Source organism: Bufo gargarizans, chromosome 11 (assembly GCF_014858855.1).
Source record: "Bufo gargarizans isolate SCDJY-AF-19 chromosome 11, ASM1485885v1, whole genome shotgun sequence".
Lineage (NCBI taxonomy): Eukaryota > Metazoa > Chordata > Amphibia > Anura > Bufonidae > Bufo > Bufo gargarizans.
The window spans coordinates 17,813,188-17,926,340 of record NC_058090.1 but is presented as its reverse complement, the minus strand read 5'-3'; the positions used below and the strand labels follow the sequence as shown (position 1 = coordinate 17,926,340).

The window sequence follows — 113,153 nt, the reverse complement described above, 5'->3', positions numbered from 1 at the left end:
CATCTCTCCCAGAAGTACTTAAGATTTGCTCTAAAAGGGATTGACGGCTTGATCCACCACTTCTAATATGTTGCCCTTCCTTTCGGCATCTCCTCTGCACCCAGAATCTTCACAAAGGCCACCATCTCTACCACGACCTATCTTCGTCGGGAGGGTATAACAATTATCCTATACCTCGACAATTTCCTAATTCTGGGCAAAACAGAAGCCGAAAATCTGTCGGCAACTCAGAGATTCTAAGAAGTCTTGGTTGAATCATAAATATAAAAAAAATCCACTCTTATTCCATCCAGAAGAATAAGGTTCCTAGGTGTAGAACTGGACTCAACCTTGTTAAAAACCTTTCTTCCTCAGGACAAAACAGCGGCACTGATAGAGAAGGTCCGAATGTTTCAGAGTTCTCACAGATGCTCCATCAGAAGGGCCATGAGTCTTCTAGGAAGTCTAACCGCCTGCATTCCCTCGGTTGCCTGGTGCCAAGGCCACACAAGGGTAATCCTAAGGGTAAAACTCTCCACTGTACTCTCCAGATCACATCTCACCACCTGTGCACTTGACCCGATCCCATCCCACCTCATCCCTAACCTCACCCCAGTGTTTATCCCAGCCCTAACTCATCTCTTCAATCTATCACTAAACTCTGGTGTCTTCCCCTCTGCTTTTAAACATGCTACCATTACACCCATCCTCAAAAAGCCTTCACTTGACCCATCTTCCTTGTCCAGTTATCGCCCCATATCACTTCTTCCATATGCCTCAAAGCTACTTGAACAACATGTCCATTCTGAACTGTCCTCCCACCTCTCCTCTTGCTCCCTCTTTGACCGCCTACAATCCGGCTTCCGAACCCACCACTCGACCGAGACTGCCCTTACCAAAGTCACCAATGACCTACTGACAGCCAAAACCAAGAAACAATACTCTGTCCTCCTTCTCCTTGACCTGTCCTCTGCCTTCGACACTGTTGACCACATCCTTCTGTTGCAAACTCTCATCTCTTGGCATCACTGACCTGGCTCTCTCCTGGATCACATCATACCTCACAGACCGGACGTTTAGCGTCTCCCACTCCCGCACCACCTCCTCGTCTCATGCCCTCTCTGTTGGTGTCCCGCAAGGCTCTGTCCTAGGACCCCTGCTCTTCTCAATCTACACTTTTGGCCTGGGACAGCTCATAGAGTCCCATGGCTTTCAGTATCACTCCTATGCTGATGACACACAAATCTACCTTTCTGGTCCAGACATCACCACCTTACTATCAAGAATCCCACAATGTCTATCTTCTATATCATCCTTCTTCGCCTCTCGCTTTCTTAAACTTAACATGGATAAGACAGAATTCATAATCTTTCCCCCATCTTGTTCAACCCCCCCAACAGACCTATCTATCACGATCAATGGCTGCACATTATCCCCAGTCAAAAAAGCCCGCTGCCTTGGAGTGACCTTAGATTCTGCCCTTTCCTTCCGACCGCACATCCAAGCCCTTTCCACCTCCAACTCAAAAACATCTCCCGCATCCGTGCTTTCCTTAACTTTGAATCTGCGAAAATGCTCGTACATGCCCTCATTATCTCCCGCCTAGACTACTGCAACATTCTCCTCTGTGGCCTTCCATCTAGCACCCTCGCACCCCTCCAATCTATCCTCAACTCCGCTGCCCGACTAATCCACCTCTCACCTTATTACTCCTCTGCCTCTCCCCTCTGCCAATCCCTTCACTGGCTCCCCATTGCCCAACGAATCCACTTCAAAGTACTGACAAACACATGCAAGGCCGTCCATAACCTGTCCCCTCCCTACATCTCTGAGCTACTTTCCCGATACATCCCCACACGCACTCTCCGATCCACACAAGACCTCCTTCTCTCCTCTCCTCTTATCGCCTCTTCCCACAATCGACTCCAAGATTTCTCCCGTGCATCCCCCATACTCTGGAACTCGCTACCCCAACATATCAGACTCTCACCTACAGTGGAATCCTACAAAAGAAACCTGAAAACCCACCTCTTCAGACAAGCCTACAACCAATGACCCTGCTGCCTCTATACCGCCATGACCAACTCAACCCGCACCTACTGTGTCCTTCTCCCATACCATGTAGATTGTAAGCCCTCACGGGCAGGGCCCTCTCTCCTTCTGTACCAGTTTGTAACTCATCTTGTTTATGATTAGTACAATTGTCTGTTATGTATGTGCACCGCTTATCATATGTACAGCGCTATGGAATGAATGGCGCTTAAATAATAAATAATAATAATAATAATCCAAAGTTGGATTCTGAGTGTATGGGATGGAAAACAGGTAAACTTAGACAAAAGTGTATGGATCCCACAGTCCGTAAAGACCGATCTAAGTTGGTGGAAAGAAAAAAGAAGATTGCTCGGAGGTCTACAGTGGCAGAACCATCAGGCTGTTCAAGTAATAACGGATGCAAGTATCGAGGGCTGGGGAGCAAAAATAGGAGACCATCTTCTGCAGGGTACTTGGCCAGAAGATATAAGAAGATCCTCCAATTACAGAGAGCTGTACGCTGTCCTCGAGGCAATAACAAAAGGAGAAGACCTATTAAAGGGACAACATTTAAAGATACTGTCCGGCAATACCACAACGGTGGCATACCTGCGACACCAAGAAGGGACAAGGTCACGCCTTCTGGGTGCAGTAGCAAAGAGAATCTTCTCCTGAACACCTTATCGCTCTCCGCCATTCACTTAAAAGGTTGCGAAAACACAGTGGCAGACTACCTGAGCAGAGAGAGAATAGATCCAGGAGAATGGTCTCTGAACAGGAATATCTTCCAGAGGATTTCAGAAAGATGGGGTCAACCAAAAATAGACTTATTCGCCTCCAGAAGAAAAATACTCAGGTAGAGTGTTTTTGCTCCCTAAATCTAGAGGACGGACCGTGGGCAATAGATGCTCTATCAATACAATGGAGATGGAAACTAGCTTATGCATTTCCCCCAATACCTCTATTACCAGAAGCTCCTGGGAGAACCAACCACTCTCATCCTAATAGCCCCCCTATGCATCCTAATAGCCCCCCTATGGCCAAAGAGGAGTTGGTTCTCTACTCTAAAACAGCTATCGCTGGAGGATTCTTGGAAAATTCCTTTTCAGAGGGACATACTAGTCCAGGGCCCTCTTCTTCATCCAGGCCCAGGAATATTCAGACTGGCAGCCTGGATCCTGAGAGCGAGACCTTAAAGAGTAAGGGCCTTTCGGATAAAGTGATTCTCACACTCAGGGCCAGTAGAAAAATAGTGGCATCTTCCATTTACCTAAAGATCTGGAAAATATACTGTTCTTGGTTAGGGGTTGATCACCCGGACACCTCCTCTCCTCCCATCAACAAAATTCTGGACTTAATTCAGAGTGGCTTGGAATTAGGGTTAGGTTTGAGACCTAGTACTCTAAAAGTACAAATATCAGCTCTCAGCACCTTCTACGACTGCAGCTTAGCCAATCACAGATGGATCAGGAGATTCATTAGAGCAGCATCAAGATTAAGACCCACCCTAAAATCTAGAGCTCCAACTTGGGACTTAAACATCGTCCTAGAAGGCCTAACAAAACCTCAGTTTGTACCGCTGTCAGAAATCTCTTTAAAGCACCTTTCCCTGAAAACTGCTTTTCTGATAGCAATTACCTTAGCCAGACGTATTGGAGAACTTCAGGCCCTTTCTTGCAGGGAACCATATCTCCAAATCAGTAAAGATCACATCCGCCTAACGCTCGACCCTGGTTTCCTCCCTAAAGTAGTCTCATCCTTCCACCGGGACCAGGAAGTTTTCCTACCCTCTATCACTGGGTCCGAAGTTGTAGAGTCTGGTGATAAGCATCTATTAGACGTTATAGATACCGTCATTCAATACCTTGAATCTACCAAAGCACTTAGCTTTAGATAGATAATAATCTCCTAATTCAATTCTCAGAAAAAAATAAAAGGGAAGAAGTTAGATAAATCCTCCATAGCTAGATGGATCAGATCCACCATCGAGTGTTGCTACAGGATACAGGGCAAACCTAGTCCTGGTAATATTAAAGCCCATTCCACTAGGGCCACTGCCTCCTCTTGGGCTGAAAAAGGAGGTGTCTCGCTTGACCAGATTTGTAGGGCCTTAACCTGGTCAAGCGCAAATACCTTTAAAAGACACTATCATCTTAATATTCCGGACTCTAATGAAGCTCTTATTGGCCGGAGGGTTTCACAGGCGATATCCCCACCCACTAAGTCATTTGATACATCTCATTGTGGGCCGTCATGGTGGATGAAATGGAAAAACCGCAATTAGACTTACCGGTAATTCCCTAAATATATAAATATATAAAATATGAGTTTCAGGGTATGAATCAATATCCTTTTACTTTCTGTTCCACCTTTCGGGTAATTTGTAAAGCACTGAGGAGGTGGGGGGAATTTAAACTCTCTATGTGTTCCTGCCCCTACAGAGGTCAAGGGTCAATCTCATTGTGGGCCGTCATGGTGGATTCAAGGAAACTGAATTACTGGTAAGTCTAATTGCATTTTTTCCGAGATAAGACAGAGATACTGGAGGGATAATCCTTTTCAGCTCCCAGTCCAGTAACCATTCCACGTCTACGCAACAATGACGGTGCCAGTCCGGTGGGGGGAAGGTTGTCTTCCTTCCTTTAGGCTTGGGAATCTATTTCCGCAAGCCCTTGGATTCTAGGGGTAATAAGAGATGGATTCAGTGTAGAATTTGCCTCTTCCCCACCGGAAAGGATAAAAATTACGAAACTCAACGGGAACTCTATAAGAAACCAGGCCTTAAAACAAGAATTCCCTTACGTCCTCAACAGCAGCACAGATGGGGTTAACTGCCCCTGTGGACTGGTAGGACCGGCGGAATTTTAATGAGCCCAAGAACCAATAAACGATCTTCAGCTCCCTGAAAGGGAGGAGATCACCCCCCAGCCCACCGTGTTTTTTTTCTGTCCTCTGGACAGGTGGACTGGCGTGTCGCTGACTCTTGGGAGCTGAAGATTGCTTAGGGGTTCTTTTTTTCCCTCCTTAAAGCTTAGCTCGCTTTCTATGCATCTCAGTGCCTTTATTTTAGGCCTGATCATGGCGATTTCGGTCTGGGGTACCGTTGGGGAGGGGGGCGTCCCCTCCCCTCTTCTTTCATCATCTGTAGACGGTGCTCTGTTCCTCCGTTACCGCATGTGTGCGGCGCTATGGGCGCCGCCATTTCCCGGAAGTGACGTGCCTTAGGTGCGCTACGTCACTTCCGGTTTTCCGAAGCGATGCAGTGATGTATAAAACTCACCTTTTCTTTAAACTGGCTCCCTAGAATGACATCCTGGACTTAGGATTAGTCTGGGGAGACAATTTTTCGTTTAGGTAGAGCCAGTATAGGCTCTGGTTTTTCTGAGTGCTTGCTTTGGCAGCACATATACAAAAAAAAAAAAAGGGAGTGGTGCTGATCTCGTTTCAGGAACCCGCCCATTGGGCGGGGTTTCCTCCTTTTAAGCGCCCAGAGCCCATCAGTCAGTGCTCTGGTTGCGTTGCTTTTACAAGTTAGCTCCAGAGCTCTCCTGTGCTTTGTGATATTCCTGCAGTATTGCTTTGCTTGGATTTTGTACTTCCTCTTCTTTCAGCTCTATTTCTTCTAGTGCTGGTGGGCCCCCTTAAGGTCTGGTTTTCTCCACCTCCTGATGTTGTAGGTGTTATGACCTGTTTTGTTTCTTACATTACAGACTATGGCTTCCCCTAAGGAGGATCAGCGTAAGGCTGGGGCCAAGAGGAAGCATTTGGCATGTTACGAATGTAACACACCCCTAGTTGACAGCTGTCCTTACTCCAGATGTGAGAGTTGTCGCACGGCATCCACGGAACCCACGATGCAGGAGATGTTCCAATGGACCAAGACATACGTGGATGATTCCATCAAGGGAGTAGTTCAGCTACTTAATGAGAGGCTACCAGGTCCCTCTCAGACTCCCATGGAGGTGGTCGCACCGGTCGAAAGACCTACCCCCTGTTCAGTGGGGTCTTCTTCTTCTGAGGAAGAAGAATCTACTTCTTTCTTTTTTACTCCAGAAAAGACGCAGAAGTTACTCAAGTCCATCAGGTCGGGGGACCAGGATGTTGACATGGGGGAGTCCTCCGATCCCGCCGGTCGGACACAGCGTGTCTTTAGAGCGGATGAGACCCTCCTCTCTGTGATGCGCACAGAGTGGAAAAAGCCTGAGAAGGGTCCAGTGCTTACCAGAAAATTCAGACTCATGTACCCGATGGCTAAACCCTTGGTGGAATCGTGGGGTTCCGTTCCCAAGGTGGACATGGCTATAGCCAAGTTGTCCCGGCGCACTCTAGTCCCTGCAGACGATGGGTCTAGCCTGCAGGACCCCCTAGACGAGGAGGGCAGAGTGCACCCTTAGGAGGGGTTACGCGGCGGCCGCCGCCTCCGCATCTACTTCCATTGCGGCCACTGAGGTAGCCACCTATCTACGCTCTAGGCTTAATCAAATCCAGACGGATGTGGACCAGAGCGTATCAAGAGACGACATCCTGGCAGCCTTCAAGTCAGCCAACCTGGCTATGGACTTTTTAGTTGATTCCTCCCAGATGCAGCTAAAGCTGGCCGCCAAAACTATGGCCCTAGTTTCAGCTGCCCGCAGACCACTCTGGCTGAAACCGTGGATCGCGGATAACGCATCCAAGTTTAACCTTTGTGGGCTCCCCTTCAAACCAGATAGGTTATTCGGGTCCGAATTGGACAAAATAATGGAGGGGCTCTCCGATAAAAAAGGGAAGAGCCTCCCCCAGCAGCCCTTTCGGGGACGCCCCAGACAGGAAAAGAAGGGCAAAGGTCGTTCCTGGCAGCAGTCTAGGCGCAGAGATTGGGGGGGGGGGGGCGTCTCGTAAATATCCGAGACGCCCCCGCAAACCCACCAGGGAGGCAAAACCCTCCTGACTATGGGCCTCCTCGAGGCTCTTGGATAAGCCCTGCTGCCCCTGCAGTGTCTCCCCCAGATTCCCGTGGGGGGCCGTCTTACCCATTTCAAAGACTCTTGGAGCCGGTTGATTGCAGACCCCTGGGTCCAGAACATAGTTTCCGCCGGGTACTGGGTAGATCTTATCTCTCTCCCCCCAGAGAGATTCATCGCCACACGAAGCTTCGGGTCTGCCAAACAGGTGGTCCTAGAATCTTACATTCAGGACTATATTTCCAAGGGAGCCCTGGAGGAGGTACCGGCAGGGGAGAGGGGCCTAGGGATTTATTCACCAGTGTTCCTGGTTCCCAAGAAGACAGGAGATCTCCGGATGATCATCGATTTGAGATTCCTCAATCGATTTATAAGGAAAACAAGGTTTCACATGGAAACCATAAGGTCAGTCAGCCATATCCTCAATCCTGGGGACGTCATGGCTACTCTGGACCTCAAGGATGCGTACCTTCACATTCCGATCCATTCCGCTTCCCGGAAACTCCTCAGGATCGCGGTCCAGATCTCAGGGGTTTGCAGGCACTTTCAGTTCGCCGTGCTTCCCTTCGGAATCTCTTCTGCCCCCTCATCTTCACCAAGGTGGTGGTTTCGGTGGTGGCAGCTTTGAGACTCCAAGGACTGACTATTATTCCTTATCTGGACGATTGGCTTTTCATAGCCTCTTCAGTTCCGATCCTTACCCACCATCTTCAGGTCGCAGTCTCCTTTCTCTTCCACCTAGGCTGGATTATCAACTGGCAGAAGTCGAATGTAAGCCCATCGACTTCAATCCATTACTTAGGATTCGTGGTCGACTCTGTGGAGATGTCCCTCCGGTTGACTCCAGAAAGGAGAGCGCGGATTCAGGACCTGGCAAAGGTCCTTTATGTCCCTCGTCGAGTCTCTATCCGGACTCTCATGAAGATGCTGGGGCTCATGTCAGCGGCTGCGGATGCGGTCCCTTGGGCTTTATGGCACCTCCGTCCTCTTCAGTCGGAGGTCTTACACCTATGGAACGGCAGCCCTGCGGGGCTAGATTCCCTGTGCTCCCTGTCCGGTCAAACCCGAAATTCCCTCAGATGGTGGTTTCAGCTACCAGCAGGGAAGTCTATGACCCAACCAGCTTGGGTCATATTGACTACAGACGCATCCCTTGTAGGCTGGGGCGCTCACCTGGACGGATCCCCAATTCAGGGATCTTGGTCTCCTCTGGAGCGGCATCTTTCCTCCAATCTTCGCGAGATGCGAGCTATCCGGCTAGCCCTCCTTCACTTTGCGCCTCAGATCCGGGGCAAAGCAGTGAAAGTCCAGTCAGACAATATGACTGCAGTCCTCTATATAAACAAACAGGGAGGCACAAGATCATTGCCCCTTCTGTCAGAGATCGGGGTAATTCTTCGGTGGGCAGAGCTGAACCTTTCCCATCTATCTGCCGTTCATATTCGAGGCTCCCTCAATATGATAGCGGACCGCTTAAGTCGAGGATTACCGACCATGGAGTGGCCTCTGCATCCGGAGATCTTCAGGCAGCTAGTTCACAGATGGGGTATGCCAGAAGTGGATCTCATGGCAACCAGGTTCAACGCCAAGGTGATGAGGTTCTGTTCCCTCTACAGGGAAGACAACCCCCTGGCGATAGATGCTCTGTCAATACCGTGGAGGTTCAGGCTGGCTTACATCTTCCCTCCCTTTTCCATGATACTGAGGGTATTGATGAAAATCCGTCAGGATCAAGCCTCGGTAATAGCCATCATACCGTTTTGGCCCAGAAGATCCTGGTTTACCCAGCTCATTCAGATGAGTCGGAGACAATACTGGAGACTCCCCCCGGAGCAGACCCTGGTGTCGTGGGACACTCACCTCTGCACAGGTTCAACCTGACAGCCTGGAGGTTGATCAGTCCCTTCCCAACATAGAAGGGCTTTCCGAGTCGGTCCTGAGAACTTTGTCGCATTCCCGAGCAGAGTCTACAAAGAAGGCCTACTCCAGGATCATGAGAATCTTCGAGGCATGGTGTGATTCCAGACAGGTGGCGTCTGCAGATCCGCCCCTTCCTGCGATACTTCAATTTCTTCAGGATGGATTAGATAGAGGCCTATCTCCAGCTACCTTGAAGGTACAGGTTTATGCCATCTCGGCCTGTCTCAACAGGCCACATTCTCGGGACCCACTCATCAAACGCTTCCTGAAGGGAGCTGAAAGACTAAAGCCTACTATACTGAAACCTATCCCCCAGTGGGATCTTTCAGTAGTGCTCAGGGGGCTAGCATCTCCCCCCTTCGAGCCCTTGGAGGAGGTAAATTTTAAATTTCTGACTTTAAAGATGGTCTTTCTTCTGACTATAGTTTCAGCCAAAAGAGTTTCTGAATTGCAGGCTTTCTCCGCAAATCACCCGTACATTATTTTTCTACAGGATAGAGTACTCCTGAAGTTTTTACCTTACTTCAGGCCTAAGGTGCCTACTTTCCAGAACATCAATCAGGTAATATCTTTACCAGTTTTGTTTACAGCCTCCTCCTCTGATACTCCAGCTAGAGACCCGCTGGATATTTCAAGATGCCTTCAGATCTATGTGGATAGATCTAGTGAGTTCAGGATAGGTGAGAATCTTCTTATCCTGTTTGCCGGTAAGTCTAAAGCCACCATTAGTCGCTGGATCAAGGAGGCCATTTTGGAAGCTTTCGTCTCCCAATCCTTAGATCCTCCCGAGTTTGTGAGGGCCCATTCTACTAGGCCGGTCTCCACCTCGGTTGCGGAGAGAAGACTCCTCCCCTTAGAGTTGATCTGTAAGGCGGCCTCCTGGAGCTCTGAGTCAACCTTCATCTCCCATTATAGGATAGATGCTAGGATGGCAGAGTTTTCGGCTTTTGGGTAGACTGTTCTTAGTTCTGCCAGGCATGAGGACCCTCCCTAGGGGATTCTTCTTGCTATCTCCCCATCTGTGCTGCTGTTGAGGACGTAAGGGAATCGTTAATTTCTAACGATAATTTGTTTTCCCTTAGTCCTAACAGCAGCACACAAATATCCCACCCTAAATACATTATGCTTGTTAAAAACACGGTGGGCTGGGGGGGTGATCTCCTCCCTTTCAGGGAGCTGAAGATCGTTTATTGGTTCTTGGGCTCATTAAAATTCTGCCGGTCCTACCAGTCCACAGGGGCAGTTAACCCCATCTGTGCTGCTGTTAGGACTAAGGGAAAACAAATTATCGTTAGAAATTAATGATTCCCTTACGTCCTACCAGCAGCACAGATGGGGTTAACTGCCCCCCGTGGACTGGTAGGACCTGCAGAATTTTTAATGTGCCCAAAGAATAACCAAATGAAAGAACTCCAGCTCCCCTAAAGGGAGGGGTTCGCCCCCCAGCCCACCGTGTTTTTTTCTGTCCTTTGGACAGGTGGACTGGCGAGTCTCTCCCTCTCTGGGAATTGGAGACTGTTTTTACTCTGAGTTCAAAAAACAAAAAAATTCAGACTGTTCTCCTGCCACATTCTTCATCTGTTCTTTTATCTCATGTAACTCATACTGTATCCGCCGCTCCTCCTCCGTCAAGTCTGACCGCCGTTTTGGAGTGCTAATATCTGCAGGAGAGGAGAAAGTTGTATGCATGGGGGGTGGTTCTGCTGGGTTCTCATCCCCACTATCCTCCTCCTTCTTCCCGACCATCACTTGAACAACCTGCTGTGACAGACTGAATGTGCCATCAGGATTTATCATGGGATCAAGTGCTTGAACTTGTGGGCTTACACGCAGGACGGAGGGATCTTGGTTACCGGGGGTTAACAGTCCAGCAGTGGGCATCGGCTGGAAATATGACAGTGTCTCATGCAGAGCTATGGGTGGGAGGTGCCAGCGTTTTGCCACTTTTCTATACCCGGACAAAAGTCTATACCCGGAAGTGATGTAGCTACACTGGAAGTCACGCGGATGCATTGGAATCAGCTGGAGGAGGGTATGTGCGCACTGCGCAAGCGCATTCTGCTAAAGAATGTTAATCTGGCAGAACGCCCCTGCATTTTCCCAGCCTTCCATTTCTTTACTATCCATCTCTTTACCATCCATTTCTTTCTTTACTATCAATGGCGGCATAGAGTCAGTTTTAGCAAGTGGCGAGCGTACAAATTATAGATTACGGGCTTGCGTGTTCTGCCAGATTACTATACTTTAGCCGAATGCGCTTGCGCAGCGCGCACACCCCCTCCTCCAGCTGATTCCAACTTGTCCACGTTACTTCCGGTGCAGCTACATCACTTCCGTGTATAGACTTTTGTCCGCGTATAGAAAAGTGGCAAAACACCGGGGAGCTACAGGAATGTGGGTGTGAAGAACCACATGCGAGGCACATAACACTGGAGGGAGGATTCTGTTGCCCACACACAGCACAGGTCCACCCCCCCTCTTCTTGATGACACCATAATTATAAGGTGGCTGCTGCCCAGGCATACAGTTATATCTTCCTGTCTTTTCATTATATGTCTGTTCTCCTCCCGTCTGTTCAAACTCTTCCTTCCACTGCATCTAATATCTTTTCATCAGCAAGTTTGCCTTTTTTTTCATTTAACAATGCTCTCCATGTATCAACACACAGAGGGCCACCTTTACACATCTCATAATGTTTCTCCAACCTGGGTAAACACTTTACGAAGAGTTTTCCTCTCTTGTCCGCCACGTACTGCTCCGGTGAGCAGCCTCCCCTCGGGACACTTTAAACATTTCCCATAATGTAATATCTCCTGGAGCCATCTCGTCCGTAACCTGTGCTTGCACCCTGTGTTCCTGAACTACCTGAGTCCTTCTTTGAGTTAGACACGTAGTACACCTTTGGACCGGTTCTGACCACCTCCTCCCCTTCTACTATCCCACTGATAGGCAAACTGCGGCTCTCCAGTTGTTGCAGAACTACAACTCCCAGCACGCAAAGACTGCCTACAGCTTTCACCCTTCAGCAGGACATAGTGGGAGTAGGTTTGCAACAGCTGGAGAGCCGCAGTTTGCCTATCACTGTACTATCCGGACAGACGCCTCTGGCTGTACCACGATGTAGGCTTCCTTATTTTGTAACTCTGTAGTTTATACACAGGTGCTCAAGGTCAAAACGACTCCAGAACAACACAACACATAAAACACAGTGGTTCTTACCTCCGTGCCCTCAAAGGCGCCCCAACTTCTTCTGCACCCCTTCCTCAGACCGATGACAAGAGGCTACACCAGGGGACACAGTACAGGCAAGATTACTCTATTTTCTTACCTCATATCACGGGTAGCGATTTCGGTGTCCGTTGGTGCACCCCTTCTACGTCTGATCTCCGGGGGTACTGGAACAGGGGGGGGGGGGGGGTCCAACCTTCGAGCCCCACACGTCGGGCGCCAAAATGTTCTGGTTCTGATCAATGGTAAGGTAGGTTCATACACTGCTCCAAATTAGATAGACACTAGATAAAGTCAAAGCATCTCTCTAATTTTTTAGGTGGGGGCTTCACATTATATACCCTCCATATTAGTGGGAGGAGGGGGCTCACATGGTTGGTCTTTTAGCAAGAAGGAATGTAAACCGGAAATAAGTTTAAGGCAGATGTATGATAGACTCGGAGGAATTCCTGACAGTTTCAAGTCTATGCTGCAAATAGTTCCAATCATAGAATGCATACTGGGGGTTGTCTCTCTGCATACTGGGGGTTGTCTCTCGGACAGACACAATTTTGTGAGTGACAAGCAAGTGTCTATTACATTCCAGGTATGTCACAGTGGTTGAAGGGGTTAATGAGCTATTCTCTGATAAAGTCACACATGACAGTTTTCTCAAATCTGTCTTGGTCATTAAAGGGGTTGTGTCATCAGAAAATGACCTGCAGTTTAACCTCTTCATTACTGGAGTGGTTAGGCCCATCTAACTGCAAATCAGTGAATTTCTGAGCCAGCCTACATGTATCCGATTTCTCACGGGAAGCATTAGACCAGTGATGGCTAGCCTCTGGCACTCCAGCTGTGGTGAAACTACAACTCCCAGCATGCTCCATTCATTTCTATAGGGTTTTGTGAACAGCCAAGCAAGCGTACATCTTGGTAGTTGTAGTTTCACCACAGCTGGAGGTTAGCCATCACAGTCTTAAGCCTCCTGCACATGTGTTGCCTGTTGCCGTATTGCTGACCCACAATACCCGGGCACTGTTCCGTGGGCATTCCGCATCACTGATGCAGACCCATTCACTTCAATGGGTCCGGAGATGCGGAATAGAAACCCACGGAAGCACTACAGAGTGTTTTCGTCCCGTACTTCCGTTCCACAAAAAGATAGAACATGTCCTATCTTTTTGCAGAAAAGGTGGATCGTGGACTCATTAAAGTGAATCGATCCGCTGCGGCTGCCCCATGGTCTGTGTTCATGCATTGCAGCCCGCAGCCCTTAGACCCTTCTTTTGTGCCATTACCTGAAAATTATGCAAAATTATATTTTTCTTTTATCATTTTTTTTTCGTTACAAAAGGTTTCAAGACAAAACATTTGTAAATCCTTTACCGTACGCTTGGACGCTATGCATGTCCTCTATCTCCTGGCCGGGCCACCGAAAGACTTCAAAGGACTGGAGCGCGTTTTGGCGGCCTATTTTTCTATTGCTGGTTCTATAGCACCGTATGACCAGAAAACCGTTGAACAGCGCCAAAACGTTACAAGCCCCTTCAATGTGACCTTTTTTTTTTTTTTTTGTTCCCCTAAGGCACGCATGCCCAACCTGCAGCCCTCCAGCTTTCGCAAAACTACAACTCCCAGCATACCTGGATAGCCTATTAGGGCATGCTGAGAGTTGTAGTCTTACAACATCTGGAGGGCCGCAGGTGAAAACGAATTAGAAACAAGGAGCTATGTTGTTATCACAGTCTAACTGGCAGAAGAATTTCTGAGACACATTCCCTTTAGGGCTTTTTCAAGCATACTCATTAAGGAGTTAATACACAAATTTCTTGTCCCCGAGTGGGACATCTCTATCATGGTGCTGTTGTGGGACATGAGACGGCGGTGCTTTCTATGTTGTTTTTATTAGATATTTAACAGCCCATAAATATTAGCATGACCGAAGAATCATCTGAAATGAAGCGAGACCCCTCCAGGACACACCGGTGCTCCTCTAGAAAGGCGAAGACCAAACGACGGACCCTGACCATCAGGGCTGAAGAATCATCTGAAATGGAGAGAACCCCTCCAGGACACACAGGTGCTCCTCTAGAAACGAGAAGACCAAACGACGGACGCTGACCATCAGGATAATGAGACAGTGATACCCGGGTTCTTGAAAAGATATATGCAGCTGCTTCTGCTGATCAGTTACATTTTTAGATCCGAAGTGTGGAAATCCTAGAGAAAGCAGGAAAGCCGTGAGATTGCGGGCCACAGCTCAATATGTGCTGGAGTGATGGGACCTCAAAGCCAAGGAGTCTAGTCCCTGCCACTGGTCCTCACAAGGAGGTCAGAGGAGAAGCGACTGTGGACCAGGGCTCATTGTGGCTGGTGAATGACTGAGAAGAGTCTCCATTGCTTCTATCAGCTTCACCTTAAAGGGGTTGTGCAGTCAGTTTATATTTATGATCTATCCTCAGGATAGGTCATCAACATCTGACTGGTGGGGGTCTGATCCCTAGCACCCATCAGCTGTTTGAAGAGGTGGTGCTTCACGTGAGTGCGGCTTCCTCTTCACACTGCCTGTTGTCTGCTCGGCAGCGGTGGCGTAGTATTCACTCCAGTCTAGTGAATGTAATTACACTGCACCACTGAGACGACATGCAGTGTAACGAAGAGGAAGCAGCGCTCGCATAGAGCACCTCATCCACTTCAAACGGCTGATCGTCAGGGGTTTCAGATATTGATGACCTATCCTAACCCCTTTAATTTGTCAGCATTAGGCCTCCTACACATGAACGTAGGTGTCCCGTTGCCGTATTGCGGACCAGCAATACATGGGCACCATTCCGTATCACGGATGCAGACACATTGACTTGAATGGGTCTGCAAATCCGGAATGGAAGCACTATGGAGTGCTTCTGTGGGGTTCCGTTCCGCAAAAAGATAGAACTTGCTCTATCTTTTTGCGTATTGGGCGGATCACAGCCCCAATTAAATTTAATGGGTCTGGATCCGTCCTGGAGGCCACACAAACGTTCTCTGTGCATCAGGGACTGCAAATTGCGGTCCCTAATGCACCGAACGGAACACATACGTTCATGTGCAGGGGACCTTAGTTGGAAAACCTCTTTGGAACTAAGATATTGAGGCAGATAATGCAGCACAGATCGTCAGATCCTATGGGGTTCACTTTTTGTGCCTTACTGGACACTGCACATCAGTGTGGAGTCTTAAACTGTGCACAATTTCAGAGCGAAACGTCTAATTTACTGAAATATTTAATAAGCTTTTTATACTCATTACAATATTGTTTTCAGCAATACTTGAGCATTTTAAAGCTGTCTAAATTTCTTACTGGACTTTTATCTTGTTTTTGTCATTTTCTTTTACATCACTATGTGATATTTTAGGAGATATTCAGATAACATCTTACCTTAGGTCAATATACACACCTGATAAAGTACTGTCAGGAGCTTACCCAGCCACATTCCTGGAAGCTTGCCATACCAGCCAAGCCCAGGCTGCTTGACCTATCATTGAGTCTGTGTGCTGGGCAAATCAGGTCCCTGGTTCTGTGTCCAATCCCAGGGCTAGGGGAAAGATTTAAGTCAGGCATTTTCTGCTTCTCTATGCCTATGATTTTTCCTGGATCCTGGTTGTTCTGTGTGCTTAGAACAGTGCTGAATTTTTGCTGGACCATCCTGTTTATTGACTTTGGCTTGTTTCTGGAGTAACCCCATGTCTTCTGTTTTGGCTTCTACTGACTCTCCCGATGTCATGCCCGCTCCAGGGCGTCCGGTTGTTGTGGCAACTAGGCCAGGCACTCCCTGTACAGGAGAACTGGCCAATTAGATGTTTTGCCCCACGTATTGACGCCAGGTGTCCCATGACAAACAGGCAACCTACTGGCCACAGGTTGCCTGTGATTGGTGTCATTCTCCTGGATCACCTGATTAAATTCACCCCTGGAGTCTCTATCTCTGATTTGGACCCTGACTTTCAAGCGTCTTCCTGGTTTTGACACTGGCTTGGTATTGGACTTGTTTATTCCTGGTATTGACTTTGATGCAGTTCTGACTCTGATTTACCGTTCCCGATTCAGTTTTGTCTCTATTGGTTTTGACCCGCCCTGTCTGTTTCTGTCATACTCCTGTTTTTATGGCTGCCAATCTGTGACTAGTTTACTATTTTCTCCTGTCCTTCTCTACCTGTATAGACCCCTGTACATACAGCATTTAGGAAGGGACTGTTGACCAGTAGTGGGCAGCTGCTTAGGGTGGATTGTGCAAGTAGGTAGGGACAATGAGGGGAGGGTGAGAGTTCACTGTTCCCTACTGTGACACCCAGCTTAGCCTTATTTTACCCTCCTGCTACTCCTTGGCTTCTGATAGGTCTGGTACCTTGCACCTGTTTTCTGCCACCTAGCAGCCAGTTATTGTAAGAAGGTTTTACATAAAAATGCAAATCACTAAATGAACCCCTCAACTAGAGCCAATACAAAATACCTACAAAAAGACACCAGTCTTTACGGCTCAAAATACTATAAAATATATAACACACACACTCTTTATTCAATTATTAGATATGATATAACATAATTTTCAGAGATATAAAAAACAGAAAAGAAAAAGTGTGGTTCCCTGAGGGATGGCATGGCAGTGTCATAGTAATATACCTTAATATAACAACAATAGGAGTAAGTTATCTGAAATAACAATTGAATGGTCCTGTATATCATAAGCAAGTAAATGCTAAATACAAATAAAGTGCAAGCGCCAGGGCATATTCACATAAAAGTCATATTAATGAAACAAAAGTAAACTCCTACAACAAACAGACATAAATAGATGATGAATCACAAGTAACACTGCACCCTCAGGAGAACCGCACACACCAACGCACATTTCGGCGAAGCCTTCCTCTGGGGGCGCGGTTTTCCTTGGAAATATGTGTGTTTAAATATACAGCTCAACAATCAGAGAATTGTTGGTCTATGTAGAAAAAAAAATTGACTACCGATGTGTGGTAACGACATGAGACACGGCTAGCCCTCCCGTGCCACCCGCATGCGTCTCACCGGAAGTGCCCGGCTACTAGGATATAGGCACGCATCGGAGGCCGAAGGTCTGCGCGTGTCAAGCGGCCCATCGGGGAAGCATAAACAAACATTATGTGTCAAAGATGAATGGTATAAGGAGTATATGTTGGGCATCTCAATAGTGCCATTTAAAAACGGGCACACTACATCAGTGCCAATGAGAAGTGCTGGTGCATTAAATCATACAGACATATCATGCTCAATAATCCATAAGGAAAATAGGATAAAATGTTAAAGTGCTGGTGCATAATAACATTGACTACTAACATGGAGAGAAGTGCAGACTGTCTGATAAAAAATATACATAATAAATCTTAGAATGTCCAATATTAAATCACATAATATCACAGATGCAGGATTAGGAGAAAAACCCTGCCATACCATCCGTCAGGAGAACCGCACTTTTTATATCTCTGAAAATTGTTATATCATATCTAATCATGGAATAAAGAGTTTTTTTTATATTTTGAGCCATAAAGACTCTTTTTGTAGGTATTTCGCCTAGCAGCCAGATTCAACTGGTCTTGCGGTGTGCTTTGGTGAACACCTAGGGGTACGAACTGGAGTGGCGAAAGAAGTGAGGTTGTCAGTGGTCCCAGAATGTATTCTTACAAGCATGCAGTCTGCGTATGAAATGTGGCGTCTGCTCCAACACCTAAATAAAATACGTTCCTTGTACCACCCTATCCTGAGATTACCTGTCCGTGGATTTGGGCTAAGGGGCGGCCTAAAGAGAAGAAAATGGTCTATATGTGCTTATCCAGTGGCAGCAGTGTGACACTGCAGTCTCCTCCAGTAGTAATGAATCGGCCCGATGGTATTTCAGGGAAATCCTCCAGAAGGAAATTTGTAATATTGGCTGGCTGAAACATAAGAACCTTCTCGGAGGCCAGGAAACAGATCTTCAAGCTGGAAGTCAGAGGGGCGCAGTGATCTCATGGCACCCAACTGCTAGTAAGGAGCATTATACATTATTTTATCCATGACCGTTCTATTAGCCAAGGAAATGGTAGCACCTACACCTCCCAATCTGCCCCTGAGGGGATTCAGGATTAGTTCTCTCACTGCCAATTACCTTGGCAAATATGCAGAAGTTCTCTGGTACTTCTCCTGGTGTGAGCCTGATCATTGCAGTGCATGGCCGGGGGCACAGGCTGTACTGTGACTCCTAGTAAAGCATTGCTCTCGGTATGATTTAGTTACCTGTCTCACTTGGATTCGGCATCAGCGTGTTGGCCGTCCTCAGATTCATTCACATCCACACATGCCTCTCCCTTCTGCTGCACAAACTCTTCATTTAACCCAGCCTGAGCTAGAGTCTGTGTAAACCTGCGCTCCATGTCTTTAGTGGCACGCCCCTGCAAGGACAGAAAAGGTGAAATGGGCCAGGGACAGGGGGGGACACAGAGTAGGAGCACTGCTGACCTTGGTGACACGCTCAAAGAGATACTCTCTCTCCCCGACACGTCTCATCATTTCCTTCAGCTCCTCCTTGTATTCCTGAGTTCTTCTGCGCTCAGAGCGTCTAGGTGATAAAAAGCAGGAGATGAGCGGAACACTGTCCAGGGGCGTTTCTAGAGGCGGCAGAGGCTTTGTGCTCCTTACATGTCTCTGCCGCATCTTCTCTTAGTACAATGTACTAAATCTCTTTCTTCTCATCATTCACAGACCCCAAACTGTTTACTCTCCCAAGAATGGCGCCACACAGGCGCCGCTGCACCTGACCCTGTCATTAGGAAGCTGGACCAAATGAAGAAAGAAGGGACATGGAACATGGAGACTAAGCTGGACATGGTCATCTCCCACCTGGACTACTGCAACATCCTCCTGTGTGGCCTCCCATCCAATCTATTCTCAGCTCAGCTAATCAATAAATAAATAAATAGTAAAATAATTATATAATATAATAATAAGTATATACATATACAGTACAGACCAAAAGTTTGGACACACCTTCTCATTCAAAGAGTTTTCTTTATTTTCATGACTATGAAAATTGTAGATTCCCACTGAAGGCATCAAAACTATGAATTAACACATGTGGAATTGTATACATAACAAAAAAGTGTGAAACAACTGAAAATATGTCATATTCTAGGTTCTTCAAAGTAGCCACCTTTTGCTTTGATTACTGCTTTGCACACTCTTGGCATTCTCTTGATGAGCTTCAAGAGGTAGTCACCTGAAATGGTCTTCACTTCACAGGTGTGCCCTGTCAGGTTTAATAAGTGGGATTTCTTGCCTTATAAATGGGGTTGGGACCATCAGTTGGGTTGTGGAGAAGTCAGGTGGATACACAGCTGATAGTCCTACTGAGTAGACTGTTAGAATTTGTATTATGGCAAGAAAAAAGCAGCTACGTAAAGAGAAACGAGTGGCCATCATTACTGTAAGAAATGAAGGTCAGTCAGTCCGAAAAATTGGGAACACTTTGAAAGTGTTCCCAAGTGCAGTCACAAAAACCATCAAGCTCTACAAAGAAACTGGCTCACATGCGGACCGCCCCAGGAAAGGAAGACCAAGAGTCACCTCTGCTGCGGAGGAGAAGTTCATCCGAGTCACCAGCCTCAGAAATCGCAGGTTAACAGCAGCTCAGATTAGAGACCAGGACAATGCCACACAGAGTTCTAGCAGCAGACACATCTCTAGAACAACTGTTAAGAGGAGACTGTGTGAATCAGGCCTTCATGGTAGAAGATCTGCTAGGAAACCACTGCTAAGGACAGGCAACAAGCAGAAGAGACTTGTTTGGGCTAAAGAACACAAGGAATGGACATTAGACCAGTGGAAATCTGTGTTTTGGTCTGATGAGTCCAAATTTGAGATCTTTGGTTCCAACCACCGTGTCTTTGTGCGACGCAGAAAAGGTGAACGGATGGACTCTACATGCCTGGTTCCCACCGTGAAGCATGGAGGAGGAGGTGTGATGGTGCATTGCTTAGAGATTTATTCAAAATTTAAGGCATACTGAACCAGCATGGCTACCACAGCATCTTGCAGCGGCATGCTATTCCATCCGGTTTGCGTTTAGTTGGACCACCATTTATTTTTCAACAGGACAATGACCCCAAACACACCTCCAGGCTGTGTAAGGGCTATTTGACCATGAAGGAGAGTGATGGGGTGCTGCGCCCGATGACCTGGCCTCCACAGTCACCGGACCTGAACCCAATCAAGATGGTTTGGGGTGAGCTGGACCGCAGAGTGAAGGCAAAAGGGCCAACAAGTGCTCAGCATCTCTGGGAACTCCTTCAAGACTGTTGGAAGACCATTTCAGGTGACTACCTCTTGAAGCTAATCAAGAGAATGCCAAGAGTGTGCAAAGCAGTAATCAAAGCAAAAGGTGGCTACTTTGAAGAACCTAGAATATGACCTATTTTCAGTTGTTTCACACTTTTTTGTTATGTATATAATTCCACATGTGTTAATTCATAGTTTTGATGCCTTCAGTGTGAATCTACAATTGTCATAGTCATGAAAATAAAGAAAACTCTTTGAATGAGGTGTGTCCAAACTTTTGGTCTGTACTGTATAATGAACATTAAGTTTTAGTATAAGATAATCAATAAGACATATGTATTGTACTATATTATTTGATATTATGAAGGACGTCAATGCATCTATTATCTTATATATTTCTCACTAGGAACGCATACACTCCTAAAGCATGATGAGAATAATTTTAAGTGAAAACTTTGTTAGTGAGATAGTGTTATTTTAAGTAACAATCAATCACTGTTGGAGTAACCGAGGAGACGCACATGTCTGTGAGAGTACAAGGTCCATTATATTCTTATCGGTACCGTAAATTTAGTAGCTTGAGAAACGTCTCAAATGGTACCCAAATGTCTCTATTTTAGTTGGTTTATGTGTCAAAAATAATCCCTTAGCTCTGATTTAGGATTCCATATATTTTGTGTATAGAATGTAAGAGAAATCAGACCTGGACAGTTAACTCTTAATAGTGATGATGTTAGTAGCTTATGCAATAGTGCCATCTAGGTATGAATAGGTAACATTGCACCAACAGCTGAAATGCATTTTGGGTGATACAGTAACATCACAGTCATTATCATATGTACACGCCTATCCGACAATGATTGGAAAACTCCAAGTTAGGAAGGTGTGTCTAACTGATAAGTTTGCGATCATAAACCACACACACATGAAGGGGGAAAAAAGGACAACAGGGAGCAACAGAAGACACAGAAACACAGAGAAACAAAATGTCTGTGAAGGTTCTCATTTATCCAGGTCATGGTATATATCTGTAAAGAATAAATCAAGGCAACGTTTTCAAGAAATCTACAGTACGTCCAGTTGCCTTGATTTATTCTTTACAGATACAGAGAAACAAAGGAAGCACACCCCAGGAAAAAATCCCAATGATCAGAATGGACTCTGCATATCAACTGCACTCTCGAGTAACGAATAACTTTATTATGTGTAGTATTGATTGAATTAATTGGCCTGATATTTAGGAAAATCCCTGCTTCATTGCACATATGTAATGTTAGATGTCTTACATCAATATTATCACTATTCAGTAAAGAGGCATAGCACTGAATAAAAGATCTAATATTGATAACAGAGGGAATCTCTGATTGGAATATTATATTCCATAGTCATGTCAGGCTTGATATCATCGGGACTCTTGTATTACATGTTTGAGAGGTGATATGGAATGCTGGTAGTCGTATTAGAGCCATCTAGTGGTGAATTTTGGGTACTGCATATCACTGTGTCATTGCATATTATTGAGTTTCACATTTATTAAGCTTTGATTGCATTTCAAATTATTATAATAAATAATTTATATTTTTAGCATAGACGCTTGTACCTTACTTCACTGATTGCACAACATAATTAAATTAACAACGATCTCTTTTTGAAGTGTTTTATATGTCCACCTCTAGGATCAACTCCCATTGAAATTTTTCCTTTGATCCTATCTTTTATATAAAACATTTGCTTTATATCTCCGACATGGCACATGATCTGTTGCAGGCGGACACTAATCCAACTACTCCAGCATGCTCTATGTTCTACCAGTGTAAATGGACACGCTCTGGCCATTTACATGCCAGACAGACAGGAGTTCAGTTGCGTATCTACAGCATCCCAGTATGCGGCATGATGAGTGGCGCTGCATTTGTCTCACTACTGGTCCTGAGGTAACCCACCTCCACATCACAATCTGCTGCAGGACTTCACTTACCGCTTCTGTTGAAGTTTCTCTTTGTTGGATGAAGCTAAAGGCTTGTTTGGATCTAGTGCCTCCGCTCGTCTGGACAGCGAGCTCTGCATGCTCAGAGATTTCTGACGGTGCTCATGGAGCCACTTTTCCCGCACTAAATCTTGGATGTCTTTGTCCCGTAGAGAAGATCTGAAAGGAATTGAATCTACTTGTGGATCATTTGGATGTGGAAAATGCTCCCCTGTCCTACATATGGGGAGGATTTTCCAGCAAAGTGAGTAATGGCATATATCGCCAGGAGCTGCCAGGGTTCTGGCTCACCTCTGCGCTGTGGACCTGTTCATTTCTGCTGACGTACTTGTTGTTTTGCAAGGGTTTGGATCATACACTCCTCAACATTGAAATCACAACACCAAGATGCAGAAGCAGTAAAGTTAAGCAGATTGAGGAAGTAGCAGCAGGAGTCCCCAAGATCTGCAGATGACGACATTTCCAAGCACCTAGCTCCAATCTGAGGCATATGGGAGGAGCATAAAAGCCAGACTCAAAAGTGTTTTTTGCCACATGAAACCTCAAAAAAAAACAATAAAAAAAATCAAATAAAAAATCTCCTGTTCCTCGATGTGCCAGTTAACGCCACTAACCCCAAACCCCATAAACTGAGAGGGACAGAATCCTTGACCTGGGAGACCTTGGTTTATCACTCCGTCAGAGGTTGAGATGTCAGCGCTCGTCAACGTTTTGTGTCATGGTGGGTGAACAATGAACTTGAAAGACAGGTGCACAGAGGCGAACAAACCTCTGACCAGACAGATCCTCTGATTAGAAGTGATCCATTCTGTACCGCAAGTCAAACTCTCACATCCCAAGCCTAAGGCGGCAAAATGGGGTTAGAAGGCGTCTGCAAAACACTGGGCAACGAGCCAGACGTCCAGCTTCAAGGGCTCCACTGATCTCACACCACCACTAAGACTAGTGACAGCAAGACAACAATGGAGATCTGTCCTCTTCAGTGATGGTCCCACTTTCATCTCACATGTAATCACAGCCAGAGATTGGTCTGGAGACCACATGGGCAGAGCTATTAGGCGGCCTTCACAAGGAAACATGACATAGGTCCTACTCCCAGGATTATGGTGTGGGGTGGTATAATGTATGGTGAACGGACCCCTCAAGTCATCATTTCAGGTACTAACAGCTTGGTGTTATGTTGTTTTAGTTGTGGAACCAGTGGAAAGGCAATTTCTCCCAAGTGCCTCAGGAGCAGCTTGTATGGCCTAAACGTCCTACCATGGCCTGCAGCGTCTCCAGACTCTCAGCGATTTGCGTGACCAAGTGCACTCACCATGACAGAACATTGCTCAGACAACCAGTAATAACCTCGTTAATAGCTCCAAGACGTAGAAGGGCGTAGATTTCTGCACCCGACGCTCATACTTGATATTAAATAAATTGAGATGTTTGGAATATTTTGTATCCATCTTTTATCATTTGCATATTATTAAAGGGTTTCTGTCACCAGAATTAACCCTATTGAACTAGCTGACATTAGCGCTGTGCTAGTGTCAGCTGAACCTAACTAGCCTACTCCTACTTTTATCTATGCCCCCATTACTCCAGAAATATAACTTTTAAAATATGTATAATATGCTAATTAGCCTCTAGGTGCAGGGGGGGCGTTTCTGCTCCTAGAGGCTCCGTTCTCCCACCTCTGGCCACGCCATCACACTAGATTCACCAGCCTTCACCTCCAACTGCCTGCCCTGTGTGCTGGGGAAATCTCACGCCGTTCAGTATTCGGCGCAGGCGCAGTGAGGATGCCGGCACGTGCCCTTTACTCACTGCGCTGAATACTGAACAGGACGGCGAAGGCGCGAGCTTTACACGGCAGACAGGGCCGCCAGTAGGAGACCAACGCTGCCTGGCCCTGTCAATCCAGTGTAGCAGGGCGTGGCCACAGGTGGAAGAATGGAGCCTCTAGGAGCAGGGGCAACGCCCCCCTGCACCTATAGGCTAATTAGCATATTATAAAAGTTATATTTCTGGAGTAACGGGGGCATAGATAAAAGTAGATATAGGCTAGTTAGGTTCAGCTGACATTAGCACATCGCTAATGTCCGCTAGTTTATAGGGTTAATTCTGGTGACAGAAACCCTTTAACTTGTGATTTCCATATTTCTACAACTTTTCTTTCCAGGTGTTGCAATGTCATTGTTGAGGAGCGTATGTAACTTGATGTTAGGGTTCTTTTAAATGGGTTCTCCGGGATTTTGATATTGATGGCCTGTCCCATGTTGGGCAGAGGTCACAATAACGCCTGTACAAGCGTCACATATCTGTTCAGGCCATTTTACTCCCTAAAAAAAGTTGGTGTACCAGTAAACCTTGGACTTTCTCTACCAATCATCAGAGCAGGGCGGCGCTGCCGGAGCCTGAAATAACCAATGACAAAGCTTTGTCATTGGTCGGTTTGGGTGAACTACCGAACATTTCGGCACACCGCCCTGAAGCTGTTGAGGGAGGCTCCTGTGGTGCGCGATCTTCCCTGGGGGACGCCTGGCAGGATTAACGGCCTTGGAGTGCAGTGGACTTTAGCTGGGGTCCCAAATCTGATCTCTATAACAAAGAGTCTGAAGCATTCAGCCGATCCATGCTTCTCCTCACTACTGAGTGCGGAACTGAAGAGTTAGGGCCTTAATAGAAAGTCGATGGGACCATCTTCACTACCGCGCTCAGCAGCGAGAGGAAGCAGCACTCGGCTGAGGCTTTAGATCAGAGGGGGTCTCAGTGATGAAGCCACTTTTTAATGTTGGGCATGGGGTCTGCCTGGGGTTTTCCAGCCGCAGGCTATTATAGCCAAGTGGTAAAGTACAGGGAAGAGCTACCATGTTGAATTGGGGTTAGGGTTATCACTTGGCTATATAATAGCCTGCTGTGCATTCACTCCAGGCCTCCCCCCAAGGCTTCTTAACCCTATGCTGGAGGGAGGGGAGCAATGGTATTTACTTTGGACTGTACATTGGAGAAGCTGAGGAGAGGGGGTGTTCACACCACCGCTATTTATTTCTGTTCTGCTGTTAGATGAGCAGAACAATGGAAATAACGGAAGTGCTGGATCGGGCTGAACAGACCCCATTGACTATGATGGAGTCTGTTCAGTTTCTGTTCGGGATCCTGTCTTTTTACCAGACAAAGTCCTCCAGTCAAGACTTTTTTTGTCTGGTCTTTTCAACAGAATCTGCCAGACGCCCTGAACTCCAACGCAGATGTGAATGCAGGCTACGGATTTTATATTTGAATTGCTGCAACGTTCGTCCTCCTCAATTAAAAATACACCTAAAAAACTGTAAGAGGACTATTTTTACTCTTCTGGAAAAAATGTAGTGTGACCTCTGATGTCGGGAATCAGCAACCCTGGTACACTGGCTGTTCTGAAAGAACAACTCCTGGTATCCTCCTTTCACTTCTATGGGCGTTCCAAGTCGTTGTGCATGCTGGGAGTTGTAGGTTTACAGCAGCTGGAGTGCCGAAGGTTGCTGATCCTTGGTATAGGTCAGTGATGGCTAACCTTGGCACTCCAGCTGTGGTGAAACTACGACTCCCAGCATGCTCCATTTATTTCTATAGAGTTCTGAGAGCAGCCAAGCAAGGGGGGCATCTTGGGAGTTGTAGTTTTACCACAGCTGGAGTGCCAAGGTTAGCCATCACTGGTATAGGTCATCACAATCAGATTGGTGGAGGTCTGAGTCCTGGCACCCTTGCAGATCATCTGTAGGAAGAGGTTATGATTGTCTTCTGAGGCCAGGGATGTCATGTTCTTCGGTCATGTGACCAAAACAAGCTCAGTTCCATTCCTGTGAATGAGGCTGGGCTGCGATACCAAGCACAGCCACCATCAAATGGGTCAAGCTGGGCTTGGTAAACTGTAAGAAGGCCTTGCAGAGCCTGGGTGAGTTCTGCAGCTTCCACCTATCAGTCAATATGAAAATCTCGGAGAACCCCTTTAACTGAAGTCATATTTTGACTCTGGACTTTCAGTTCTGTACCCCTGGTGAGGCGCATGAATTCTCCGGGGTTACTCCCAGCCTTGTACGGCGCCAGCAGCAGACATTACAGCAAGAATCAATTTGGAGAAAATACAAGAGCTGCAATTCTTACACCAGGGGAAAATCTACTGAAGGTGCAGAACCACCGATCCACAGACACAAGGGACCTCTCAAACCAAAATAACATTTTATGCTTCCCTTACTATGTGGCTAAGGAAGTAACAAGCCAGCATTTGCGAAAGCCATAAGACTCCTCTAAGGGGTAGCATTGTTGTGTGCAACTGAATGTCACCCAACCAGCAGACACAGCTGGGACAGCTGTGAGGTCTAAGGCTCCTTCTACACAACTGATGAACCGTAACCCATTTCCTCTGAAACGAACGATTACCTGATGGCGACTTCCCGCCTCTTGGTGCTGTCAGTAATATACACTGGAAGAGTGTTCGGTGATAGGCTAGAGAGGTGGGCTGAGGATCGCTGAGGTAGGGTCTCCTGCAAAAACAGTAATAAAAGAGTCTGTGAAGGTTCTCATTTATCCAGGTCATGGTATATCTGTAAAGAATAAATCAAGGCAACTGGACGTACTGTAGATTTCTTGAAAACGTTTCACTCGTTCTTCCAACGAGCTTTCTCAAGAATTGAGAAAGCTCGTTGGAAGAACGAGTGAAACGTTTTCAAGAAATCTACAGTACGTCCAGTTGCCTTGATTTATTCTTTACAGATAGTAATAAGAGACTTCTTCAGAAGACGGATTCTCTTGATCTTATGTTTATTGCACTTAGACTTGACTTGAAGATCAGTCAGCAAGAGAGCTGTGGAAAGTCTAAGTGGAGGAAACCCACCACACCCCTCTGTTCATGTGAAACATCAGGCACCGTGGAGACATTCGCCTTTATACTACGTCATATATCCAAATGTGCTCTCACCTGGATACTGCTGGTCCTGCTGAGTCTCTTAGAGCTGAGGCTGGAGGTGCGCAGATTAAAAGGCTTGCTCTCTGTAGCTTCTCGCACTCTCTGCTTCTTTAAGGAGCATTTCTGGAAGTTGCGATACAGCGTTTGGAAGTCAGGGACAGATGGGTTTATATGGGGCTTGAATGTCAGATTCTGCTGTAGGAACCCCAGGTGCTGCTGTTTGGTTTTCAGGCAGGTTCTGGAATGTGGGTTGCGGACGTCTCGGCTCAATGGGACAGGGGCCGACGAGCTCTCCAGCAGATCCTTTGCTCGCAAATTACTGTTGATCTTTCTTACAATTTCTGCCTCTGAGAAAAACAAACTCTGATCACTTATAATGTGCATGCCCAAGCCAGAGCTCCCCAAGCTTGGTCCTGCACCCATCCATACTGAGCTAGCAGCACTCACCTCTTATCCTGTCACTGACAGTGGGGTCCAGAACAGATTTAGGGATGGACCTCTTTCTGCTTGGTGCTCTCTCAGTGGGGGCACTCGCTGCTCTTTCCACTTGTCTGTCTTGTCCCAGAATTTGGAAGGGTTTCTGCATGGACAGCAGATGTTCTCGCCTCTTCTGGACTGAGGATTTTCTTCGTTTTTCATTTTGCTCCATTAGCTCACTGTACATTGGCAAGAAGACATGGGCGGGAACGGGCTGGGCACGGAACTGCTTTAAGCATTCTGCATCAGCGGGACTCTGCTCAGCTTGTAAATCTGCCCACGGTTGGGGCTTCACCTCCTTCCTTTTCTCTGCTTCACGCAGCATCATTTGGAAAGGTTGAGGAACAGTGATTCCAGAGCTTTTCTTGGAGGCCTCAACTTTTGGTTTGGAGATTTGCTCTGCACTTTAAGAAGAAATGCAAGTCAGTATGCTCTACAGCACCCCTAGTGGTGGGGGCTCTGGAGAATATATACCAACTTATAGGGAACATCTATCCCACATGATGGAAACAAAATTGTGTCCACAAGTGAGAGACAATACACCTGCTACTTCTCTTCCTTACAGTAGATCTGTCACCACAATATGGCCTCCTACCTAAAGGGGTTACTATACTTTGGTTTCCTCTTTGTATGTTGCACTTCTTGATTCCAACCAAACCCATGATGCACTTCTCCTTTATCTGCCACAGCTCCAGAAAGTTTATAGCTCCTCCCACCTAGTCACATAGCCACTCCCCTATCACTGCCCCTGTATGGACATGACGTCACAGGAAATAGCTGCATGGTCATGTGACAATAAAAGGTAAAAGAAACGCATTACACAATGATAGAGACCAGGACCGGCTCTATAATAAGGCAGACCAAGCGGCCGCCTGAGGGTGCAGAGAATTATTATAATTTTTTTTAAATACATAACTTGCAGACTTGCCCGGCCGCCCGCCCCAGCCTGCAGGTGGCCCTCACCTCCTCACAGAGCGGCACGCAGGCTCAGCATCGGCAACACAGACAGTCACGGGGTCAGGGGTGTGTGACTGCCGAGTGGCGCTGCAACGGCGGCGGGCGGGCGGCAGGCAGCAGCAACTGGTGTAGACTGGGGAGCGGAGGTCTGGAGACTGGAGGTGGAGCTGTTGGTGGTAAGTTACTGTGTGGACAAATGTCTCTGAGTAGTCTGTCTGTGCGGTCCGCAGGGAGAAATGTATGTGGCATGGGGGGGAAATGTGACAACGGGGATGGAGGGGGAAAGAGAAATGTGACAACGGGGATGGAGGGGGAAGGAGAAATGTGACAACGGGGATGGAGGGGGAAGGAGAAATGTGACAACGGGGATGGAGGGGGAAGAGAAATGTGACAACGGGGATGGAGGGGGAAGAGAAATGTGACAACGGGGATGGAGGGGAAAGAGAAATGTGACAACGGGGATGGAGGGGGAAGAGAAATGTGACAACATGGATGGATGGAGGGGGAAGAGAAATGTGACAACATGGATGGAGGGGGAAGAGAAATGTGACAACGGGGATGGAGGGGGAAAGAGAAATGTGACAACATGGATGGATGGAGGGGAAGAGAAATGTGACAACATGGATGGATGGAGGGGGAAGAGAAATGTGACAACATGGATGGATGGAGGGGGAAGAGAAATGTGACAACATGGATGGATGGAGGGGGAAGAGAAATGTGACAACATGGATGGATGGAGGGGGAAGAGAAATGTGACAACGGGGATGGATGGAGGGGGAAGAGAAATGTGACAACGGGGATGGAGGGGAAAGAGAAATGTGACAACGGGGATGGAGGGGGAAAGAGAAATGTGACAACGGGGATGGAGGGGGGAGAGAAATGTGACAACATGGATGGATGGAGGGGGGAAGAGAAATGTGACAACATGGATGGATGGAGGGGGAAGAGAAATGTGACAACATGGATGGATGGAGGGGGAAGAGAAATGTGACAACATGGATGGATGGAGGGGGAAGAGAAATGTGACAACATGGATGGATGGAGGGGGAAGAGAAATGTGACAACATGGATGGATGGAGGGGGAAGAGAAATGTGACAACATGGATGGATGGAGGGGGAAGAGAAATGTGACAACGGGGATGGAGGGGGGAGAGAAATGTGACAACGGGGATGGAGGGGGGAGAGAAATGTGACAACGGGGATGGAGGGGGGAGAGAAATGTGACAACATGGATGGATGGAGGGGGAAGAGAAATGTGACAACGGGGATGGAGGGGGGAGAGAAATGTGACAACATGGATGGATGGAGGGGGAAGAGAAATGTGACAACATGGAGGATGGAGGGGGGAAGAGAAATGTGACAACATGGATGGATGGAGGGGGAAGAAAAATGTGACACCGGGGATGGAGGGGGGAGAGAAATGTGACAACATGGATGGATGGAGGGGTGAAGAGAAATGTGACAACATGGATGGATGGAGGGGGTAGAGAAATGTGACAACATGGATGGATGGAGGGGGAAGAGAAATGTGACAACATGGATGGATGGAGGGGGAAGAGAAAGTGTGACAACATGGATGGATGGAGGGGGAAGAGAAATGTGACAACGGGGATGGAGGGGGAAGAGAAATGTGACAACTGGATGGATGGAGGGGGAAGAGAAATGTGACAACGGGGATGGAGGGGGAAGAGAAATGTGACAACGGGGATGGAGGGGGAAGAGAAATGTGACAACGGGGATGGGGAGAGAAATGTGACAACGGGATGGAGGGGAAGAGAAATGTGACAACGGGGATGGAGGGGGAAGAGAAATGTGACAACGGGGATGGAGGGGGAAGAGAAATGTGACAACGGGGATGGAGGGGGAAGAGAAATGTGACAACGGGGATGGAGGGGAAAGAGAAATGTGACAACGGGGATGAGGGGGAAAGAGAAATGTGACAACGGGGATGGAGGGGGAAAGAGAAATGTGACAACGGGGATGGAGGGGGAAAGAGAAATGTGACAACGGGGATGGAGGGGGAAAGAGAAATGTGACAACGGGGATGGAGGGGGAAAGAGAAATGTGACAACGGGGATGGAGGGGGAAGAGAAATGTGACAACATGGATGGATGGAGGGGGAAGAGAAATGTGACAACATGGATGGATGGAGGGGGAAGAGAAATGTGACAACATGGATGGATGGAGGGGGAAGAGAAATGTGACAACATGGATGGATGGAGGGGGAAGAGAAATGTGACAACATGGATGGATGGAGGGGGAAGAGAAATGTGACAACGGGGATGGAGGGGGAAAGAGAAATGTGACAACGGGGATGGAGGGGGAAGAGAAATGTGACAACGGGGATGGAGGGGGAAGAGAAATGTGACAACGGGGATGGAGGGGGAAGAGAATGTGACAACGGGGATGGAGGGGGAAGAGAATGTGACAACGGGGATGGAGGGGGAGAGAAATGTGACAACGGGGAATGGAGGGGGGGAAGAGAAATGTGACAACGGGGATGGAGGGGGAAGAGAAATGTGACAACGGGGATGGAGGGGGAAGAGAAATGTGACAACGGGGATGGAGGGGGAAGAGAAATGTGACAACGGGGATGGAGGGGAAAGAGAAATGTGACAACGGGGATGGAGGGGGAAAGAGAAATGTGACAACGGGGATGGAGGGGGAAAGAGAAATGTGACAACGGGGATGGAGGGGGAAAGAGAAATGTGACAACGGGGATGGAGGGGGAAAGAGAAATGTGACAACGGGGATGGAGGGGGAAAGAGAAATGTGACAACGGGGATGGAGGGGGAAGAGAAATGTGACAACATGGATGGATGGAGGGCTGATGTGACATAGGTGATTTGACATGGAGGGGGAGAAATGTGACATGGAGGGGGAGAAATGTGGGGGCGCCAAAATGTAGCTTTGCTTGTGTTGGCAAAAATCCTTGCACCGACCTTCATAAATGATTATTGGAAAGAAATGGAAACCCCCTTTAAGGGAAGCATAAGGGCAAGTCCTCATGTGAGCTCAGCCCATGTTACTTACAGCTGGAGGCTGGGGTCCACGGCCGGCCCTCTCCAGACCTCATACAGAGAAGAGAACTCATGCAGGACGAGGCTGTTCCTGATCTTCAGACCTTGCAGCATTTCCATCACCTCCTTATCCCATGCATCTGTCTCCTGGTCCCAGGCCATGGTGGTGCCTAAAGAGAAGTCACATTTATCTTCTCCCCTGCACCGCTCATAGCATAGGTCACCCCTGGACTACATGTATCACATCACTGACCAACCATGATGAGCACTCATCCATCCCTTCAGGAGCCCAGCCTGGCTGCTGAGACAACACCTATGAGGCTGCCAGTAGAAGTGCTACAAGGAGGCTGCACCAGGCCCAGAGGCAACAGCAAGGGAAGAGACGGAACCAGGGGAAAAGGAGGCAGCACGGGCAGAGGCAGCAAGAGGGGCAAAGGGGGCACCAGACACAGAAGCAACAGCATGGGAAGAGGCTGCACCAGGAGAAGAGGAGACAGCAGAGGCGGCACCAGACACAGAAGCAACAGCAAGGGAAGAGGCGGCAGCAGGAGAAGAGGAGACAGCACCAGAAGCCGAGGCGGCACCAGGGGCAAAGGAGGCACCAGACACAGAAGCAATAGCATGGGAAGATGCAGCACCAGGAGAAGAGGAGACAGCAGAGGCGGCACCAGACACAGAAGCAACAGCAAGGGAAGAGGCGGCAGCAGGAGAAGAGGAGACAGCACCAGAAGCCGAGGCGGCACCAGGGGCAAAGGAGGCACCAGACACAGAAGCAATAGCATGGGAAGATGCAGCACCAGGAGAAGAGGAGACAGCAGGGGCAGAGGAGACACCAGACTCAGAGGAGGCGACAGAAGAGGTAGAACCCGACACAGAGGCAGCACTAGGTGCAGAGCAGGCACCAGGCACAGAGGCAACAGCAAGGGAAGAGGAGACAGCAGGGGCAGAGGAGGCACCAAGGGCAACAGCAAGGGAAGAGGTGGCACCAGGAGAAGAGGAGAGAGCAGGGGTAGAGGAGGCACCAGGGGCAAAGGAGGCACCAGACACAGAAGCAAGGGAAGAGGCGGCACCAGGAGAAGAGGAGACAGCAAGCACCAGAAGCTGAGGAGGCGACAGAATAGATAGAACCCGACGCAGAGGCGGCCCCAGGTGCAGAAGATGCGCCAGGCACAGAGGCAACAGCAAGGGAAGAGGAGACAGCAGGGGCAGAGGTGGCACCAGGCACAGAGGCAACAGCAAGGGAAGAGGAGGCACTAGGGGCAGAGGCAGCAGCAAACTAAAAGGCAACACCAGGGGAAGAGGAGACAGCAGGGGCAGAGGTGGCACCAGGGGCAGAGGAGGCACCAGGCACAGAGGCAACAGCAAGGGAAGAGTGACTGCGCCCTCTACACCCCCTATATCTGGGCCCCCCTGTGACTGCACCCTCTACACCCCTATACCCGGGCCCTCTGTGACTGCGCCCTCCACACCTCTATACCTGGGCCCCTCTGTGACTGTGCCCTCTACACCCCTACACCCGGGCCCCTCTGTGACTGCGCCCTCCACACCCCTATACCCAGGCCCCTCTGTGACTGTGCCCTCTACACCTCTATACCCAGGGCCCTCTGTGACTGCGCCCTCCACACCTCTATACCTGGGCCCCTCTGTGACTGTGCCCTCTACACCCCTATACCCGGGCCCTCTGTGACTGCGCCCTCCACACCTCTATACCTGGGCCCCTCTGTGACTGTGCCCTCTACACCCCTACACCCGGGCACCTCTGTGACTGCGCCCTCCACACCCCATATACCCGGGCCCCTCTGTGACTGCGCCCTCCACACCCCTATACCCAGGCCCCTCTGTGACTGCACCCTCTACACCCCTATACCCGGGCCCTCTGTGACTGCGCCCTCCACACCTCTATACCTGGGCCCCTCTGTGACTGTGCCCTCTACACCCCTATACCCGGGCCCCTCTGTGACTGCGCCCTCCACACCCCTATACCTGGGCCCCTCTGTGACTGTGCCCTCTACACCTCTATACCCAGGGCCCTCTGTGACTGCGCCCTCCACACCCCTATACCTGGGCCCCTCTGTGACTGTGCCCTCTACACCTCTATACCCAGGGCCCTCTGTGACTGCGCCCTCCACACCCCTATACCCGGGCCCCTCTGTGACTGCGCCCTCCACACCCCTATACCCGGGCCCCTCTGTGACTGCGCCCTCCCCACCCGGGCCCCTCTGTGACTGCGCCCTCCACACCCCTATACCCGGGCCCCTCTGTGACTGCGCCCTCCACACCCCTATACCCAGGCACCTCTGTGACTGCGCCCTCCACACCCGGGCCCCTCTGTGACTGCGCCCTCCACACCCCTACACCCGGGCCCCTCTGTGACTGCGCCCTCCACACCCCTATACCCGGGGCCCTCTGTGACTGCGCCCTCTACACCTCTATACCCGGGGCCCTCTGTGACTGCGCCCTCCACACCCCTATACCCGGGCCCCTCTGTGACTGTGCCCTCTACACCCCTATACCCGGGCACCTCTGTGACTGCACCCTCCACACCCCTATACCCGGGCCCTCTGTGACTGCACCCTCCACACCCCTATACCCGGGCCCCTCTGTGACTGCGCCCTCCCCACCCGGGCCCCTCTGTGACTGCGCCCTCTACACCCCCTATATCTGGGCCCCTCTGTGACTGCGCCCTCCACACCCCTACACCCGGGCCCCTCTGTGACTGCGCCCTCCCCACCCGGGCCCCCTCTGTGACTGCGCCCTCCACACCCGGGCCCCTCTGTGACTGCGCCCTCCCCACCCGGGCCCCTCTGTGACTGCGCCCTCCACACCCCTATACCCAGGCACCTCTGTGACTGCGCCCTCCACACCCCTACACCCGGGCCCCTCTGTGACTGCGCCCTCCACACCCCTATACCCGGGCCCTCTGTGACTGCGCCCTCCACACCCCTATACCCGGGGCCCTCTGTGACTGCGCCCTCCACACCCCTATACCCGGGCCCCTCTGTGACTTGCGCCCTCCCCACCCGGGCCCTCTGTGACTGCGCCCTCCACACCCCTACACCCGGGCCCCTCTGTGACTGCGCCCTCCACACCCCTATACCCGGGCCCCTCTGTGACTGCGCCCTCCACACCCCTACACCCGGGCCCCTCTGTGACTGCGCCCTCTACACCCCTATACCCGGGGCCCTCTGTGACTGCGCCCTCCACACCCCTGTGGTTGGGCCCCTGAGCAGTCTGACTCTGAGGCGGGCTCAGTATCACCTAGCACTGGAGCCATTCGGCGCTGCCGATCCTCACCTGCCCTCCACTCCTGTATGTACTGCGGGGATTCGTACCACGCCCACCCGCGCTCTCTAGAAACCTAATTGGCTACTCGTTACTATGGGATACCGAATTGACGCCATATTAGGGTTAGGGTGTAAATTCCATGCGCCGTAAGGACCCTGTGATGTCACAGGATCGCTTATATACAAGTCATGTGTGTGGGCAGAATCCGCCGAATGGAGCAGCAAGGTGATACCGCGCGCGCAGCGACCTGGAGACGACGATCCAGAACTAGTTTCACCTACAGCTTGGGATTGAGGCTTCAGATGTCACGTGACCCTGCGACGTCCCACAGACCACGTGCTCTGACTTCTAGGTTTCTCTATAACTCTATTAAAGCACCGCCTTTCGTGTGACGTCATTTCACCTGCGACTGCAAAGCCTGACAGGTTCGTCCTGAAGTTTTCGTTTTCTATGCGACAAACATTGACCCCTGAACGCCCCGCTCACCCGCCACCGTGACCCCACATGTGGCAAACCTGCCTCCATGACCCCCACAGTAACCCCCCACACTGCTCATCAGCCACAGTGACCCCCGCCTCACCCGCCGCAGTGACCCCCCCGCCACAGTAACCCCCCCACACCGCTCATCAGCAACAGTGACCCCCCCCCCCACACCGCTCATCAGCCACAGTGACCCCCCCCCACACCGCTTATCAGCCACAGTGACCCCCCCCCCACACCGCTCATCAGCCACAGTGACCCCCCCCCCACACCGCTCATCAGCCACAGTGACCCCCCCCCCCACCGCTCATCAGCAACAGTGACCCCCCCCCCACACCGCTCATCAGCCACAGTGCCCCCCCCCCACACCGCTCATCAGCCACAGTGACCCCCCCCCCACACCGCTCATCAGCCACAGTGACCCCCCCCCACACCGCTCATCAGCCACAGTGACCCCCCCCCCACACCGCTCATCAGCCACAGTGACCCCCCCCCCACACCGCTCATCAGCCACAGTGACCCCCCCCACACCGCTCATCAGCCACAGTGACCTCCCCCCCCACACCGCTCATCAGCCATAGTGACCCCCCCCCACACCGCTCATCAGCCAGTGACCCCACCCCACACCGCTCATCAGCCACAGTGACCCCCCCCCACACCGCTCATCAGCCACAGTGACCCCCCCCACACCGCTCATCAGCCACAGTGACCCCCCCCACAACCGCTCATCAGCCACAGTGACCCCCCCACAACCGCTCATCAGCCACAGTGACCCCCCACACACCGCTCATCAGCCACAGTGACCCCCCCCACCGCTCATCAGCAACAGTGACCCCCCCCACCGCTCATCAGCAACAGTGACCCCCCCCCCACACCGCTCAGCCACAGTGACCTCCCCCCCCCCACACCGCTCATCAGCCACAGTGACCTCCCCCCCCCACACCGCTCATCAGCCATAGTGACCCCCCCCCACACCGCTCATCAGCCATAGTGACCCCCCCCCACACCGCTCATCAGCCACAGTGACCCCCCCCACACCGCTCATCAGCCACAGTGACCCCCCCCCACACCGCTCATCAGCCACAGTGACCCCCCCCCACACCGCTCATCAGCCACAGTGACCCCCCCCACACCGCTCATCAGCCACAGTGACCCCCCCCCACACCGCTCATCAGCCACAGTGACCCCCCCCCACACCGCTCATCAGCCACAGTGACCCCCCCCCACACCGCTCATCAGCCACAGTGACCCCCCCCCACACCGCTCATCAGCCACAGTGACCCCCCCCCACACCGCTCATCAGCCACAGTGACCCCCCCCACACGCTCATCAGCCACAGTGACCCCCCCCCCACACCGCTCATCAGCCAGTGACCCCCCCCACACCGCTCATCAGCCACAGTGACTCCCCCCCCCACACCGCTCATCAGCCACAGTGACCCACACCGCTCATCAGCCAGTGACCCCCCCCACACCGCTCATCAGCCACAGTGACCCCCCCCCACACCGCTCATCAGCCACAGTGACCCCCCCCCCACACCGCTCATCAGCCACAGTGACCCCCCCCCACACCGCTCATCAGCCACAGTGACCCCCCCCCCACACCGCTCATCAGCCACAGTGACCCACCTCCCATCAGCCACAGTGACCCCCCCCACACCGCTCATCAGCCACAGTGACCCCCCCCCACACCGCTCATCAGCCACAGTGACCCCCCCACACCGCTCATCAGCCACAGTGACCCCACCCCACACGCTCATCAGCCACAGTGACCCCCCCCCACAACCGCTCATCAGCCACAGTGACCCCCCCCCACACCGCTCATCAGCCACAGTGACCCCCCCCCACACCGCTCATCAGCCACAGTGACCCCCCCCACACCGCTCATCAGCCACAGTGACCCCCCCCCACACCGCTCATCAGCCACAGTGACCCCCCCCTACACACCGCTCATCAGCCACAGTGACCCCCCCCACACCGCTCATCAGCCACAGTGACCCCCCCCCCACACCGCTCATCAGCCACAGTGACCCCCCCCCACACCGCTCATCAGCCACAGTGACCCCCCCCCCCCCACACCGCTCATCAGCCACAGTGACCCCCCCCCCCCCACACCGCTCATCAGCCACAGTGACCCCCCCCCCCCCACACCGCTCATCAGCCACAGTGACCCACCGCTCATCAGCCAGTGACCCCCCCCACACCGCTCATCAGCCACAATGACCCCCCCTACACACCGCTCATCAGCCACAGTGACCCCCCCCCACACCGCTCATCAGCCACAGTGACCCCCCCCCACACCGCTCATCAGCCACAGTGACCCCCCCACACTGCTCATCAGCCAGTGAGCCCCCCACCGCTCATCAGCCACAGTGACCCCCCCCTACACACCGCTCATCAGCCACAGTGACCCCCCCTACACACCGCTCATCAGCCAGTGACCCCCCCCACACCGCTCATCAGCCACAGTGACCCCCCCCACACCGCTCATCAGCCACAGTGACCCCCCCACACCGCTCATCAGCCAGTGACCCCCCCCACACCGCTCATCAGCCACAGTGACCCCCCCCCACACCGCTCATCAGCCACAGTGACCCCCCCACCGCTCATCAGCCACAGTGACCCCCCCCCACACCGCTCATCAGCCACAGTGACCCCCCCCCCACTGCTCATCAGCCACAGTGACCCCCCCCCCACACCGCTCATCAGCCAGTGACCCCCCCACAGTAACCCCCCACACCGCTCATCAGCCACAGTGACCCCACATGTGGCAAACCTGCCTCCATGACCCCCACCACCACAGTAACCCCCCACACTGCTCATCAGCCACAGTGACCCCCCCTACACACCGCTCATCAGCCACAGTGACCCCCCCTACACACCGCTCATCAGCCACAGTGACCCCCCCTACACACCGCTCATCAGCCACAGTGACCCCCCCCCACACCGCTCATCAGCCACAGTGACCCCCCCCCACACCGCTCATCAGCCACAGTGACCCCCCCCCACACCGCTCATCAGCCACAGTGACCCCCCCCCACACCGCTCATCAGCCACAGTGACCCCCCCCCCACACCGCTCATCAGCCACAGTGACCCCCCCCCCCACACCGCTCATCAGCCACAGTGACCCACCGCTCATCAGCCAGTGACCCCCCCCCCCCACACCGCTCATCAGCCACAGTGACCCCCCCCCACACACCGCTCATCAGCCACAGTGACCCCCCCCCCACACCGCTCATAAGCCACAGTGACCCCCCCCACACCGCTCATAAGCCACAGTGACCCCCCCCACACCGCTCATCAGCCACAGTGACCCACCGCTCATCAGCCAGTGACCCCCCCCCCACACCGCTCATCAGCCACAGTGACCCCCCCCCACACTGCTCATCAGCCACAGTGACCCACCGCTCATCAGCCAGTGACCCCCCCCCCACACCGCTCATCAGCCACAGTGACCCCCCCCCACACCGCTCATCAGCCACAGTGACCCCCCCCCACACCGCTCATCAGCCACAGTGACCCCCCCCACACTGCTCATCAGCCACAGTGACCCCCCCCCACGCCGCTCATCAGCCACAGTGACCCCCCACACCGCTCATCAGCCACAGTGACCCCACATGTGGCAAACCTGCCTCCATGACCCCCACCGCCACAGTAACCCCCCACACCGCTCATCAGCCACAGTGACCCCCCCCCACGCCGCTCATCAGCCACAGTGACCCCCTGCCACAGTAACCCCCCACACTGCTCATCAGCCACAGTGACCCCCGCCTCACCCGCCACAGTGACCCCCCACACCGCTCATCAGCCACAGTGACCCCACATGTGGCAAACCTGCCTCCATGACCCCCACCGCCACAGTAACCCCCCACACTGCTCATCAGCCACAGTGACCCCTGCCTCACCCGTCACAGTAACCCCCCCCCACCGCTCATCAGCCACAGTGACCCCCCTCCTCGCCCCACCACAGTCACCCCAGATGACGCAAATCTGCCACAGTGACCCCCCCACGTCTTATCCGCCTCTGTGACCCCACACCGCTCAGCAGCCACAGTGACCCCCCTCCTTGCCCCACCCCAGTGACCCCCCCTCCTTGCCCCACCCCAGTGACCCCCCCCTCCTTGCCCCGCCACAGTGACCCCCCCTCCTTGCCCCGCCACAGTGACCCCCCCTCCTTGCCCCGCCACAGTGACCCCCCCTGCCCGCCACAGTGACCCCCCCTCCTTGCCCCGCCACAGTGACCCCCCCTCCTTGCCCCGCCACAGTGACCCCCCTCCTTGCCCCGCCACAGTGACCCCCCCCTCCTTGCCCCGCCACAGTGACCCCCCCCTCCTTGCCCCGCCACAGTGACCCCCCCTCCTTGCCCCGCCACAGTGACCCCCCTTCCCCCCCCTCCTTGCCCGCCACAGTGACCCCCCCTCCTTGCCCCGCCACAGTGACCCCCCCCTCCTTGCCCCGCCACAGTGACCCCCCTCCTTGCCCCGCCACAGTGACCCCCCCCTCCTTGCCCCGCCACAGTGACCCCCCCTCCTTGCCCCGCCACAGTGACCCCCCTCCTTGCCCCGCCACAGTGACCCCCCTCCTTGCCCCGCCACAGTGACCCCCCCTTCCTTGCTCCGCCACAGTGACCCCCCCTCCTTGCCCCGCCACAGTGACCCCACCCGCCAGTGACCCGTCGCCACAGTGACCCCCCTCCTCGCCCGCCACAGTGACGCCACATCTCCTGACCCCACATCCCTCTCACACTGACCCTGCATCCCCCCCACTCACCCACCGCCCTGACCCCACATCTGCGTCACTTAGCCGTCACACTGACCCCACATTCCCCCCCCTTTCATCCATCACCTTGACCCCACATCCCCCTGACTCGCCCAAGAGCACGGAGCCGCTGGACCCCATTGGCACCCCACTCGCTCTCATGGCTGCCCCACAGTACTTCCCTAGTGACCCTGGATCTTGTGTCTCTGGTCCTGACAGGTGCCATGCTGCTTCCTCTGTGTCTGCCCATTGTTGGCAGATACCTGGTGCCGCGGCGGTGCCTGTCCTCCTCTGCACTCTATGATGTGGTCGTATCTGGTGGGGGAATGGTTGGAACTGCAATGGCCTGCGCCCTAGGTGAGGAACCTCCAGGTGCTGGAGTCTTCAGTGACCCCAATGATTTTGGCACTCCTGCCGCTTGTACCGCTCTCCTCACAGGTTCTGTTTTCTCTGCCCCTCGGACACAAGGTTCTCATCCTCACCTGCGTCACAAGAGAATCCTCCTGCTGGAAGCCGGACAGAGGAAGGTGTCGGAGCCGCTGCCGGAGCAGTTCAGCAACCGTGTCAGTTCAATCACCCCGGGGTCTGCCACTCTCCTTGCCAGTGAGTATGGTGCATGAAGCACAATTTTCTCTGCCTTGTACCCCACTCTGCTGCCAGCTGTCTCTCTCCACAGGCTTTGGGGTTTGGGATCACATTGGTGCCATGAGGTTAAAGCCCTACAAGAGAATGCAGGTAAGCCCGTCTGTGCCGTTGAGGAGGCTCATGGCCGCATGCTCTAACCCTTTTCTGCCCCCAGGTCTGGGATGCCTGCTCTGATGCACTCATCACATTTGATAAAGAGGGGATGGAGGACATGGGGTACATCGTAGAAAATGACGTCATCACAGCCGCCCTTACATGTCTGCTGGACGCCATAGGAGGTAAGTGTGGTGCAACCTGATGGAGCTGATCTTAGAGTGACCGCAAATCCCTCAGTAATCTCTTCCCCTGATGATTGTGCACACACCTGGTCTCCATGTGATGTAATGTGATTCATCAGACCAGGCAACCTCCTTCCCATAATACATCTGGTGTCATCTCTTCCACTGATGATGCACACATCTGGTCTCCATGTGATGTAATGTGATTCATCAGACCAGGCAACCTCCCTCCCATAATACATCTGGTGTCATCTCTTCCACTGATGGTGCACACACCTGGCCTCCATGTGATGTAATGTGATTCATCAGACCAGGCAACCTCCCTCCCGTAATACATCTGGTGTCATCTTTTCCACTGATGATGCACACAGCCGGTCTCCATGTGATGTAATGTGATTCATCAGACCAGGCAACCTCCCTCCCGTAATACATCTGGTGTCATCTCTTCCACTGCTGGTGCACACACCTGGTCTCCATGTGATGTAATGTGATTCATCAGACCAGGCAACCTCCCTCCCATAATACATCTGGTGTCATCTCTTCCACTGATGATGCACACAGCCGGTCTCCATGTGATGTAATGTGATTCATCAGACCAGGCAACCTCCCTCCCGTAATACATCTGGTGTCATCTCTTCCACTGATGGTGCACACATCTGGCCTCCATGTGATGTAATGTGATTCATCAGACCAGGCAACCTCCCTCCCATAATACATCTGGTGTCATCTCTTCCACTGATGGTGCACACACCTGGCCTCCATGTGATGTAATGTGATTCATCAGACCAGGCAACCTCCCTCCCGTAATACATCTGGTGTCATCTCTTCCACTGATGGTGCACACACCTGGCCTCCATGTGATGTAATGTGATTCATCAGACCAGGCAACCTCCCTCCCATAATACATCTGGTGTCATCTCTTCCACTGATGGTGCACACACCTGGCCTCCATGTGATGTAATGTGATTCATCAGACCAGGCAACCTCCCTCCCATAAAACATCTGGTGTCATCTCTTCCACTGATGGTGCACACATCTGGTCTCCATGTGATGCAATGTGATTCATCAGACCAGGCAACCTCCTTCCCATAATACATCTGGTGTCATCTCTTCCACTGATGGTGCACACACCTGGCCTCCATGTGATGGAAATGTGATTCATCAGACCAGGCAACCTCCCTCCCGTAATACATCTGGTGTCATCTCTTCCACTGATGGTGCACACACCTGGCCTCCATGTGATGGAAATGTGATTCTTCGCACCACCTTTGTCCGTTGCCCATTGTTCGTTGCCCAATGTCAGCCGCTCAGCTGTGGGATTGGTGTAGACCAGGGATGCCCAACCTGTGGCCCTTCAGATGTACCAAAACTACAGCCTCCTTCATACCTGACCATCCTACAGCTATTGGGGCATGCTGGGAGTTGTAGTTTTGCAACAGCTGGAGGGCTGCAGGTTGAGCATCCTTGATGTAGACAAGCTCGCTTTCTCCCCCACACACATTGGTGAGGCTTGGGTGCACACGTCCCTGTCTCTGGTTACATGGCTGTCATCCTTAACCCTTACCCTAATAATCTCTGGTTTCTGACTGTTTCAGAGCATGTGGAGGTTCGCTATCGAGCCCAAGCTGTAGGCTACACCTGGCCAGCGCCATACAGCAATGGAGAGGGCAGCCCATACGTAGAGATACAGCTGGCAGACGGACAGAGTTTGCACACAAGACTGGTGGTGAGGAACTCTCACGCCCCCTTCCCTCTATGCAGACAGATTCCTGGACCAGTCTCCATGGTCATATGTTGTCTCCTGGGCACCATCATCTATTGCTGAATTGGAAAGTTTTTTTTTTATAACGTTATAAAAAGAATAGAATCAAACTTTTTTAGATTTAAAGGCTATGAACACCTTCTGAGGCAATTTTTTTTTTTATTTGCCTTTATTAAACATATTGAGCTTTTCTTTCACAAAGGGTTATACCCTAACCCTAACCCCCCCCCCCCCCCCCACAAAAAAAAAAATGCCTGGGCCCCTCATACTGGTCATACTTACCCCACTTATCCCCTGCTGCTGCATCTCCCCGTCACATGGATCAATACATCTGACGATGGGTGGAGGCAGCGGTCGCTGTGGGCGCATTAGAAGCGACGCAGATGCCGGGGAGCGAGGTAAGTATAACTAGTGTTGAGCGAACTTGTGTTTTTAAGTTCGGCGTCTAAAGTTCGGGTTCGGGTTATCGAAGAATCGCGTTATGGATTCCGCTACCACGGACCAAGTTATTGTCTGTGGTAGCGGAATCTATAACGCGATTCTTCGATAACCCGAACTCTAGACGCCAAACTTAAAACACAAGTTCGCTCAACACGAAGTATGACCAGTATGAGGTCAAAATGAGTACAATGCAATAATAAAAAAAAAAGTTGCCCTCAAAGACGTACATGGCTTTTAAATATGTTGCTTAGGGCTCTTTCACACCTGCGTTCTTGTCTTCCGGCATAGAGTTCCGTCGTCGGGGCTCTATGCCGGAAGAATCCTGATCAGTTTTATCCTAATGCATTCTGAATGGAGTGAAATCCGTTCAGGATGCATCAGGACGTCTTCAGTTCCGGAACGGAACGTTATTTGGCCGCAGCAAATAGCGCAGCATGCTGCGGTTTTTGCTCCGGCCAAAAATCCTGAAGACTTGCCACAAGGCCGGATCCGGAATGAATGCCCATTGAAAGGCATTGATCCGGATCCGGCCTTAAGCTAAACGTCGTTTCGGCGCATTGCCGGATCCGACGTTTAGCTTTTTCTCAATGGTTACCATGGCTTCCGGGACGCTAAAGTCCTGGCAGCCATGGTAAACTGTAGCGGCGAGCGGGGGAGCAGCATACTTACCATCTGTGCGGCTCCCGGTGGCGCTCCAGAGTGACGTCAGGGCGCCCCAAGCGCATGGATCACGTGATCACATGGCACGTCATCCATGCACATGGGGCGCTCTAACTCTGGAGCGCCCCGGGAGCCGCACGGATGGTAAGTATACCACTTCCCCGCTCCTACTATGGCAACCAGGACTTTAATAGCGTCCTGGCTGCCATAGTAACACTGAAAGCATTTTGAAAACGGATCCGTCTTCAAATGCTTTCAGTACACTTGCGTTTTTCCGGATCCGGCGTGTAATTCCGGCAAGTGGAGTACACGCCGGATCTGGACAACGCAAGTGTGAAAGAGGCCTTAGTATTCATTGCATTTCATCCTGCTTTCCAGCCTGTGTTTTAGGGCTCATTCACACGACTGTAGGCTGTTTGTGCCCATATTGTGGATCACAAAACCATCAATTTTAAATGGGTCCCCAAAATACAGCTTGGATTGGAAGCACTGTGATACCTTCCATTGGGTTTTGGGTTCATGCCTCTGCAGTGCAAAAGAAAGGCATGTCCTATCTTCAAGTTAATGGGTCCACGCCGCAATATGAGATTCACATGGCCGGTGCACGCGCATTGCGAACTGAGCGCAGACAGCCTATGGTCGTGTGAATAATGTAAAGCTGGACCACCCTCTTTCATTGGTGTGCAGCTGCCTGAGCTGTAGCAGCTTGTATAGGACCCTCAACCATGTCCTTTTCAGATTGGTGCAGATGGCCAGAACTCCTTGGTCCGAAGATCAGCTGGCATGAGGACTATTCAGTGGAGCTACAATCACGTTGCTGTGGTCGCAACCTTGCAGTTGTCTGAGGTAAGTAGAGAAGAATGTTAGAACATTCATGCTGCCCTCTAGTGGCAGGGGCACATAAACTGCCACTGATTTTCCTGAGCCTTTTTCAGGGCTGTGAATGCCAATCTGTTAGGAGTTAATAGACGCATCTATGCATGGTGCCAGGCGGCAGAGCTGCAGAGCCCCGCCACCATAGAGAAGGTGCTGCCACCTGCATGGAGCACAGAAAATATGGCTTGGAGCAAGAACGTGAAGTAATAAATGTACAGCTTGGTGATCGCTCTGCCATTTTTAAAAGCTTTCATCTCTTCTCTTGCAGGCGACTGACAACAATGTGGCCTGGCAGAGGTTCCTCCCTAGTGGACCCATCGCCCTGTTACCGGTACCAGTCTGTCACTGATTCTGCATTTAGCTGATTTTTAGATTTCATAGCAGTGATCTAGTTATATAATTGAATTTATTCCAGCTACGTTCTCGCTTGAGCACTGGGAGACATCTTGGGTATAGCTGCCGCCACTAACTGAGAAAAAGCGCTTGCTTCTCCTACCTGTCCATAGGAGACAGACCTGCCTGTTTGGCAAGTGCATCATTTATATTTTTTCCCCCGGTGTATGGGGCAATTTAAATCCCCTCTTACCCCAACCCAGGAAGAGAGCACAGCGTGACACAAGTCTGCTGCAGATAAAAAGGTGGCCCAGTGGAGCTTACTGTTCTCTGACCTGCCAGCGAGCAGGTCGCCCATCCATCTTCACCATCAGGAAGGGTAAGTATAATATCCCTCTTTCTCGCCCATTTTCCTTGGGGGACACAGACCTTGGGTATAGCTCAGCTCCCTAGGAGGCGTGACACTAAGTAAAACTGTTAAGCCCCTCCTCCATCAGCTATACCCTCAGCCTGGAGATAGAGGCTACCAGTTTTAGCTTAGTGTCCAAGGAGGCAAGACACTCCCTGCTACTGCAGGGCTGTTTTCTCCTTGTTATTTTTACTTTTTCTTCTAATTTTGTTATTTTATTTTTTCCTAGGGATACCAGAGACTCATTTGACCTCTCTGCTCTCCCGGGGTTGAGCTGCGCCAGTGCCAACTTATCTGCACTGCTGCCTCCCCCACAGAAGCAATAGGAGGATCTGGGCAGCAATGGCTCCCCTACATCCCGCCAGCTAGGGGGTCGCCCGCACGCCAAGCCCCTCTTCCAGCTTCCTGCCACTGCGGTGCCAGTGGCTGAAGGGGCGACCCTGCTGGAAAGGACTGAGGGTGAAGACGTCGCACGGTGAGATGGCTATTCCAGCCCATACCCCGTCCCTATCTGCAGCATCTACCCCTCTGGGTAAGGGGGGCACCCGTGGTCGCTCATTCTGAGCGCTCATCTGCAGGACAATGCAGCACAGCAGCATCCTCAGCACCCCCACGCTTTTCCCCCCCACGCTGCTATCTTTCTCCCCCCCCCTCCCCCTCATCGGGGCTGACTCCATTTTTCTCTTCTCTCTCTCCCCCTTCCCGCCGAGAACGGGGGGCGGGGCTTAGCGGTCCCGGCAGGGGGCGGGGCTTCCGCGCGTCATTTTGGGGGCGGAGCTACGTTCTCCTTCACAGGAGACATTTCAAGCGCTGGAGGGGGCGGAGCTTGTTCCCCGCGCTTTCTGCTGAGGTTTCCCGCGCTTCCTCACTCCTGACAGGAAGCTGGGACACGGTGGGGGACTCTAACCTCCTGTGTACATCGCTCGGCTTCTGTGGGCGCTCTCTGCTGCTCACTGCTGTTCACTGCTTCTCTGCTGCTGCTGATCTGGGCCATCTCCTGACGTTCTTCTGAGGCACTGGTAGGACAGTTAACCCTCTCCTAACCCTCCTGGTCATAGCTGCTATAACCCTTTGTGGTCTCTATATTAGAGTACAACCACACTTCAGCATGTCAGATCCCACAGGTGCCCCCAAACCCTGGTACCATGCCTGTACCGCCTGTAAGGAACTTTTTCCGCGTGGGCAATCTGAGCCGCATTGCCTTGCATGTCAGGCCCCGGTGCAGGGCCCGCTTCCCGCTGCGCCCCCCGGTGCCTCTGAACCCCCTGACTGGGCTAGGTCTCTGTCTCAGGCGGTGGAAAGCCTTACACACGTAGTGGGCCGTCTCGTGGATAGACCGCCTCTCCCGCAGGCTGCCACAATCCCTGTCGCACCCGCTGGGACTACCGTTTCTGCCGCCCCCACTGGTTCCCTGCCTCCCAGCGAATCTTCCAGGGCCCGGCATACTCAGAAACGTTCAAGGGTTGAGCGCACATCTTCTCCAGATGCTTCGCTCTCTCCGCCATGCGTGCGAGCTCAGTCAAGTCTATCCTCTCAAAGGGATACGCTTTCTGAGGGAGAACTGGCGGATTCGGACGTGGACATGGACTCAGAGCTTCCGTCCAAATTGGCGTCCGCGGTGGGGCATCTTGTCACTAGCATCCGTGATACCTTTCAGCTACACGATGACCCCCCCAGCTCTGAACAGGCCGGCGTGTCCTTTCTCCGCCCCAAACAGGCCTCCAAGGTTTTTCCCATACACGCTGATTTTTCTTCTGTGGTATCCAAGGCTTGGACTCGGCCTAACGTCCGCTTTATTACACCCAAAAAGCTGGACATTTGTTATCCCTTTCCAGCGGATTCTGTGACCACGTGGACATCCCCGCCTAAGGTTGATCCTCCCGTGGCTCGCCTGTCCAAAAGCACTACTATTCCTGTACAGGACGGATCTTCCCTCCAGTCTGTTGAGGACCGTCGTACGGAATCCCTCTCCAAGGCCATATTTACTGCCTCTGGTTCGGCCCTTAGACCGGTCTTTGCCTCCGCCTGGGTTGGCAAAGCGGTCTCTGAATGGGGTTTGCAACTGGAACGGGAGTTAGGGTCGGACGTCCCTGTTCAGGACCTCCGTTCCTTAGCCCAACTAATTGTTCAGGCCGGAAAATTCGTCTGTGAGGCCTCCCTTGATGCGGGTGCCCTCATTGCCCGTTCCTCTGCCCTGGCAGTTTCTGTCAGGAGGGAACTCTGGCTGAAGGTTTGGGCGGCGGACGCCGCTTCCAAACGCTCTTTGGCCGGCCTACCATTCACGGGTTCCCGCCTGTTCGGAACCCGTCTGGACGAACTTATATCAGAGGCCACGGGTGGGAAGAGTACTCACCTCCCCCAGTCCAGGCCAATGGGCGCCCCCCGTGGTCGCGCTGGTTCGTCCCGTTTTCGGTCCTTTCGCAAGCCCACCGGGTCTAGACCCGCGGCCAGTTCTTCTTCCTCTGGCCCAGCCCAGGATAGACGCAAGAAGCCGTTTTTTCGGACGCAACCTACCTGGCGCAAGTCCCAGCCTGCACGGGCTCCCACAGGCCAGCAGCCCTCTGCCTGAAGGTGCGCCCCCACCCACCCGGGTGGGGGGCCTCCTTCTCCTATTCAGGAACGTATGGCGGGCCCACATCTCAGACGCATGGGCGCTCGAGATTGTATCTTGCGGATACAAAATCGAATTTGCGTCCATTCCGCCAGACCGTTTCTTCCGATCCCGTCCTCCGCGAGATCCCGTACGAGTGGCCGCCTTCTTCGCGGCCATTCACTCTCTAATGGACAAGGGTGTCGTCGCCCCCGTGCCTCCGACGGAAAGGTTCAGGGGGTTCTACTCGAACCTCTTTGTGGTTCCCAAGAAGGAAGGCTCAGTGCGTCCGATCTTGGACCTAAAACGCCTGAACCGTTTTCTCCGACTGCAGAGATTCCGGATGGAGTCTCTCAGGTCCGCAGTGGCCTCCCTGGAAAGAGGGGATTTCATGGCCTCAATCGACATTCAGGATGCATACCTCCACGTTCCGGTTGCTCCATGTCATCACCGCTTCCTGCGCTTTGCGGTGGGGGACGATCACTTCCAATTCGTCGCCCTTCCCTTTGGTCTGGCGACTGCTCCTCGAGTGTTCACCAAGGTCCTGGCCCCTGTCTTGGCCCTTCTACGTTCAAGAAGTGTTTTTCTTCTCCCATACTTGGACGACATCCTGGTCAAGGCACCCTCCTTCTCTCAGACATCCCGCAGTGTGGAACTCACTCTGGAGACCCTGACGCGGTTCGGTTGGATTATCAACCACCCCAAATCTTCCCTTACCCCCTCCAGACGGCTGATCTTCCTGGGGATGCTCCTGGATACAGAGTTGGCGGAGGTCCGCCTTCCGTCGGACAAGCGTCTGGCCCTTCGCGGGTCGGTTCGCAGTCTCCTCCGTCATCACCGCCCTTCCCTCAGATCCAGCATGCGGTTGTTGGGAAAGATGGTTGCCTGTTTCGAAGCGGTGCCGTTCGCACAATTCCGATCCCGCACCTTTCAGAGGGCAATTCTGTCGGCCTGGGACAAATCACTGAGGAGTCTGGACAAGACCTTTCTTCTGCCTCCCCTGGCTCGAGCTTCCCTCGGCTGGTGGTTGCATATCCCTCTAAGGGGGAAGTCCTTCCTTCCACTGAACTGGCTGGTGATTACCACAGATGCCAGCTTACGGGGGTGGGGGGGGGGTTTTCCCTCCCCGGTCCGTCCAGGGCGTTTGGTCTCTATCGGAGTCCAGACTTCCAATCAATATTCTGGAACTGAGGGCGATTCTTCTGTCCCTCAGACACTGGACCCATCTGCTGAGGGCCACCCTGTTCGGATCCAATCGGACAATGCCACGGCTGTGGCATACATAAACCATCAGGGAGGCACTCGCAGCGATGCAAGAGGTGACCCTCATTCTCCTCTGGGCGGAGACGCACGTGCCGGCCTTATCTGCGATTTACATCCCGGGGGTGGACAACTGGGCGGCGGATTTCCTCAGCCGGTCCACCATCGACCCGGGAGAATGGTCCCTGCACCCAGAGGTGTTCGAAGCCCTTTGTCTTCGCTGGGGTCGCCCCGACGTGGACCTCATGGCCTCCAAATTCAACCACAAGGTCCCCCTATACCTGGCCAGGGCACGGGACCCGAAGGCATACGGCGCCGACGCGCTCGTCCTTCCGTGGCGCGAATTCTCCCTTCTGTACGTCTTTCCTCCTTTTCCCCTCCTGCCACGGGTTCTTCGGAGGATCGCGGCAGAGGGCGTCCCCGCGATTCTAATCGCCCCGGATTGGCCCCGCCGGTCTTGGTACGCCGACCTAATGTTGCTGTTGGCAGACGCACCGTGGCCACTGCCCTCCAGGGAAGACCTTCTCTCTCAGGGACCGATCTTCCACGAGCATTTAGGCTCGCTATGTTTGACGGCGTGGCTATTGAGACCGCCGTCTTAACGCGACGGGGTTTCTCCGCGGACGTAGTCCGCACCATGATCCGGGCTCGTAAGCCCGTATCCTCTAGGATCTACTATCGGGTTTGGAGGTCCTATCTGGGGTTCTGTGAGTCCCGGAGCATCCCACCTCTCCGGTTTTCTCTTCCCACAATCCTGTCCTTCCTCCAGTCGGGTCTGGACCTGGGGCTGTGCCTCAGTTCTCTGAAGGGTCAGATTTCGGCGCTGTCTATTCTTCTCCAGCATCCCCTGGCCCCTCTAGGGCCAATTAAGACCTTTTTACAAGGGGTGGCTCACTCTGTTCCGCCGTACCGCCCTCCAGTTCCTTCCTGGGACCTGCATGTGGTGCTCTCGGCGCTCCAATCAGCCCCCTTCAAGCCTTTACGGGAGGTCTCCCTTCGCCTTCTGTCCTGCAAGGTCATCTTTCTTGTGGCCGTCACGTCTCTCCGACGGGTGTCGGAGTTAGCGGCTCTTTCTTGCTCCGAACCTTTCCTGATCTTCCACCAGGATAAGGTTGTGCTTCGGCCTGTCCCGACTTTCCTGCCAAAGGTGGTCTCCGCCTTTCACATCAATGAGGACATCGTCCTTCCGTCGCTCTGTCCCTCTCCTTCCCACCCCAGAGAACGGGAACTGCACCGTCTGGATGTGGTCAGGGCGTTGAGGATTTACTTGGAGGTCACCGGGTCCTTTCGGCGCACGGACTCCCTGTTTGTGGTTCCGGAGGGTTCGCGCAAAGGGTTGGCGGTCTCCAAGGTGGCTATTGCCCGTTTCATTAAACTGGCGGTGTCTGAGGCTTATCGAGCCAAGGGCAGACCTCCGCCTTTTGGCGTCACTGCTCATTCCACCAGAGCAGTCGGAGCTTCCTGGGCGCAGAGGCATCGGGCCTCGGCTGAACAGTTGTGCAAAGCAGCCACTTGGTCCTCTCTGCACACTTTCACAAAGTTCTATAGGGTGCATACGCATGCATCAGCGGATGCTGCGTTGGGCCGCCTGGTTTTGCAGGCAGCGGTTTCCTGATGCTCTGGTGGTGTTCCGCCTTGGGTTTGTGGTCCCTCCCTTCTTGGACTGCTCTTGAACGTCCCAAGGTCTGTGTCCCCCAAGGAAAATGGGCGAGAAAAGGAGATTTTTGTATAACTTACCAGTTAAATCTCTTTCTCGCTCTTCCTTGGGGGACACAGCACCCACCCTTCTGTGTTTGGTTACAGGGTTATGGTCTGGCGCCCCGTTGGGTTGCTGGCTGGTTGTTTCCGTTATTGGTTGTTATCCTTTCACTACTTGGACACGCAACTGGTAGCCTCTATCTCCAGGCTGAGGGTATAGCTGATGGAGGAGGGGCTTAACAGTTTTACTTAGTGTCACGCCTCCTAGGGAGCTGAGCTATACCCAAGGTCTGTGTCCCCCAAGGAAGAGCGAGAAAGAGATTTAACTGGTAAGTTATACAAAAATCTCCTTTTTCCCTCTTCTGTTCTGTTGCATTGGATAGGGCAGTCCTCAATCTTTCTCACTGTAGTCTCCTTCATGTGCCAATGTTCTTGCACGGAGCTTTGTTTTGCATCTGGCAAAAGGTGATCAGATAGTGGGACCTGGCATCCTGCTTCTGACGCCATTGTTCTGATATCCTCCGCAGGAACAGTGGACTGCTCAGTGCCTCCGTGCAGCCTCTTCCAGCTGTTGGGATGTCAACACACGCCTTTAGATGTACTCTGGCCAGCCATGTTTGCCCTTGGCCATGACAGTACCCATGCGTGTTGGACCTTCCATCCAGGACAGGAAGCCTTAGGATATAAAAAGTTTGCAGCCCCACCACACCTCCGTTCAGGTTTCCTGTCCTCCAGATAGGAGGTCCTGGGGAACCTACCTCTGAAGAAGTTCACACCAAGATCGCTGTGGAGCGTCCAGGTTTTTTGCCCGTGAGTGACCTTTCCTATGGCGGTGTAAGACTCTTTGGGGAGCCTGCTTTTCCTCCACCTTTTCTCCCAGTTTCCCCCATGTTTGGAGCAGCTGTGCCATGCCAGGCGGCTCCAGTTTAAACATAGCATGGAGGATTTTCAAAGATGGCGTGGACATGCGCAGTAGGAACGTCGGAGCGGCATCATGACGCCGGCAGCACAGGCCCCACGCTGGATGAAATAGGGGACATGTGCTGGGACCTGCAGTAGCAGGGGAGAGTGCCTGGTGCGCAGTGGAGGACAGCAGCCAGCCTTATTGCACACAGTGCTGTGCAGGATTCCTCCTGAGAATGTCGGCGCCGACCCTATTGAGCCCTCTAGACCATCAAGCCCGGTACTTTGGCCTGAGGAGTGGGGAACAGCTACCAACAGGGTGAGATTATTCCTTTATTTCTCTTGCATTGCTGTGCAGGATTCTTTTGGGCTATTTATTAGGGAGTTCCTAAAAAGACTATAAAGACTAAGCACAGAGAGTGTTCTGTCTGTAACAGTATGCTGCCGGCTTCTCATCTGAAACCAGCTCGTCAATCCTGGAAGAGTCTCAATCTATGTCAAAAAGTATCAAGGCCCTGGTGAAACCCCTAAAACTGGCTCCAGACAGAAGGTGGATTCTGATTCCGATATTTCAGATGACGCTAAACTGAATTTTGCTGCATCTTGTGATGTGAGGAGCAATTCCTCTTCTGAAGGTGAAGCAAGCAGAGCCCTTTTTCCCACTGAAGATGCGGAGCCATTATTGAAGGCAGTAAGAGCGCCAGTGCAATTGGAGGATGTTAAGCAGCAGGAATCCATTGCCGACCAGGTTTTTGAAGGATTAGCACCTAAAAAGCATAGTTTTTCCTGTTCATACAAATCTGGAGGCCCTAATTAAAAAAGAATGGAGGAATCCAGATTGTACATTTTTTGTTCCTAATATAATTAAAAGAAAATATCCTTTTTATGAACAAGTATCTTCAATCTGGGATAAAGCACCCAATGTAGATGCCCAGGTGGGCATTCTCTTTAATGACTTGGGGGTTCTTAGTGATCCTTTAGATAAGAAAGCAGACGTCTACCTTAAAACCTGGGAATCTGCTTCTACTGGCTTTAGGCCTAGTATTGCTGCTTCTTGGGTATCTAGGTCTTAAAAGCTATGATTAGGACAATTGCATTCACATAATAAAGATAAAACCCCTAGAGAGGAATTTCTGGCCTGCCGTCCAACATTTATAAAAGCGGCCGATTTTATATATATATATATATATATATATATATATATATATATATATATATATATATATATATATATATATATTTTTTTTTTTTTGGGCGGACGCTTTTTCTGATGCTGTTAGATTTTCTGCTCTATCAGTGGCTTTATCGAACGCTGCTAGGCGGGCCATCTGGCTTAAATCTTGGAAGGGTGACCAGGGTTGCCAAGCGAGGCTTTGTTCCCTACCATGTGAGGGTCAGAGGCTATTTGGATCTTCCTTGGATGACATTCTTGAAAAGGACATACAATTGTTATGAAGCACTCACCAAAATATAGCACAGCCTGCTATACCACCTAGCTGCAGTGCTAAAGTACTCAATTAATGGCCAGCTTTATATGTTTCACAAAATCATTTTATTTTAAAATATACATTGCCTTGCAAAAGTATTCACCCCCTTGACTTTTTTGTATTTTGGTGCCTCACAACCTGGAATTAACATGGATTGTTTGAAGATTTGCATCATGTAATCAGAACATGCCCACAACTTTCAAGATGTTTTTTTTAAATATATATATATATATATATATATATATATATATATATATAAAAAAAAATTATTGTGAAGCAAACAACAAATAGGACAAAATAACAAGGTCAATGTGCAGAACTATTCACCCCCTAAAATCAATACTTTGTAGAGCCCCTTTTGCGGCAATCACAGCTCCAGGTCGCTGTGGATAAGTCTCTATGAGCAGTCGCCACATCTGACCGCTGGGATTGTTGCCCGTTCCTCCTTGCAGAACTGCTCCGGCTCCTTCAGGTCGGATCTTTGCGCTTGTGAACAGCAATCTTTAAGTCTGACCACAGATTTTCTATTGGATTGAGATCTGGGCTGTGACTCTGCCATTTACATGTTTCCCCTTAAACCAGTCAAGTGTAGCTTTAGCCGTGTATTTGGGGTCATTGTCCCCATTATCCTCAGATCACGCACAGAGTTTTACTCAAGAATATCCCTGTATTTAGCGCCATCCGTCTTTCCCTCCACTCTGACCAGTTTCCCAGTCCCATCCCCCAGCATGATGCTGCCACCACCAGGTCTCACTGTGGGGATGGTGCTCTTTGGGTGATGTGATGTGTTGGGTGTGTCAGACATAGCGTTTTCTTTGATGGCCGGAAAGGTAAATTTTAGTCTCCTCAGACCAGAGCCCCTTCCGCCATACATCTTGGGGTCTCCCACAGGCCTTTTCACAAACTCACAACGTGCTTTATTGTTTTTAGCTGAAAGTAATGGCTTTCTTCTGGCCACTCCGCCATAAAGCCCATCTCTATGGAGCGTACGGCTTATTGTCGTCCTATGAACAGATCCTCCAGTCTCTGCTGTGGAACTCTGCAGCTCCTGCAGGGTTACCTGAGGTCTCTGTGCTGCCTCTCTGATTAATGCCCTCCTTCCCCAGTCAGTCAGTTTTGGTGGGCGTCCGTCTCTTGGCAGGTTTGCTGTTGTGCCATGTTCTTTCCATTGGGTTATGATAGATTTGATGGTGCTCCTGGGGATCATCAAAGATTTTTATTTTTTTTTATTTTATTTTTTATATAGCCTAACCCTGACTTGTACTTCTCAACAACATTGTCCCTTACTTGTTTGGAGAGTTCCTTTGTCTTCATGGCAGTGTTTGGTTAGTGATGCCTCTTGCTTAGGTGTTGCAGCCTCTAGAGCCTTTCAATAAAGGATGTGTATATGTAATGACAGCTCATGTGACACTTCGATTGCACACAGGTGACATAATTTCACTAATTATGTGACTTCTGAAGGTAATTGGTTGCTGGGCTTCCTAACAAAGGGGGTGAATACATACGCACAGGACAATTTTCTGTTTCTAAACAATAGTTTTATTTATATATTTTTCTCATTTCACTTCACCACCTTAGACTATTGTGTTCTGATCCATCACATAGGGTTCAGATTAACAAAACATTGCGCTTGAGGCTGTAAAGTAACAAAACATGAAAAAAGTCAAGGGGGGTGAATACTTTTGCAAGGCACTGTATGAAGTATAAAACACTCCTAAAATCAACATAGACACATAACCCCCATTAATACTTCATAGTCCTAACTTTAAATGTTGTAACTTATTTGATCTCAGTCCCTCCTAGGGTTCCCGTTGCGGAGCTCACACAATACACCGGAACCTCTATTTGCATGCAGCAATTCTAGTAAGTACTTGGATTCCTCCAAATTATGGATTTCCACAATGTATCAGTAGAGTTCATGTGCTACGGATCTTTTGCCACTCTGTATTTCGCTTTCCACATACCATTTATCTCGTACGTGCACAGATTTAATGCATTGTATATTAGTCTCTTACCAGCGCTGGAGACCTCTCTGCGGTGTTATCAATGGTATTTCTTTATGTATACATAAGTGGCTTATTTGTCCATATGTCCTTCTCTCTTCCCGAGATTGCTGGACGCAATTGCGCTTCTGCCGGCACTCAGATTTCAGCGGATGCGAGGTACGAATGTCTGGACACCAACCTCGTTATGACATGTGTTTCCTTTTAATGGAGGATCTTAGCGACTTCAATTATCGCTGTGTTTTTTCTTTCCAAATTTCTTTTAAAATTCTTGAAATGGCATCAAACAGAAAAAAAGGGATTTCCGGTACCTCAGAAAGGATTCAGAAGGTCTACAAATTTTCAAAGTAAACAGCGGTTCAGACACCCAGAAAAGAAAGATAGAGGTCCTAGGAAGTCGGGTTTTCTGTTCAGAGCCTCAAATGATTCTAAATCCAAGGATAATCAAGATTGACGCCAGGTGGGGGGGAGACTCTCCAAACTTTACCCGGCCTGGAAAGAGATTACAAAAAACAAGTGGATCTTAGACATCAATTCAAGAGGGCTTCAAATAGAATTTTTATTCTCCTCAGGAAGATATAATAATTTTTTTTTATTATCATTATTTTTTTAATTATTATTATTATTTTTTTAACCAATAATCCAAAAGAAGAAAAGGCTTTAATTTTGCAAAGGGAGGTTGTTTCTTTACTTCTGAAAGGAGTTGTAAGTTTAGTTCCCGAGGCATAAAGAGGAACCGGGTTCTAAAAAAATCAGACTGTTCCTTCAGAGTAATCTTGAATTTAAATAAATTAAAGAAGAATCTGAGATACAAAAAATGTTGTATGGAGACTTTAACAACTGCCATAAATTTCCTCTCCCAGAACTGTTGGATGTATAGACCTAGAGGAGGCATACTATCATGTCCCCATCAGTGTCAGCTCCCAAAAATATTTGAGAACGGCAGTTTGGGTTCAGGGTTCTCTTCTTCATCTGCAATACAAAGCCCCCCCTTTGGAATCTCGCAGTCCCCCCCGGGTGTTCACCAACCTTACAGCGGAGGTAGCAGCCTGTGTAAGATTAAAAGGAATCCCTCTAGTCCCTTATTGAAGGGTTTCTGCTGATGTCAGCAGTACATAACAGTATGTTTAACTCCCTGCCTGACGCCGTTCTATTAAAAAACAGACTTTTATAATATGTTAATGGTGCTATGAGGGCGTTGCTGCAGCACCTAGAGGCTCGGTCTACTGTCCTTTTGGCACGCCCAAGTCCACTTGATTGACGTCCTTTTCCGCATCGTCCTCATAATCCCGCGCAGTCCCGTTTAGTGTTCGGCGCAGTGAGTGAAGGACGCTCGGCTGCTGCCAGGCAGGCCTGCCGGGGAGGCCTGTGACGTAATTGGCGCAAGTGAAATGAGGAAGCTGGCAGCAGTCGAGCGTCCTTCACTCACTGCGCTTGTGCCAAATACTAAACGCGACAGCGCGGGATTATGAGAACGATGCGGAGAAGGACGTCAATCAAGTGGGCATGCCAAAAGGCGACTAGACCGAGCCTCTAGGTGCTGCAGCAATGCCCTCATAGCACCTAGAGGCTTCATTAGCATAGTTTTTTAGGAGAACGGCGCAGGGAGTTCACAAACATACTGTTATGTACTGCTGACATCAGCACATCAGCTACACAACAAATTTTCCCATGACAAAAACCCTTTAATAATTTCCCAGACAGAATCATCGTTGAAGCAGGAGACAGATCAGTTGTGTCTAATTTTAGAATCTTTAGGATGGAAGATAAATTGGAAAAAATCCAATGCTTGGTTTTGGGGGTACTACTACATTCCCAGAATCAGAGATGTTTCCTTCCAGAACAGAAGGTGATATAGGTGTTCCCTGAGACAGGCTATGTCAGTCCTAGGTTTAATGACGACCACCATCCCAGCAGTAACCGATGCTCAGCTTCATTCAAGACCATTGCAGGGGGACATTCTGAAGAACTGGGACGGTTCTCCCCTATCCTTGGACTACAACTTCCATCCGAGTTCAGTAGCAATGATGTCATGACTATGGTGGACAACCTCACACATTTATCCAGGGGATGCCCTTGGGTGTCTCAGAATCCGATATCAATCACCATGGACGCAAGCCCTTTGGGATTGGGAACCCATTCAGGGAGGATGGAGCATTTAATCCAGAAACCGTTCCTCAAACTGCAAAAAACTAAGTGCAATAAAAGAGGCAGAAAGAACTGTAATAATATATGCAGACAATACAACAGCAGGGTCTTATATAACCCACCGGGGGCCACAAGAAGAAAAGATCGGATGTTATCCCAGGAGATTCTTCAGATTGCAGAGAGGAGCCAGTTCATTCTCAGGGCAGTTCACCTCAGAGGGAAGAACAAAGCCCTGGCCTTTTTTTTTTTCTTTTTTTTTCTTTTTTTTTTTTTTTTTAGCAGGAAAGAGTTAAAGAAGGGAAAATTAAGGCACAATTAAATTTTCCAGCTTATAGTACAGAAGTGGGGTCTACCAACTGTAGATCTTTTTGCGACGAAAGAAGCCATATGTTTTTCACTCAACAGAATAGACTTGCTGACTAGAATGGACTCATTAACCCAGTCATGGGATCAGGAGTTTGGATGTGCCTTCCCTCCGTATTTACTCATTCCCAGAGTCCTGAAGAAAGTTATCCAGGAGAGGGCTTCTTTGATTTTAATAGCTCCAAGATGGCCCAAGTCTTGTGCATATTCGGCAAGAGGTCTGCCCATTCCAGAGGGGTTTGGGGCTCATTCAACTAGGGCAGTAGCTACTACTTGGGCAGAGAGGCTTCCTTAGCTCAGATTTGCAGAGCAGCCACATGGTCTTCGCCCTATACTTTCTTAAGACACTATAGGTTGCATCTGAACTCTGATGCTGTCTTTGGGGGGAAGGTGCTGCAAGCTGTGCGCCCCCCAATTCTAAGTTCATAGGTGTTGTTATGGGTGAGGGGAGAACATAAATTGCTTACCAGTAATTGTTTTTCTTGAAACCCATGACAGCACCCCAAAATATTCCCAAACCCTATTATTTAATATGGCTTATTCTTGAGTTATTATTATTATTTTTTTTATATCCCAGTTTAGTTTAGGGAAAGAATGTACCGTATTGGTTCCCTGGCTGGGGTCTATCTCTTTTTTATTTTATTTTATTTTTCCTTTTGTTATGTTTATCACTGCTCCGAAGGGTCTTTTCCCTGTAAAGGTGTCTTTTCCCTGAGGTGTGGTGGGGGTGTGAACTTTTTATATCCTTAGGTTTCCTGTCCTGGATAGGAGGTCCATGCTCTTGGGTGCTGTCATGGGTTTCAAGAAAAAACAATTACCATTAAGCAATTTATGTCTGGGCTCTCCAGGCCACGTGGCAGGCAGAACAGGCCCTTGGTCTCTGGGGTTACCACCCCATCAGTCACCGTGCAGTAGAGAAGTTTCCTGTGTTTCACAGCTCAAGTCCTTTTGAAGTGCAAACAGTTAAAGAGAGATCTCCCTTCAGTCTCCTATTTGGGAAAACCTTCTACCCTGCCCATGGCAGTCTCGCTGCTCTTACGGTATAGAGTCCGCAGTCTCGCTGCTCTTACGGTATAGAGTCCGCAGTCTCGCTGCTCTTACGGTATAGAGTCCGCAGTCTCGCTGCTCTTACGGTATAGAGTCCGCAGTCTCGCTGCTCTTACGGTATAGAGTCCGCAGTCTCGCTGCTCTTACGGTATAGAGTCCGCAGTCTCGCTGCTCTTACGGTATAGAGTCCGCAGTCTCGCTGCTCTTACGGTATAGAGTCCGCAGTCTCGCTGCTCTTACGGTATAGAGTCCGCAGTCTCGCTGCTCTTACGGTATAGAGTCCGCAGTCTCGCTGCTCTTACGGTATAGAGTCCGCAGTCTCGCTGCTCTTACGGTATAGAGTCCGCAGTCTCGCTGCTCTTACGGTATAGAGTCCGCAGTCTCGCTGCTCTTACGGTATAGAGTCCGCAGTCTCGCTGCTCTTACGGTATAGAGTCCGCAGTCTCGCTGCTCTTACGGTATAGAGTCCGCAGTCTCGCTGCTCTTACGGTATAGAGTCCGCAGTCTCGCTTCTCTTACGGTATAGAGTCCGCAGTCTCGCTGCTCTTACGGTATAGAATCCTCTTCTATGTTTGTATACAAACCTTCTTTCCTCCAGACGCAGAGGATGTACCCTCGTCAGTCACAGTCCTGGGGATAAATAGATGATGGGAGTGATCTCTGTACTGACCCCTGATATATTTATTTATAGTAATTAGCTCTCCCCTCAGTCGTCTTTTTTCTAAGGCTACTTTCACACCTGCGTTAGGTTCGGATCCGTCTGGTATTTGCACAGACGGATCCACACCTATAATGCAAATGCTTGTATCCGTTCAGAACGGATCCGTTTGCATTACCATGATTTTTTTTGTTCATGGTAATGCAATGTAAGTCAATGGGAGGCGGATACGTTTTTAATTGCACCATATTGTCAGTGAAAACGGATCCGTCCCCATTGACTTACATTGTAAGTCAGGACGGATCCGTTTGGCTCAGTTTCATCAAACGGACACCAAAACGCTGCGGGCGGCCTCCAGAGCGGAATGGAGGCTGAACGGAGGCAAACTGATGCATTCTGAGCAGATCCTTATCCATTCAGAATGCATTGGGGCTAAACTGATCCATTTTGGGCCGATTGTGAGAGGAGCCCTGAAACTGATCTCACAGGCGGACCCAGAAACGGCAGTGTGAAAGTAGCCTAAAGTGAATAACCCTAATGTTGATAATCTTTCAGGGTACTGTAGTTGCCCCATTCCAGTTATTACTTTAGTTGCCCTCCTCTGGACCCTCTCCAGCTCTGCTATGTCTGCCTAGTTCACAGGAGCCCAGAACTGTACACAGTCCTCCATGTATGGTCTGACCAGTGATGTGTAAAGTGGTAGGACTATGTTCTTATCACCGCCATCTGTGCCCCTTTTGATGCAACCCATTATCTTATTGAGAGAAATGTATGTGGGGCGGCTCACTAAAGCCCAAAAAATGGAGTGAGGTGCTCAATCCAAACAGAGCGTACCCAACGCTTGTAGTAGGAAGGTAGAGGGATGGCACTCTGGTCATAGGTAGTGCATGGAAAATAAATATTTATTATGGGATGGCTAGTTGTGCCAAATAACAACAATAAAAGTAGAATAAAAAAATATTATAATTAAGATAATACAATGTAAATGGTAAGCCTTCAGTTGAATACTCCTAGGAAGATCAGGCATACATAGTATTGTAACAGTGCATATAAAATACAAATTATAAGGAAGGTTGGGTAAATAGATTAAAAATAAAAAATGGATACAAAAAGCCGTAGGTAGTAATATTGTCTGAGTCTTATGGACCTACTAGAGGTAGGTGTAAGTATCCATTGCAGAAGACCTATACAGTGAAGAATTTAAAAAAGAATGGGAAGGGTTCCTACAAGCACAATCATGTACATTAATTCAACTGATAATTAAAAGACGCTCACAGATTCTAGCAGACACTATAGATCAAATCTCCAAATTAAAAGGAATAATAGATAAGACACCAAAAGACGAGTCCTTTAACACATGGCAAGAAAGAATCTGCACCAGTTTAGACAACTTAGAAAGAACAATCATAACCATAAAAAATTAAAACCCAATACACAAACAAATCAGACCCATAATCGGTCAAAAAATCCGACTAATCGGAGAGAACATTCACCAAATCCCCCTAGTAACGACATGGAAGAGCGCCCTGAAAGACAGGGAGACAAACAAATTAGGAGAAATATTCAAGACCGCTACAATATCCCTACCAACAACTATTTTGAATCACTTTCCTCACCTCATTTTCTCGCCCATATTCATTGGGGGACACAGAGACCTTGAGTATAGCTATGTCCTCTAGGAGGCGTTGACACTAGTAAAAGCTGTTGGCTCCTCCCCTGGCAGCTATACCCCTCCAGCCTGGAGAGAGAGCTCCAGTTTTTTCTAGTGTCAATAGGAGGCAAGACCTCCCTGCTCTGCAGGGATCTCCTGAAGATTTTGATTTTTTCCTTCCTTTTCAGATGGGACAACAGTGGTCGCCTCGCCTCCCTGTTCTCCCGGGGTCGAGTTGCGCCAGTGCCGATTCCGCACTGCTGCCTCCCCCACAGAAGACAAAGTGGACCAGGGCAGCCTCGCTCCCCTGCATCCCGCCAGCCAAGGGGTCACCTAGGTCCGCCAAAGAGAAGACCCTCCCGCCATACCAGACGCCTGCCACTCCGGTGCCAGCTGCTGAGGAGGTGACCCTGCTGGAGAAGGTGACCTTGAGGGTCCACTTAGGGAGGGTGAAGAGAAGAGGATGAGAGAGGTGAGTACATGGGACTAGGTGAGTATGAAGCCCTCTTCCCCCTCCCTCCATCTTTGAAAGTCTGGGTCGCCCTATGGTTAACGGCCAGGGGGCTTTATTCAACTATGACAAGACCCCTAAAGAGAGAAGGGGTTAATCCGGCGGGCGCCATGCGACACGCGGTCCCCCTCTCACTTGCCCTCTAGGCCGACTGCTTCCGGCTCATAGAGGGTTAATGTATCTTCTCCCCGGGCACCTCCGGCGAAAGACTGGAGGGCAGTCCGTCTCCACTTGCTATTTCTGGCGGCAGTATCCTTCATTTTACTCTTTCGGGAGCAGGCGTCAAGCACGCAGCTCCGAAAGGGTTAATGCCCCTGGCCGATCGCGGACATCTGACCCCTTGCGGTAGTCTCGCGCCGCGGGGCACTTACTTAACATGGACCTCCGGCTGTCACGATTCCGGCCGCGGGGTGAACATCCCGGTCCTCCGGGCGCCGCTGAAAATTTAGGCCCCGGCTTCTCTTGGGGCCTATAGGCTTCCTTCCCCTGTTGTCATCCCGGCCGCGGTGCGGCTTCTCAGGCGGGATGTGTGTCGCGCTCCGCTCCGGGTTCCTCCACCCTCCGGCTGACTTACAGTACAGAGGGGGAGGGTCCGGGGTGGCTGAGCATCGGAACTTTAGGCCCTGGTTTCGCGACCTGCTAGGCCGCGACCCAGAGGGGGAGGGTGGCGGGCTGGCGCGAATTCTTCCTGCCTAGCTGCCGCTGCCCCGCCCCCATCAGCACCGCCCCTGGACTTAAAGTCGTTTTTGGTTAACCCTTCCCGGCCAGCCACTTCTGTTGGGCCAGCTCCGGATTATCAGGGGTTAGATGGCCTGGAAAAATTGCTTATTGCACTGTTAACCCCTTCCTGCCTCTTATCCACTTGAGGCTAGGCAGACCAGTTTAAAAAAAAAAAAAAAAAAATGAAGCTGGAAATAAATGTCTACCTCCATTCAGGCCCTACTCCCCTCAGTCATGTCCACTCTGACTGTGCGGCACAAAAATGGGGCCGTGTCCTGCCCCGGACATGTGACGACCTCTCTTACCGTAGTTTCCCACTCCGCCCTCTGGGCCGTTTGGTTGATAATCCTCCACCTGCGTAGACCAGTGGAGGACCTCTGACAGTTCCCAACCCACCCTCAGGGGGAGCTTGGTTGATTCTTTTCCACCGGTGCAATACAGTTGAGGACCGCTGCAATTACCAATCCACCCTCCGGGGTCGTTGGTTCATAATTCTCCACCTGTTCAATACAGCGGAGAGCCTCTGGAATTCCCATTCCACCCTCCGGGGTCGTTTGGTTGATAGTTCTCCACCTGTTCAATACAGCGGAGAGCCTCCGCAATTCCCAATCCACCCTCCGGGGTTGTTTGGTTGATAATTCTCCGCCTGCTCAATACAGCGGAGAACCTCTGGAATTCCCATTCCACCCTCTGGGGTCGTTTGGTTGATAACTCTCCACCTTCGCAACTCACAGGAGGACAGCTGAAGTATTCCCGTAATTCTCCACCTGCGCAATTCAGTTAAGGATCTCTGCGGGATCCCAATCCGTCCTCCGGTGCCGTTTGGTCGATATTCTCTACCTGAGCCATACTGTGGAGAACCTCTGGAATTCCCAATCCACCCCATGGGGTCGTTTGGTTGATAATTCCCCACCTGCGCGATTCCAGTGGGGGAAAACTGGAAATTCCCAATCCACCCTCTAGGGTTGTTGGGTTGATAATTCTCCGCAGGTTCCTTTTGTATACAGGACCTCTGTTCCCAATCCACCCCCAGGTAGTTTGGTTGATAAGCCCCCAACTGCGCAGTCCGTGACTGCTAGGGGCGATTTTCTAATGCGTATACCTGCGCGCAAGCGGACCACAGCAGGTCGTCTTCTCCTCGATATCTCCACACCCCCTCCCTTCCTCCCAGGGTCACGCTCAGGTGCACCCTCTCTCACGGGAGTGGGTCCACCCAAGGGAGGGGGGGTGAGGAGAATCACTGATTCGGGCCTTGACGTGAATCCGAATCAATCTCCTTAGGTTGCGTCTACGGTGGCCAGTAGCACTCCTCGTGGGCATTACCCCCTTCCTTAGGCGGTATAATTGCACTACTACGATACGGTTTTCACCTTTATACTTTGTCCCCTGCCATAGGTGGACTAGGTACAATAACACTATTTTCAGTGCATTCCCCCTTCTGTAGGTGGCGGAATTGTACCTCCACTGGGTTCAGTACCTGCCGTATTCATTAGCTCCTTCCATTGGTGGAGCGATTCCATTCTCACTGGTTACAAGGGGTACTGTATACATTACCTCCTTTCTCGGGTGCTAATTGCTCTCCCACAGGGTACAGGATTGCCATAGGCACTAGTTCTCACCGTGGGTATTAACCCCCCTTCTTGGTGGGGTGTCTGCCTGTGGCACCAGTTTGGATACAGTCCGACTGTCGCACTATCCTTCCTTAGGCGGAGTGTTGCGCGTCACTGTTCTTACTACTTGCCTTACCCTCTTTCGCTAGTGATCACTAGCGGGGGAGTATCTGTACATCTTCAGATTCTGCAATTCAACTGCGCCACGGCTCTAGGTGCCTGCGCTTATTTCATTAGGGGGCGTGGCAACAGTCGGTACTTGACGGTGCTCGGTACGCTTACTCTAGTACTATATGAGTCCCGCCAGTGCATACGGTGGCTATTCCTCATTGTGTTCCTTTGGAGCTGGTTTTGGGCAGGATTATAACTCCTGCCCAAAACCACTTGTGTCCTAGAGACTCCCATCTCTATGGGTTTCCATTGTCCCAGTCGGTGACGGTATTGTCCGCATCAGTAGTGGTGCGTACACCATTGCACATATATGGTGATTACGTGCCAACGGGCCAAGTGTTACACTGACTTCTTACTCTCTTCCACCATTCCTGATGTGGGAAGTGTTTGGGTTGGCACTCTGGTTTAGCTTTGCAGCCTGTTCAGCCTGTGCTGGTACTAGCGTTCGCAGTCGCTACAGTGGGGCATTCTATCAGGTAGGGGTTCTACCCTGACGCTTGCTGGGCAGTTGTTCCTGTTCAGCGCCCTTCCCGGGTGGAGCGTTTATAGTTAGCTCTCCTTCCCTGGGGCGGTATGGTGCCGTGGCTTCTACCGGATTCGTCTACGGTATGGGGGTCCTGTAGTAGCCGTTGCGTAATCTGGCTCCTCCTGTACGGCTCCTTCGTCAGTTGACGGATTCTTCTGTCTCCGTATTCGGTGGCGTAGCTGCATAGGCTCCTCCTTTGGCGGAGTATGGCATCACTGCTATCATCCGGTGGCTACTTCTGTGTACTGCTGGTCTCGGATGGGGAACGGGCTTCGTCCTTCCCCCTTTCTCTTTCCGTTCTTCCTTCTCTTGCTCGGGGTTCACGGCCATTCCGCAAACCTTGGTGGTTCCTCTGTTGCTACTCCCCCTCGTCTATGTGATTCAGGGTTTTTGGTTCTGTGTTTTTTTCTTTTTCTTTCGGTCTCGTTCCGGACCGACTGTTGGCCTGTGACGTTTCCTATATTCCTCCTTCTACAGGTGACTCCTACCGTTGGTCCTGGGCGCGCTACCAGTGTGTATGTCTGTCCGATGTAGTCATGCCTTTTCACTGCGCATTCCGTGACTAGACTAGTGAGACTCCCCACGCCAGGATGTGCGGGGGTGCTGTCGCGTCTGTTGATGGAGTTTTGTTCCTGGAACGGGACACCCCTTCTATTCTTCCTCCTTGAGGCAGAAGTTTTTCTCTCTAATCTTGTTTTGGTTGTTTGCTTCCGTCAAGCGGTTTTGCTACACCGTCGATACACGGTCGCTAACGGAATTCTTCCGTCAATGATTCTCATAGTCGTCACTACTTTGACTGTCCAATGGTTGATTCCTGGCTTGCGGTTGGACATGCCTCATTCAGGCAGCTTCTCAGTCTCCCGTAAACCTGGTCGGCTCGGGGGGACATTGGTGGACCACTTCCGTTTCCATGGAGCGCTTCCCCTTAGCAGGGGTGGATCCGGGGTTTTTTGCTTGGGCTTTAGTCTTGGCTGGGTAGGTTCGGCACTGTGTGGCCTTCCAGCGTCCTCTGACCCACCCGGGGTCCACAATTCCTTCCTACAGGGAATGGCCGTACGGTTCCTCCATGCCGTCCTCCTTTTACCGCCTTGGGATCAGACCTTGGTCTTTTTAGCACTCCGGAATTCTCCCCTTGAACCTGTCCTGGTTCTGCCAGGGGTAGGAGCTTCCCTGGGGCCGTTCTTCCTTTCTCCCGACGGTGGTCTCTGATTTTCATCTCAATGAAGAATCTGGCCTTCCATCACTGCGTCCCTCCCCTTCACACCCTAGGGAAAGGGAGTTGGGTCATTTGGCCGTTGTCAGGGCTCTGACTGTTTATTTGCCAGCCTCCAGTTCCTTCCGGCGTACGTGCTCGCCTTGGTTTTGTCTTTCCGGAGGGTCCTCGCATAACATTGGCGGCCTCCAGGGTGTCAATTGCACGTCTGCATTTGTTTGAACTTTCTGTCCCCGGGGCAGGGTTCCACCCTTCAGTGTTGCGGCTCCTTCACCAGAGGGGTTAGCGCTCTTGGGCTCGGATGGTTCAAGGTTCAGCCGTGCAGTTGTGCGGGGCGGCTACTGCCCTCCTTCCGCTCATTCACAAAAATTTGCCAGGTGCATACTTATGCATCGGCGGGCACCGCCTCTGGAAGCTTAGGCTTGCAGGCAGCAGTTCTCAGTTGCCTGCAGGGGCGCTGGTTCCATGGGTCTGTGTTTCTTTCCCCCCCCTTGTGGACTGCTCTTGGACGTCCCAAGGTCTCTGTGTCCCCCAATGAATATGGGCGAGAAAAGGAGATTTTTGTATAACTTACCAGTAAAATCTCTTTCTCGCTCTTCATTGGGGGACACAGCACCCACCCAGTATTGTTGTTTGGTCACAGTTGTGGCAGTTGATGGTTTGAGCCCGTTGGGTCCTTTGCCATGGTTGGTGTTCCGTGTTTTTTCTTAGCTTGCTTCTCCTACTGATTCTCACAAACTGAAGCTCTCTCTCCAGGCTGGAGGGGGTATAGCTGCCAGGGGAGGAGCCAACAGCTTTTACTAGTGTCAACGCCTCCTAGAGGACATGGCTATACCCAAGGTCTCTGTGTCCCCCAATGAAGAGCGAGAAAGAGATTTTACTGGTAAGTTATACAAAAATCTCCTTTTTTAGATCAAACCCCACCACAGAACAAGGGTACGTCACTACTCCCGTTCCCCACAGAGACACAAGAGAGCACTGACCCCCACACACAAATACAACTTAAGACACAGGAACAAAACACACAAGACAAGCCCACCCAGACAACACCGAGAGAGAACACTGAGAAACACCCCCCACTACATCAGGGAACACCGAGAGGAGACACCAACGAACACCCCCCATCACCAACATCACCACTCGAATCACCAAACAATGACAGATCCACAAAGAGACAACCCACTCAGGACACTAGATCACAGAACACAAAGAAGACAAGAAGGGGCAGACACAAGAAGAAGACAGAACAGATATCACAGGACCTAGAAAATACAACAAATATTATTGTTAATCTAAGTAACGTGACCCTCAATGAATCACAACAGAGACTATTGAATAAGGGCCTCAAATTCTCCCCTACAGCTAAAAGTTCAACGCATATATAGGAATAGAGAAATTTGTGAGGAAACGCTGCCTAAAAAAATACTTTATCAAGAACCCAATATCTAGAGACAACCCCCAAATATCAATCTACAATCACACTGACCTTAAAATATAAAATCTACAAAGTATCCAAAACAAGAAATGGGAGATGATATTGCTACATTCCGGAAATGCATAGAGTCAGACATTAGGAAAATGAACCTAAATAAAACACACTTCAACATGACTAAAAGAGAGACACATGCAATAAAACAACTACAATCGACCCATAACCTAACTATAAGACCAGCAGACAAAGGGGGAGCTAGTGTCCTATAAAATACAGAAGACTACACAACAGAATGTAAAAGACAACTATCAGACCCCCATACATATACCACCCTCAGAAAAGACCCGACAGAAAATTTGTATAAGGAACTAGTAGCACTGACACAAGCTGGTAGAGAAAAGGGCATCCTAAATGAACAGGAATTTACATTTATAACCAACTCACAGAACAGAATTTTTATTGTCTACCAAAGATCCATAAAAATCCAACCCACCCACCCGGTAGACCAATAATCTCAGGAATCGGATCACTCACTTCAAACCTCTCCCAGTATATAGACAGACTACTACAGCCCACTGTCAAACTAATACCATCTTACATCAAAGACACAACAGACATAGTTAAGACATTGGAACAGGTGGAATACCAAAAACACTGGCTCCTGTGCACAATAGATGTAAATTCACTTTACACTATTATCAATCATAACCACGGTACTGCCGCCCTGAGAGAACAATTGAATCACTATCGGACCCTACACACAGATCATATTGACTTTTTGATAGAAAGTGTACTCTTCATCCTGACCCATAACTATTTCATGTTCGACTCCGTATTTTATCTGCAGCAACGCGGCACCGCCATGGGTACCAGGTTCGCCCCCAGCTATGCCAATAGCTTCATGGCCCAGTGGGAACACGATTTCATCACCCCACTGCTGGGGACGAGCCTGGTACTATGGCGGAGATACATAGATGACATTATTTTCATCTGGAGCGACACAAGGGACAAATTAGACGACAGGAATATAACACTCACAGCAAACATAAGCGAGACACAAGTGGAATTCCTCGATCTACTGATCAAAACTACAGAAAACAAACTTCACTGCAGCAAGTATCAGAAACCAGTGATGAAAAATAACTTTATTTTACATTCAAGCTGCCATCTACCAAGCTGGCTATTAAATATCCCGACGAGTCAGAGGAACTGCACGCTAGACAGCCAATTCGAAATAGAAGCAGATAATTTGAAGATACAATTCCTAGCCAAGGATTATCCGATGACGATAATGGATAGATCGTGGGACAGAGTAAGGTCAATGGATAGAACAACGTTCTTTGACCAAACCACCACAAACACGATTAAAAAAGAAGAAACCCCCAGAATCATTCTACCATACAATGCCCATTACAAGAAACTAGAGTACGAGTAACGAGCATTTATAAAGATTGGCATCATATCCTGAGAGATATATGTTACTACCTGACAAACCACAGATCACCTACACTAGAGCCCCTAACCTTGGACTAAAAGTAGCACCAACAATAAAAAAGATTACGACCAAACCCAATTCAAGCTGGCTAACATTGCAGGGCTTCTTTGGCAAATGCCACAACTGCAAGATCACAAATTTCCCGAGAAAGACGACCACGATAAATGCAACCCATAGCACATATATACACCAGATTCAGGAACATCTTTCGTGCCATTCCAGTAACGTAATCTATGTTCTACAATGCCCCTGTTCCAAGCAGTACATTGGACGCACAAAAAGACTTCTTAAAACGCGAATATCATAACACATATCGAACATCAAAAAAGGTTATGAGCTACATTCTGTCTCTAGACACTATAAGGAAAAACACAGCTGCGACCTGTCATCACTCACCTATGCAGCTGTAGAGAAAATCACACGCCAATGGAGAGGTGGTAACCATATAGCGGCGATGTCTAGGTCTGAATCTAGAAAAATATTCAAATTCAACACAATGATCCCGAAAGGACTTAATGCGGAGATGGAAATCTTCGGGTTTTTATGAATTGGACCCAACACCACATTAGACCATTGGGTGAGGTGCCCCCTTTGGGATTTGGGATCGTAGTCTGGCTGTCTATCAGCACGCCGACCCCTCCTCCCAGGTGGGCCCCTCCCACCATCAATCTTCCTCTTATATTCTCCTATTAATATTCCTCTATCAATACCCTCTCCATAATTAAATCTGCAACCTGAGTTCATCTATACTCCACAATATAGGCAGAAATCATCTGATCAAACTAAAAATATCCAACTGATCCCTATTGCCCTCAGGGAGAGTTTATGTCTAGCACTGAAATTGACAACTGCGGAATTATAATGTCTATGAACTTATTTTCTTTTTCCCATATTAATGGATTTATCACAATATATTTGAGCCTACGTTCTCATTTCCCAAAATGCACTGTATCTGATATTATCTCCAATTTGGTGCTTTTATTGTTATTGTATTATATTTTTTCATATTTTTAATACCCCACTAGTGACAGTGACCCCTGAGATACCCCACTAGTGACGGTGATCCCTCCAGTACTGACCCCTGAGGTACCCCACTAGTGACAGTTACCCGTCCAGTACTGACCCCTGAGGTACCCCACTAGTGACAGTGACCCAATCTAAATGTGTACCGTTAATAACCCCCCCTCTGTTTTCTATCATTGAGCCAGTTACTTCCCCACATACAGACGTTTTCTCCCAGTCCGAGCATTTTCATTTTATACACTAACCTTTTATGTGTCAGTGTCAAATGCTTTGGAGAAGTCTAGATATACGACATCCATTGATTCGCTGCTGTCAAGTCTAGAACTTGCCTCCTCATAGAAACTGATTTAAATTAGTCTGACATGACCGATCCTTCGTGAAGCCATCCTGATATGGCGTTATTTGCTTATTTCCGTTGAGATCCTCCAAGATAGCATCTCTTATAAAACCTTCATACAGTTTACCCACAACAGATGTTAAACTTACTGGCCTATAGTAAGGGGTCGGTTTTTGCACCCATTTTTTTTAATATTGGCACCACATTTGCTATCCGCCAATCCCGTGGAACGCTCCCTGTCAGTATACAGTCCTTAAATATCAGAAATAAGGGTCTGGCTATGACATTACTTAATTCTCTAAGGATGCGGCGGTGTATGCCATCTGGTCCTGGCGATTTGTCTATTTCAATCTTTCAAAGTCGCTGTTGTACTTCTTCCTGGGTCAGACAGGACACTTTTAATAGGGAATTTATTTTTACATTCTGCATTTCATCTGACAGTTTATTTTCCTCAGTGAATACAGTACAGACCAAAAGTTTGGACACACCTTTTTATTCAAAGAGTTTTCTTTATTTTCATGACTATGAAAATTGTAGATTCACACTGAAGGCATCAAAACTATGAATTAACACATGTGGAATTATATACATAACAAAAAAGTGTGAAACAACTGAAAATATGTCATATTCTAGGTTCTTCAAAGTAGCCACCTTTTGCTTTGATTACTGCTTTGCACACTCTTGGCATTCTCTTGATGAGCTTCAAGAGGTAGTCACCTGAAATGGTCTTCTAACAGTCTTGAAGGAGTTCCCAGAGATGCTTAGCACTTGTTGGCCCTTTTGCCTTCACTCTGCAGTCCAGCTCACCCCAAACCATCTCGATTGGGTTCAGGTCCGGTGACTGTGGAGGCCATGTCATCTGGCGCAGCACCCCATTACTCTGCTTCATGGTCAAATAGCCCTTACCCAGCCTGGAGGTGTGTTTGGGGTCATTGTCCTGTTGAAAAATAAAGCTTAGCTAGATTCCAACTAAACGCAAAACGGATGGAATAGCATGCCGCTGCAAGATGCTGTGGTAGCCATGCTGGTTCAGTATGCCTTCAATTTTGAATAAATCCCCAACAGTGTCACCAGCAAAGCACCCCCACACCATCACACCTCCTCCATGCTTTACGGTGGGAACCACGCATGTAGAGTCCATCCGTTCACCTTTTCCTGCGTCGCACAAAGACACGATGGTTGGAACCAAAGATCTCAAATTTGGACTCATCAGACCAAAGCACAGATTTCCACTGGTCTAATGTCTATTCCTTGTGTTCTTTAGCCCAAACAAGTCTCTTCTGCTTGTTGCCTGTCCTTAGCAGTGGTTTCCTAGCAGATATTCTACCACAAAGGCCTGATTCACACAGTCTCCTCTTAACAGTTGCTCTAGAGATGTGTCTGCTGCTAGAACTCTGGGTGGCATTGACCTGGTCTCTAATCTGAGCTGCTGTTAACCTGCGATTTCTGAGGCTGGTGACTCGGATGGACTTTTCCTCCGCAACAGAGGTGACTCTTGGTCTTCCTTTCCTGGGGCGGTCCGCATGTGAGCCAGTTTCTTTGTAGCGCTTGATGGTTTTTGTGACTGCACTTGGGGACACTTTCAAAGTTTTCCCAATTTTTCGGACTGACTGACCTTCATTTCTTAAAGTAATGATGGCCACTCGTTTTTCTTTACTTAGCTGCTTTTTTCTTGCCATAATACAAATTCTAACAGTCTATTCAGTAGGGCTATCAGCTGTGTATCCACCTGACTTCTCCACAACGCAACTGATGGTCCCAACCCCATTTAGAAGGCAAGAAATCCCACTTATTAACCCTGACAGGGCACACCTGTGAAGTGAAGACCATTTCAGGTGACTACCTCTTGAAGCTCATCAAGAGAATGCCAAGAGTGTGCAAAGCAGTAATCAAAGCAAAAGGTGGCTACTTTGAAGAACCTAGAATATGACATATTTTCAGTTGTTTCACACTTTTTTGTTATGTATATAATTCCACATGTGTTAATTCATAGTTTTGATGCCTTCAGTGTGAATCTACAATTTTCATAGTCATGAAAATAAAGAAAACTCTTTGAATGAGAAGGTGTGTCCAAACTTTTTGTCTGTACTGTACATTGGAGAAAAAAATATTTAACAGCTTTGCTTTCTCCTCGTCGCTCTCTGCGACTCCCCCCTCATTACTCTTTAAAGGGCCGACACCTTCAGATTTATACTTTTTACCATTTATATAATTGAAGAACATTTTAGGGTTAGTTTTACTCTCTTTGGCAATAAATCTCGGTCTCTAGTTTAGCTGCTTTTATTTGTTTTTTTGCATGTTCTATTTTTTTCCTTATAGTTCCATGCTACCCTCCTGTTTTAGTGATTTTATATGCTTTCTTTGTCATTTATTGCTTTCTTTACAGTTCTATTTTTCCACATTGGTTTCTTTTTGTTCCTTAACCTTTTATTCCCATACAGTATGTACCTCTCACAATGAGATTTTAGAATGCTTTTAAAGATATCCCATTTTGTGGCTGTATTTTTATTTTTGAGGACTTTGTCCCAGCTAGTTAAGCCTATGGCCTCTCTTAGTTGGCTAAATTTAGCTTTTTTGAAGATTGGTATTTTTGTTCCTCCCTGTAGAAACGCTCTTTTAAATGATAATCGGAAGGTTATTACTTTATGGTCACTATTTCCCAGGTGTTCCCCGACCTGCACGTCTATTGTTCTGTCAGGTCTATTGGTTAATACTAAGTCCTGTATGGCCGTCCCTCTAGTCGGGTCCTGAACCAGTTGGGAGAGGTAATTGTCTTTCGTTATTGCCAAGAACCTGTTTCCTTTATGAGATGTACAGCTCTCAGTTTCCCAGTGCCCAGAACTGAACTGTGTAGTCCAGGTGAGGCCGCACCATTGCTTTGTATAGCGGTAATATTACATCCCTGTCCCGCGAGTCCATACCTCGTCTAATACAAGACAAAATCCTGTTGGCCCTAGACGCAGCTGACTGGAATTGCATGCTGTTATTTAGTCTATCATCAGGATATTTAGTCTATGACCTATCCTCAGGATAGGTCATCAATATCTGATCTTGGGGGGGGGGGTCTCCTGGCACCCCTGCCACCCCTGCCGATCAGCTGTTGGTAGAGGCAGCAGCCTCTTCATAGGCCAATGGCATCACATTCATCAGTGATATGGCCTAGTTTCTGCTCATTCAAGAGAATGGTCCTGAGCTGCAATACCAAGCGCAGCCGCCATCTAATGGTGCTGTGCCACAGCCTCTCCAAACAGCTCATCAGCACGGGTGCCGGGAGTCAGACCGCCACCGATCAGTATACGAGGAGATATTATACCGTATGGAGGGTACAAGGAGACACTATACCAATTGGGGAATACAAGAAGACATTATACCTTATGGAGGATACAAGGAGACGTTCTACTGTATGGGGGATACAAGGAGATTCTACCGTATGAGGGATACAAGGAGACGTTCTACCGTATGGGGGATATAAGGAGACGTTCTACCATATGGGGGATACAAGGAGACATTAGATATTTATCATATTTTGGGTTGCATCATGGCGGTGATGAGAAGATAGTCCTGCCACTTTACACATCACTAGTCAGACCACACATGGAGAACAAGGCAGACATAGCAGAGCTGGAGAGGGTTCAGAGGAGGGCAACTACAGTAATAACTGGAATGAGGGAACTACAGTACCCTGAAAGATTATCAGCATTAGGGTTATTCACTTTAGAAAAAAGGCGACTGAGGGGGGGATCTAATAACTATATATCAATATATCAGGGGTCAGTACAGAGATCACTCCCATCATCTATTTATCCCCGTGACTGTGATGAGGGAACATCCTCTGCGGAGGAAAGAAGGTTTGTACACAAACATAGAAAAGGACTCTTTACTGTAAGAGCAGTGAGACTATGGACTCTATACTGTAAGAGCAGTGAGACTATGGACTCTGTACTGTAAGAGCAGTGAGACTATGGACTCTATACTGTAAGAGCAGTGAGACTATGGACTCTGTACTGTAAGAGCAGTGAGACTATGGACTCTGTACTGTAAGAGCAGTGAGACTATGGACTCTTTACTGTAAGAGCGGTGAGACTATGGACTCTTTACTGTAAGAGCGGTGAGACTATGGACTCTTTACTGTAAGAGCGGTGAGACTATGGACTCTACTGTAAGAGAAGTGAGACTATGGACTCTTTACTGTAAGAGCAGTGAGACTATGGACTCTATACTGTAAGAGCAGTGAGACTATGGACTCTATACTGTAAGAGCAGTGAGACTATGGCCTCTTTACTGTAAGAGCAGTGAGACTATGGACTCTATACTGTAAGAGCAGTGAGACTATGGCCTCTTTACTGTAAGAGCAGTGAGACTATGGACTCTATACTGTAAGAGCAGTGAGACTATGGACTCTATACTGTAAGAGCAGTGAGACTATGGACTCTTTACTGTAAGAGCAGTGAGACTATGGACTCTTTACTGTAAGAGCAGTGAGACTGTGGACTCTATACTGTAAGAGCAGTGAGACTATGGACTCTATACTGTAAGAGCAGTGAGACTATGGACTCTATACTGTAAGAGCAGTGAGACTATGGACTCTTTACTAGTAAGAGCAGTGAGACTATGGACTCTATAACGGTAAGAGCAGTGAGACTATGGGCTCTTTACTATAAGAGCAGTGAGACTATGGACTCTTTACTGTAAGAGCAGTGAGACTATGGACTCTTTACTGTAAGAGCAGTGAGACTATGGACTCTATACTGTAAGAGCAGCGAGACTATGGACTCTATACTGTAAGAGCAGCGAGACTATGGACTCTATACTGTAAGAGCAGTGAGACTATGGACTCTATACTGTAAGAGCAGCGAGACTATGGACTCTGTACTGTAAGAGCAGAGAGACTGTGGGCTCTATACTGTAAGAGCAGTGAGACTATGGACTCTGTACTGTAAGAGCAGTGAGACTATGGAATTTTACTGTAAGAGCGGTGAGACTATGGACTCTATACTGTAAGAGCGGTGAGACTATGGACTCTATACTGTAAGAGCGGTGAGACTATGGACTCTATACTGTAAGAGCAGTGAGACTATGGACTCTATACTGTAAGAGCGGTGAGACTATGGACTCTGTACTGTAAGAGCAGTGAGACTATGGACTCTATACTGTAAGAGCAGTGAGACTATGAACTCTATACTGTAAGAGCGGTGAGACTATGGACTCTGTACTGTAAGAGTAGTGAGACTATGGACTCTGTACTGTAAGAGCAGTGAGACTATGGACTCTATACTGTAAGAGCAGTGAGACTATGGACTCTTTACTGTAAGAGCAGTGAGACTATGGACTCTATACTGTAAGAGCAGTGAGACTATGGACTCTGTACTGTAAGAGCAGTGAGACTATGGACTCTATACTGTAAGAGCAGCGAGACTATGGACTCTGTACTGTAAGAGCAGAGAGACTGTGGGCTCTATACTGTAAGAGCAGTGAGACTATGGACTCTTTACTGTAAGAGCAGTGAGACTATGGATTCTTTACTGTAAGAGCGGTGAGACTATGAACTCTATACTGTAAGAGCGGTGAGACTATGAACTCTATACTGTAAGAGCGGTGAGACTATGGACTCTATACTGTAAGAGCAGTGAGACTATGGACTCTATACTGTAAGAGCGGTGAGACTATGGACTCTGTACTGTAAGAGCAGTGAGACTATGGACTCTATACTGTAAGAGCAGTGAGACTATGAACTCTATACTGTAAGAGCGGTGAGACTATGGACTCTGTACTGTAAGAGTAGTGAGACTATGGACTCTGTACTGTAAGAGCAGTGAGACTATGGACTCTATACTGTAAGAGCAGTGAGACTATGGACTCTTTACTGTAAGAGCAGTGAGACTATGGACTCTATACTGTAAGAGCAGTGAGACTATGGACTTTATACTGTAAGAGCAGTGAGACTATGGACTCTGTACTGTAAGAGCAGTGAGACTATGGACTCTTTACTGTAAGAGCAGTGAGACTATGGACTCTTTACTGTAAGAGCAGTGAGACTATGGATTCTTTACTGTAAGAGCGGTGAGACTATGGACTCTTTACTGTAAGAGCAGGGAGACTGTGGGCTCTGTACCGTAAGAGCAGAGATATACCTATACAAAAACAAGTGGAGTCTAAGAAGGCCTCAGATAAATTAATTCTCTTGATTTAATATATATATATAAACTCATGATCGAAATAGAGACAGAAATACATCAAGACAAGAAGTGTGGTAAACATCTGAGGAAAGCTTCACACTAGTACAACTCTCATATAGAGGGGGAGGGGATGCAAAAGGTAGCAAACATCCCTGAACCACAATTGCATAAATAATCAAAACATGGAAATTAAATGCTAGTGCATCACAGTAAATAGAAATATAATAAGAAACACCCCTCATATGAAATGTAAAATGAATGCATCACATACCCATCAGTAGGGAAGTCACCTCAGGAGAACCGCACACCCCGATGCACGTTTTGCAACACCTTCCTCTGGGGACTCTTTACTGTAAGAGCTGTGAGACCATGGGACTCTCTGCTTGAGGAGGTGGTGATGTGAGTTCACTATAAGGCCCCTTTCACACTGGCAAGTTTTCCACGCTGGTGCGATGTGTGAGTTGAACGCATTGCACCCGCACTGAATCAGGACCCATTCATTTCTATAGGGCTGTTCACATGAGCGGTGATTTTTCACGCATCACTTGTGCGTTGCGTGAAAATCGCAGCATGCTCTATTTTGTGCGTTTGTCACGCAACGCAGGCCCCATAGAAGTGAATGGGACTGTGTGAAAATCGCAAGCAAGTGCGGATGCAGTGCGATTTTCACGCATGGTTGCTAGGAGACGATCGGGGTGGAGACCCGATCATTATTATTTTCCCTTATAACATTGTTATAAGGGAAAATAATAGCATTCTGAATACAGACTGCATAGTACTAGCGCTGGAAGGGTTAAAAAAATAAATAAAAATTTAACTCGCCTTAATCCATTTGATCGCGCAGCCCGGCTTTTCTTCTCTCTTCTTCTTTGCTGTGTGCAGGAAAAGGACCTGTGGTGACGTCACTCTGGTCATCACATGGTCCGTCACATGATCTTTTACCATGGTGATGGATCATGTGATAACCGGAGTGACTTCACCACAGGTCCTTTTCCTGCACATAGCAAAGAAGAAGACAGAAGAAAAGCCGGGCTGCGCGATCAAATGGATTAAGGCGAGTTACATAATTTTTTTTTAACCCCTCCAGCGCTATTGTACTATATAGTCTGTATTCAAAATGCTATTATTTTCCCTTATAACCATGTTAAAAGGGAAAATAATACAATCTACAGAACACCGATCCCAAGCCCGAACTTCTGTGAAGAAGTTCGGGTTAGGGTACCAAACATGCCGATTTTTCTCACGCACGTGCAAAACGCATGACAATGTTTTGCACTTGCGCGGAAAAATCGCACATGTTCCCGCAACGCACCCGCACCTTTTCCCGCAACGCCCGTTTGAAAGAGGCCTAAGAGTTCAGGAGGGGCCTGGATGTATTTCTGGAGTGTAATAATATTACAGGCTATAGCTACTAGAGAGGGGTCGTTGATCCAGGGAGTTATTCTGATGCCTGATCGGAGTCGGGAAGGAATTTTTTATTCCCCATAAGTGGGGAAAATTGGCTTCTACTTCACAGTTTTTAGTTTTTTTATGCCTTCCTCTGGATCAACTTGCAGGATAACAGGCCGAACTGGGTGGACAGAGGGCTTTTTTCAGCCTTATAAACTATGTTACTATAGTATTTTGAGATCAGCCTACAATGCATTGTGCCCGGTAGCTTCCCTTGGTTTAGTCCAGTGATGGCGAACCTATGGCACGGGTGCCAGAGGCAGCACTTAGAGCCCTCTCTGTGGGCACCCGCACCCTGGAGAACCTGGTGTACCAATATAGAATTTGCCTGCCATTCAATAGTGCAGGACATGCTATGAACAGCACAGGCAGCACATTGAATGTAGGCAGGTTATTATAGCTAAATGATAAAGTACATGGAAGATAGTATCATATTGGTGTCCAGGTAAATTGCCGTAGTCGCCACTTTGCGATAAATAAGTGGGGTTTGGGTTGCAGTTTGGGCACTCGGTCTCTAAGAGGTTCACTATCACTGGTTTAGTCTGTATGCAGGGTGTTAGATTTCACCATCTGATGCCCTTTTCCAGGTGGAGGCGCTCCCACATTTTCCATAAAAGCCTGCTCATGCGCTGTGGTACTGCCTGGGCGCACTGCTGCCCTTGTGTTCAGCTTGCCCTGAGGTTTTAACTTTACATTATTTTAAGTTAAGTGGTGTCATAGGGAGTATCAGGACAAAGCTGAACTTGGTGTAGTGACTTTTATATGGATGAGATTCGGGCCAGATCACTAATTTTGCTGATGCGGTAGTCAGGGTTTTTAAATTCAGAAATGGATTAAGGCTTTCCATGCTCTCCCTTCTTTTTTTTTTTTTTCTTTCTCTCTCTCTCTCTCTCTCTCTCTCTCTTTTTCTCTTTTTCTTTTCTCTTTTTTTCTTTTTCTTTCTTTCTCTCTATTTTTTCTTTTTCTCTCTCTCTCTTTTTCTCTTTTTCTTTCTTTCTTTCTTTCTTTCTCTCTCTCTCTCTCTTTTTCTCTTTCTTTCTCTCTCTCTCTTTTTCTTTCTCTCTCTCTCTTTTTCTTTCTCTCTTTCTCTTTCTCTCTCTCTCTTTTTCTCTCTTTCTCTCTCTCTCTCTTTTTCTTTCTCTTTCTCTCTCTCCTCTCTCTCTCTCTCTTTTCTTTCTCTCTCTCTCTCTCTCTCTCTCTTTTTCTTTCTTTCTCTCTCTCTCTCTCTCTCTCTTTTTCTCTTTCTTTCTCTCTCTCTCTCTCTCTCTCTCTCTCTCTCTTTTTCTCTTTCTCTCTCTCTTTCTCTCTCTCTCTTTCTCTCTCTCTCTCTCTCTCTCTCTCTCACTCTTTTTCTCTCTCTCTGTTCTCCCTGCCTTTTTCTTTATTTTTATTTTTTTTATAAAAAGTTGTGTTTCTTCCTTTTTGCTTTTTTTACTGGTGCAGCTGTCGGACACATGGAGTTCCTTAGTCTGGTCCACATCTCCAGAGCACGCCTCACAGCTTATAAGGATGGATGATGAGAGTTTTGTTGACGCCGTGAATTCCGCTTTTGTAAGTCTGTTTCCCACCTGTAATATCAGTCTGGCATTGGCCTAGTTGCTTTCACGTTCTTTGTCTCTTCTTAGTGGAGCAGCGAGCACCATTCAGATTTTGTCTCCTCGGCTGGATCTCTTTTGCACTCAGCTGTGTCCTTCTTGAGGCCTTCTGGTTCTTCTACCCGCCAGCTTCCTCCCAGTGTTTCCCACCTGGGACACAAGAGCAGGGCATCTTTCCCGTTAGGGCTGGGTCATGCTACTGAATACGTCCGCCAGCGTGTGGCTTTAATCGGGTGAGAGTCTGTCGGTGGAATGAGGAGATTGCAGCGCCCTCACATTGGAGCTAAGTCTTGGTTTCTGTCTCTGCAGGGATGCTGCACACAGAGTGCACCCACTCGCTGGTCAGGGTGTGAATATGGGCTTTGGGGATGTAGCCAGCCTGGTTCATCATCTGAGCAGAGCCGCGTTTGATGGCCAAGACCTGGGTAATTATTGAGTCTCGCACACTTCTCTCCAGACGGACAGTGGACCGCTGCCACATACGCCCGCCTCCCAGTACCTGATCCTGTGGTGAGAGGAGTCTTACAGAATTTAGGCTACTTTCACACTAACGCTTTAGTTTTCCCGTATTGAGATCCGTAGTAGGCGCTCAATACTGGGAAAAAAACGCTTCAGTTTTGTCCCCATTAATTTTCAACGGGAACAAAACTGAACAGAACGCAATGCTCCAAAATGCATTCTGTTCCCAGACCGGAGAGCAAACCGTAACGTGTTGTAGTTAGCTTTCCGTCCAAGTCATGACCCCCAATGCAAGTCAATAGGGATGGATCAGTTTTCTCTGACACAATAGAAAACGGATCCGTCCCCCATTGACTTTCAATGGAGTTCATGACGGAGCCGTCTTTGCAATGTTAAAGATAATACAACCGAATCCTTTCATAACAAATGCAGATGGTTGTATTATCAGTAACGGAAGCGTTTTTGCTGAACCCTGCCGGATCCAGCAATAACGCAAGTGTGAACGTAGCTTTACCCAATAGCAGATTATTAGCTTCTGGTCTGTATCCTGTCCATGGCATCCGTAGGTGTTTATATGTGACCAGGAATATATTAAATTAGCTAAAACAGGGGTGTAAAAACCTTAGTCCATTTTGTTTGCACTGCCTCGCTGCGGGTTTGTTTCAGTGTGCCGGCGTCTTCATGCATTCAGTCACTGATGTATATTAGGCTATGATGACATGAGACTGCTCGGACGGTATCTGGAACAGAAGTCCTCGCGCCATTGATAAGGAAATGGGGTTAAGCTGCATTGATTGAGCTCCATACAGGTTCCCACCATATGTGCTCCATTTCCGGTCTGCTGATGAACATCTCCAGTGTGAGGGGGTGAAGGGTACATTTTAGAGAACCTACAAGGAGTGTAGTACCATCTGTAGAGGATTTTCCAGATGATTCACACGTTTAGATGGAGAACGCTGGATCCACTTGCTCTGGGGATATACAATCCTGTTCCCCATTTTTGAAGTAATGGAGATAGAGACGAGTCCAGCCTCTCCCTCATAAATACCTGAGAGATAAAGCTTTGAGATTGGCAGATGGATTGCATAGCAAATATCAGCATTCTGGAAGCGTTAGCGGTCACGGGGAATCTCAACCCAAGAAATGTCTAATTTGTAAATATTTGAAAAAAATCCTTTATATAGAATTTCAAACTCGGATCCGTAAATGAATTTAGAGTATCGTTAGTGTAAAGGTCTGCCAGGGATTTGATTCCCAAATTGATCGGAACATGAAGGTTTGAGATGCATTTCCCAATGACCGCCAGAGGGATATCCGAAAGCGAGATGTTGATAATAAGGTCCACAATTCAAGTGCGGCTTAGGTTGTAGGAGGAACCGTATGGGCAGAGAGGTTCTTCTGTAGGGACATAGTATGGAAAAGCACCTGGGGGGCTGATACCCCCATTAGGTATTTATCCATAAAGACAAGCTCTGTAGTATCTAACAATGGCCGGGTCTCGATGTGGGTGGATCAAGTATTTCTGCTTGGACTCTTGATCGTTTATCCTTGCAGATATAGTTTGGAAGCAATTTTGGGATTTCTTTTAAGTGTGATTTGGGGATAGAGATTGGTAAATTGCAAAACAAATAAAGGATTTGTGGGATGATGAACATTTTTAGAGCTGAGAGCCTTCCCATCCATGAGATTCTATTCAGGTGATTTTTATTTTTATTTTCTCTTTCAAGGTTCTGAAGTTTGCCGGTAGCAGATTGGCGGTTGTTGGGGTTAACTGGATTTCTCACCCATATTCATTGGGGGACACAGGAACCGTGGGTATAGCTGTGTCCTCTAGGAGGCGTTGACACTAGTAAAAGCTGTTAGCTCCTCCCCTGGCAGCTATACCCCTCCAGCCTGGAGAGAGAGCTTCAGTTTTTTCTAGTGTCAATAGGAGGCAAGACCTCCCTGCTCTGCAGAGATCTCCGGAAGATTTTTTATTTTAGTTTATTTTTTCCTTCTTTTTCAGATGGGAAAACAGTGGACGCTTTGCCTCTCTGTTCTCCCGGGGTCGAGCTGTGCCAGTGCCGGTTATCCGCACTGCTGCCTCCCCCACAGAAGACAAGGTGGACCGGGGCAGCCTTGCTCCCCTGCATCCCACCAGCCAAGGGGTCACCCATCCAAGCCCCCCTTTTCCAGCGTCCTGCCACTACGGTGCCAGTAGCTGAAGGGGTGACCCTGCTGGACCAGAGGAGGGGTGAAGATGGCGGCAGGAAAGAGAAGAGAGGTGAGTACACGTGACTAGATGAGTATGTTTAACCCTCTGGGTTGGTCTCCCCCTCCCTCGTGGGGGCAATAGTCTTGCTTTATTATAGAATTAGGGGTCTCTGCCTCAGGATATAGGGCAGATTTGCTGCTGCTCATGGGGCCTCTCTTGGTTCTGCCAAGCATGACTTCAGACAGGATCTGAGGGCCCTCAGTTATTAGTTTCAGCAGATCTGCGCCACACTATGTTGTTGTCGCAACAGGACCCCCTCACTTCCCCTCTAGGCCACCGGCTACGCGGCCACTTAGGGGGTTCAAAAAACTTCGTTGCAGCGCTCCTGTCTCGGTCGGCAACGGTTATACTCCGTGGTGTCCCCGCAGCTACCTCCATCTAGGAAAAGGAGTTACACCCCTCTCTGTGACCGGCACCAACAAGCGTCAATCTGGAAGGGTTAACGCCGGTATGAGGCCGGCTGCCATAGGATTTTTCAGCCAGCGATCTTTCCAGTCTGGGGTGACATTCAGAGGAGGGCTGGCAGCCTTAGTCCTGGGGGGCCCATTTTTAGCCCCGCCTATTAGTAAAAGCCCCTCCGACATATAATAGGCCACTCCCAACAAACACTGTACAGCTGAAATTCTATTGTTGAGGCCTGTCTCTACTGGAGGACCTGTCCTGGCTGCACTGCCTGCTTCACATTAATAATAAACAATAAACAGCAGGCTACAGCCAGGAAGCTCCTCCGCTCTCCTCCCTCCCCAGATCCTGCTGAAGGCCTGTGGTTCCTCCCCACCATCTACCACCCGCCCGTGGCCTGCTGCCCCCCTTGGCCGTCCTCACCCAGCTCTGAATCCTCCTTCTGCAAATGGCAGGGGGAGGAGCCGGAGCATCTCCTCTCCTACATAGCGCCCCACACCTCTTACATCCAGTGATGTCTCCTTTGTTGTAGACGTTCTCTTTCCTCATCTTCTCCATTCAGACCAGACCGCCATGAGGATTTTTCAGCCATCTCCCGTCTCTGCAGAGATTGACAAACAGACATTAGTTTCCCACATTTCCATCATCTTCACATCTTCTGAACACCCTTTCCTGCCACCCCCAATACTATACTGCAGAAACAGTCCCCCTGTAAATACTACTACCACACAGATAGTGTCCCCTTCAACAATTATTGGCACACAGTGCTCTAAAAAATAACTGCGCCCAGACACTAAGTGTCTAAGCTGATACAATGCCAGGGTGCCCCCCAAAGTAACACACTTAGTAGTAATAATGCCCCTATAGTGCCCATACTAGTAATCATGTTCCTCATAGTCCCCCGTTTCCTGCCCGCAGCTAATGTCCCCATAATGTATGCCAGTATAAAATACCCCTATATAGTGCCCCAGTAAATGCCCTCATAGTGCTCCTCTCCCCTTCCCCATAGTGTCCCCATAATATGCCAGTAAAAAATGCCCCGTCTTAGTGCCCCCAGCAGATGCCCCTATAGTGCTCCTCTCCCCCATAATGTGCCAGTAAAAAATGCCCCTTCTTAGTGCCACCATATGCCCCAATAGTGCTCCACTCCCCCATAGTGCCCCCAAATAATGACCCATAGTGCCTCCCATAATGTGCCAGTAAAAAATGCCCCCTTAGTGCCACCAGATGCCATAGTGCCCCCATAATGTGCCAATAGAGAGACGCCTCTCCCTCCCCTGCCCCACAGCACAACCATCTGTATCGCTGTCCTGAGGACGGCAATACAGATGAATATGGAGATGAGCGCTTCCACAATGGAAGCGCTCATCTCCTACTGCTCGCCACCACCACCGCCGCAATTACATCCAGGGCCGTGCCGCCTGTGGTGATCGGCAGTGCGGCCCTGAGGAATAAAAATAAATAAATAAATATTTGTTAAAGACGGCCCAGCGGACGTTTTTTTAGGGCAGCCTGCGGGGCAATTGCCTCCCTGCCCCCCGTCCTAGCCCACCCCTGGTGACATTCCCCGGCTGGTGGGCGAATGCGGCGCTTCCGCTCTCTCTCTTCTCGGTCTGTCTGCGCTCCGGCTGACCGACAGCTTCTGGTCCGCAGTGCGCAAACACTTTTGCCCGCCTGCAGCTTCATCCGCTGCGGACCGGGACCATGCACCGGTCAACAAGCAAGGAAGGGAGCGGAGGAGCTCCCCTATATGCAATCCGCTCATGTCTGGGCGCTTAAGGGGTTAATTGCATCTCTGGACTGGGGGTGCGCTGTGGCGCAAATTCTTCCCGCCCCACTTCCCTCTCTCACGTGCTGCTAATCCCCGTCCCCGGTCTTCAGACAGCTTAACCCTTTCTGGCCAGCCACCTTTGTAACCGGCACCAGCCTTCCATAGGCGAGTAATTGCACTTATCTGTGACCTTATCTCTAGTACAATGTGCCTTAACCCCTAACACAGTTAACCCCTTCCTGCCTCTCTGCCACTTGGACATCATAGTTAAAAAAAAAAAAAAGTGCGTTCATACTGCCCCCTTATCACTGCAGGACCACCCGGTCTGTGTGGTACCAGGCTGGGCCTGTGTCCTATAGAGGACAAAGGAGGACATCTCATAGTTCCCAATCCGCCCTCCTGGGTCATTGGTTGATTTTCCTCCACCTGTGCAGATCCAGGGATGACAGCTGGAGTATTCCCAATCCACCCTCCGGGTCGTGTGGTTGATAGTTCACCAGCACAGGACCTCTGGATTACCAATCCACCCTCCGGGGCTGTTTTTGGTTGATATATTCTCCAGCGCACTCCAGCACAGGACCTCTTGTTCCCAATCCGTCCTCCGGGACCGTTTGGTTAATAATTTTCCAGCGCAATCCGGTGCAGGACCTCTGGATTCCCAATCCGTCCTCCGGGGCCGTTTGGTTGATAATTCTCCACCAGCACAATCCGGTGCAGAACCTCTGGAAGTTCCCAATCCGTCCTCCGGGGCCGTTTGGTTGATAATTCTCCACCTGCACAATCCGGTGCAGAACCTCTGGAAGTTCCCAATCCGTCCTCCGGGGCCGTTTGGTTGATAATTCTCCACCAGCACAATCCGGTGCAGAACCTCTGGAAGTTCCCAATCCGTCCTCCGGGGCCGTTTGGTTGATAATTCTCCACCTGCACAATCCGGTGCAGAACCTCTGGAAGTTCCCAATCCGTCCTCCGGGGCCGTTTGGTTGATAATTCTCCACCAGCACAATCCGGTGCAGAACCTCTGGAAGTTCCCAATCCGTCCTCCGGGGCCGTTTGGTTGATAATTCTCCACCTGCACGATCCAATGGAGAACCCCTGGAAGTTCCCACTCCACTCTTCTGGGTCGTTTGGTTGATAAGCTCCACCTACGCATTCCGGTGGATGGACCTTTTAGATTCCCACTCCACCTTCTGGGTCGTGGGTTGATATAGCCCCACCAGTGTGGCCTACTCTGCCACGGGCAGTTTCTGTCAGGTAGCGAGCAAGAGCAGAACATTTCTCCTCGGTCTCCTGCACCCCCCCAAGGGTCCCGCTCAGACGCGCCCTTCCATCCCTGGAGAGGGGATCAGTGATTTGGGCTCTATCTCGACTCCCTTGCAATCTTCTGAGATTGCGTCCACAGTAGCCAGCAGTTCTTGTCGTTTGCATTACCCCCTTTCATAAGGTGGAGTATTTGCACCATTGCTGCATACCATACCTACTTTAAGGCATTTTAATTGCTAGAGCGCTGTTGTCGTGACGCCCGTAGGCGTTTCCCCTTCCAGAGGGGATGGAATTGCATTTCCACCAGGTAGTCTCGTTATGGCATTATCACCGTTTCGGTGGTTACCGTAGGCATTACCTCTTCCTTAGGTGGCGTAATTGCATATCGCATATGTGTGCCCTTCCATAAACTGCGTAATCTCTCTACCGTTGCATTTAGTTCCTGCTGTATGCATGAACACTTCCGCTAGCAGTACTCCTTGTATGCATTACCCCTTCTATATGGAGTAATTGCACTACTATGGTTACAGTACTTGCCTTATATATTGTCCCCTGCAGTTGGTGGACTAAGTACAATTACACTGTTTGTAGTGCCGGACGTATGCATCCCCTCTTCGGTAAGTGGCGGCATTGCATCTCCACTGGGTTCTGTTCCTGCCGTATGCATTTGCCTTCTCCCATCACAGTGCTTCCTCTTGTGTTCCCCTTCCGCTAGTGGTCCGCTTACAGGGGAATACCTTAGCATCTTGTGCTGCTGTTGAACTTCGCCACGGCTCTAGATGCCTTAGCTTCTTTCACAGTGGGGCGTGGCAACAGCCGATACCCGCTGGTGCTCTGCATCTGTGGTGTATGGGTGCTGCGGGGGATACAGTAGCTGTTTCCACATGGGCTCCTTCTTATCTTTCTGTGCTGTTTTGGTGCATGGTTGTGACATCCTCTGTCTTCTCAGAGGGGTTGCCTAGCAACACTTATGTGTCAAATCGAGGGTTCACTGACTCTGTAGTCCCCCTCAGCTGGGAGTTCTACCCTTACGCTAGCATTGCTGTTGCTCCTGTTCAGAGCCCTTCTGAGGTAAAAGTGTTTAAGGCTAACTCTACTTAACTGGGGCAGCATAGTGCCATGACTTCTACAGGAAGTCACACGTGGTTTGCCGACCTCGTTCTCCTTCTGGGAGATGTTCCTGGTCACTGCCACTCAGAGATGGCCTTCTTTCGCGGAGTCCGGTCTTCCATTGGTATTTCAGGTCTCTTCGTTCGCCGGCGGATGTCATCCGCAAGCCTGCATCGTCCAGGATCTATTCAGGACCTGAAGGTCCTTCCTGGGTTTGTGTGGAAGCTGAAATGTCCGCCACTTCGTTTTTTCTCTCCCCACGATCCTGTCCCTTCTACAATCAGGGTTGGACCTTGGTCTGGCCTTAGTTTTTGAAGGGTCAGGTGTCGGCGCTTCTATTCTTTCCAGCGCCCTCTGGTCCCCCCTGGGGCCTGGTAAGGACCTTTCTTCAGGGAGTGTCACATACGGTTCCTCCGTACTGTCTTCCTTTGCCGTCTTTAACCCTCCAGGTTTTTTTCCTGGAGCCCTGGCGGGAGAATCTCTCCTACTGCTGTCCTGGAAGGTAGTTTTTCTGGTCGCTGTCACTTCCATTAGACAGTGTCTGAGTTGGCAGCGCTCTCTGCGGAGAACCCTTCCTGGTTATTCATAGGGACAAGTTGGTTCACCTTCCTTTCTTCCAAAGGTGGTCTCTGACTTCCAATTTAACAAGAAACTTGTCCTTCCCTCACTGTGCCCATCTCTTTCACACCCTAAGGGAAAGGAGTTACACCATTTGGACGTTGTCAGAGCTCTGGAGCTCTATTTCGCAGCCTCTGCTTCCTTCTACCGTCCAGATCCCCTTTTTGCCATTCCGGAGGGTCCTCAACAGGGGTGGATGGCCTCCAAGGAGGCAATTGCGCGATAGTTTCGGTCTGCAAGTGCTAAACCATACGCACCCAGAACAGGGTTCCGGTGGGCGCTTCTTGGGCTCGGAGGAATCGCGCTTCGGCTGCACAGTTGTGTAAGGCGGCTACTGGTCCCCCTTACATACTGTTGGGGGGTAATAATTCAATTAAGAATTATTAATTATGGTCATAAAAATAGTTAACCATAAAAAATAAAATTTGTCATAAATTCTTAAAATCATGACCTGGGGAATTGTAGACAACCTAATTGATACAATTCACATCTGAGTCCGACTATTTCCTCAGATAAATAAGTTCTTTTTGACGTGAAATGACGTTAATGATAAACATGTAGTTCTGCATTATACAATAATACACAGGTTTATAAAAATATGCAGATTTATTGGTTACATGGTTATAAACATATACAAGTAAATAAACACAATGATACATGCAAATACTATATATATATATATATATATATATATATATATATATATATATATATATAGTTAATATAAAGCATTACAACCTTAAAGGGGTTGTCCGGGTTCAGAGCTGAACCCGGACATACCCTTATTTTCACCCCGGCAGCCCTCCTGAGCCTGGCATCGGAGCATCTCATGCTCCGATGCGCTCCCGTGCCCTGCGCTAGATCGCGCAGGGCACAGGCTCTTGTGTTTACAATAACACACTGCCGGGCGGTAACTTCCGCCCAGCAGTGTGTTCGGTGACTTCACCGGCTCTGAGGGGCGGGCTTTAGCTCTGCCCTAGCCGTTTTACTGGCTAGGGCAGAGCCAAATCCCGCCCATCAGTGCCGGTGACGTCACCGGGGTTCCTGTCAGCCCCATAGAGAGCCCCGGTACGTCACCGCAACTCAGAAAAATGCCTTTGCCCTGCGCGATTTAGCGCAGGGCAAAGGAGAGCATCGGAGCATGAACTGCTCCGATGCTCATGTCAGGGGGGCTGCCGGGGTGAAAATGGAGGGATATCCAGGTTCAGCTCTGAACCTGGACAACCCCTTTAACAATACATGTGAGTGAAAATAACTTGTCACATTATAACCAAGCTATTATAGGGTTAGGATATCAAAATATGAACATAAGTTACATATATTCCACTGTTCAGAGAAAACCTCATGATATCAGGATGGGCATGTCTATTCCTAGACATCAATATGGAATGCTAAATACATTCTGCGCCCCCCCCCCCCCCCAAACAAATACACATCACATGACTTCAAGATGGGCAAATCCATCCAAGGATATAACTTAGAAGAGATAACTGTATCCGTGCGCCCCATCCTGGACTATTTTGACACACATAACTTTGGTAAGACCATTAAGACAAATAACAGGGATCTAGGATCTTGCTAGACCATATCTTAAAGGGGAAGGACTTGAAATAAGTCTTTCCTGTGGGAATCCATCACTTAGCTTGGCGAAGAATGTTCTGTCTATATATAGATATATATATATATATATATATATATATATATATATATATGGTCTAGATTCTTCTGCAGGTAGAATGAATCCTCACAATATCCTAAGACTACATCTCAATATGGAGATGATCAATTAATTAATGTATTTATTTATTTGCCAATCTAGATGGTATAATTTCACCCACACTATCAAATTAGTCTTAATAAAATGAAATATCATGTTCTGTGTCTCTTACCAAGTCCTAGAAAAGCTGGGTGGTCCATCATAGCGCATCTCACCCTGGCTTTCATCTTGATAGACCCCTCTAGAGAGCTCAACTTGTCTCCTCTCTCTCTCCTCTTGTTTGTTTCCTTTCTCCCCCTGTGTATGGTTTATGATCACAAACTTATCAGTTAGACACACCTTCCTAGTTTGGAACTTTCCAATCATTGTCGGATGGGCTTGACCATTAATAAAAAATAACCCTAATCATAGCCTTACCCAGAATGCACTTTTGTTACTGTTGTAATGTCACCTACTGATACCTAGGTGGCACTGCTGTATAAGCTTTTTGCATCATAGTATAAAGGGTTAACTTATGTAAGTCTGAATAAAATGTATGTTATACATTTGACCTTAAAAGCTTTAATTCAAAGCTATAGGGATTAATTCTGACACTTGTAGCAATTAGAGACAGACCTCTAGGCGTCTCCCTGAATTTTTCTCACACTGTTGATTTATGATCATAAATAACTTGAATGGCCTTGTTTTCTCACAGAGATATCAGTACCTCATGTCATACCAAAGATGTGAATAATTGTTACAAAACACACATCTTCACAGACACTCTTTTAAAGACGAATATTCTCCTAATGAGAAATATATATAATATACTGGATACATGTCTTCATCACATAAAACAATATAATATAAAGTAATATATATATATATATATATATATATATATATATGTCCTACTGATTGTCTTATGCTAAGGACTAAGGCTCATTAAATGAATACATGAATATTATATATTTTGCTTCATTAATAAACACCTAATTGTATAGGTAATTTATCACCAGCGGCATAGAGCTTATCTTTATCTCCCATCATAAATTTATTAGTAGACAATGAGGATTCTTCTCAGACTGGTACATTCATGAGAAGAATAACACTGAAGAGTATAAACCTTTGTGCGTCCTTACTTTGGCTTACTCAAGACATACAAAATTGTAAATATAGTCGAGCATGGTTCTTAAAGGCAATGAACATCCGTTTTGACTAGAATGAATTGGATATCAATGCATTTACCTATGAAAAGGCACAACAACACATTCAAATTTTTTTACCAGGTGCATACGTATGCATCGGCGGACGCTGCCCTGGGCCGAGTGATCTTACAGGCGGCAGTTTTCTTAAATGCCAGCAGGGACACTTGCTTTCATGGGTCTGTGGTTTTTCCCTCCCCGTGGACTGCTTTCGGACGTCCCACGGTTCCTGTGTCCCCCAATGAATATGGGCGAGAAAAGGAGATTTTTGTATAACTTACCAGTAAAATCTTTCCCGCACTTCATTGGGGGACAAAGCACCCACCCAGTATTGTTGTTCGGTCACAGTTGTGGCAGTTGCTGGTTTAAACCCCGTTGGGTCCTTCGGCATGGTTGGTGTTCCATGTTTTTTCTTGGTTGGCTTGCTTCTCCTACTGCGTGTTCACAAACTGAAGCTCTGTCTCCAGGCTGGAGGGGTATAGCTGCCAGGGGAGGAGCTAACAGCTTTTACTAGTGTCAACGCCTCCTAGAGGACACAGCTATACCCACGGTTCCTGTGTCCCCCAATGAAAAGCGAGAAAGAGATTTTACTGGTAAGTTATACAAAAATCTCCTTTTTAATGACGTGAGATCTGAGTCTTTCAGAGCTGAATGAAAAACTTGACATTTGGCTGCATTGAGGCTCTAGTAGGAGACCGAGCTGAATGTCTCCAAGACTTGCATTACTATGGGTAGAGATGGTGTAGGGTTGGTTAGTGCCAGTAGAATATCATCGGCAAGTAGTCGGATTTAGTGGTTTATACCATTAATCTCTATAATTTGTGGGGGAGCCCTAATACTCTCCACTAGAGGTTCTATTATTAAAGGGGTTATCCCCACATTGTATATACTTACCCTGGTCCCTGCACCCTGCACCACTCCTGGTCCCCGCACCCTGCTGCTGCTTCTCCCCGTGCATGGATGAAAACATCCAGTGTCAAGGGGGAGCAGCCAATGGCAGGCGGAGACGAGCCTCTCTTGCGTCGCCTGCAATGCTAGGGAGGCTCGTCCCCGCCTGCCATTGGCTGCTCCACCCCGACATCTGATATTTTCATCCGTGCACAGGGAGAAGCAGCAGCGGGGATCGGGATTCTGCCTCAGATAATGAAAGTTCCTCAGATGAGGAACAGCAAGATCAGGGGTCACAGTTAGCTCAAAGTAAGAGCAATAGCAAAGATCAAAAGGAGCCAAGTCAAGGGGATGAAAATGCAGAGCCTGCCTTGAAAGATGTAGTGGCAGCAATAGCAAGCTGCAATTGCACACTCAAAAGCCTGAATATTCAATTTGGGAGCCTTAAAGAGGACCTTTCTATAATACGCCATCATTTGCTTAAAGTGGCGGAACGCACTACTGAGGTGGAGCCCAGGGAGGATGGAGCCAAACCGCTTCAAAAGACGGCCAAAGTAACTGCAAAAGATATAGCAGCATTATATGCCAAAGCAGCCAACCTAGAAAACAGATTGTGCCGGAACATCATCAGGCTTGTTGGGGTGCCAGAAAAAGCAGAAGGCATGAATCCCACTGAATTTATTGAAAAGTGGTTAGCTGAAAAGGTCTCTCCTCTCTATACGCCATTGAACGAGCTCATCGAGTTCCTACTAGACCGCTACCGCCTGGTCATCCCCCTTGTCCAATCCTTGCAAAAATGTTGCACTACAAAGATAGAGACACCATACTAATGAAGTCCCGGGATCATCCAGATGGGATAAAGATCTCTATATTCCCCAATTATTTATCTGAAGTGCAGAAGAAAAGAGCTTGCTTTGTGGATATAAAAAGACGACCTGCCGAGCTGCAGGTAGTAGCTTCAGGATCTACGCTGTTTTTTTGAAGACTCGGACTCTGCACTACAATGGCTGGAAAAGAACGAAAGACAGCTCAGGAACCAAAATGTGGACACTTGAAATCTCTACCTATTGCGTGGATAAAATCTAAACTCACTGTGGTAGATTAAGTCTTCTGAAGTGGCAGGTGTGGACTAAGAATGAACTTCTCGGGCACGTTGCTGGGGACGTCTCCCTAAAGGAGCGTAAGTAATGGAAGTTATCTGCACTGTGGTGCTGGTCTTTTTCTCACAATGGAGCAGGACTGGAGTATGTTGCAGAAAATGTTGGGCTAGTTCTCTCTTGTTAGCCCTATGACTGTATTTTCCCTCGGGGGTCGCATGTATTTGGGGCGATAAAGGGTTGCCTTGTGGTCAGCCTGTTCCTGTTTATGCGCAGTTGCTCTCAGGCCCTCTCATGGCGCTCTGACCTACTTCTCCGTCGGTCTCTCCCTACTGGGCCTCTTCCCTGTCCCAAGCTGTAGGTAACCCTGTCCGACTCTCCCACCCTATGGCAGAGTCTCTGCTCCGACTGCCTGTTTAAAAATTGAGGCCACCTCTGCCCTCCCAGGGACCCTTCCGCGGATGGGGCACATTCTGCTAGGTTCCGCAGATGACCTCTGGTTGTCACAACCATGTCCCACTCCTCCTCGGCATCCTCGGGTCACTCCCAGGACAAGTCTGAGGCTGTTGACAAACCCTTCCCTGCCATTCCATCCGCTGCCTCGGGGGACACTCTGAGTCTCTCTCGGTAACAGAGCATCAGGTGGTCTTCCACCATACAGATTCCCTCTGGGTGGTTAAAGACAAATGTCCACTGAGGAACCTCTCCTCTACAGGGTTGGTATCCTCTGTAGTGGACCTTCGGATAGCGCTCCCCTGCCTGCACAAGGTAAGTCGGCCTGCCACGTGGTTAGCCTTCCCCTTTACAGGGGGTACTTGCACCACTGCCAAATGCTGTACTCAGCACTGCCCCTATTTCTCTGTTGCAGGGGCTATATTCTATACACCCTCCTAGTTGGAGAGTTCCCGCCAGGCGCTGTAGCCAAAACAGCCATTCTGGTGCTAGCGTGCGACATGCAACCATATATACAGGGGGAGCCCTGGTTCACCAGAGTGAGTGCCTGTAGTCATTAGGGTTATCCGAGCAGCTACATAACTCCCTTCATAGGTAGAGTACCTGTACTACCAACCCCAGATGCTGTAGTAATTACACCTGTCTGGTTCTCTGGTGCTTCATTTCTAGGGGCTGTAGCTATTACTCTTGTTCTAATGTGCACCAAGCAGCTACAATGCTCCCTTCATAGGTAGAGTACCTATACCATCTTCAGACTGTAGTTATTACACCTGTCTGGTTCTTTGGTGCTTTATCTCCACAGGCTGTAGCCATTTCTTATGTCTGGTTCTCTTGTGCACCAAGCAGCCACGTTGCTCCCTTTTAGAGGTAGAGCTGTACCATCTCCAGATTTGCTGTAGCCGTTACACCTCTCTGGTTCTATTGTGCACTAAGCAGCCCTATTTCTCCCTTACCAGGCGAGGGTTAGGTAGCTTTTGCACTTCTCTGGTTCTTGTGTGCACCACGCAGGCATCGCTCCCCTCTGACGTGGAGTTCCTGTGCCATCTCCAGATGCTGTGCCCTTTACACCTGTCTGGCTTTAAGTCTGCACTACACAGCTGTATTTCTCCCTTATTCGGCAGAGTACCTGTAAGGCCTCCATATACTGTAGCATTTCCAAATGCTGTAGCTATGTTCCACTCTTATTATAATGAGCACCATGCTGCCACGTTACTCCTATTATAGGCGGAGTATTTGCAGTATCTCCAGGAGCTATGCCCTATTGGTACAATCTGCGGCCCATATGGCTCCTGCATTACTGGGCGTATACCTCCCTTCCCTGGCTCTGATCTGTGGTAGGCAATCATGTGGCCCCCCCGTTCATGTGGAGTGATGTTTCCATCTCCTGATGCTGTATTCACCACTCTTTTCTGCTTCTAGCATACATGGCATACCTGGTATCCATATGTCTCCCCCCTCCCTGGGCGGAGTAGAGTTGCTTTGTTAGTTTCAGTATATGGCTGGCCTGTTCAGATCTGACACCAGGTGCAGTTCCTCCTGGACCAGGCCCTTTAGTCTTCTCTTGCCTCTATACTAGGAATGATTTTTCCTCATTGCCTGACGCACTACTTAACAAGACTTCCCAGTCCTGTTATACACCTGACAACTGCTTTTGCCACGTGGGCAGGTCGTTGGCTGGCATGCTAGGTTTGTTCTTTGTCAACCCTATAAAGCACTACTGCATGCTGCACAGCCGCATTACCCCATTTCATGGAGTACTCGCGTTGTTGTTACTGCTTCTCTGCTTTCTTTTCACAGAGTTTCATGGCACAGTCCTGGCAGAGTACAGGGATCACCACTGGATGTTCTATACTGCAAGAGTACGCAGCAGTGTGAGCACCAGCCGCCACTGCAGTTTTCAGGTCATCGTTGGATGTCCTCCACCATACAGAATCTTTCTGGGTGGTCAAAGACAAATGCCTTAGCTGGACGTCCTTTCTGATATGACTGTGACAGGACTACTGAGTGCCGGACATGTCGGAGGGTGGACTTTTCCGCTGCTTGCTCTAGTAATGGACATGGTTCCGTAGTTCTGCCTTGGTCCGGGTGTTCTTAGTACTCCCTTATGTTCTCTGATTAGCTGTGCTACATGACAGAAGGGCCGTTCCCTTGGGCCTGACCGTTGTCTGCACCTTTCAGTTACTTCCCGGTAGCTGTTTTTTTACAGGTCAGTGTAGACTTTCCTGGTTTCCCCTGCAGACTTCTGCATCCTTTCTGACATATGGATGTCTGGTGTTTCTTTTCCCAAATCCAGGCTGTTGTACTTGCCCCTTCTGGGACAGTGTTATACAGTTGGCTGGTCACTACACTTGGGATGGTTGGTCACCTGTGGCCAATGGCTGGTCACTACACTTGGGATGGTTGGTCACCTGTGGCCAATGTTGTTTCCTTCATTTTCTGGCTATTGTCCTTAGGTGGTCCGATTCTGTGGACCCTTCTTGGGACTGTGTAATCGTGCTCGGTGTCCCTGATTCCACTCATTCTTAGACTATTTAGCTGGCCGCTCTCTTCTGGGAAGCTACCCATGACATTCTGACCCACTGGCTCTGTATGACAGCTGTTTCTTTGGGCCCGGTTTGGTCCTTTTTCCCTCCTGGGTCCTCATAGGTTTTTTGACCTCTTGAGACCCTAACATCTCTTTCCATCCCCCTAGGTCTAGTTGCTGGTACCTAGGTGTTTAGTGCTATAGTTTGCAGTTTACTTCGTATTGGTCACTTTTGGAAGGGAGCCTTCCCTCTTTTGAAGAACTGTTTCTCCTTAGGCTGTTTGGATTCCTCTCCTTCTACTCCAATATTTCTCAGTCCACTGGGTCTCAGCTTGTATTTCCAAGGCCTGCGACTGGTTCCTTTTTTTTTCCTGTGTCTTTATGTGGCCAGGGATATCTCTCTGGTCTTACATTTCACTGCGATATTATGTCTTTCAGATGCTTGTTCCTTGCTTCCTCTATTGGGGAATCGGATCTTAACGTTCCCTTCTCCTGACCATTACCTAGGACCCCCCTCCAGGGGTTGACTGTTTTTCTGTGGCAGGTAGGGGTTCCCACCTTCTACTAGGGTGTTTCTTTTTCCCCTCTTCCTTGCTGTGAAAGGAGGCTCGCTCTTTTCTCTTGAGTCTTTGATTTCTCTCAAGCGTTTAGCCTCCAGTGCTTCAATTTACGTCCTTCCATATGTAACGACGCTAGGTGACGTTGCTTTGCTTCTCTCCTGTTTCCTCAGGGGGATCCCTGGCTCTTCTAGATCCTTCCTCTGGCTCTCTAGTGCACTTTTGGTCAACTCTTTGTTCTCGTGCAGGGCATCTGGCCCTGCCCCTTATCCTCTAGCGCTTTATTTTTCCCCACCTTGGGCGGAGTTGGCTAGGGTTTCTTCTGGTCATGTTGGGTCACATGTTTCTTATGCACCCTTCTTTTTACATGAGTTTTCAACCGCACCCTCGAGGACTGCTTTAGGACGTCCCATGGTCCCCCAATGCCATTAACGAGAAAATTGGCTTTTTGTACTTACCGTAAAATCAGTTCCTCGTTCAATGCATTGGGGGACACAGATCCCACCCTCTGTTTTTACTTTCTCTCCCTGTTATCGGGCTGCTGTTCTCTCCATTTCCCGGTCCAGGACATGTTGGTTCTTCACTTTTATTTCTCTCTCCTACTCCTTTTGGTACAAACTGAATAACCTAGTGCTGTGGAGAGGGTATAGCCCACCTGGGCGGAGCCAACCTTTTTGTTGTCTAGTGCCTCCTAGTGGTAGCTGGGAATATACCCATTGTTCTGTGTCCCCCAATGCATTGAACTAGAAACTGATTTTACGGTAAGTACAAAAATCCAATTATTGGATATTATAAGGGACGTCAATGCATCTATTATTTTATATATTTCTCACTAGAAACGCATGGTCCTAAAGCATGATGAGAAGAATTTTAAGTGTAAACTTTGTTAGTAATCACCGTTGGAGTAAAAGAGGAGACACACGTCTGTGAGAGAACAAGGTCCATTATATTCTTATCGGTACATAAATTTCAGGGTATGGGAAAAATCTAAATGGTACCACAAAGTCTATGCCTTAATTGGTTTATGTTTTGGTTATATATATATATATATATATATATATATATATATATATATATATACAGACGTGGACAAAATTGTTGGTACCCTTTGGTCAATGAAAGAAAAAGTCACAATGGTCACAGAAATAACTTTAATCTGACAAAAGTAATAATAAATTAAAATTCTATAAATGTTAACCAATGAAAGTCAGACATTGTTTTTCAACCATGCTTCAACAGAATTATGTAAAAAAATAAACTCATGAAACAGGCATGGACAAAAATGATGGTACCCCTAACTTAATATTTTGTTGCGCAACCTTTTGAGGCAATCACTGCAATCAAACGCTTCCTGTAACTGTCAATGAGACATCTGCACCTCTCAGCAGGTATTTTGGCCCACTCCTCATGAGCAAACTGCTCCAGTTGTGTCCGGTTTGAAGGGTGCCTTTTCCAGACTGCATGTTTCAGCTCCTTCCAAAGATGCTCAATAGGATTGAGGTCAGGGCTCATAGAAGGCCACTTTAGAATAGTCCAATTTTTTCCTCTTAGCCATTCTTGGGTGTTTTTAGCGGTGTGTTTTGGGTCATTGTCCTGTTGCAAGACCCATGACCTGCGACTGAGACCAAGCTTTCTGACACTGGCTAGTACATTTCTCTCTAGAATTCCTTGATAGTCTTGAGATTTCATTGTACCCTGCACAGATTCAAGACACCCTGTGCCAGACGCAGCAAAGCAGCCCCAGAACATAACAGAGCCTCCTCCATGTTTCACAGTAGGGACAGTGTTCTTTTCTTGATATGCTTCATTTTTTCGTCTGTGAACATACAGCTGATGTGCCTTGGCAAAAACTTCGATTTTTGTCTCATCTGTCCACAGGACATTCTCCCAGAAGCTTTGTGGCTTGTCAACATGTAGTTTGGCATATTCCAGTCTTGCTTTTTTATGATTCGTTTTCAACAATGGTGTCCTCCTTGGTCGTCTCCCATGTAGTCCACTTTGGCTCAAACAACGACGGATGGTGCGATCTGACACTGATGTTCCTTGAGCATGAAGTTCACCTTGAATCTCTTTAGAAGTCTTTCTAGGCTCTTTTGTTACCATTCGGATTATCCGTCTCTTAGATTTGTCATCAATTTTCCTCCTGCGGCCACGTCCAGGGAGGTTGGCTACAGTCCCATGGATCTTAAACTTATGAATAATATGTGCAACTGTACTCACAGGAACATCTAGTTGCTTGGAGATGGTCTTATAGCCTTTACCTTTAACATGCTTGTCTATAATTTTCTTTCTGATCTCTTGAGACAGCTCTTTCCTTTGCTTCCTCTGGTCCATGTCGAGTGTGGTACACACCATATCACCAAACAACACAGTGATTACCTGGAGCCATATATATAGGCCCAATGGCTGATTACAAGGTTGTAGACACCTGTGATGCTAATTAGTGGACACACCTTGAATTAACATGTCCCTTTGGTCACATTATGTTCTGTGTTTTCTAGGGGTACCATCATTTTTGTCCATGCCTGTTTCATGAGTTTATTTTTTTACATAATTCTGTTGAAGCATGGTTGAAAAACAATGTCTGACTTTCATTGGTTAACATTTATAGAATTTTAATTTATTATTACTTTTGTCAGATTAAAGTTATTTCTGTGACCATTGTGACTTTTTCTTTCATTGACCAAAGGGTACCAACAATTTTGTCCACGTCTGTATATTCCATATATTATGTGTATAGAATGTAAGAGAAATCAGACCTGGACAGTTAACCATTAATAGTGATGATGCTAGTAGCTTATGCAATAGTGCCATCTAGGTATGAATAGGTAACATTGCACCAACAGCTGAAATGCATTCTGAGTGATACAGTGACATCACAGTCATTATCATATGTACACGCCTAACCGACAATGATTGGAAAACTCCAAGTTAGGAAGGTGTGTCTAACTGATAAGTTTGTGATCATAAATCACACACACAAGGGGAAAAAATAACAACAGGGAGCAACAGAAGACAAAGAAAGAAAGAAGAGACCCCAGGAGATAAATCCCAATGATCAGAATGTATCTTAGAGCTGACCTCTCTTAGACTCTGCATATCGCCTGCATTTTCATGAAACGTATAACTTTATTATATGTAGTATTGATTAAATTAATTTACCTGATATTTAGCAACTCCCTGCTTTATTGCGGATGTGTAATATTAGATGTACTACATCAATATTATCACTATTCAGGAAAGATGCATATTACTGAATAAAAAAAATCTAATATTGATATCGGAGAGAATCTGATTGGAATATTCATTCCATAGTCATATCAGGCTTGATAATTTAAAACTTATGTAGCAATACTACCTGATATCCGAGATTGGTCATAGTTTGAGCAGAGCAAGGGTTCATATCTGTCCTTATCACTATTGTGTATATCTCATAATTGTCGTCTGGACGCTTGTATTACATGTTTGAGAGGTGATATGGAACGCAGGTAGTCATGTTAGAGCCATCTACTGGCGAATTTTGGGTACTGCATATCACTGTGTGTTATTGCATATTATTGAGTTTTTCTATTGATTTAAGCTTTGATTGTATTCTGAGTTATTGTATAATAAATTTATATTTTTGCATAGAAGCTTGTACCATTATTTTACTGATTGCACAAATTAATTAAATTAACAACAAATTCATTTTGAGGTGTTTTATATGTCCACCTCTAGGATCATTTCCCTTTGACATTTCTCCTTTGATCTTTTCTTTTATATAAAGCATTTGCTTTATATCCCTGACAGTGACTGACAGCTATCTATGTATACACACCTTACTGTGTATAATTGAATTGAAAAAATGTGGAGATTTAAATGTATTAGTTTTAAAGTTAAGCGTTTCTGACACAATGCTATATATCCGTCTACTCAGCTGCTCCTGCTCTATCACTTGCTGCTTGCTGGTAGCTTTGCATTTTATGGTGACAGGTTCTCTGTAATTGTATTTTAGCTTTTTCAACATGGCATTTATGGCACTGCTGCATTTCAGATTCTCTTACAAGCAATTATGAAGTTGCCTGTGTCATGATTTTGTGTAGGACCTAGGGTCTTAGCTGAGAATATATGTTTGGAAAGATTACCCTAGTGGAAAATAGTTACATTTGTGGGCATTGCTTAGGGAAACCTGGGGCATGGATCTCAACATCACAGAATAAACATCCGCATTACTGTTATTGCACACCCTAACCCTTAAATCTTGAGGCCTTGGGCTGCGCTCTTCTGTCCAGCAGATCAAACTCCTCAATAATTCATCTTGTTGTGTTTTACAGGATCAACAAGGCATCTTCTGGAGTATGAGACAGAACGCCAGAGGCAAAACCTGCCCTTAATGGCCACCATTGACCTGTTGAAGAGGTTGTACAACACAAAGCAGCCACCATTTGTCCTACTACGAACTCTGGGCCTTCAGGCCACAAATGCACTGCCTCCACTAAAGGTTTGTTGTCACCTCTGCTATGCTTACATTCTGTTCACACCATGTCTGGCCGTACAGGTGACAAAATGACAAAAATGGAATAGGGCAGTCAGGCTCCAGTTACTGAACCTGGTGGTGACTCTGCTAATGATACTTTAGCTATTGCATTCATCTGAATGGGTTTTGCAGAAATCCATGAGCTTGATGCCAAAGCATCTCCATTCAAATTAATGGAATTGATGTTTTGGTCAACAGCAAGTGGTGTGTATGATTTTCCCCTTACTGTAGCTGCAAGGTTTTCTAGTCAGTGATATCAGCACCCTCATAGTTGGGGCATAAGTAATGAATGAGTGCAAGATCCTGGGGTGACCACCAGTGATGGGCAGTTTGCAGTGTTCACCAGCGAACACATGCGGGCTGCCATCTTGACTCACCTGTCCGGCGATGCACAGGTAAGCCCTTACCTGTGCCTGTGTCGGGAGCCGGTTTAAAATCCAATGCGGTCACCGGGAGCAGGCAGTTCCGTGAACAGCCCAATGAAGGCCCCCGGCGGCTGTTCTCGGAACTGCCTGCTCCCGGTGACTGCATTTGATTTCAGACTGGCACAGGTAAGGGCTTACCTGTGCATTGCCGGACGGGTGAGTCAAGATGGCAGCCCGCATAAAGTACAAAGAATATGTACTGAGAATAAATATCAGTATACAAGTGTGGATCCTGGAAAATATGGAAACTGCTGGATTAAGGTTCTCTAGAATATGAGAAAAGGGCAAAATGTACTGTAGTATAGAGGTAACTGGACAGATCCAATGCCATGAGAAGGACAGCAACAGGACGATGGTGCCATGTGTAAAAGTAGTGGTAATCCTCACAGCCTACTACTTTATGAGCAGCACTATTTTTTTTCCATTATACATACTTGCAGATAGTGACCTGAATTAATGCTTTCCTTTTACGTCCTCCACGTCGGCATCACCAAGAGTGAGACCTTCCTCCAAACAGGTAGGGTCATGAAGAATAAATCTGACCCTCTACGCAGTGTTTTCCTGGTGGGAAGAGGTCTTTGCTCACAGCAGTGCTGTCGGGAACGTTTATTCTATTGTTTGGATCCATGCATATGGTGGGTTCCCTTGTGATTACCTTTGGTGACTGTGCAGCAGGTCATATTGTGGCTCTAGCTGTGACCATTGTCGTTCTTATGCAGGCGCGCCACAAACTAACATGGCTGGACACTCGGGCAGTAAATGTGGCATTGAAACCATCCGTACAAACTGAATGGAATGACGTGGTATAGCAGGAGGTGCTCAAACCCACATGCAGTCGTGCATATATATAGGGGAGCAAATCCTGCACTTGTGGCCCGTTGCTAATGGCAATCCCCAGCAAACATGCATACGGTGGAGGATGCCCGCAGCGAACCACAAGTACCACAATAGACATCCTACACAAGGTAACAATTGTGTGGATGTGATAATCAATATAACAAAATAGCAAAAGACAGGTGCACTCTGCGGTATTACTAAATCCTCAAACTGGTTTTAAAATTGAAACCATCCGCCATCTGCTAAATGCTGTTCTAGCGGTAGTGTCAGACAGAGACCGTGGAGAAGTGGCCTGTGAGCTGCGTGCATGCTTCCCCTGACGTGGCGCACCCCTCAGGTGGGTGCAGGAACTTCTGGCCGCATAGATCAAGGTGGTTGTCGCCTGCGGTCTGAAGCTAAGAAACCTCATCTATTCAGGGCATTTGAGATCCTCTATAAACATGTTGGAGTTTGGTGATGACATGGAGGCCTCTTAGTGTCCCATAACTGTACCTATGGTCGTTGTTCTATCGCAGTATACTAGAATTTAACCCTTTCTGTGTTTGGTCTTTTCTCTGCCTGGTTGTATTTGTAGAGTGACAGAAACTGTGCTCTGAAAGTAGGAAGTGTGCGATTTGCTTGACTAAAATGCCTGAGTCTTGTGGAAATAAGATATGTCAGAAATGTACTTCAAACCTAGCTAGGGATTTGTTGCCATCGGTAGATGACGCTATTAACGAGGAAATGCATTATCTGAAATATCTAGACCTTGGTCGCTTCCATCTATGGCTAATAAAAAGAAAGGAAACTGATTTCTTCAGATTCTTCTTCTTTTTCTGAGCCAGATTGTGAGTGTGATGCAGAGGTAGATTCAGGTGACTCTTCTGGTTCTCCTCAGATTATACTAAAGATGCGATTAAGGCAGTGAGAGCTACTATGAGATTAACGGACGAAAAGGTCGAAAGAACCGTGCAAGATGAAGTGTTTAGTGGACTGGAGCAAAGAAGAGAGTCCTTCTGGCATTCTCCACTCTCTAATTACAAGAGGTGCCAGATAGGAAACTCTTCATCCCGAGGACTACACAACTCTTTAGTGAACAAGATGAAGCATTGTGGAGAGAATATCCTGGGTAGATGTGTCTGAATGCTAATGCACTCCCCTTGGAAGATATGGGATCCTTGAAGGACCCCATGGATAAAAACGTAGACACGTGTTGAAGAAGGTTTGGGATGCAACATTGGCTTTATTTAAACCTAGGTGCCCCTGTCAGGATATAAGGTCAGTACTTCCAAAGCAGAGGCCCTACCTGTCCTTATATCCGCCCAGGACCTTGCATTGCTCCGAAGCAGCTTTCCTTATCGGTGGTCGGATACATCACCCCTACGTATGCCTCCCTGTACTCCAGTAACTTCCCTCCCCTCTTTTGCAAGCTTAAGTCCCTCCCTGTTAAGACAAAACCCCTCTATAGATCACTACTAGGCCACATAGCAGCAGTGAAGATTTCCCTCCTCCCAAAATTACTTTACTATTTTGAGACCCTCCCAGTGCGAATCCCTATGACAGAACTACCCCTCCTTCAACAGCCCATTCTCGACTTTATATGGAAAGGTAAACGGCACCGGATTCCCCGCAAAGTCATAGAGGCGGCCTATCTGTCCCTAATATCCCTAATGGCCTTCTCATTTGCTTTGTCAGGGGAATAAGGGGTTATGGATTCCCCTGATGAAGACGCAAACGTGGGCATATTAGGAAGAGGGATAGAACATGCCTAGGGCTAGGTTCTAAGTTGATATTCTCATCAAAAACTGGTAAACTATATCCAGCGACTAGCTGATGATTGAGCAGCCGTAAGTGCTACCAGTATACAAATAAAGTCAATCGCTGAATGTGATGGAGGGAATAGGCCATAGTTACATGAGTAAGCAACTTCAGAGTATTCTATCAATTGGATGCTGAAGTGCTAGTAAATCTGTGGCTACAACCTCTCACCCGGCAGTGACTGACTCCAACAAATAGCTAACATTACAGTATTATAGTGCACCTACCTGGCACATCGTTATACTAGCGAGGACCTAACCGATGACTGTCGGGGCTGGAATATGACTGCGTGAAAAGCCACAAACATTGGTTTTCCATATGGAGGCCAGCTGATCATTTTATTCACTTATTCAATTTTGGGAACGTTTTTGTTAATAACATTGGAAATAAAGGTTAAGTTTTATATTTACTAAGGAGAGGGTCCCTAGTGGGAATTTCTGGTCATTTAGATCAGTGAGTATCTTAGTCTTTTGCTGCTACCACGGCACTTTGTGTAGGAGACTTAGCAGGTGTGACCAGCTGCTGGAACTAAAATTTCCTGATATATAGAGCATTGGACAGGAATACTAATGAAGGTTCTCCAATAGCGGTGCACACTGGTACAGTGCTGGTTTTCCATACCCAAGATTTGTGTGTTTGAATCCTGGGAAAACCACAGAAGTCTGCTTTCTGTATAGAATTTTTTTTCTTAAAATACAGCTAAAATGTGTTTATTGGCATGTATTTTGTTCCATTACATTTTTATGATTATGAAATAAATAAGGCTTTTATTGTTATCCCAGAGGCCGGACTGTGGTAGTCGAGCTTTTGGTGGATAACACAAGGCGCAGAACACAACCAGGCGTCGAATATAGTTTTACTTTATTCTGACACCACGCGTTTCAGGGTACATAGGACCCCTGTCAAGTCTGGATCGCTGAAGCCAAGCAGCTAAGGAACGCGATCAGGCCATGCTGTCCAAGCAAATGGGGCATCTGAAGTGATGTGCGCTCAGCTGGTGAACAGAGATGTACATTCCTATGTATGAAGTGTGCTTTGTAGGGTGTATGGGGCTACAGGGGTATCCTCATACACTGTTAGAATGCTAGCAGTGTTTGGGGATAGCCCAAGTACCACTCTATAGATGGCTTTATATGGACTTAGGTTACTCCTAAGCAGAGCAGGAGTGGATAGGATGCATAGTCCTACTGCATGTGAAAGGCAGTCGGCCCAATCCGCCCCTGAATTATGCCCCCCCAGTCCCTAATTTAAACATTTTTCCAACCTTCTAGCCATCTTCTTCCCCATTGAGGTGCAGCCTATCTCTATGATAGAGTCTGTAGCTGATATTGAACGTGGCCCAGTTCTCCAGGAACCCAATCCCCTCTTCCTACACCAGTACTTGATCACTGATTGACTCAAGCATTCCTGGCTTTACTGGACTTCGCTCCTTCAGGGACATTCCTTCTGGATTCAGTTGGACAAGGCAATAGCCATTGTGATGATGGCAGAGTCCGCCAAGATTCTGGAATAGGCGCTGTGCCAGCCCTGTCTTCAGTTCACATTCCAGGAGTGAACACTTGGATTGCGGAGTTCCTCAACAGAGACCCAGGAGAGTCCCTCCATCCTGATGTCTTTGAGGAACTGTGAGGAAGTGGGTAAGACAAGTCTGGGGGCCCTAAGCTTCCAAACTTCATGAGAACAATGCGGGATCCCTGAGCCTGCGCAGTAGACACCCTGGTGTCTCTGACTTTATTTCAGTGTCCTGTACATCATTCATACTCTCCATCTCCTGCCCAGGATCCTCCGGAGAAGGAAGTCAAAGGGCATCCCACCAATTCTTTTTGCTCCGTATTGGCGCCATTGGGCATATTATGCAGATCTCCATTTTCTGGTCGATGTTCTGTGGCATTTTCCTCTGAGAAACCTTCTTCTCAGTCAGGGATGCCTCTTCCACAGCATGGTTGATAAATCCTTTTCTGAGATTTTTGACCGTGTGGTGAGAAGTCTTTTGAAGACCAGAAAACCTCCTTCATCCAAGATTTATCTTTATTGACTTTGATGGGGAAAAAAAATATGCACATAAATACAAATATATATAAAATACTAGAACGTGCACTGCTCTGCACCACTGAGTCATTTGCTGACCTAGGAGCTGTACTAGTCCTGCACTGCACTGCATCACTGAGTCATGTACTGACCCAGGAGCTGTACTAGCCCGTGCACTGCTCTGCATCACTAAGTCATCGTCTGACCTAGGAGCTGTAGTAGACCGTGCACTGCTCTGCATCACTGAGTCATCGTCTGACCTAGGAGCTGTAGTAGACTGTGCACTGCTCTGCATCACTGAGTCATGTCCTGACCTAGGAGCTGTACTAGACCCTGCATCACTGAGTCATGTGCTGACCCAGGAGCTGTACTAGCCCGTGCACTGCTCTGCATCACTGAGTCATCGTCTGACCTAGGAGCTGTAGTAGACCGTGCACTGCTCTGCATCACTGAGTCATCGTCTGACCTAGGAGCTGTACTAGCCCGTGCACTGCTCTGCATCACTAAGTCATCGTCTGACCTAGGAGCTGTAGTAGACCGTGCACTGCTCTGCATCACTGAGTCATCGTCTGACCTAGGAGCTGTAGTAGACCGTGCACTGCTCTGCATCACTGAGTCATCGTCTGACCTAGGAGCTGTAGTAGACCGTGCACTGCTCTGCATCACTGAGTCATCGTCTGACCTAGGAGCTGTAGTAGACCCTGCATCACTGAGTCATGTGCTGACCTAGGAGCTGTAGTAGACTGTGCACTGCTCTGCATCACTGAGTCATGTCCTGACCTAGGAGCTGTACTAGACCCTGCATCACTGAGTCATGTGCTGACCCAGGAGCTGTACTAGCCCATGCACTGCTCTGCATCACTGAGTCATGTCCTGACCTAGGAGCTGTAGTAGACTGTGCACTGCTCTGCATCACTGAGTCATGTGCTGACCTAGGAGCTGTAGTAGACTGTGCACTGCTCTGCATCACTGAGTCATGTCCTGACCTAGGAGCTGTAGTAGACTGTGCACTGCTCTGCATCACTGAGTCATGTGCTGACCTAGGAGCTGTAGTAGACTGTGCACTGCTCTGCATCACTGAGTCATGTCCTGACCTAGGAGCTGTACTAGCCCATGCACTGCTCTGCATCACTGAGTCATGTCCTGACCTAGGAGCTGTAGTAGACTGTGCACTGCTCTGCATCACTGAGTCATGTCCTGACCCAGGAGCTGTACTAGCCCATGCACTGCTCTGCATCACTGAGTCATGTCCTGACCTAGGAGCTGTAGTAGACTGTGCACTGCTCTGCATCACTGAGTCATGTGCTGACCTAGGAGCTGTAGTAGACTGTGCACTGCTCTGCATCACTGAGTCATGTGCTGACCTAGGAGCTGTAGTAGACTGTGCACTGCTCTGCATCACTGAGTCATGTCCTGACCTAGGAGCTGTACTAGCCCATGCACTGCTCTGCATCACTGAGTCATGTCCTGACCTAGGAGCTGTAGTAGACTGTGCACTGCTCTGCATCACTGAGTCATGTCCTGACCCAGGAGCTGTACTAGCCCATGCACTGCTCTGCATCACTGAGTCATGTCCTGACCTAGGAGCTGTAGTAGACTGTGCACTGCTCTGCATCACTGAGTCATGTGCTGACCTAGGAGCTGTAGTAGACTGTGCACTGCTCTGCATCACTGAGTCATGTCCTGACCTAGGAGCTGTACTAGACCCTGCATCACTGAGTCATGTGCTGACCTAGGAGCTGTAGTAGACCCTGCACTTCTTTATTCTAGACCAGACTTATCCTATCACTTGTAGGCGAGACATGGTGTGAACGTGGCCTTACAGCGTTGGTCCAGTCTGACTAACCCTTCACACTCTTATTTACAGGAACAGATCATGGAGTTTGCAAGTAAATGACCGTTCTTGGAGCTTCTGTAAATTATTCAAATTATTTGTCAATTCTTAATAGAAAATAAAGTGAATTATTTGTGCAGAGACGAGTGAGCCTGTGCCGCGCCTTGTATTTCCATGGAGAGTAACGTGCAGCTCATGGGTGGTGGCAGGTGGTCGCCATAATGTACACTGCTGGAGAAGCTGCCGCTAAGGCACATCACTAATTACTTCTAGTACTGGTGAGGCGAGTGAGACGCGGGTGCTCCCCTTATCTTTGCCATGGTGATTGAACCCCTGGCGTGTCTGAAAAGGGCTCTGAGGGATATAGTAGGCTTGTCCTAGGGGAGAAATGAGAGTATTTCCCCTTACATGGACCATGGGTTAGGTGATCATTGCAGAAATTATGGATACCATTACTAATTTTGGGAGTCCATCAGTTAACTGTAAACTGGAGACAATTGGTCCATTGCCTTCTCACCTTAGGTTGGACTTTTATCAATTGCAGATATTTCTGAAATGTAAATGTTTCAGGATCACCGGACAGGCCGCAGGTAATACAGGGAGGTTTGCCAGCTGCCCCCATCCCCCACTGGATGATGGAACCTTCTTCAATGATTGTAATGCCTCAGTTACTTCACATACTACATGGCTCGCAGGTGTGGGTGCCCTTCAGGAATGTTGACAAGATTCAGGGTATCTTCTGAAGGTTGATATGGAAGAAACATTCCAGAGGGATGAGGAGTCAGGTGTGCTAGCCATACCGAATCCGTGCTTGTATGTCCTGGCAGCACAACTAGGGTTCAAGGACTTGGAGTTATTGGGAGATTGGTCGCACATCTGTCTGGTTCTTCCACCCTTCAGGCCACTTTGGAGGAACTGATAGGACCCCGCTCCCCCCATTCTGGTAATGGTAAAGAGATGGGAGAGCTGCTGCATTTTGAGAGGTACACTTTGTATACTCCACTGTGGAGGGACCCGCACGTACCTGAATTTTTTTTTTTAAGCTTGAGGGCTTTACACCATGGGAATGGCGTTTTTTATTTATTTTTGCCTCAGGTCCATACGTCTTCAAAAGTTTTGACCAGTTTCATGTAAGATTTGGCAACCCTAGGGAATTGTTATTTCAGCTTCAGCAACTACACCAAGGCCTTGAGGCACAAACCAGGGATTCCTGACCTTCTCCCACTGGTTGCTGGAATATATAGCGCAGCGGTTAAAGGGGTTATTTCATCTATCTATACAGCTTCTTGTGGAATATTAGAGAACATTCCCTGTAAGGGTTAGGGATGAGTGGGAACTGACGACCCATGGAATGAGGTTCTGGGCTGTGTGCAGGCAGCGCGTATCCCAACTTTACTTTTTGCGTAGGGTTTATAAGACTAATGATAAAAGCCGCATCTGAGCAGATTCTAGGACTGCACAGAGCTGGCTTCCTTTTAGGAGATCCTTGATATCATTAAAAGGGTTTACTTTATTGTTTTTGCAGCAGAGCCAACATGTTGTCGTCTTGGCATTCAAGAAACTACTGAAATGGACTGGGGTGCGGCGCTGAGTGCGGAAGGCTATGGCAGCCTGGTGGGTGAACCCTAATCCTCCTACCATTCAAGCATTCTCTCTAGAATGAACGAGACAATTAGGCTTGAAAGAGCTGTGTATCTTAAGGCCTCATGCACACAGCCATAGTGGTTTTTACAGTAGGTTTTACAGATACCAGCCGTGCGCGTTCCGCATTTTGCAGGATAGAATGCTCTGCTATGTATAGAACAGTCAAATCCTTGTCCGTAAAACAGACAAGTATCGGACCTGCTCTATGTTTTTGTGGGTGCCATGGAATGCGGAATACATGGTGTGCTGTCTGCATCTTTTGTGGCCCTGTTGACATGAATGGGTCCTCATTCAACCTGCAAAAAAATGCAGACAAAAATCATGGTGGTGTGCATGAGCCCTAAGAGAAACTGTATGTCAATGGGAGGATGGCCCAGCCGTACCTGCATTCAGGATGCAGTTATTCTCGGAGGCAGGGAATGATTATCTTTCATCGTTTTATTTCCTTTTAGTATGACATGCTTGTCTCTCCACCTCAGGGATCTGTTCTGGGACCCATATTGTTTAATATCTTTATCAGCGACATTGCAGAAGGCCTCGATGGTAAGGTGGGTCTTTTTGCTGATGATACAAAGATGTGTAACAGGGTTGATGTTCCTGGAGGGATACACCAAATGGGAAAGGACTTAGGAAAACTAGAGGAATGGTCAAAAATCTGGCAACTAAAATGTAATTTTACACACCTGGGGCGTAAAAACCCAAGAGCAGAATATACAACCAGTGATACAGTCCTGACCGCAGTATCTGAGGAAAGGGATTTAGGGGTCATTATTTCAGAAGACTTATAGGTAGGCAGACCATGTCATAGAGCAGCAGGAGATGCTAGCAGAATGCTGGGGTGTATAGGGAGAGGCATTACCAGTAGACAGAGGGAGGTGCTCGTGCCGCTCTACAGAGCACTAGTGAGACCTCATCTGGAGTATTGTGCTCAGTACTGGAGGCCATATCTCCAGAAGGATAGGTAGGCAGACCATGTCATAGCGCAGCAGGAGATGCTAGCAGAATGCTGGGGTGTATAGGGAGAGGCATTACCAGTAGACAGAGGGGGGCGCTCATGCCGCTCTACAGAGCACTAGTGAGACCTCATCTGGAGTATTGTGCGCAGTACTGGAGACCATATCTCCAGAAGGATACTGATACTCTAGAGAGAGTTCAGAGAAGAGCTACTAAACTGGTCCATGGATTGCAGGATAAAACTTACCAGGAAAGATGAAAGGACCTTAACATGTAGAGCTTGGGAGAAAGACGAGACAGAGGGGAGATGAGAGAGACGGCTAAATACATAAAGGGAATCAACTCGGTAAAGGAGGAGAGAAGATTTACAAGAAGGAAAACTGCTACAAGAGGACAGAGTGTTACATTAGAGGGGCAAAGGGTTAACAGTAATATCAGGAAGTATTACTTTACTGAGAGAGTAGTGGATGCATGGAATAGCCTTCCTGCAGAAGTGGTGGCTGCAAATACAGTGGAGGAGGTTAAGCATGCATGGGATAGGCATAAGGCCATCCTCCATATAAGATAGGGCCGGGGCTATCCATAGTATTCAGTATATTGGGCAGACTAGATGGGCCAAATGGTTATCATCTGCCGACACATTCTAGGTTTCTATGTTACTATGTGGGTTTGGGTGCAAGGGGCGAAACATAGCTCATTAGAGAGGACTTTAATGTCTTCCTCCTTCCTCTCACTGCCACCAGAAATACTAGGAAGAGAGGTTGAGAAGGGGTTGCCGTCCTATACTCAGGCTAGGCCTTGACTATCTGATCAGAGGGGGCCCGACTGATCAGCTCTCTCAGGGTTGCTCCCTCCATTATGTAGTGCATGGAAGTGAATGGGAACAGCGCTGCGGTCCACAATGGCGCTGATCAGAGGGGATGCGATCTGTCAGCCCCCCAAACCAATCCATAGTACAATCCTGGACCACCCCTTTAACCAATTTCCCAGGCCTACACCCTCCCTATAAATGCTGCACCAGTGTTGGTATAAAAAAAAAGTCAACACGTCCAAACTGTGTTTCAGAAATTATCTTTGGAAGTTAAAAACTGTCAAGCGGCAGCGCAGACCAGGACGGTCACTTATGCACTAGAGTGCACATACAATGCTGTCTTGACCCTTTTTCTGGGAGGTCATTATCACCTACTGACTCCAATTAGGATAATGGAATCAACACCTTTGACCCCATGCTGGGTATAATGACCTCGGACCCCATGCTGGGTATAATGACCTCTGACCCCATGCTGGGTATAATGACCTCTGACCCCATGCTGGGTATAATGACCTCTGACCCCATGCTGGGTATAATGACCTCTGACCCCATGCTGGGTATAATGACCTCTGACCCCATGCTGGGTATAATGACCTCTGACCCCATGCTGGGTATAATGACCTCTGACCCCATGCTGGGTATAATGACCTCTGACCCCATGCTGGGTATAATGACTTCTGACCCCATGCTGGGTATAATTACCAGATGTGGATTCAGTTACATATTTGTTCCCAGAATTCTTGTACAGTCACTCAGAATTGAGAAAGCTCGTTGGAAGAACGAGTGAAACGTTTTCAAGAAATCTACAGGACGTCCAGTTGCCTTGATTTATTCTTTACAGATACATACCATGACCTGGATACATGAGAACCTTCACAGACTCTTATGCACCAGGGCACCCACACTTGACCTGTTACAGTTTGTCTTGCAGTCATTGCCCCATGTTTTTTTAGAAGGCTGAGTAACGCTGTGTTCTGGAGCTTCCATCATCCTGAATGTACCAGAGGCTGCAGCTCGAGGAAGATGGCGCCCAGTGCCCAGCCCGTCTCCACATCCCGCACTTTTTTGGTTAACTGGAAAAGAAACGAGAAGTGTTGCTAGGTTCTTTGAATGGGGATAGGAAAGCTTCCCAGGACATGGTACCTGCAGAGTGGTGTCCTCCTCGAAGCCAAATCCATCCCTGAGCAGAGCGGTGATGTAGGTAAGATCCATACACAGGAACGGGCTCTGCGATGCAAAGCGGTCCATATGGTCACACACTGGGGGGGGGACAAAAGTGACCAATCACATTTAAAAAAAAATCGCATTCCAAGAGCTATAACTTTTTTGTTTTTTTCATCAATGTACTTGTATGAAGTCTTATTTTTTGCAGGAAAAGTTATAGTTTTTAATACCCCATTTTGGGTACCTGTAATGATTCTTTAAAGCCAGTTCTTTAGCTAAAACCACCTTTGTTTACGTCAGTAAAAAGGCGTATTAGTGGTCACTAAGGGTGTCACATCCACTACTCACAGGCCAGGCAGCTTCATATCCATGCAGGGGGATAGCACTTGGTATTCACTGCAATAAAGTCCCCTCATTAAAGGGGTTGTCTGCGTGTTTAGTACTGACCTGTCCTCAATACCTGACACCTGGCAGTGCGCCTAAACCATGTGACATTGCTGATCGTCAATAAAAAGTCGTAATAAGATAAGGACACCAAGTTCTTCCCAGTATCAAAACAATGCTTCAGATACTTGTCGATTCCAAGCACAGGTAGGAGTAAATAGCATATAGAGCGGCGTCCCCCTGTATATTCACCAGAATGCCATCGCTTTTTGAAAAGAAACTGTATTTCATACAGTAGCGTCCATGCCTCCTCAGTCGATCAATGTGCTTTTTCTAAAGATGGGGATAATACCAAACTCGTTTCGGGGTTATAAGGAAGTGACCCCTTCATCACGCGTTTGGTATTATCCCCATCTTTAGAAAAAGCACATTGATCGACTGAGGAGGCATGGACGCTACTGTATGAACTATCAAACCGCTCAAGATAACTTCTGTTACACAGACGATACTTTGTGCCATCGCAAGACCACGTGTATGTGAAGTTTTGGCGCGGAATTCAAACAAAACGACAGCCCTTGAGACCGGAATCCTGATCTCCATAGAAGGTATACCGTGTTGAGGGCAACGAAGTCCATTAAAGACCTCCCGGTAAGACTGTGCTAGTTTCTTTTCAAAAAGCGATGGCATTCTG

At 48.6% G+C, this 113,153-nt stretch overlaps 3 protein-coding genes and 1 long non-coding RNA gene across 9 annotated transcripts in view; 2 read left to right on the top strand and 2 right to left on the bottom strand.

The window, feature by feature from the left end:
• Positions 1-13,971: 13,971 nt before the first annotated feature.
• Positions 13,972-35,412, bottom strand: FAM161B (FAM161 centrosomal protein B). 4 transcript variants are annotated; one of them, XM_044271188.1, is made up of 9 exons: positions 35,347-35,412; positions 31,794-31,950; positions 27,774-28,207; positions 27,339-27,673; positions 26,801-26,904; positions 22,388-22,555; positions 18,595-18,694; positions 18,373-18,527; positions 13,972-14,306 (listed from the first exon to the last, which is right to left on the bottom strand). In XM_044271188.1, exons 2-8 carry the CDS (start codon positions 31,940-31,942, stop codon positions 18,378-18,380), a joined length of 1,440 nt encoding a protein of 479 aa, XP_044127123.1. In that variant the 5' UTR covers positions 31,943-31,950; positions 35,347-35,412; the 3' UTR covers positions 13,972-14,306; positions 18,373-18,377. The 4 variants fall into 4 exon arrangements, with proteins under 4 accessions (XP_044127123.1, XP_044127122.1, XP_044127120.1 ...); XM_044271187.1 differs by lacking the exon at positions 35,347-35,412 and adding an exon at positions 35,075-35,229; XM_044271185.1 differs by lacking the exon at positions 35,347-35,412 and adding an exon at positions 32,034-32,166.
• On the top strand, positions 35,357-107,648 carry COQ6 (coenzyme Q6, monooxygenase). Of its 2 annotated transcripts, XM_044271189.1 has the most exons (13): positions 35,357-35,490; positions 40,524-40,661; positions 40,773-40,907; positions 40,981-41,039; positions 41,104-41,227; positions 42,823-42,953; positions 44,829-44,936; positions 45,235-45,297; positions 79,623-79,730; positions 79,805-80,007; positions 80,084-80,199; positions 100,382-100,548; positions 107,539-107,648. In XM_044271189.1, exons 2-13 carry the CDS (start codon positions 40,529-40,531, stop codon positions 107,566-107,568), a joined length of 1,377 nt encoding a protein of 458 aa, XP_044127124.1. In that variant the 5' UTR covers positions 35,357-35,490; positions 40,524-40,528; the 3' UTR covers positions 107,569-107,648. The 2 variants fall into 2 exon arrangements, with proteins under 2 accessions (XP_044127124.1, XP_044127126.1); XM_044271191.1 differs by lacking the exon at positions 35,357-35,490 and having other exon boundaries at positions 40,521-40,661.
• On the top strand, positions 55,288-56,392 carry LOC122921229. Its single transcript, XR_006387011.1, has 3 exons — positions 55,288-55,509; positions 55,756-55,808; positions 55,940-56,392. It is a non-coding gene; the product is annotated as an uncharacterized LOC122921229 (long non-coding RNA).
• A 4,079-nt stretch (positions 107,649-111,727) lies between the features above and the next one.
• The window catches only part of ENTPD5 (ectonucleoside triphosphate diphosphohydrolase 5 (inactive)), a 90,456-nt gene continuing 89,030 nt past the window's right edge, over positions 111,728-113,153 (bottom strand). For both annotated transcript variants that reach the window (XM_044271604.1, XM_044271603.1), the window contains exons 12-13: positions 112,058-112,173; positions 111,728-111,987 (exon numbers count right to left, since the gene is read on the bottom strand). In XM_044271604.1, coding sequence (XP_044127539.1) covers positions 111,901-111,987; positions 112,058-112,173 — 203 coding nt within the window. In that variant the 3' untranslated portion in view covers positions 111,728-111,900. The remainder of the gene's footprint in view (positions 111,988-112,057; positions 112,174-113,153) is intronic.

Excerpts from the sequence above, each read along its gene's own strand:
- FAM161B (XM_044271185.1), bottom strand. Across the intron at positions 22,556-26,800 it reads AGGCGGGAAGTCGCCATCAG|ATCTTCTCTACGGGACAAAG; the intron begins GTAATCGTTCGT and ends AATTCCTTTCAG. Across the intron at positions 18,695-22,387 it reads GAGAAACTTCAACAGAAGCG|ACGCTCTGAGCGCAGAAGAA; the intron begins GTAAGTGAAGTC and ends TTTATCACCTAG.
- COQ6 (XM_044271189.1), top strand. The coding sequence starts at position 40,529 with ATGCTGCTTCCTCTGTGTCTGCCCATTGTTGGCAGATACCTGGTGCCG. Across the intron at positions 42,954-44,828 it reads GTTTGCACACAAGACTGGTG|ATTGGTGCAGATGGCCAGAA; the intron begins GTGAGGAACTCT and ends TGTCCTTTTCAG. Across the intron at positions 80,008-80,083 it reads CAGCGTGTGGCTTTAATCGG|GGATGCTGCACACAGAGTGC; the intron begins GTGAGAGTCTGT and ends CTGTCTCTGCAG.